We start from the raw sequence: 144,179 nt of genomic DNA, 5'->3' as shown, positions 1-144,179 counted from the left end.
TTTTTTAGATGTGCTAGAAAACTAATGGATTTCCTCAAGTCCCTTAATTTATTTATTTTTATTTATTTATTTTTTTGCGGTACATGAGCCTCTCACTGTTGTAGCCTCTCCTGTTGCGGAGCACAGGCTCCGGACGCTCAGATCCAGCGGCCACGGCCCACGGGCCCAGCTGCTTCGCGGCACGTGGGATCCTCCCGGACCGGGGCATGAACCCACGTCCCCTGCATCGGCAGGCGGACTCCCAACCACTGCGCCCAGGGAAGCCCCCTCAAGTCATTTTAAATGTCCACAATGTGATGAAGCAGACACACCTTAAGAAATATGAAAAACATGGTTCTGCTTATCTGATTTCCTAGAAATTTCAAATATTTACAATAAAAATATTCAGAGCAGCTAGGAAGTTCAAAGTGATAGCACTCTGCTAGTAGTAGCTGCTGTGTGCACAAAAGGAAGTTTTATCTGCACATGAGAAAATCATCAGCAAAGAATCAGACTCATACTCCATGTTTCTCTGTTGACTTCAGAAAAATGTGAACAATAAGTGTGAAGAAAGGAGTTATTTGCTTTTCTATGCAAAGAGATAAATAGAGGGAAGGACTCATTTCAGAGAGATATAAAATAAAACCGTGTCTTAAAAACACAGCAACTAGGAAAACATCCTGCTGGTGATTAGTGGAATCAGCTAAGGAAGAAAGCTGAAGAGGAAGATATTCATGTCCTGCACAGCAACTTGAGAGAGACTATTCCAGAAGAGAGCCGTATGGAAAAAGTCAGTCATCCCAAATTTGGACCAAAAGGGGTCGAAATGGATGAAACTTTGTTAAGGCTGAGAGGGGTTTGGATAATGACATAAAATAAGTTTCTATTTCTCTTGGGGTGAAGAATCTAAATACTTAATTCTATACCTGATGTATAGTATTCCTCAATAAATATTTGTGGAACAAAGGAAAGAGGGAAGACATAGAGTGGTACCAAGAAAGTATCTCCTCAAGGATACACAAATCTTCGGTGAAATTCCTGGCATTTTAAGTAAGTCTGGGCCCCACTCCCCTGCATTTCTCAGGCAGAGAAGTATGGAATAGAAAATAAATATAAATGTAAGCTGTTTTGCTAGTTGTTTCATAACCCCACAAATGGAACATAGAATGCCTGGTACAAAATGACACAATAAAGGCTCAACAATGGAGGTGTTCAGTTAGCTGAAGCTTTCAGTCTCTGGTGTTTGGACCGGAGGCTGCAGTTCTTGTTTTTGGATGGACCCCTGGGTGTGTGGCACATCCCTGCTTTTAACCAGACCTAAACAGAAGAATGATCTCTTGGTCCAGGTGGAAGTAGACGAAGCATTTAGTTTTATGTGTCACATAACTACTGAAGCTCCTCCCCAGGATGCAGGGCCAAAGGGGGTTGTACTTCTTGTCCAACTCTTCTTAATAAGGGAGAGAGGGAGGGGGAAGAAAGGGGGGAAGGAGAAGGGTTTAATAAATAAAGTAGGATGAGATTAGGGAATGAAGACCAAGAGACCAGCCAGGTTGGGGCTGAGTTTCTCTCATGAATTTGTGCTATGCTTTAAAGATTCAATTTGACCCAGACCCTCTGAGGATACCTTAGAAGGCTTGGAGGAAACTCAGTTGTGCAGGGACATCCCAGGTTATGTGGGGAACCCCTAGGAGAATTCTGGAGTGCGTCAGGCCAAAAGCTGGTCCAGCGACCGTCCTGCCTCCCCAGCTCATGATGGCCCTGTTACCTGTCCCCTTTTCCCTAATCTAAGCCTACAGAAAATAGTTAGCTTTATTTAGAAGATTAATTTTTTACTTTTGGACATGTTTCCAGCTGGAAAATAAGGTAAATTGTAGTAATTATCCATTTCAATAGTGAAACAATGTCCTAGTGACTAATTGAAAATTATTTTATAATGTTAGTGAACAATCCAAAAATCAGATGCTAAATTCCTTATACCTTGTTCTCTAAGATATATTTTTGTTAACATTTAGTAACGAATTTGAGTTGCTGATGTCCAGTCCTGTTACTGCCCTTTTCTGTGGCTATTTTATTTTATTTTTATTTTATTTTTTAACATCTTTATTGGAGTATAATTGCTTTACAATGATGTGTTAGTTTCTGCTTTATAACAAAGTGAATCAGTTATACGTATACATATGTTCCCATATCTCTTCCCTCTTGAGTCTCCCTCCCTCACACCCTCCCTATCCCACCCCTCTAGGTGGTCACAAAGCACCGAGCTGATCTCCCTATGCTATGCGGCTGCTTCCCACTAGCTATCTATTTTACGTTTGGTAGTGTATATATGTCCACGCCTCTCTCTCACTTTGTCACAGCTTACCCTTCCCCCTCCCCATATCCTCAAGTCCATTCTCTAGTAGGTCTGTGTCTTTATTCCCATCTTACCCCTAGGTTCTTCATGACCTTTTTTCTTTCTTTCTTAGAGTCCATATATATGTGTTAGCATACGGTATTTGTTTTTCTCTTTCTGACGTACTTCACTCTGTGTGACAGACTCCAAGTCCATCAACCTTACTACAAATAACTCAATTTCTTGTCTTTTCATGGCTGCATAATATTCCATTGTATATATGTGCTGTGGCTATTTTATATTTATCTCTATCCTCATATTTCTTTGGGGGGATTAAATGAAATATATGAAAATAATTTATAAATCATAATATAATCTAAAAATAAAATTTATTGTTATGATTGTTATTATTATTATTAGAATGTTTTATGAACTATAAGCCACACAAGAAATGTGTCTTCATTTTATAGCACTCTCTATATTAGGTAGCCTGATACTTTGAATATAATTTCAATCATGAATTTCTGTTCTTGTTGAACAGATGATTCTCAGTTATTATCATTGGTATTTAAATTTCTATTATAGTAACTACTCTGTCCATAATAAGTGCTTAAAACCAGAGGTAGAACTGTACACTTTTATCAGTTCTCTCCTTCCCTGTGCCTCACGGGAGGATCACATCTGTCTGGGGATCAGTGAAGAGCAGAGAGGAAATCACACAGTGACCAGCCCAGCACAAGAACAAAGAAGCCAAGTGTGGATGTAGCAGTTGAAATCAAGATTTTTAAATTGCACTTACTTTAAAAATTTTCAAAGATATAAAGATGAATGCAGGGACTTCCCTGGTGGTCCAGTGGGTAAGACTCTGCACTCTCAATGCAGGGAGCCTGAGTTTGATCCCTGGTCAGGGAACTAGATCCCACATGCATGCCACAACTAAGAGTTCGCTTGCCATAACTAAAGATCCTGTGTGCTGCAACGAAGACCCTGCATGCCACAACTAAGACCCGATGCAGCCAAATAAATAAATAAATAAATATTTTAAAAAAAGAAAAGTGCTAAACTTGATAATGTGCTTAAAAAAAAAAAAGGGACTTCCCTGACGGTCCAGTGGTTAAGACTTCACCTTCCAATGAAGGGGGTGTGGGTTCGATCCCTAGTCAGGGAGCTAAGATTCCACATGCCTAAGGGCCAAAAAATCAAAACATAAAACAGAAGCAATATTGTAACAAACTCAATGGTCCCCATCAAAAACATCTTAAAAAAAAACAGATTGCAATCTAATTTGACTTCATGTTTAGCCTCATTACATTAGTGATTACGACTTAAAAAATAAGACTCATGAATCTGAATGTGAGAATAGCAAGATCTTTGCACACAATATAAGATTTATTGAGGTCCTATTGTGTAAAAAGACTTGTTCTAAGTGCTCTACATATGTTAACTGGCTCAATCTATAAGATTGTCATAAGAAGGAATACCATTCCCATCACCAGTTTAAAGGTGAAAAATAAAAGACAATAAAAGACAGTTTAGCTAATGTCACATAGCTAGTAGATGACCATCTTGGGCTTCAAACTCCCACTCATACAGTTTGGCTCCACAGTTCACACTCTTAGCCATTCACCTATATTACTTTTTTTTTTTTTTTTAAGGGAACTGACTTTTAAAGGAAAACAGTCATCCAGTTGACCAAGGGTCCTGCATATACTCCCCAAACTTCCATTGGAAACTTCAGAGGAGAAAGAAGAGACATTGCACTGTGTATACATTGTCCATTGTATCCTGAAATACATGCTGCCATTTGATCATTCTCTCAAATGACATTTCCACAAGTGTTTCTGAAATAAAACAAATGCATCTACATGCATAGCTGAGTCACTCATGTTAGAAATGATTAGTAAAACTTGGTGATTTTCATCACCTGAAAGAAAGAAGCATTACAAGTAGAACCATGGACAACTGAAAAGAATATTTTATATATATATATATATATATATATATATACACTCATCCTTTGTTCATACTCTCTAATTTATGTATACTATGCTATACTATAATATATATAATTATACATATACATATATATATGTATATATATATATATATACTCATCCTTTGTTCATACTCTCTAATTTATATATACTATGCTATACTATAATATATATAATTATACATATACATATATATATGTATGTATATATATATATATATATATATATATATATATTAGAGAGTATGAACAAAGACAAAGGATGTGAAAGCTGACAGTCACCTCTAAGAGGAAAATAATGTCACAGAATACCACACACTGTGGTGTAATTTACTATTTTAAGTAAAAATGTAAAAGGATGAATCATTTTATCTAGTGCCAGATTTCCTAGAGAGAAAATAGAATATAACTGAAAAGTGACTCCCTATAGTTCAGAAAGCCACAAAGCCACTGTGTGAGAAAACTTATTAATGCATTTGAACTCAGACACCAAGAATAGACTTGACACTGAGTCACTTCAGGCTGGAATGGAAAAAGACAGAAGAAAGAAGGAATTCTGAAGACCTGTGACATTTGCTGCCACCTTTCTTGTTTTGGTTTGCAAGACATTACATGACATTTCAAAGAGCTACTTTCTGCATAGTTTTGGCAATAATATTGTTTCCAAAGTGGCAGGGGCGGGGTGGGGGGAGTTTGGCTTGTTTAGAGTTGTGTGGGTAGAGGAAGATTTGATTACCCTTTCAGTACTTACAGTGATCTAGAGGGCCAGCGCCATTGAGTTGACACGGTCCCTGGAGACCCAAATCTTCCTTTAGCCCATGATTCTCAACCCTTGTCATACACTAGAAAAAAGTCAGGAGATTTGAAAAATTTCAATGCCCAGGCTGCACCCAAGAACAATTAAATCAAAATTTCTGAGGGTGGGACCTATGAATCAGTGTTTGTTTAAGGTTGTCAAGGTTGAAACCTCTTTCTGTGTAGTTGTTTCTCAAAGTTTAACTTCCGTCAGAACAACCTGGAGGGTTTGTTAAAACACCGACTGCTGGGCCCTGAAGCCCAGATTTTCTGACTCAGATCTGGGTTGGGTCCCAAGGGTTTGTGTTTCTAAGAAGTGCCATGGAGCTACTGCTGCTGATTGGGTGACCTCCAAGATAAGAATTTGACTTCTGATATCAGGGAAACAGAGGTACTACAAGAAGTTGTTACATTGAAATTGATATGGATTTGCTCCGGCCTAATTTGTTACCAAAGTGCTTAGGGAGCCCTGCAGAGCTTGGGACTCTGTACAGAGTATGCTCGAACTATGGCTAAACTGTTAACACCTTTCATTATCCACCTTGAGGTGTGACTGGCTATCCTGTTATGAGGCTGATCTTCCAAACTCATTGTCAACCCAGTGACATCTGCACCATGTTGGTAGTCCTACTGGAAATCACAGCCAACACAGCTCTGTAGTAATGACCTTGGAGAGTAATGACAAAGTATGAAGTTGTAACCTTAGAGCTTTAGAGAAGGTTGGTATAAAAAGCCTTTCCTCTGCTTCGGGCTTTTACTACCCCTAACCCCCCAACAAACAACCCTCAGCAAAGAGCTATAGGTGCCTTCCAAAAATGGATCAAGAGAAAAGCTATTTAATCTGTTCCTTCAAATTCTCTGTTTTCTGGCTCTTTTGTAAAAATATCATTTTGTTTTTTATTTTGTAGCCAAGATTAAAATGAAGGAGAGGAAGAATGCACTATAGCTTGATCACATCTGTCTTTATGAAAATTTGAATAATTATTTCTGCAATCAGTATCAAGTTTTTTTTTCCCTTTTCTTGACTTCTCCCCCAAATTATTTCTGGTATTTGAGATATGCACCAGGCTTTCAAAAGTAAACACCTATTTCTCTGCCATTTTTAAATCTCTTGCATCTTCAACTGCTCTATATTATGGCTCAAGTTTCATAGAAAATGAATTAAGAATAAATTTAAAAGTAATTTCAGGGCTTCCCTGGTGGCGCAGTGGTTGAGAGTCTGCCTGCCGATGCAGGGGACACGGGTTTGTGCCCCGGTCTGGGAAGATCCCACATGCCGCAGAGCGGCTGGGCCCGTGAGCCATGGCCGCTGAGCCTGCGCGTCCGGAGCCTGTGCTCCGCAACGGGAGAGGCCACAGCAGTGAGAGGCCCGCGTACCGCAAAAATAAAAAAAGTAATTTCAATAAAATATCCATTTTAAAAAAATATTTATTTATTTATTTTTGGCTGCGTTGTGTTTTCTTTGCTTCGTGCCGCTTTCTCTAGTTGCAGCGAGTGGGGCCTACTCTTTGTTGCAGTGCGCTGGCTTCTCATTGTGGCGACTTCTTTTGTTGTGGGCACACGGGCTGTAGGCGTGCGGGCTTCAGTAGTTGTGGCTCACAGGCTCTAGAGCACAGGTTCAGTAGTTGTGGCACATGGGCTTAGTTGATCCGTGGCATGTGGGATCTTCCCAGACCAGGGCTCAACCCTGTGTCCCCTGCATTGTCAGGTGGATTCTTAACCACTGTGCCACCAGGGAAATTCATCCATTTTTAAAAAGAAAAACATCAACTACATTCTCCATGGTTTTAGACATATGAGACGAATCATACAAAGTCTGGATAAATAGCGTTCATGGTGATCTCAGATTTCTATGGAGATAATCTCCCTTGGAAATGGGTAAAAGTTAAATTTGAATACACAACTAAAAAGAGCAGCAACAGTTATTTTTGTTCTGCCTATTCCACATCTTTCTTAGATGAAGATGTTTCCTTTTTATTTTCTTTCAAAGATGGAGAGAAACGAGTGAATTAATAATTCATTGTTGTCAGAATTTGATAGAAGTAAAATGCCTGAACAAAGAAGCTGAAATGCAGTTTTCTTGACTAAGTAAACCTTTTTCTCTATAGTGTTTGACTTAGGTACTTTGTTAACTCAAGTGAAATCTAAAGTAAGTCGATAAGGAATATTATTTCTCATCATAATACAACAGCATGGACCTAAGCTTTTAATAATGTTTAAACTAATTAGGAACGCACTTGAAATCCAAGAAGAAATTTTTAGTAATGACTCTTTATAGAGACAATATGACTTTGTCTGGGGCACTGTGCTGGATGAATGATGTAAATAAACTCTAAAGTTGTTAGCATGTTTCTTTTTTACCAGTGAAAAAAAACTAAGTAGCATTCTAAAGCTTTGCTTATTTTTTTTAATAGAGAGAGTTTCTGTTCAGCATTCATTTCCTTTTTGACTAATTGGATGTATCCTTATTTCTCAGTTGTATATTGAATTCTATTCTTTATGTTTGAAGAGGTTTTGAATGTAAGCAAATAACAATTGAGAACCAAGGCACTGGAAATAGTAAATAGTGCTTTCATTTATTTGGAAAGATTCCAAAAGAACAAGGAACTGGAGAGACAAGCAAATTATGGGAATCTTCAGAGGAAGATTTTGCAACTCCTAATGTAATTTTATTTCCCATATCTAATTAGTCACTAAGTCCTTTGAATTCTATCTCCAAAAATGGTTCGATCCATTACTTACCTCTACCTTCATTTCCTCCATGTAATCATTTTTTTCTTTAGAATATTTCTGGAACCTTCTAACCAGTCTCCTTTCCTGCACTCATTCTATTCATTCACCACACAGAAAGCAGAGTACCCTTTCTGAAATACTATTTTCCTTTGCATAAAGTCCTTAGTTGGCTTTTCATTGCACTTAGCAAGAAATCCTACAAGGACTATTAAGATCTTTCTCCCTGTCTCTATAATTTTATTTCAAACCACCTGTGCTCTTACTAAGCTCGAGCCACCTCGTCCTGTCCTTTTCTCAGTCCCTAATCCTGTTTTCTAACTCGGGGCGTTTGCTAGGAACCCTCTTTCTCCCACTCTTTTCTTGGAGGGCTTCCTCTTTTCATTGAAGTTTCAATGTAATTATCACCTCAGATTTTTCTTGACCATGCTGTCTTTAAAGTATTCTCCTTTGTATTTTTATAAACCACTATGGTATTTTCTTTATAGTCATTCTCTCATGAAATTGTTTCATAGTAGCAATTGTATTTTTATTATTTGAACTTAGAAATCACATTAGTAATATCATGTCAATGATAGAGCTTACCACAAGTTCTGATTGTATGTTTATTTGTTCACTTGTTACTGTCTCTTCCATTAGATTATAAGCTCCATGAGGCAGGTAGCCATACCTGTTTGGTTTGCCTGTTTATCTCTGGGGTAGGGCTTAAAACAGTCATGTATAAAAACATGTCAAGTGAAAGGATAAACTTGAAGATAGATTAATAACATCTGATAATAATAATAAATTAATAACATAACCTTGTCCCTCCCTTAAATATCAATAAATTCTCAGTTTATATCCATCTCCTGAGTTAACTATAATCTCTAAGAAAAAGAGTTAAAAGTAAACCAAAGAACTGCTCCTTTTTATCAGCCACAACTTGTATTAACCAAAACTTCACTCTTTAGATTGGTAGTCAGATGCCCTAAATAATTAACTGTTATAACATAATGTACAGTTAAGTCAACTGGGTTATAGAAAATTTCCATATTCCAGTAGATAATGTTGGCATCCTTTTGAAAAGCTATACCTCTAAAATAATGCCTGTATGTCTTGCTATGAAACAGTATACGAATCGGTTTCACTAGTAATTTAATTTATGCAAACAATTCTGCAGTTGAAAATTATTTCATGTACTGTCTTATGTTCTGAGTAAATCCATTATGGTATCAAATGAAAATGCAAATAACTCGGAAAAGGTTGTTAGTGCTTTACAGTATGTAAAATTTTAGAGGCAGGTCCTTAGATTATATCACTGATGGAGTTGCTGTTCTACACATATATCTATAAAAGCATATCAGACCAAAAAAAAAAAAAAAGCATATCATGGAGATAAAGCATTTGGAGAGATTTCTGAGCCAGACAGCAAGGAACTTCTCAAGGTACCTTAAGAGATCACTCCATTATAATTTGTGCTTTAGATTTGCAGACTTGGAAACTGGATTCAATCCTTTATTTATTCAAAATAGATATAGTAAGCAGATCCGATGTTCCTTCTTCTGTGCACATATACATTCAAAAAAGATGAATTTGTTTCAATTCCTCACTCCCATTCTCACTTACACCTATTACAACCAAACTTTCACCTCCTCCTCAATTGTATCTTAATGACACGACCAGTGATCACCACGTTGCTAAACAAAATGGTCAGTTCTCAACCCTCAATAGACTGGACTCATCAGGAGTATTTAAAATAACTGATTATTCTTTTTTATAGGAAATAATTACTTGCTTGGGTTTCCAGGCTATCATACTCTCTTAATGTCCTGATTGGTCACGCTTTCAGTCTCTTTTGCTGAGACTCTTTTTTTCCTCTTATCCTATCCTCCACTTTTAAAGGTGGGATTTTCTAGGGCTTGTTTTTTGGATCTCTTCTACTTTTTATCTGCAGTCATGTTTTTGGTGATCTCACACAGTTTAATATCTTTAAAAACCATCTGCATGACAATGGCTGCCAAGATTATATCTCTCCTGCCCATTTCTTGCAAGAATTAAATCTCTACTTGGATGTTTAATAGACATCTCAAAACTTAACATCTGTATTAATTTGCTAGGGCTGTGATAACAAACAACAGAAATTTATTTTCTCACAATTCTAGAAGCTAGAGGTCTGAAATCAAGATGTTAGAAGAATTGGTTTCTCCTGAGGTTCTTCTCCTTGGTTTGTAGACAGCCATGTTCTCCTTGTGTCTTCACATGGTCGTCCCTCTGTGTGTGTGTCTGTGTCTTAATTTCCTCTTCTTATAAGGACACCAGTCATATTGGATTAGGGCCCACCTTAATATTCTTATTTCAATCGGTTACTTTTTTAAAGGCCCTATCTCCAATTATAGTCACCCCCTGAGGTACTGAGAGTTACGGCTGTAATATAAGAATTTTGAGGGGACACAATTTAGCCCATCACAACGTCCAAAACTCAATTACTCAGATTTCTCCACCAGCCTGTACTATGTATGGCAGCCTTTACCAATTAGGAAGTGCTAATTTCACCCTTCTAGTTGCTGTGGAATCAACCCTGACTCTTCTTTCTCTTTTATTTCCATATCCAGTCCATTAGTCAATCCCCTTGTCTTCACCTACAAAGTATATCCAGAATCCAATCTTTTCTTACTATCTCTACTGCTATCATGTGCCCGAGCTAACATCTTTTGCCTTGATGATTTTGACAGCTTCTTAACTGGCCAGCTTGCTCCCTAGACTGTCCTCCTCCTCTTGTCTCTTGCCAACACAGCACCTAGGAAATCAGGTAACATCACTTCTCTTCTCAAATTCTCCCAGTGTCTCACTTGTCACTGAGAGTAACATCAAATCCTTAAAATGGACAATAAGGCGCTCCACAATGTGGCCTCTTGCCTCTGCCACATTATGTCCCACTACACTCTTTTCACTCACTTAGCTTCAGCCTCACTGAGCTACTTGTCATTTAAAAATTCCAGGTGCTTTCCTGCCTGGGCTACAAGAAGTCTCCATACAAAAACCAACAACAAAACCTACTGATCATACGAAGCTGGATTCATTAAACTTGGTGAAGGTGAGAGTGTGCTGCTTTGGCAGAATCTCGGGAGTGTCTCAACAAGGGAGACTCAAGGGATTTGAAGCCTGGATTAGTCATAAATTTGTTTTAGGGCAAAAGCCGGAGATTGGTGAGAATTTGTAAACTAGGCAAGTTTCTCAGCCAGTCAGTGGTCTTTGGAACCCATGAATCCTGTTAAATCAGTTTGTCTGTGATTTTATCTTGGAGTATACAAGTCTGAACTAGTTGATGTTCAAACGATCAGAACTTAGGTTTGTGCTGTATGCCAGTTTCATAATGTTCTTCCGTTTCCCAAGTCAGTATGAGTTTGCAAATTGTGGTTTCTTGTTCATTCCTGGGTCTTTGTGTAAACTTTTTCTTCCTCTGTAACCATCTTCTTCCAGATATTTTCATGGCTCAGTCCCTCATCTACAGGATTTCCTCAAATGTCAGCATCTCAGTGCAGATTAACCCAATCACCCTATTTAAAAATCCAACTCTCCCCGCCACCTCTGCTCCCAATTCCTTTTATTCTGCTTCATTGTTCCAATAGCACTTACCACCTTCTAAACTTTAACAATTTTATTTGATTATTCTGTTCATTGTCTGTCTACCTGCATTATGATGTAAGCTCAGTGAAGGACTAGGAACGGTTTTTACCTCTGTTCATTTATATCTCAATTAAATGCTGCCTGATACATAGAAGTGCTTAATAAATATGTGTTGAATGAATTATTGAATGAATAAATGAATGAATGAGACCTACTCAGTATTTTTTAAATGACTTGTAACAGAATTCCTTTAAGATGATTCAGGCCAGAGGAACGGATTCAAACTTTCCAAACTCATGAGAGTTGTTGTTAAACTAGGAGGCTGATGTATTAAATACAATAAGAAATGAACACACATTGGGATACCTAGTGTGTACTTAGTACTAAACTATTAACTTCATATATGTTACCTGATATGAAACTCCAGAAAAGACAAATCTAATATTAAGTGACAGAAAGAAGGTCAATTGTTGCCTGAGGCTGGGTCTGGCAGTGGGGACTGACTGGAAAGGTCACAGTGGAACCTTTTAGGATGATGGGAATGTTCTACATCCTGATTGTGGTCCTAATTACAGGGGTGCATATATTACTCAAGACTCATCAAATTCTATACTTAAAATCAGGGCACTATATTGAGTGAAAACTATACCTCTATAAAATTGATTTAAAAACAAAACAAACTAACAAAAAAAATCAAATCTCTAACACTTATGTCTACTAAGTGCTACTACTTTGCCCTGCTCATGTAAGACCTACACACTGTATATCTTAGGTGAATTTCTCAGGGTACCTGCTCTCTCACAGTCTTAGAAATAAAGCCAACAGTTGAAAAATTGAATTCTTGTTACCTTGCCTCTCTACAGAAAACCCCAAAACTCTTTTTTTCAGCAAGGCAGGGTATATAAAAGTCAATTCATGTACAGCTATCTCAAGTTCTCCTTTTGTACTGACCTTATAATGAGTCTAACTTGATCAGGCACAGTGATCATTTCTTAAGTCTCTGTGGCAATGCACTAAATAACCATCTCCATCCAACAGATAGCTGGTTTTTACTTTAGAGAATGTTCCATTCTCTGAAAGTGATATTTTTCTGATCTGGAGCCAAGATCCCAAACAACTTGGTGTTTCCACCTATGTACTAATTCTAGAAAGCAAAAAATAAAGGTAAGGCTTCCCTGGTGGCGCAGTGGTTGATAGTCCTCCTGCCAATGCAGGGGACATGGGTTTGTGCCCCGGTCCGGGAAGATCCCACATGCCACGGAGCAGCTGAGCCCGTGAGCCATGGCCACTGAGCCTGCGTGTCCGGAGCCTGTGCTCCACAACGGGAGAGGCCAAAACAGTGAGAGACCCGCGTACCGCAAAAAATAAAGTAAAAAAATAATAAATAAATAAATAAATAAAGGTAATGCTGAAAATGCATGAAGTCTATGTTGTGGTTGTAGATCCAAGCAGTCATCCTTGGTTCCCATGCTGTCAAATGATCTAGATTAACCAGCATCTGATTGTGCCATTCCTTAATCTAAACTGTGGCCCTATTTTCTTCCCAATATCTAACAACTCTACCCCTGTTGAAGCTGCCTTTATAGAATCCACTTTGGTAGGAACCATTTGTGGTCACTTTACTGTATCTGGTTCAGTAATGGCTGCTGGGGTTGCCAATTTCTTACTCTCATCCATCCTTCACCCTCCAGGCTGCGGAACTCTGTGGCATCATTCACTGTGTCAATGGTTATAGGATGACTGCCTCAAAGGACTTCACTGTTACTAATTCTAATTACCTAGTTCTGTCATTCTCTTGTGTCTCTAGTATGACTCCTAAGTGATGAGAAAGGGCTGGATGTGATGGAACCAAGAATAACAGTATTACAAACATTTGAAATCATCTGCTTCTACAGAGCTTAGCCTGGAACCAGCTATTGGTTAACTCTGTCTTACGCTACATGGATATACGTTAAAATGAAGACTGAGAATTAACTCTTGGATTTGGCAAAATGGAGATCATTAATACACTTTGAAAGAGGCATTTTAATGGAAAGTTAAGGAGAAAAGCCTGATTCCAGTGGGATAAAGGGAGAGTGAGAGACTCCATTCAAACGTGGGACTACCCTCATGTGTGTTTTTCTCTCACTCCTCAAAGCTCACAGCCGTGGCAAATGACAAAAAAGAAACAATACTGTTAACTCTTAAGGACAAAGAAATGTAAGGAGGGACACAGAGGAGAAGAGAATTCAACAAATATTTGAAAGAGAGAAAGTGGAAAGGCTGGGTGTAGCTGATTTACTAGAACTGGTGGCACCCACTCACCTCCTCCATTATCCTTAGGAAAGTGCTTGCTGTAAGTACTTTTTTTTTAAATTGCTAATGTTCATTAAACCATATACCACCAAACCATTCCACATTGGGGAACCAGCCCACATAAAATCAATGGTATATTGCATCATTATATATTATATATGATGATAAAAAGTTGAAACCAACCTGAATGTCTATCAATAGAAAATAGTCCAAAACTATGTTGCATACATCCTCAAGAAAATTAGGATGATTTCTGAAAAGCAAAATGGATCTATATTTACTGTCATGATGAGATATCCAAGGTAGTTTTTTTAATAAAAAAATAAAGCTAATGCAGATAAGAAGACATTTTAAGAAAAAAAAATCAAAGCATAAGTAAGCCCTATATATGGGTATTTATGTGTCTATAAATTTGCATGAACATAGCAATATTTTCAGATGGACACACAAAGAAATGGAAAAATAAATTAATTTGGGTGGGGTGGAATAGAAACAATTGCTAATTTACACCTTATAAATGTCCACGTTAGTTTACTACAGAAAGTTTGCATTGATTTTTTTTTTTTAATTAAAAAGAGCTAAGCTAGAGAGATTAATGGAAAAGGGGAGAGAGAGGGAGAAAGAGAGAGATTCAACTATGACTTAATGGCAAAGCCAGGATTAGAATGTGGGCCCCTGTGCATTGTTCTTTGCATGTACCTCCCCAGGTCTTCTTCCAATAGGGAAACAAAGCAAATCAAGCACAGGAGGCCAGGTCAAGATAGAGCTCAGTCATTCAGCCTTCTGTATTAAATGGAAGAGAAATGAACAGTTCATGTAACGATGTGTGAAGTGATCATACCTAAAATGAGGGATGCCAGTGGAGTATCAGAAATAACAGAAAAAAATAGGTATCAAATGAAAATTAAGATTGGAGAAAATGCAGGCACTAGTTACATGCTTAAAAGTTTTCATTTCAAAGCATACGCAGAACAAAAAGGCAAACATAAAAAGCCAGTTAAAAAAAAAAAAGCCAGTTATGAGGGCAAGAAGAGTAGAGGAAGGCCAAGATGGTCATATGAGGAAGGCCTGATAAGGAAGCAGAGGCTGGAGGAACTTCAGAGAGAGAAAATGATGGCAACAGCTAGAAAGAAATTTTGGATTAAAGCAGGACTCAGTAAATGAAGAAAATGAGAAAGAAGCATGAAAGGGGATTACTTTTTTTTTTTTTTTTTTTTTTTTTTTTGCAGTACACAGGCCTCTCACTGTTGTGGCCCCTCCCGTTGCGGAGCACAGGCTCTGGATGCGCAGGCTCAGCGGCCATGGCTCACGGGCCCAGCCACTCTGCAGCATGTGGGATCTTCCAGGACCGGGGCACGAACCCGCGTCCCCTGTATCAGCAGGCGGACTCTCAACCACTGCGCCACCAGGGAAGCCCAAAAGGTGATTACTTTAACTGTTACTTTGGTACAGACTGATAGAAGTTGAGTTTTAAGATAGTAAACATTCTCCACTCCCTCTCCCCACCAAGGAATAATCTGTTCCAGCTAAAGTGACCAGAAGGTCATATTTACAAAGTGTTTTGACTTCCTCACACACATTTGTTTTGCAAACTAAGCTGTAAAAAATTTTTAAAGCTGACACCATATCTTCATCATATTTAAGTCACCAACTTCTAGAAATACCCATGCATATAATAGGTGCTCATTAATTCTCACTGTTAAAGGGATTTGTGTTTTATTCTAGACTCCCATTATATTAATTTGCATATTTCTCTTTTTAAAAGAAAAAAAAACTCTAAAAGCTTAAGATGCATCTTTGTAGAGAAGGAATTCAGGAAACAAGTCTATAGTAAGGCAGATATTACTGTATTTGGAATTTTTAAAAAGTCTTGCAGAACTTTATAGAATTTAAATATTTCTTAGCTCTCTCATTTATTTTTCATCATTCATGCCTCCACTTCATTTTTCTCAACAGTTTTTAGATAAATGGAATATGTCTTCTCAAGGATTTTGTTTTCTCACACTCACAAATCTGAGATCTCATTTCTGCATTTGGCATAGGTAATTTCATTTGTTAATAGGGTTAGAGTGTGACCTCACCTTGTATTAGCAGGTGCCAGTATGTACTCTTCCTTTTAAAAATACACATGTATTTAATATACAATATATTTATTTATGCATAAATGTATCCATTGGAAATACATACCTGTATGTACATTTGTGTTCAAATGCTATCATATACCAATATATAAAATGGAACTACATTTTATCAATAAAAAAGTTGAAAATTCTCTATATAAGTAAGAGTACAGTTGACCCCTGAACAAGTTTGAACTGTGTGGATTCACTTATACGTTAATTTTTTTCAACAAATATGGACTACAGTACTACACAATCCACAGCTGGTTGAATCTCCAGATGTTATTTGTGGATTTTTGACCATGCAGAGCATCAATGCTGTGTAAAAGGAAAGAAATCTTAATTTATTAAAAGATATAGGAAAAGTATTTTTTATTTTTTTGGTTTTGTATCTGTCTCTTGACCCATTTACCCAAATGCATTTATTATCTAAGAAAGAGGGAAGTGATCTCACCACTGCTCCTGTGTTTCTTTGCTTCTCCTTTGCCCTTCCTGTTCACCCTCATACAACCACATTTCTATCACCATTAAGATTTTACAAGACCAGAGAACAGAAATTAAAGAACCTAGTGTATGGTTGTCAATACACTCAAAGAGACAGAATCTCTTAATGTATAGCACTGAGCCACGGAATTAGGTGGTATAATTAGAAAAATATCCCACTTGCCACAGAAAAGATGTACTAAATCAGCATTTTCAAACTGTGCTCTTCAGAACCCTTACGACCAAATTAGAATAATGCACAGAATCATTTTAATGAGAAAAAAACTTATGAAATATCAGATTAAATGATTTTATTATATCATAACTAAAACAAGTAAGCATGGGAATGTGTGTGTGTGTATATATAAATTCCACATGCTTATAGCACACAAATAACTATGAAAACACAAAACATCATCTATCCCCTCCTTTGGGACATGGCTACACCCACCTGAGTTCAAACTCTGCCTCTGTCAATGAGACTAGACCTTTAAGCAACACCTCTGTTGGAAGTTTCTGTTCGCTGCAGGTTCCACTTTACCTGTGAAACTCAAATATCAATAAGTAGCCTCAGAGGCAAGAGTACCCAGCCCAACTTACAAGAATTCACTATGTTCCAGAATGTGAAAAAGAAGATGTTTCTGCTTCCTTACAGTCACACAGTGAGACAAAGACAAAATTAATATCTCAAATAAAATATATCTCAAAGACAAAATTAATATCTCAAATATATCCAAAGACAAAATTAATATCTCATATAAAATATATCCAAAATATCACAAACCCAATCTGTTAGCAAAATTAGTCTAAATATTTCTTGCCTGGTTAGAGACTGGATAAGGGAATAAACTACATTGGAGTTCAGATAATATGTTCTACAAAATGAGGGTAATTTACCAATAGTGTGAAGATTCATAGAAAGGGCACAAAAATAAACATGATCTGCCAAGGGACATGATTAATGGAGGAAATAAAAATATGGCAAAAGCCCCAAAACCAAGCAAAGTTAAGTGCACATTTTTGAAAAGGTGAAAAATTGAAAATAAAGATAGACACTTCCTAACTATGACATGAACTTAAAGTAAATGAAAACTATAGTTCTCATGACAAAATATAGAAAATAATGGAAAAGTTTGAATATAGCAATTACTACGTAAATATAAAATGAAAAAGATACCTTTTAATTGCTGTCAATTATGCTATAGCTTACACTTTAAAGGCAAAAAAAAGATCTTAATATCCAATGTGAGATACCTATAATAAATTATAAATTTTAATTCATAAATATTAATAAATGGCTTAATAAATTGAAAAATACACCCCACTAGACTGTAAGCTTCATGCTGCAAAAACTATGTCTATGATGTTAACTGATGTGTTCTCTATTCATCCTAACACAGCAGGGACTCAGTAAAAATGTGTTTTGTGAATGAACAAACCAATATACAAAAAGTCAATTCTTACCAAAGTTTAAAATATGCATTTCTAGTTAGAATATCAATAAGAAACTTCTTAGAAGATGATTGTAAGTTTCTTCTGTATTCATCTACATGAACAAATAGATAAGAATGCTAAAATATATCAAAGGAAGAATAGTAATGGGAATCTTTACCTATATGTATTAAATATATATATCATCTTATGAAATTATAATATATCATGGTAGTAATATAAGAATTAACAGGCAAATTAATGAAATAGAGCAAATGGGAATACACATTTGGGTACACATGCATACAAATGCACACATGTGTTTAACTTGAGTGAGTTATTCCATAGATATTGCTCAGATACTAGACTACGTATTACTTAAAAATATTTTAACAATGAGGTCCTACTGTATAGCACAGGGAACTATATACAATATCCTGTGATAAACCATAATGGAAAAGAATATGAAAAAGTATATATATATGTATAACTGATTCACTTTGCTGTACAGCAGAAATTAATATAATATTGTAAATTAACTATACTTCAATAAAATTTTTAAAAAAGATTTTAATCTTCACTTTAAAATAAATTTTGATTTAAAATATAAAAATCAGGCTACTTTTTTAAAGAGATGAAAATACAAGTGATGTTTAACTGGTGAAATCATCTTAAGCTTAAAATTAGTGAAAGGTGTAGAAGACTTTACAGGGGAAATGACTGACATAATTAAATGTATTGTTAAACGGCCATAAATTTAAAAGGCAAGTAACAAAATGAGAAACACATTCATACCAACTATGAAATAAGTTCTTAAAATCCTTAATAAAAACCTCATGAAAATTTAGAAAGTCATGGTATTGGTTATTAGTTTCTATATATGACACTGAATGCATGGTACAAGAAAGAAAAATTGATAAACTGGACTTAATTAAAATTAAAACATTTGAACTGCAAAAGACACTTTCAGGACAACAAAAAGACAAGTCAGACTGGGAGAAAATATTTGCAAATCACATATATGATAAAGAACTTGTATCCAAAATATACAAAGAGCACTTACCTGAGAAAACAAATCAATTTAGAAGGTGGGCAAAAAATCGGAACAGGTACCTCACAGAAGGAGATAAACAGATGGCAAATAAGCACATGAAAAGATGAACAAAGTCATATGTGATTAGGGAAATGCAAATTAAAACAAGATACCACCACACACCTATTATATAGAATGGCTAAGATCTAAAAACCTGACTGGCATGGGAGTAGAGCAAGAGGAATTCTCATTCATTGCCGATGGGAATGCAAAATGCCACAGCCAATTTGGAAGACCATTTGGTGGTTTCTTTCCAAATTAAAAATAGTGTCACAATATGATCAAGTAATCATACTGCTAGATATTTATCCAACTTATATGAAAACATATCCACACAAAATATGCATAGCAATGCTCATAGCAGCTTTCTTCATAATCACCCAAAACTCGAGGTAACATTTTTTTTTAGACGTGAGTAGGCAAAGGGTGGTACACCCATACAATGGAATACTATTCAGAGATAAAAATTAATGGGCTATTACACTATGAGAAGATATGGATAAATATCAAATGCATATTTCTCAATAAAAAAAGTGTGGATTTGGCTAAATATACATGATTCCATTTATGTGACATTCTGGAAAGGGGAAAACTATGGTAATAGTAATGGTAACTTGATCAGTGGTTGCCAGACATTTGGGGAGGATGTAACGTGAGACACATGATGGTATTTGTCCAAACCAGTGGAAATTTACAGCACAAAGAGTAGACTGTGAAGTATACAAATTAAAATAATAATAGTAACACTGTATCAACACACATTGATTGTAACAAATGTACCATAGCAATGCAATATGTTAACAATAGGGGAAACAATGTGTATGAGGGGGAGGGGTAAATGGGATCTCTTTGTGCTAAATTCCCACTGTAGGAGAGGCAATACCTATGTATTGTAATAGGTAATTTGCAGGTAATAGGTAATTTGTAATAGGTAATTTGTAATACCTATGCTGATTTTCAAGAAACTTGGCATTTACTCCAAGTGATATGGAAGCTATTGGAGGGTTTTGAGTTGAAGTACGGCATAATCAAATAGATATTTTTAAAGAATTACTCTGCCTGCTGTGTTGAGAAAAGACTGCTGGGGTGGGTAGCAATGATGGAAAAAATAAGAACAGTTAGGAAGCTATCACAATAATCTCACTGAGAGACAATGATGCCAAGAGAATGCCTGATGGACTAGGTGGGCCGTATGAGAGAAAGTGAGAGGTCATGGATGATGCCAAAGTTCTTGGCTTGAGCCAGCTGGAAGGATGGAGTTGCCATCAACCAGCATGGGGAAGCCTAAGGGTGAAGAAGATTTGGGAGAGGATATGAAGACATTAATTATGGCTATTACACACTGGAGTGTCAAGTAGATAGCTAGATACTGAGTCTAGACTTTAGGGAAGATATCCAGACTGCAGACATTAATTTGAGAGTGCTTAACACAAAGGCATGGTGCAAAAAGGTGAGAGAGACACTGTGTCTACCAATAGACTTTAACTTCTTAAATGCAAAATCTATGTCTCACTTATTTTGTAATTATTGGTCTATATTGTGTATAGAAAATGCACATCAGACTGAATTAATGGTGTGGTTCACAACAATTCCTCAAACAAAGTTGTTTCAATGACAATACTTCTGTTTTGAATTTTATTTTCCCGTCTTAGTCACCAGAGAGTGTTCCTATCTTCAATGTACACTGACCTTTGTACATGTGAATATTTACTAGTTCTGAGTGTGGTATGTACCAGGGAGCTAGAAAGATGTTCTCCAAATTTGTTTAGCTCTGGACCAAGGAAGAAGAATTTATCACCCGGACTCTAGTTTTATATGCAGGGAACATAAATGACATTGCCATAATTTCTGAGAATTCTGGTTTTATCCTTCAGATTTTTATCACTGCAGAGGAAAGTTTTTAAAGATATAATGTATCTTATAGAAATAATATCAACACTTGATTTCTCCCATTATTAAACAAAAGGGCAAACTCCTAGCAATTACCCAATGACTTTTTGTAAATATATATATATATGTGTATATAAAATTTATAGGTGAGCCAAGATTCAATTTATAGTCAAATATTTTATTGTGTATATAGCAAATATTCTTCCTTGCAATTTTGAGATTTAGTTATATGAGATTTAGTCATGATCTGGCTTCAAGAAAAAAGGTGGAGGTTTTAATATAAATGTCATTGAAAAAGGGAGAGTACAAACCACATAAAAAGTGAATTTTAAAAATGTATAGAACAAATGTAAGAAAACGTAACACTTTGGGATTGTTTTTTCAGGCAATAAACTGTGTCCACAAATCTGTTGCTGGTTAAAATGCAACACATTTTCAATGTATTAACATCTGCAATTTTTAGAGTATAAAGGCAGTGGGTGCCCATCTGTCAACACACGATCATCTCACACCCTCAGACAAATATCACCACGGGATACTTAATTTGCTGTATAATTGAATGTTACTCTATTTATTTAAATTTAATATAAAATATTTATTTAAATAAATATATTTGTCTATTATTTAATCTATTTAAATAAATTAAATATAATAATAGCTATCTATTTAAATAAACACCTTACATTTAATTTATTAGATATCTATTAAATTAGACATTTGTTAAATATATGTCTATTTAAATAAAGTCCTATTTAATTTACACAAATTAAATGTTTAATTTTAAATATTTAAGTATAAATATTTATTTATTTAAGTAGTGATCCTAATGTTAAGACTGAGGTTTTGATAGATGTTATAGTGAATATTCAGGGGAGCACATCTTGAAAATAAAACAAAAGCCAACTTTTCCTCGGCAGTAACTATCTTTAATACAGCGAGTTCTTTCAACGAGTCTACACACACTCATGCTTTAAACAAAGAACCTCTCAGCTTTAACATGTATAAAGCACTTAAGGCCCTTTTCTCTATGTATTTTCAGTACTAACCAAAAAAAGTCTACAAAACACTTTTTTTTTTTTTTTTTTTTTGGCGGTGCACAGGCCCCTCACTGCTGTGGCCTCTCCCATTGCAGATCACAGGCTCTGGACGTACAGGCTCAGCGGCCATGGTTCATGGGCCCAGTCGCTCCGCGGCATGTGGGATCTTCCCGGACCGGGGCACGAACCCGTGTCCCCTGCATCGGCAGGCGGACTCTCAACCACTGCAACACCAGGGCAGCCCGGCCTATACATTTTTAATGTTAAATCCCTACAATCTCTCCTGAACAAATCAATACCAGTAATGCTCCACCTTGACCCATCAGGACCAATATTCTCCACCAGTGGAATAAGTTTTACTGCTGTAAACTTGGCAGGCAGGGTACATTGTTGAGCACTGGAAACTCAAATATGTATCGTCATAGCCAACATCAGTCTCTGTCCTCTTTGTCTAATACTTCATTTTTGAGCTTAAGCATGTAGATTCCCACTGGATTTGCATCCTTGCTGTAAATCTCTGCTCACTAGACTAATTCTGAATGTATTCATAATGAGGAAACTTTGTATTGATGACTTACTGACTTGGACACTTCTTGATGTGTGTGACCCCTGCTACCTTGTTCAACCCACTAAACTGGATTTCCTCAGCATTGTTGCTGACCTGTCTGAAACCTGGAATTAGCCAAGCACTATAGCACCAAGGGGCTGGCTACCAAGCTAAGCCACGTGATTTCGTATGATGCATTTGTGCTCTCCTTCCTGCTGGCTACTGCTGCCAGGTTCTCAGCAAGTAGGAGGGTCTAATGCAGCCTCTTAAGCCACTTCTCAAAGAGGTACACAAAACCATTCTGAGTAACAACAGGGTTGAAAGATATACATTAACTCTCAGGATGACTAGTTTCTACAAACCATACTTACTCGAATAAAAATTGTAAAGGCCAAAATAGTACAAAGAACTTTACCTTCATTATCTCTCTTATTCTTCATCAGAACTCCATAAGGGAGCTAGTAAAATTATTCCCATTTTATAGATCAGGATTTGGCAAAATATGGCCCATGGGTCTGGCCTGCCATCTGTTTTCGTGTGGCCCATGAACCAAGGATGGCTTTCAAATTTTTAAGTGCTTGAAACATAATAAAATTAATAATAATATTTTGTGACATGTGAAAGTTACATGAAATTCAAATTGCATACCCATAAGTGAAATTTCATTGGAACAGAGCAACATCCATTTGTTTGCATTCTGTCTATGAGTAATTTTGCTCTACAAGGCAAAGTTGAGTAGTTTCAACAGAGACCCTGTGGCCAGCAAAGCCTGAAATATTTACTAGCTGACCCCTTATAAAGAAACTTTACTGACCCTATTTACAGGTAATGAAGCTAAAGACCAGAGCATTCAGTAACTTATCCAAGCTTACTCTAAAAGAAAGTAGTGATTAGATAAAATCTGGGTCTGATTGATCCAAGAGATCATATCTTAACAACTCTACAATATTGTTATAATTTTCATTGTTATGGAATTTAGTGAATCTCACACACAGAAAGGAAATTACATTTTAATGACTCTATAGTCATACTTTCTATCTTGACCACTGCAGATAGGTTTGGCAGAAGATGACTGCTACCACTTCTGTAAAATGGTATGCTGCCGAATTTATAAGGAGAGCATTTCGCTTTGCTGACATCTGCATGGCACAGTGAAGTTCTGGTCCTATTACAAGTGGAATAATTGCCAATCCCCATATTATAAACACTTCTACTTCTAACCTAACTGAAAAGCACAGCACATATGCTAGGCTTTTGGAATTGGATGAAAGTTATGGGACCATGCCCAAGAAATAATTACAAATGATTATTCAAAACTGTACATTCAGTTAATTGCCAGTAAAGAGAGAATATACTCCCTTCCTGATTTCAGAAGCCAGAAATAGTGGCAAAAGGTTCAATCCATTAAATAAACGAAAAAAATTACATCATCATAATCGTTATCTCAGAGCAACATTTTAATATCCAATATTCATTTTAAGGTCAACTTTGAAATATATTTATAATTTTATTTTATTTGTACCTTGACAACTACTAAATTTTAGATATATAATGCTAAGTTTCAAGGCTGCTATTTTGTACATGCTAGAGAGCAAAAGGAAGGGCATCAAGGATTAAGGGATACTGTTTTTAGGTCTTTGCAGAGATGCGTAGACTGCATCTCTCCATATACTGGGGCACAGTGGCACACTGATAATTAGTATTGTGATGATACATTGACTTATGAATTAACGCATTCATAATCAGTATTACATGCTATTATCATTGTCAATGGTATTAGGATCTTTGGACTGAAACACTTAATCTGCATTTGTGCCACAGCTGCCTATTCTGGAACACTTCATCTTCCAATTATTATGTTGCATCTTAAGATATCTATTTTTGTGACTTGGCTGTAAAGGTAAATGGCACATCTTGGAAGATCACTGCTTTTAATAGGCTAGTGTTTACCTTAAGTAGGGAAGTAAAAAAGACAAGGCCTCTTTTTTTCTAGGTAAGAAGAAAAGACATATGTATTAGAAAATTATAATGGCTAAAGTAATATTATAAAAATTAAAGCTGTGCATCCTACTTCCAATTTCATTTGCAAGGAGCTTAGAAGTTGCCACTCCATCCTAAAAACAGATAAAAATCTTCATTGATTGATGGGGGTGAGATGGGGAGGGATTAAATTAGGCGATTAAGACTGACATATACACACTACTATATATAAAATAGATAGCCAACATGGACCTACTGTATAGCACAGGGAACTCTACTCAATACTCTGTAATGACCTATATGGGAAAAGTATCTAAAACAGAGTGGATATATGTATAACTGATTCACTTTGTTGTATAGCAGAAACTAACACAACATTGTAAATCATCTCTACTCCAATAAAAAATTTAAAAAATAAATAACTTTTTAAAAAAGGATAAAGTCACAAACTCTCTTGAACAATAAGGGGAAGATGCTGGAAAAACCACTGCCCCTAAGGTTAGAGACACACACAGGTGCACACCATGTGAAGAAGCCATGCCTCAGGGGAGCAGAGATCACCATGGCAACTAGGGCCTGAGTAGGAAAACTTGAACTGGAATTGAAGACTTCCTGAAGCCTCAGTGTGGACACCTGTGAGAGTTAAAAATTCCAGGGGCACCCAGTCACAGGGGAGACCTGACAATGTTGGAAGATTTTTCTAGAGGAACTCAGCCAGATTCCCACAGGGAGAGTGGAAAATGAACCATTTAGAAATACTCCAGAGCACTCTGTTCTTCTTAACAAGGTTGCCCTCAGGGCAAATGAGGTCAGAAGCCCAACCTCCTGGGGTATTATCAGAGCCTAAAAAACTTGTGTAAGGGATTTACCCAAATCCAGCCCACTCTAGCCATCCTGTCTCACCTTCGGGGGAGAAAAAAACTGAGAATCACTTATGAAGTTTACAGTCCCGAGGTACAGTTTAACTAACACACTCAGACCTGATCACAGGACTATAGAATATTTCCCTTCCCTACAACTTAACACCATGTTACTGAAGGTCTATTTAGAGCACTTCCTTTTACCCAGTACATTATGTCCCTTATCAAGAAAAAAAAAAAATTGGCAAGGCATACAAAGGGCAAAAAACACAGCTTGAAGAAACTGAGTAAGCATCATAACCAGACATGACAGGGATGCTGGAACAATTAGACTGAGCATTTAAAATAACCATGATTAATTTGCTCAGGGCTCTAATGGATAAAGTGCATAACATGCAAGAACAGATGGGCAATGTAAACAGGGAGATGGAAATCCTAAAAAAGAATCCAAAAGAAATGCTAGAAATAAAAAAAAAACACTAACAGAAGAGAAGAATGCCTCTGATGGGCTTATTAGCAGAGAGGACACAGCTGAGGAAGGTATCTCTGAGCTAGAAGATCTATCAATAGAACCCTAGAAAGCTGAAAAGCAAAGAAAATAAAGATTATAAAAAAGAAAGCAAAATATCCAAGGACTGTGGAACAACTACAAAAAGTATAACATATGCATAATGAGATTACCAGAAGGAGAATAATGAGAGGAAGACACAGAAGAAATATTTGAAACAATAATTACTGGGGATTTGCCAAAATTAATGTCAGAAACCCAACCATAGATCCAGGAAGCTCAGAAAAAACACCAAGCAGGAGAAATACCAATAAAACTACACCTCAGCATATCATTTTCAAACTAGAGAAAATCAAAGTTAAAGAAAAAATTCTGATGAAATGCCAGAAAAAAAAAAAAACCTTATCTACAGAGGAATAAAGATAAGGATTACATCCAATTTTACCTCAGAAACTATGCAAACAAGAAGAGAGTGGACTGAAATGATTAAAGTGTTGAGAGGAAAAACCTCAGGAGACTAGAATTCTGTTCCCTGTGAAATTATCCTTTAAAAGTGAAGAGAATAAAGATTTCCTCAAACAAACAAACAAAAAAACCTTGAGGGAATCTGTTGCCAGTAGGCCTGCCTTGCCTTGCAAACCTTAAAAGAAATTCTTCAGAGAGAAGAAAAAATAATAAGTCAGAAACTTTGGTCTACATAAAAAAGGAAGAGTATCAAAGAAGGAATAAGTAAAAGTACAATAAAAATATTTTTCTTATTCTTAATTGATCTAACAGATAGCAGTTTGTTCAAAATAATAGCAACAATGTATTCAATTACAGATGCACATATATGTCTATATATATGTGAAATGAATGACAACAATGGTACAAAGGGCAAGAGGAAGGAATTAGAATTATTTTTTTATTCTAAGGTATTCACACTGCATGTGAAGTGATATAGCATTGTTTGAAAGTGGGTTTGAACTAGTTAGTTGTAAAGGCATTTTATAAACTCTAGGGCAACCACTGAAAAAAAAGGAAGAAAAGAAGTATAATTGATATGCTAAGAAATGAGAGAAAATGTAATAATATAAAATGCTACATTAAAACCACAAAATAGAGGGGAATTCCCTGGAAGTACAGTGGTTAGGACTTGGTGCTTTTACTGCCAGGCCCAGGTTCAATCCCTGGTTGGGGAACTAAGATCCTGCAAGCCATGCAACACAGCCGAATAAAAAGAAAAAAGAGTGAAAGACAAAAATAGGAACAAAGAATAAGGGCAACAAAGAGAAAATCGTGGTAAATATGGTAGATATTAGTCCAACTGTATCAATAACCACTTTGAATATAAATGCTCTAAGTGATTCAATTAAAAGACAGAGATTGTCAGAGTGAATCAACAAAAAAATGACCCAACTGTATGTTATCTACTAGAAACTCCCTTTAAATACCAAGAAACATATAGATTAGAAATAAATGCATGGAGAGAAATACACCATGTTAACACTAATCAAAAGAAAGTAGAAGTAGCTATATTAATTTTAGGAGAGAACAGACTTCAAAGTAAGGAACGTTATCAGGGATAAAGAAAGGCATTACATGATTTAAAGAAGTCAGTTATCCAAGAAAACAAATTCTTAGTGTGTATGCACCTAACAACAGAGAATCAAACTACACCAGGCAATAACTGATAGGGGACTTCCCTGGTGGTCCCGGGGTTGAGAATCTGCCTTCCAATGCAGGGGACATGGGTTTGATCCCTGGTAGGAGAACTAAGATCCCACATGCCGCAGGGCTACTAAGTCCACATGCTGCAACTACTGAGAACGTGGGCCACAGCTAGAGAGCCCGCATGCCGCAACTAGAGAGAAGCCTGCACACTTCAGTGGAGAATCCCACATACGGCAACAAAGATCCCAATGAAGATCCCACGTGCCAGAGCTGGGACCCTACACAACCAAAAATAAAATAAATAAATAAGTAAATATTTTTAAAAACTGGTAGAATTGCAAGGATAAATAGATGAATCCCCTATCATAACTTGAGACTTCAACACCGATCAGAAACAGGCAGATCCAGCAGGCAGAAAATCAGTAAGGACATAGGTAAACAACGACATCATAGATTAACTGAATATAATTGACATTTATAGATTACTTTATCCAACAACAGCAGAATACACATTTTTATCAAGCTCACATGAAACATTCACCAAGATAGACCACATTCTGGGCTGTAAACCACACCTTAACAAATTTAAAAGAGAAATTGTACAATGTCTGCTCTCAGACCACAATGAACTAAACTAGAAATCAATAACAGAAAGATAATTGGAAAATCCCCAAACATTTCAAGATTAAACAGACCAGTTCTAAATAACACATGCATCAGAGAAGAAATCCTAAGAGAAATTTTAAAATATTTAAACTAAAATAAAATGAAAAACAGAACTTATCAAAATTTGTGGGATACAGCAAAAACAGTGCTTAGAGGGAAATTTATAACATTAAATGCATATATTATTAGAGAAGAAAAAAGATCAAAAATCAATCATCTAGTTTCCATCATTAGAAACCAAAGAAAGAAGAACAAATTAAATGCAAAGTAAGCTGAAGACAAGAAATCATAAGAATGAGAGCAGAAATCAATGAAATTGAAAACAGGAAATCAATAGAGAAAAATCAACAAGACCAAAGCTGGTTCTTTGAAAAGATCAATAAAACTGATAAGCAAATTAAAACAAAATGCTGTACCACTACGCTCCTGTTAGAAAGGGCAAAATCCAGAACACTGGAAAAAACAAATGCTGATGAGTATACAAAATGGTACAGTCACTTTGGAAGACAGTTTGGAATTTTCTTACAAAATTAAACTTACTTTCTCCATATAATCCAGGCTTTGCACCCCTTGGTGTTTACCCAGAGGAGTTGCAAACTTATGTCTGTACAAAAACTTGCACATGAATGTTTATAGAAGCTTTATTCATCGTTGCCGAAACTTGGAGGTTACCAAGATATCCTTCAGTTTGTGAATGGTTAAGTTAAATAAACTACAGTACATCCAGGAAATTGAATTTTATTTAGCGCTAAAATGAAATGAACTGTCAAAATCATGAAAAACCACAGAGGAAACTTAAATGTTTATTATCAAGTGAAAGAAGCCAAACTGAAGAATCTACATACTGTATAATTCCAACTAAATGGCATTCTGGGAAAGTCAAAACTATAGAGACAGTAAAAAAGATTAGTGTTTGCAGTGATGGTGGTGAGACAGTAGAGATGAATAGGTAAAGGACAAAGGATATTTAGGACAGTAACATACTCTGATGATATTATAATATTTGATATATATCATTATTCTTTTATCCAATCCCATAGAGTGTGCAACACCAAGAGTGAACCCTAATGGGATGGAATTTTGGTGGATGTCAATGTAGGTTCATCCTTGGTAAAAAAAAAAGAAACTGGTGAGTGATGTTGATAATGGGGGAGGATATGCACGTGTGAGGGCAGGGAGTATGTGAGAAATCTCTGTAACTTTTGTATGCACTACTATATTTAAAATAGATAACCAACTAGATATACCCACTGTATAGCGCAGGAACTCTGCTCAATACTCTGTAATAACCTAAATGGGAAAAGAATTTGAAAAAGAATAGATACATACATATGTATAACTGAATCATTTTGCTGTACACCTGAAAATAACACCACATTGTTAATCAACTATCCTGCAATATAAAATAAAAATCAAAAAAGAAATCTCTGTAAGTTTTAATGTTATAAACCAAAAACTACTCTAAAAAACTAAAGTTTTTTTTAAATAAGAAAAAATAAAATAAATACATATTCCTAAACTGTGCTTACTTTTAGTATCTTTAACTCATTTTCTGGACAAAACTTGTTTCAATATTAAGCTATCTTTATATAGTAAGTAAAGCATGTGAGTCTTTGCCTCATTATACTTCCCCTGTCTTCTGAGTCTTAATACTTTTCTGCATGCCTCTTTTGTGCTTTTGGGCTTTTATTATCACTCTGTTTACCTGAGTCATTCTGCTGGTTCCATATATTGTAAACTCTTTGAAGTCAGGTACTGAATCTTAAAAAGGTATTTGCATTTACTGCTATAGGGGATTAATGAAAAATCATTGACTTAAATTGAATAAAATATGTACTTGTGGAAAAGTACATTATGAGGAAATATGTGTGTTTTTGTTTGACAGACAGAGAGATTTTTATGTGCTACACAGTTTCTTGAGTTAAACTAATGAAAACGGGTCCACTTTTAATGTCTGATTTGCTTTCATCATTTGCAAAGACAAATATTAGATAAATATGAAGTGGAGAGGAGAATTTATTTTTATGAGAGGGTAAATAAGAAGAAGGGTGAACTCCAGAGAGAAGGAAGATTAGACCTGAAAAGGACTTGCAATTCCCACACAAGGAAGGTACAAGGTACCATATTAGGAGCATTGGAGAGAGTGCCCAATCTGAGTAAAGTTTTTAGTATTATCTTCCTTCTAGGTCCAATCACAGCATCCAAGCCTGTTCATCTCTTTCTTCTTTGTCTCTATTACTTACTAAACATTTAGTATAGGTAGAGCACTATTCTAGAAACCATAATATTTTGTATTCTAAGTGCCCTGAATTAATTTTGCTGAAGCATGATTCTTTAATCTAATTTATGATACTAAATCTGGCCTGAACAGACTTTGTGGTTCAGACACTAATGAACATGCAATGAGTTTTGAACCATAATCAATTCATCTAGTGACAGATGAGTCAGCTCTAAAACATAGTATTTTTTTCTTTCATAGGCTTTGAAAGCTAATTGTTTCCGTTCAAATTCTGATTCTATCATTTACTAGCTTCTTGTCCTTTGAGGTCATTAAGAAAGTCCTGTAAGCTTCAGTTTCCACATTGGGTAAAGAGGGATGACAGTAGAATTTAGCACAAAAATTTCTGTGAGGATCAGTTGAAATAATGCATTCAAAATCCCCACACATTATAAGCACTCAATAAATACTAGCTATTACTACTATTAGAATTAGTGTTGATCTATTGCGTAGCTGTCCCTATTATGGATCTCTTGACCTCTGGGGCAGACATTTTTGAATGGATAATTACTGTTGATAAGATTTGAATTAACTGGACTTCAGTAAGCTAGTATTTCTCCATTCAGGATGCATTAAATAAAGAGAACTCTGTCAAGCTCATGAGTCTCCAGTACTCTCTCTTCATACTTAACAAAGCATAGAATCACCAATTTTATGTTTTTTCTACTTTTATTTTAATTTTTTATCTAGCTCTAAATAGCAAGGTGTATTCAAGTGTATTTGATATCAATAATTCATTCCTTATTTAAATTTAACCTGAATAGAATATATAAACCAACGATACATTTTAAAAACCTAGTTCTTATCTAGTGCTAAGTCTTATAATGTCTTATAATGGTGTCAACACACCATTATATATAATATTTATTTATTTATTTATATAGACAACTAGGCTATTTAATGATGTCTTTCTTTCTGTAAGGTAGTCAGATCAAAATGATCACAGTTACAGGACTCCAGAGCAATAGCAAATGAGCTCCCTTGTTATTGAATATAGTGAAACAGAAAAAGTTTTCTTTCTCAAATGGCAAAATAAATTATATTTTGATGATCTATAAATTATATGGATTACATAATTCCAAATTTTTTATTAAAAATAATATACAAATAACATTTGTCCCAATAAAGCAAAGTAGTGTAGATCCGATTCCTCTCCTCTGCTAATATATACAGATAAAAATATCTCTTAACAGCTGAGCAAGCAAACCTACAAATTTGGCTTAGGTGGATATTAACTAACTTTCAACAGGTTGAAGAAAGAACCATTTTAGTGGAAAACTATTTAAGCTTAAAGATGGAGCAAGCACGATTTATCTCTAACATAATGTCATTCATCAAACATAGGTCCTAGGAAGCGTGTGAGCATGTGCGTGCACTGAGGTAAAGGAGTCAAATCAATCCTAAAGAAACAAGTTTTAATATTTTATTTTGGTAGAATATACTATAGTTAAATGTTGTGATTTCAACGTTAAACTCTGGCAGTGTAAATGTCCCTGAAATTATTGAGGCTTAAGAATCTTCTTAGAAACACAGAAATTTAGCTTCAGTGGCTCTCATATTTCTATCCCTAGGCTAGCAGAATGAACATCATCTGGGGACTCAGAAAACGCACATTTTAGGCCCCCCTCCAGACCTACTAATGTAGAAACTCTAGGGGTAAAATCCAGACATCTATGTTTTCACGAGCTCTCTAAGAGATTTAGATGCACACGAACACTTGAGCATCTCTTGTCTAAATCAATTCCTCACAAACAAGAGCAATTTGACGTATGTGCCAAGAAGTCTGGAGCAAACAAAAATCAAGTAGAATGTTTGCCATTGATGCCTTTTCTAGATCCTTTCAAGTCCTGTCTAGTTATGTTACTCCTTTGACTCAATTAGAGAACATTTTGTACACCACCATACCTCCTCCCCATTCTCTCTTTAACAAGCTCAAGCTCAGCTTCATTTTGGTCTTTAAGATGGATCTTGATTCTGGTCAGTGATATTCAGCTAACTCCAGACCCTCCCTTTGAGGGTCAGTGTCATGACGCTCATTGACAATCTGACTCACCCTATTGACTAGTTCTACTTTATCTGGTTATCAAATCATTTCCCTATTTCTGGAAATGCACCTCTTATATTTCCACCTCTTATCCCAGAGGACAGAATGTCCACCCTAGCATGTTCTTCTGACCCCCCTTCTTATTAGCTGCTGTTCAAGGCTGCATTGATTAGTAAGAAGACTAATCAGAGATGAAGCCAATAAACAGGCCACTTTTCACCAGCATGCAAAAAACTGTGTGCTTGTATGAGGATGAAACATAGTGGGGCAGGAAAGGGGGGGAAAGAGAGGCAGGAGGACAGTAGGAAGCAAACAACATCCCCCTGGGTGTAAGCCTTAGCCCTGCTTCTCAGCCAAGTCCTGAGTGTGGTACAGAACCAAGGCCAGCATGTCAGGTACTTCCTTATCAAAGAACCCTAGAAGGCACAAGGAATAAAATACAGAATACAAACACTAAAATTTCACTCCCCTAAATCCTAAATTTCTCAGACCCAGCCAGTGTTTTCCTATTTTGTTCTCTGAATCCAGAGTTTTGCTTGGATACCCACCAAAGATCTCCAGTTTTAGAGAAATTTAGTTGTTTTAATAAGTCACAAAGTTGCTGGAAATTTCTATGGAGGAGCCCCCTTAGCTAGCCATAACTCTCTATGTCAACTACTCCCAGTTAAATCAGCAGTTTATGTGCTTTATATGGTTCACATACCAACCTTTGGGGGCCTCATCATATTCCTTGTTAGTACCATAAAATATTGAGTTCTGTGTTGGACTATCTGTTGTGGTCCCTTGTTACACCTCCAATATTCTAAGTTCTACCTTCCTCTCCTCTTTCCAGCTGGAGTAGCTACAGTCTCCCCATGCCTCATTAGAAGTGATTCTAGTTTATAGCTCTAGGCAGATCTTTCTTTGACAATTCTGCTATAGTTACTCAGTCCATGTCTGATTATATTTTGAAATATAATAACTTTACTTGGCAAATAATATCGGGACAGAAGAGATCCTTTGTGAAAATGCTTCACTACTGAGTTTGTGTTTCTATCATGAAAAACCATCTGGATAAAGAGAAATTCAAGAGATGACATACTTAGGAAGTCATCAAAGCCTTCCTTTGTTGTTACATTTAGCCTAAGGCAGTTTTCTGGTTGCTACAGTCGAGAAATTTTGGTGTGTATTATACACATTTATATCCTCATCATAAATGTGGAGGAAGTATTTAAGATACACAGCCAGCATCTTGGATTTAAATACATGGTTTCCAGGAAAGTGCTCAGGAAAACTCTCATTGACTATTTAAAACATGCAATAAACAGCAAAATAAACATATTTTCAGCAGGGGAGATTCATTGGTTTTGTGGTCACTGGTGAAAAATAATAAGGCTAAAATCACTGCCATTTGCTCTTCTTTCCTCTCTCTCTTCTCTTGATTTCTTTTCTCTTCTCTTTTCTAGCTGTCCCTGGACAATCTTACTCAGTGTAATTATCCACTTTGATTATCCACTTCAATGCAGATTACTTCCACAACTATCTCACTCTTCTCCCCTGAGCCCCAGATATACACCATTAATGACTGCCTACAACCTAGTATCTGAAATATAACAACTACAAATGACTCAGCATCCTTCCCTCCACACACCACCACACACCACGCCTGCCCCTTCTTCTATATACCTTACCTCAGGTAAGGAAACTCTGCAGCCTTCCAAGCTAAAAAACTCATATGATCAAAACTCATCCCTTTCCTTTAAGAAAAATCATATTTTTGGTTATCAACTATTCTATTCTAATTCCAAAACCTCTTCAATTTTGTTCCCTCTTCTTCATCCCCCAAGGCCACTGCATTTGTTCATCACTCATTAAAAATTTCTTAGATTTCCGCAGTAGCTTCCCAGTTGGACTCTGGATCTCCACATTTCCTCCTCATCCATTTTTAGTAGCACTTCCTAAGATTAATTTTTACAAAAAAAATTTTAAAGGTCATTCCAAGCTCAAGAGCCTTCAAAGATTTCTCACTGCTTCCAAGATACAGTCTAGACTTTAGCTTGGCACATAGGATGCCTTATAATTTGGTTCTAAAGCTTCTTTTCTGACATTTACTGTTCCTTCTTTGCACCCCCATAAACGCTAAGATCAAACCACACAAACCTCTCCATTGTTTTAGAAAAACACCACACCTTTTATACATTTCTATCTTTGTATATGCTTTTCCTCTGCCTAGAGTAGATCCTCCACTTTATCTTACTAGCATACAGAGACTCCACTGTGGCTTTTCACATGGGGTATTAATTGTTTATTTGTGACTCGATCACTAAATTATGCTTCTGGAAAGAGGAGATTGTGCGTACACCATAGGTATCCAGCAAATAATAGACATTTAATTTCAGTGAATGAATACTTAAATAAATCCAAGGCAACATCCATAGTAAATACATCCATAAATAATGATCTTAGTGATGTTAGGATAAGGTCAACAAATCAGTGAGTAGTAAATTGTTCAGGAGATACACATTTTAGGGAGGATGAAAAATCTGGAAAGATACCATTTTCTCTTCTCTTTTTACTTTCAGAATGAAGGAAAATTTGACTCCACATTTAAAAGCAGCCTGGTGAATTCTACTTTACATCCCTATCAAAATCTAACTCAGAAATGATGTCATAAATTTCCCACACCTAATACTGAGTCAATTCCCCACGTGTAGTGTTAAGGGCATTACTTCTTCTAAGGGAAATGCAGATGGTGATCATGAATGACACAAAGAAACACATTTTGGATCTTTGATGATATTAAGGAATAATTGATAAAGGTATTATAGAAAATATCCTTAAATATTAAGGATATTTAGAAAATATCCTTAACTTTTAGTGATACATAATGAAAACACAGAAGTGACATCTGATATTGCTTCAAAATAATATGAAATGGTGAAACAGTTAAGAGTGTGGATGATACATTTACCCATGAGTTAATGGGTGATGGGTATTTATTAAAATATTTGTCCAGGTGTCTATATGTTTGAAATTTTCTCAATAAGTTAAAAAAATACATTTTGCATCGTGACCAATGCCTCCACAATTGTGAACAATTAAAGTGACATCAAATATTTTTTTCTTGCTATTTGTGAGGCACTCTGATATTTTCTATTCTAGTCTCTCCCATTCTATTTTTAAAATATAATTATGGACCACTAAATTTATTTGTTTTGATAGTGGGTAATGGCAAACACTCTGTTACACAGTGGAATAATTTTTCATATGTTAGTCTCCCCCTGTCCAATGCTCCCTCTAAGAGTTTTCTATATTACACATTAATTAGTAACCACCTCATAAATCGGCCAACCTCTTAAACATCATATCTTCTTGATGTTGCTCTAATTCTGACAAATGGCTCTTGCCACGAAGTCTGCTGTAGAAAATTTTTCTAGAATTGGACTAAACAGATGAAGATTAAGGCAGGCCATGGATAAAGCTAAGGCAACCTAGGAAAGACAATTCATGACATCATAAAATCATTTTCCTGACTCAGAACTTCTTAAAACACTCATGAAAACTTGCTGCACCTCCTGATGATCCAGACATTCTTTCTTCTTACATCAATAGTCTACTGCAGAGATGGCGGACGAGGAAGACGCGGAGATCACCTTCCTCCCCACAGATACACCAGAAATACATCTACACGTGGAACAACTCCTTCAGATCACCTACTGAATGCTGGCAGAAGACCTCAGACCTCCCAAAAGGCAAGAAACTCCCCACGTACCTGGGTAGGGCAAAAGAAAAAAGAATAAACAGAGACAAAAGAATAGGGATGGGACCTGCACCAGTGGGAGGGAGCTGTGGAGGAAAGGTTTCCACACACTAGGAAGCCCCTTCGGGGTGGAGACTGCGGGTGGCGGAGGTGGGGAGCGTCGGAGTCACAGAGGAGAGCACAGCCACAGGGGTGCGGAGGGCAAAGCGGAGAGGTTCCCACACAGAGGATCGGTGCCGACCAGCACACACCAGCCCGACAGGCTTGTTTGCTCATGCGCCGGGGCGGGCGGGCCTGGGAGCTGAGGCTCCGTCTTCGGTCGGACCGCAGGGAGAGGACTGGGGTTGGCGGCATGAACACAGCCTGCAGGGGGTTAGTGCACCACGGCTAGCCGGGAGGGAGTCCGGGGAAAAGTCTGGACCTGCCGAAGAGGCAAGAGACTTTTTCTTCCCTCTTTGTTTCCTGGTGAGCGAGGAGAAGGGATAAAGAGTGCTGCTTAAAGGAGCTCCAGAGACGGGCACGAGCCGCAGCTAACAGTGCGGACCCCAGAGATGGGCATGAGACGCTAAGGATGCTGCTGCCGCCACCAAGAAGCCTGTGTGTGAGCACAGGTCACTATCCACGCCTCCCTTCCAGGGAGCCTGTGCAGCCTGCCACAGCCAGGGTCCCGGGATCCAGGGACAACTTCCCCGGGAGAATGCACAGCGCGCCTCAGGCTGGTGCAACGTCCCGCTGGCCTCTGCCACTGCAGGCTTGCCCCACATCCGCACCCCTCCCTCCCCCCGGCCTGAGTGAGGCAGAGCCCCCGAGTCAGCTGCCGCTTTAACCCCGTCCTGTCTGAGCGAAGAACAGACGCCCTCCGGTGACCTACACGCAGAGGCGGGGCCAAATCCAAAGCTGAGCCATCGGAGCTGTGCAAACAAAGAAGATAAAGGGAAATCTCTCCCTGCAGACTCAGGGGCAGCGGATTAAATCTCCACAATCAACTTGATGTACCCTGCATCTGTAGAATACCGGAATAGACAACGAATCATCCCAAATTCAGGAGATGGATTTTGATAGCAAGATTTATGATTTTTTCCACTTTTCCTCTTTTTGAGACTGTGTATGTATATGCTTCTGTGTAAGATTTTGTCTGTATAGCTTTGCTTTCACCATTTGTCCTAGGGTTCTATCCATCTGATTTTCTTTTTTTTTTTTTACTTTTTAAAAATATTTTTTTCTTAATAATTAATTTTTATTGTAATAACTTTATTGTATTTTCTTTTATCCTCTTTCTTTCTTTCCAATTTTTCTCCATTTTATTCTGAGCCATGTGGATGAAAGGCTCTTGGTGCTGCAGCCAGGAGTCAGTGTTATGCCTTTGAGGTGGGAGAGCCAAATTCAGGACACTGGTCCACAAGAGGACTGCCAGCTCCACATAACACCAAATGGTGAAAATCTCCCAGAGATCTCCATCTCAACACCAGCACCCAGCTTCACTCAATGACCAGCAAGCTACAGTGCTGGACACCCTATGCCAAACAACTAGTAAGACAGGAACACAAACCCACCCATTAGCAGAGAGGCTGCCTAAAATCATAATAAGTCCACAGACACCCCAAAACACACCATTAGACTTAGACCTGCCGACAAGGACAAGATCCGGCCTCATCCACCAGAACACAGGCACTAGTCCCCTCCACCAGGAAGCCTACACAACCCACTGACCCAAATTTAGCCACTGGAGACAGACACCACAAACAACGGGAACTACGAACCTGCAGCCTGCAAAAAGGAGACCCCAAACACAGTAAGATAAGCAAAATGAGAAGACAGAAAAACACACAGCAGATGAAGGAGCAAGATAAAAACCCACCAGACCTAAGAAATGAAGAGGAAATAGGCAGTCTACCTGAAAAAGAATTCAGAATAATGATAGTAAAGATGATCCAAAATCTTGGAAATACAACAGAGAAAATGCAAGAAACATTTAACAAGGACCTAGAAGAACGAAAGATGAAACAAGCAACAATGAACAATACAACAAATGAAATTAAAAATACTCTAGAAGGGATCAATAGCAGAATTGATCAATAGCAGAACTGAAGCAGAAGAACGGATAAGTGACCTGGAAGATAAAATAGTGGAAATAACTACTGCAGAGCAAAATAAAGAAAAAAGAATGAAGAGAACTGAGGACAGTCTCAGAGACCTCTGGAACAACATTAAACACACCAACATTCGAATTATAGGGGTTCCAGAAGAAGAAGAGAAAACAAAAGGGACAGAGAAAATATTTGAAGAGATTATAGATGAAAACTTCCCTAACATGGGAAATAGTTAATCAAGTCCAGGAAGCACAGAGAGTTCCATACAGGATAAATCCAAAGAGAAACATGCCAAGACACATATTAATCAAACTGTCAAAAATTAAATACAAAGAAAACATATTAAAAGCAGCAAGGGAAAAACAACAAATAACACACACGGGAATCCCCATAAGGTTAAGAGCTGATCTTTCAGCAGAAACTCTGCAACCCAGAAGGGACTGGAAGGACATATTTAAAGTGATGAAGGAGAAAAACCTACAACCAAGTTTACTCTACCCAGCAAGGATTGCATTCAGATTTGATGGAGAAATTAAAACCTTTACAGACAAGCAAAAGCTGAGAGAGTTCAGCACCACCAAACCAGCTTTACAACAAATGCTAAAGGATCTTCTCCAGGCAAGAAACACAAGAGAAGGAAAAGGGCTACAATAACAAACCCAAAACAATTTAGAAAATGGGAATAGGAACATACATATCGATAATTACCTTAAATGTAAATGGATTAAAGGCTCCCACCAAAAGACACAGACTGGATGAATGGATACAGAAACAAGAACCATATATATGCTGTCTACAAGAGACCCACTTCAGACCTAGAGACACATACAGACTGAAAGTGAGGGGATGGAAAAAGATATTCCACGCAAATGGAAACCAAAAGAAAGCTGGAGTAGCAATTCTCATATCAGACAAAATAGATTTTAAAATAAAGACTACTAGAAGACACAAAGAAGGACACTACTAATGATCAAGGGATCAATCCAAGAAGAAGATATAACAATTGTAAATATTTATGCACCGGATGTAGGGGCACCTCAATACATCAGGCAACTACTAACAGCCATAAAAGGGGAAATCGACAGTAACACATTCATAGTAGGGGACTTTAACACCTCACTTTCACCCATGGATAGATCATCCAAAATGAAAATAAATAAGGAAACACAAGCTTTAAATGATACATTAAACAAGATGGACTTAATTGATATTTTTAGGACATTCCATCCAAAAACAACAGAATACGCATTTTTCTTAAGTGCTCATAGAACATTCTCCAGGATACATCATATCTTGGGTCACAAATCAAGCCTTGGTAAATTTAAGAAAATTGAAATTGTATCAAGTATCTTTTCCAACCACAATGCTATGAGACTAGATACCAATTACAGGAAAAGATCTATGAAAAATACAAACATATGGAGGCTAAACAATACACTACTTAATAACGAAGTGATCACTGAAGAAATCAAAGAGGATTTCAAAAAATACCTAGAAACAAGTGACAATGGAGACACAACAACCCAAAACCTATAGGATGCAGCAAAAGCAGTTCTAAGAGGGAAGTTTATAGCAATACAATCCTACCTTAAGAAACAGGACACATCTCGAATAAACAACCTAACCTTGCACCTAAAGCAATTAGAGAAAGAACAACCAAAAAACCCAAAGTTAGCAGAAGGAAAGAAATCATAAAAATCAGATCAGAAATAAATGAAAAAGATAAGAATGAAACAATAGCAAAGATCAATAAAATTAAAAGCTGATTCTTTGAGAAGATAAACAAAATTGACGAACCATTAGCCAGATTCATCAAGAAGAAAAGGGAGAAGACTCAGATCAATAGAATTAGAAATGAAGAAGGAGAAGTAACACCGGACACTGCAGAAATACAGAAGAGCATGAGAGATTACTACAAGCACCTCTATGCCAATAAAATGGAAAACCTGAAAGAGATGGACAAATTCTTTGAAATGCACAACCTGCCAAGACTGAATCAGGAAGAAATAGAAAATATAAACAGACCAATCACAAGCACTGAAATTGTAACTGTGATTAAAAATCTTCCAACAAACAAAAGCTCAGGACCAGATGGCTTCACAGGAGAATTCTATCAAACATTTAGAGAAGAGCTAACACCTATCCTTCTCAAACTCTTCCAAAATATAGCAGAGGGAGGAACACTCGCAAACCCATTCTACGAGGCCCCCATCACCCTGATAAAAAACCAGACAAGGATGTCACAAAGAAAGAAAACTACAGGCCAATATCACTGATGAACATAGATGCAAAAATCCTCAACAAAATACTAGCAAACAGAATCAAAGAGCACATTAAAAAGATGATACAACATGATCAAGTGGGGTTTATTCCAGGAATGCAAGGATTCTTCCATATAGGGAAATCAATCAACATGATACACCATATTAACAAATTGAAGGAAAAAAAACATATGGTCATCTCAATAGACGCAGAGAAAGCTTTCAACAAAATTCACACCCATTTATGATAAAAACCCTGCAGAAAGTAGGCATAGAGGGAACTTTCCTCAACATAATAAAGGTCATATATGACAAACCAACAGCCAACACCATCCTCAATGGTGAAAATCTGAAACCATTTCCACTAAGATCAGGAAGAATACAAGGTTGCCCACTCTCACTACTCTTATTCAATATAGTTTTGGAAGTTTTAGCCACAGCAATCAGAGAAGAAAAGGAAATAAAAGGAATCAAAATTGGAAAAGAAGAAGTAAAGCTTTCACTGTTCACAGATGATATGATACAAGACATAGAGAATCCTAAAGATGCTACCAGAAAACTACTAGAGCTAATCAATGAATTTGGTAGAGTAGCAGGATACAAAATTAATGCACAGAAGTCTGGCATTCCTAGACACTAATGATGAAAAATCTGAAAGTGAAATCAAGAAAACACTCCCATTTACCATTGCAACAAAAAGAATAAGATATCTAGGAATAAACCTATCTAAGGAGACAAAAGACCTGTATGCAGAAAATTTTAAGACAAAGATGAAAGAAATTAAAGGTGATACAAACAGATGGAGAGATATACCATGTTCTTGGATTGGAAGAATCAACACTGTGAAAATGACTCTACTATCCAAAGCAATCCACAGATTCAATGCAATCCCTATCAAACTACCACTAACATTTTTCACAGAAATACAACAAAAAAATTCACAATTTGTATCAAAACACAAAAGACCCCAAATAGCCAAAGCAATCTTGAGAATGACAAATGGAGCTGGAGGAATCAGGACCCTGACTTCAGACTATACTACAAAGCTACAGGAATCAAGACAGTATGGTACTTGTACAAGAACAGAAATATAGATCAATGGTACAAGATAGAATGCACAGAGATAAACCCACACACATATGGGCACCTTATCTTTGATAAAGGAGGCAGGAATATACAGTGGAGAAAGGACAGCCTCTTCAATAACTGGTGTTGGGAAAATTGGACAGGTACATGTAAAAGTATGAGATTAGAACAGTCCCTAACACCATACAGAAAAATAAGTTCAAAATAAATTAAAGACCTAAATGTAAGGCCAGAAACTATCAAACTCTTAGAGGAAAACATAGGCAGAACACTCTGTGACATAAATCACAGCAAGATCCTTTTTGACCCACCTCCTAGAGAAATGAAATAAAAACAAAAATAAACAAATGGGACCTAATTAAGCTTCAAAGCTTTTGCACAGCAAAGGAAACCCTAAACAAGACCAAAAGACAACCCTCAGAATGGGAGAAAATATTTGCAAATGAGGCAACTGACAAAGATTAATCTCCAAAATTTACAAGCGCCACATGCAGCTGAATAACAAAAAAACAAACAACCCAATCCAAAAATGGGCAGAAGACCTAAGTAGACATTTCTCCAAAGAAGACATACAGATTGTCAACAAACACATGAAAGAATGCTCAACATCATTAATCATTAGAGGAATGCAAATCAAAACTACAATGAGATATCATCTCACACCAGTCAGAATGGCCATCATCAAAAAATCTAGAAACAATAAATGCTGGAGAGGGTGTGGAGAAAAGGGAACACTCTTGCACTGCTGGTGAGAATGTGAATTGGTACAGCCACTATGGAGAACAGTATGGAGTTTCCTTAAAAAACTACAAATAGAACTATTATATGACCCAGCAATCCCACTACTGAGCATATACCCTGAGAAAACCATAATTCAAAAAGAGTCATGTACCAAAATATTCATTGAAGCTCTATTTACAATAGCCCAGAGATGGAAACTCTGCCATAAAAAGAAACAAAATTGAGCTATTTGTAATGAGGTGGATAGACCTAGAGTCTGTCATACAGAATGAAGTAAGTCAGAAAGAGAAAGACAAATACCATATGCTAACACATATATTTGGAATTTAAGGGAAAAAATGTCATGAAGAACCTAGGGGTAATACAGGAATAAAGACACAGACCTACTAGAGAATGGACTTGAGGATTGGGGAGGGGAAGGGTAAGCTCTGACAAAGTGAGAGATAGGCATGGACATATATACACTACCAAATGTAAGGTAGATAGCTAGTGGGAAGCAGCCGCATAGCATAGGGAGATCAGCTCGGTGCTTTGTCACTCCCTAGAAGGGTGGGATAGGGAGGGTGGGAGGGAGTGAGATGCAAGAGGGGAGAGATATGGGAACATACGTATATGTATAACTAATTCACTTTGTTATAAAGCAGAAACTAACACACGATTGTAAAGCCATTATAATCCAATAAAGATGTAAAAAAAAAAAAAAAAAACTACAAATAGAACTACCATATGACCCAGCAATCCCCCTACTGGGCATATACCCTGAGAAAACCATAATTCAAAAAGAGTCATGTACCAAAATGTTCATTGCAGCTCTATGTACAATAGCCAGGAGATGGAAACAACCTAAGTGTCCATCATCGGATGAATGGATAAAGATGTAGCACATATATACAATGGAATATTACTCATCCATAAAAAGAAACGAAGTTGTGCTATTTGTAGTGAGGTGGATGGACCTAGAGTCTGTCATACAGAGTGAAGTAAGTCAGAAAGAGAAAGACACATACCGTATGCTAACATATATATATGGAGTCTAAGGAAAAAAAAAATGTCATGAAGAACCTAGAGGTAATACAGGAATAAAGACACAGACCTACTAAAGAATGTACTTGAGTATATGGGGAGGGGGAAGGGTAAGCTGTGACAAAGTGAGAGAGTGGCATGGACTTATATACACTACCAAAAAAAAAAAAAATTCTACTGCAGGGCTTCCCTGGTGGCGCAGTGATTGTGAGTACGCCTGTCGATTCAGGGGACGCGGGTTCGTGTCCCAGTTCAGGAGGATCCCACATGCCGCGTAGCGGCTGGGCCCGTGAGCCATGGCCGCTGAGCCTGCACGTCTGGAGCCTGTGCTCTGCAACGGGAGAGGCCACAACAGTGAGAGGCCCGCGTATCTCAAAATAAAAATAAAAAAGTCTACTGTAACCTGCACACCTTGAACAAAGTAGGTTCCCAGTATGAGTGGTGAATAAATAAATGAGCTAGATTATTGAAACAGTTATGGGAGAAATGTCCAATCAGACGTGTTATACTTTTCTTTGTTAACTCAAGAGTATTCCTCTGTATATTTCTTTTTTCTGTTTTTAATGCTTTCAGCTCAGGTAATCCTACCTCAGGTAATTCTTTTCCTCAATCAGGATACAAACTTACGTCTTTTAAGGCCGTTCTATTTTTTTCTAGTTCAATTACCTCAGGATGGTCTATGACTCCTTACGTTAATTGAGCGTATTCATAAGTTTCCTTTAGGATGGCCATAAAAGTAAAACCTCATCTATGTCCCATACTATCCCATTGAACCAGAATTTTCTTAAACATCGACATTTATGGTGAATGTAAAAAAAGTCAAAGTTTGTTTTTACTTAACTATTTAAAATTTTTGTTACCTACTTAAAAATCACATTTGCCTTTAAAAGGTCACTATTTAATTCAATGGCATCTTAATCTGTGATATAAGGGACATTTTTTTCCCCTAAGGAAAATGCATTTTGAGTTATAAGTAACTTTCAGATTCCAGGTTGTATAATGTCACTAACTGATGTAATACAAATGCACATTCAGAATATCTTACTCAAACTAAATGCTACAAAATTCTACAAAAATCAGCTATCAATATTTTAACAAAATAGTCTCTATTTTTCAAAGTCACAAGTTATTTAAAATAACTACTATATTCCAGTAGAAATAGAAAGAGGATGAGTGTATGTGATACTGTTAAGGGAAGAATACTGTCACTGGATATCAAATGTGGATAAATTATTAAATGAAATGGTTAATTCAAAAAAAATTAAGCATTTAAGAGATTATTTCAAAATTTATGGAGAAATATTTTAAAATGTGTAAAAATCTAAATTCATTACATAATAACTAAGTGAAAAACATCAGTGTCAGTGGCAAAATCCAGGGTATGAAGATAAAAAATAAACAACTTGATGCATAGATTTTGTACAAAATTATTTAATATTCACTTATTAAATCTAATAACAAAAGTTAATTTGGAAGAATATTTGCTAACATTGCACATATATAAAAGGTTGACTCTCTGGTTTATAATTTCATCTTTTTCTTTTTAAATATTCTAGAACCAAATGAATCTTATGATAAACTTTTTTAAAAAAAAAAAACAGCATCACACATAGGTCACACATTATGTAAAACAATGATTCTAATTTATACTTCTTAGCCATAGGCACATTAAGAATCAACAGATATCCACAAAAGACAAATATCTGTGGGATAGTAGTTGAATAATTGGAAAATCTTGAGTAAAGTTATAGTTGAGTGCAGCCATAGTTCAACCTTATCTGGGTCACACTAGATGTCATCTAGATTAAATAAGATATTTGTTTCCACAAATGTAGATGGCCACCATATACCCAGACCTCAACACATTGCATCAGAATTGTGGCCAATCCCAATCCCTGAAGCAGAGGGATAGCAGTGTGTTCAGGATACAGGCACTTAAACTATTCTGAAACTGTCAATAGCTACTTTGAAATCGTACCTAATTTTCTGAGTTTCTGCTTACAAACTAATGTCCTATGTAGAGAGTAAAAATTGCCTCACCAAACTTAATATAAAATTGCATCTAAGTGACATTATCTTTCCACCAAAATTAATATGGGGAGAAAAAGAAAATATATTGCTTGAAATGATTACCTCCATGAAGCTTGGGTGTGTCTGTTGAAAATTCAAAACCCTGAGTAAATTATCTGAAGCATTGTATGCTTGCTCAGTCTTAACCCTGTGGAGTTTCTCAGCCTCAGAAACTTTGGAAAGTTACTGTGTATAGATGCGACATATAGATATTTCTGGAGGGAGAAAATAGAATGATAATAAGAAAAGAGGCAGAGGGGAATATATCTGCCATGAAAAAGCCCAAGCTACCCGTCACAGGTGGATGGAATGAAACCCTGGGCTTCCAACCCTACCAGGGAGAGGAGGAACTTAGGAACTACTTAAAAGCTATCTGTGTTTCCAGAAATGATGGCAGCTGCTGTACAAAAAGGCAACAGGCTTTTGCATATAATTAAACTGATTAAAACTCTATAGTCTTTATGTAATTTCAGCTTTGTGCAGTTTCAGTTGCATTGCTGTAAATTTCAGGACTTCCAATTTCAGAGCTGCCTAACGACAGCCCATTAGCCCCTTCACTCTGAAAGATGCCCTATCTCACTATAACAAAGAATGGGTAATATTAAAATCAATCTGGTTTGGTTAACTCCAGATTCTCCTTTGATAAATCAGTAAATGACTATGGTCCAGAATCACAGAAGTGAATTTTTCTAAGAGCAAAATGAAAAACCTCTCTCACTCATTAAACCTCAATTCTAATGCTTTTTAATAATCTGATACTAATCTGTGAAGATCATACAATTGCCAGATGACTCTAAAATTTAAAACGCTAACAGTTAGAAACACTTTTCTTATTGTGACTGAATTCCTTATTTGATTATAAGGAACTACACATTCCAAAGGCCATTTTCTTAAAAAATACATTTTTTTTTTGTAAATATACTTGGCTACTTTTCCTGTGAAAAATGACTGTTCACTCTTAATGTTTACATTTATGCTGTTAAATTATTAGGAAGTGTGCAAATTTTCCAATCTTTTACACTCAGCTTTCCAAAACAAGCAACTCCCACATCGTAGTACTTGGAAATTCCCTATGTTATAGCAGGAGTTTTAAAATCTACTTTTATGAATGATGTGACATTGAGTACCATATTCTGGATTTGTGTATATAAAATGCTATTGTTGTACAGTTAGATATATATTTCTGCAACTCTTAAAGAGAGCAAAAGAGAAAGACAACGAAACCTTTGCTAGCTGATCGTTGTTGAGTCAGGAAATATAAACGTTCTCTCATTTAAATCTCAACAGTTTGGGTGAGGCAGGTGTTGAACACATTGGGGAGGTAATAGGATGTGATAATGTTATAGACACTTTAGTACCATGACTCACTGGTGATGTGGTTTGGGGCATTACTTCTCTGAGTCTCAGTGTCGCAATTATCACCTGTAAATAATGAGGACAATGGTAGCTGCAAAATAGTGCCGCGGGGACTTTAGATTCTAGCTGAGGACCTGGTCTATGAATGTTAGGTTTTCTTCTGCTGCTGTCATGTATTTTCCTGACATGTTTCTTATCATGGCTTTAAAATACTGTGGAAATTTTTTTTAATGACATAGATATTTCAATATCGTTATTTTAATTACTTAGTATTGACGTAGATATTAATATTTGACTGAATCTTGAATTTTGAAAACAACATGCTGCCTCATATAGCAACTTAGAAGGTGTTAAACCATATATTTAAAGTGTCATAGGGGATTTCCTTGGTGGTCCAGTGGTTAAGACTCCGCTGCAGGGGGCATGGGCTCAATCCCGGGTCGGGTAACAAAAAAAAAAAAAGTTTCATAGAAACACTTTCCACTTCTCAAATGATGCATTGTTTCTTGAATTCTGTTCTTTGTGGATGAAATAAAACCAAGTTAAAGTCTCTGTAATGGATATAGAGCTTTTATTTCATTACTCTAAGAAAGGCAAAGTGTATCTTATGAACTGCATATCATCATCAAATTAAGATATAGAAAGATTTAAAACTTTCAATGAGGCCCCAAGGCCATGGAAAAAACAAGCCAGATAGCACTTCTCCTCATTTTCATCAGGGTTCTCTCAAGAAAATACTATGCAGTCAGAGTGTATTTGGCACAGTATAGAAAAGAACAAAGACTTTTGCAAGCAAAACACCTAAGCACTGTCGTACTAATCCAAGATAAAAATTTATGTAGAAGTTTACATTTCTAAAACCTTCTTTGTATTAGAAAAAAGAGAGGAATAATTCAGGTTTTCCAAATTCCTGTTGGCTTGCTATAAGTTTGAAGGAAAGAATGACAATAAAAGTTCAGCAGCTGATGGGTGGAGTGCAGTACAGGCTCCCTTTGTCCAGAGTGGAAATAAGCACATCCTGAAAATAAATTTCTATGGTGTACTTGAACTACCTGAGGTTGATACTTTGCAAACACCTCAGATAAAATAAAAAATGTGCTGTGCTATATGGTTTAAATTGTACTGTTGTTGCCCAACCAGTTCCACAGAAAAGTTAATAAAACATTAATAAAATACAAGTTATCTCATAGAATTTAAAGGTAATTAAAAACCACAAAGGCTTTGTCCTATTTTCTCATAATTTGAAGTTATGAAAACCCCACAAAGATGTACTATAAAGGACCATTGACAGCATTATGATCCATGATCCATTTTAATAAGGAAAGCATTTGCAATGAATGGTTAAAATCCATATACCATCTCTCCACCAAAGTTTCCATTTAAGACTTAAGAAGATCTTCAGTCTGAAGAAAACAATTTCATTACATTTGTCTTACTATTACCATTTAAAAATCATGTATTTATGGACATTCCATCTATAGTGTAATTAAGCACAACTAAATTTATCACACAGAACAATAACTTTACTATACATTAGTAAGTTGGTAAACATATACTTCACACCCAAAATTCCACCCCCATAGAAATCTATTAGGATATTACAAAAAAAAATCTACAATGTTCTTTGGACAAATATTTATAGCCATATTTATTTTGTATTTTAAAGTCTATTTGTAGTTACAGTATTTCATTTATTTTTGTTTATGAAGTTTCCAAACTTCTGTATAAGTCCTCGAAACTTGTTTTCATTTGGCTGATATGAGTGGTAAACACCAGTGTTGTAATTAAGCATTGGGCTGGACCTGCCATAACTATTGCCCATAGTTGAGGATTTCATTTCTGGGTGGTGTGTACTGGTATTTGGCATGTTGCTTGTTGGCTGAATAGAGCTTTCAATACTACAAAATGGCTCAAAACGACTGTAGACACGCCGGTCAATTGAATGAGTTCTTATAAGCTCATCATTGGGCTTTGGTCTTGGAGAAGAAGCTGGTTTTCTTTCAGGAACAACAATTGCTTTAATCTCCTTCGAATCTCGGTACTGGATCTGCTCAGTGTTGAATCTCGGGGCAGAGGCATCTCCTGCTTTTTCCAAGAACTTGCTTTCAACTGGACCTGAAGAAGGTATAGTTTTGTTACTTTCATCAGATGAAGAATGTATCCCCTGAGATGAACTAACTGCTACATCTTCTTTACCCTTGTGGATGCTGCCTGGAGAGCTGGATGAAGAAGAATGTTTTCTTCTAGGAGATGAATCAATTTTGGGTTCTGATTTTTTTTGTTTTTCATTCTCTTCAGCCTCAGAAACTAAAGTGTCAGAACTACTACAAATTCTATAAAAGGCAGGTGCTTTATTTTTGGATAGATTTTCTTTCTTTTCTGGGGTAAGGTTAAGTAATGACCTTAACTTCAGAGAGCCCTTTTTCAAAAAACTTGGGGAACCCTTCACTTCTTTCTTGGAAGTGAGTTCTTTGTTGGGTTCTTCTTTATTCTCATCAAGCAAAGCAGCAATGGAAATTGATCTGATAGCAGTGCCACTTGGAGGGTCTCTCTTGGTAACCTCTTCCTCATCCTCTTCCATGGCATGGGTCACATTATGAACACTTCTAGAACTTTTTAACAAATCCTCTTTAGTTTTTTCTGGTTGTCTAATTCGATTCCTGGTAAGTGTACTATACACATAATGCTTACTATTTCCATGATTTAAATTGGCTTTTGAGTGGTCAGTGAATGGGAAACTTCGCCTTTTAAGCAGATTCTCATTTTGTTGATTCTTTAGGTTTTCTGTCTGCTTATTTACAGACAAGGTCGTACATAAATGTTTGTTTGAGTCCGTAGGGCCATTTGTAGTTGGGATTAAAACTGCCAGGTTCCTTTCGGGAACCTGTAGGGTGTGCGTTTTTGGTGCCTCTGACTGCAACGGGAGCTTGGGGGTTGATTCCTGTGAGGGTTTGTCTGTCGGATGCTGTGCGCCTGTTGGGGTGTCTGGGATCTTTTTAGGAGTGTCATTTCCCTGGGAACCAATGACTGTTGAATTTGAGGAATCAGTTGTACAACTGTTAACTTCCTGTTGCTCAGGTAAAGTGGGTTTAAACACAAAAGAAGAACGAAGCCGAGAGTGAGTATAAACGGTATTGGCTTTCAAATTCTCAGGACCGTCGTAGCCCTCAAACCGGTCACCTAGAACCGATCCATTGGAATCACAAGAAGCTTCTGAATGATCATTTAAGTAGGATTCAATTCTCCAGTTACGCAAGAATGACTTGGTGGTATGTTCAAGGTTTGGCATGTGTTGTTGCAAAAAGCGAATATGCTTATCTGTCCCGTTAAAAGACTTCCACACGTTGGAATTCCTTTCTGGAAGGTTTGTCGTCTTCCTCTGGGCAAGTCGGTCAGCAAAACTCTGGGCAGGTGTGTTCTGGTGGCCTGCATAGCCTCCCTGTGATGAGGATGCCACACTGAGACTATCTGAAGGCCTTTTCCAATTATAGGGAGCATTAACGGTTCGATTCAGAGCCCTGTGAAGCAGCAGGTATGGTGCTGTTTCTGGCTGTTCCCCAGCATAACTATGCCTCTTCCAATTTTCATTTATCTGACTGTGTTGATGCTGACGGATTGGATCATTAAAGTTGGAAACAAAATGAGGTCTGTATGCATGATTTCTTATGTTATATCTGTCACGTTCATTGAGAGTATATATCCCTCTGTTTTTGAAGTAGCTAGAATCTAGTTTATGAATTTTGTCTTGTGTACCAAAAAGGTTTCTTTGGCTGGAAATGGAAGCTAAGGAAGACACTGAATGCTGGTAAATGCCATTCTCCCAGAGTGCTTTGCTGTGCTTCACCCTTGCTGATTCTTCCCATGCAAATGAGCTGGGGACAGAGGACCTGGCATAGAGAGTCCTAAATTCTTCATCAAAGGACTCAACAAGTTGTCCTGTGATTATCTGAACCATGCTGAGGTGTGCTTTTTCAAATGACCACATGTAGCTGGGAAAAAAAAAATCAAAATAGGCAAATTTTAATTGTGCTGACAATATTTAGCTCTATTAAGAAAAGTGTCATTTAATGTTGACAAAAGAGTATTTTTGTTTATTTTCCTTAACTACCATAATTTAGAACATTTTCAGTCATTATATGCTTGCAGTACATGTCTCCCCACTCCCATATTCATATGTTAAATAACAAAGCAACACAAGTTCTGGCTTTCAATCCATCCATAATTTCAAGAAGTACAAAGAAAAGCCTGGTGTGCATTTTTCATCTCTGCCTACTAAGATTTTATGGAGTAAAATATGACATTATATTCCATATACAACATCCTGGCAGGGTGCAGGCAAGCTGGTATTGGAGGAAAAGTTGAGAGCCTCTGCCAAGCTGTCTATCCCACATGAACTTGGACCTCAGTTTCCTCCCAGCCAGAATGAGGATAAGGACAGCATAATTCGCTACAATTCCTTATGGTCCTAGCATGTCATGATGCAAGATCATCTGTGCTAATGCGTGTATTTCATCTCTGTGGCTTAAGTGTAAGTGTAATTTAGGTGCCAGGGTTTGGAAACAGACAGGATTTGTGGCAGCAGCTTCAGCCACTAAGGGCATCCTTCACTTCACTAAGTATATACAGTAAATTCAGTACTTACAAACCATGCCAATCAGAATGCCAATTAAGACCTTTCCATGTAGAATACAACTGCTAGGGGATTGAAGTTTGTAATTACTTTATAGTACTTTGTGGAACTTCAAATCTCTCTCCTGAAGTTTAGAGGCAACAGTTATCTTGAAGTTTCATATATAATTTAACATCTTATTTTAGAAAATCTTGATAATGTAACATAGAGAGTAACTGAGTTGAAAAGGCCATTGCTAATATGCTATGTCTCAAAAAATGTACATGATATAATGGGGTTTATACGAAAGAAAGAGGAGACAGAGCCATTCTCCACAATAAAGGAGCTTACTGTTTATACAGGGAAGATAATAACAGAGGGCAGATGGAAATATTAAAAGAATGTGCAGAACAATAATCTAAAATACATAAAATATCATAAACAGCAGTGTATAACTTCCAGGTTTTCCTATGACAATTTCAAATGAGGGTATCCAATTCAAAATCTGATTTACAAACATTGATAAAAAATTATGTGTTTTATCTCTTCATTGTTAGTATCAAGATGTAGCAAAACACCTGTTGTGTTTTCCTGATAAAACTGTCCTTGTCACATGTGAGCTGTCACACAGTGTGTGACATGGTGAGTACAGATGCCAGACCTCTCTAGAAATGTTGAGCATTTAGCATTTCAAGAAGTTTTATGGCTAAGAAATTTGAATTAAAGAAGAAGGCATTCTGAATTTGCCTACAAGGAAAACAATGGCAATACTAGAACAGCAGAGATAAAGGCTGCTTTTACCTAAAAGGGAGAGTACATTTTTAACCAGTTTCTACAAAGACTGGTTCATAACAGTTCCACCAGATCCTCTTATATTTGGTAACAATAAGAAAAATCCGTAATTATTAGTCAGAAAAAAACAAAAATGACAAGGGCTGAAAACCATCAATTTTTTTAAAAGAAGTATATTTAAAATTAACATGAAATAATAAAGAGAGTAGAGTTGTTAGATAATTGTTTTGATGAATTTTAATAATCTGTGGTCCTATGTATTCCATATTCACTTACACAAACAGCAACTTAAATTTTGCCTCTGGCTTATGATATAGATAAGAAGATAAAGAGTTTCTGTTGCTGTTTGTTTGTTTGTTTTTTCCAACACCAATTTTAAAGTAGCTCATTTACAGTCATCTCAACAGATATCACCTGTTAATACCTAGTAAGACAAAATTGATGTGAATTTATTGTTGAAGATAATCTTCAAAGTCAAGTTAAATAATAAAAATAGAAAGTACTCATTATGATGAGAATAATAAACACCATTTTATAAGTCAAGTGAACTCCTATTTTAATTAAAATTTCAATTAAAACCCCTCTAAAAACAAGTGGGTCTGACTAAATAGAAACACAAATAATGAGTCTTTAAAAGAATTCATTAATTTCAAGCACTAGTTGTAACTTCTGCTCTTAACACATTTTCTTTTAAAATTCCAAAAAGGATTTTCAATATAGGGTCCCTGAGCTCAAAGAGAAATTTAGCAAATATTAACAGTTAAAACAGGCCTAAAATAGCAGTTGACATTAGGGGCTTTGGATGAATTAACTCATTTAATTCTTACGACACAAAGTAGGTTCTATTATTATCTTCCTTTTAGAGAGGAGGAAACTAAAGGGCAACCAAGTTAAGTAACTTGTCCACGGCCACCCTATTCAATGAGTTGCCTCCTTCTTCTGGACTTTTTAAGTTCTTAAGAGAAGAGGCAAAATTTGCCCTCACATTGTCCTGTTGACATCCACAGCTCTCCTGGCTGTTTCCTGCAGGCTTTAGTATTAAGTGACCTAGGACTTCACGTGTTCTTTTTTTTTTTTTTTCCTGGTCTGTTATCATGATGAATTATATGATTGATTTTTTTTTACATCATTATTGCAGTATAATTGCTTTACAATGGTTTGTTAGTTTCTGCTTTATAAAAAAGTGAATCAGTTATACATATACATATGTTCCCATATCTCTTCCCTCTTGCTTCTCCCTGCCTACTACCCTCCCTATCCCAACCCTCTAGGTGGTCACAAGCACCGAGTTGATCTCCCTGTGCTATGCAGCTGCTTCCCACTAGCTATCTATTCTATGTTTGGTAGTGTATATATGTCCATGCCACTCTCTCACTTTGTCACAGCTTACCCTACCCCCTCCCTGTATCCTCAAGGGCATTCTCTAGTAGGTCTGTGTCTTTATTCCCGTCTTACCATAGGTTCTTCATGACATTTTTTCTTTTTTCTTAGATTCCATATATATGTGTTAGCATACGGTATTTGTCTTTCTCTTTCTGACTTACTTCACTCTGTATGACAGATTCTAGGTCCATCCAAATCACTACAAATAACTCAATTTCGTTTCTTTTTATGGCTGAATAATATTCCATTGTATATATGTGCCACATCTTCTTTACCCATTCATCTGATGATGGACACTTAGGTTGTTTCCATCTCCTGGCTATTGTAAATAGAGCTTCAATGAACATTTTGGTACATGACACTTTTTGAATTATGGTTTTCTCAGGGTATATGCTCAGTAGTGGGATTGCTGGGTCATATGGTAGTTCTATTTGTAGTTTTTTTAAGGAACCTCCATATTGTTCTCCATAGTGGCTGTACCAATTCACATTCCCACCAGCAGTGCAAGAGTGTTCCGTTTTCTCCACACCCTCTCCAGCATTTATTGTTTCTAGATTTTTTGATGATGGCCATTCTGACTGGTGTGAGATGATATCTCATTGTAGTTTTGATTTGCATTTCTCTAATGATTAATGATATTGAGCATTCTTTCATGTGTTTGTTGGCAACCTGTATATCTTTGGAGAAATGTCTATTTAGGTTTTCTGCCCATTTTTTGGATTAGGTTGTTTGTATTTTTTGTTATTGAGCTGCATGAGCGGCTTGTAAATTTTGGAGATTAATCCTTTGTCAGTTGCCTCATTTGCAAATATTTTCTCCCATTCTGAGGGTTGTCTTTTGGTCTTGTTTATGGTTTCCTTTGCTGTGCAAAAGCTTTGAGGTTTCATTAGATCCCATTTGTTTATTTTTATTTCCATTTCTCCAGGAAGTGGGTTAAAAAGGATCTTGTTGTGATTTATGTCACAGAGTGTTCTGCCTATGTTTTCCTCTAAGAGTTTGATAGTTTCTGGCCTTATATTTAAGTTTTTAATCCATTTTGAGCTTATTTTTGGGTATGGGGTTAGGGAGTGTTCTAATCTCATACTTTTACATCTACCTGTCCAGTTTTCCCAGCACCACTTATTGAAGAGGCTGTCCTTTCTCCACTGTACATTCCTGCCTCATTGATCAAAGATAAGGTGACCATATGTGTGTGGGTTTATCTCTGGGCTTTCTATCCTGTTCCATAGATCTATCTTTCTGTTTTTTTGCCAGTACCATGCTGTCTTGATTACTGTAGCTTTGTAGTATAGTCTGAAGTCAGGGAGCCTGATTCCTCCAGCTCTGTTTTTCGTTCTAAAGATTGCTTTGGCTATTCGGGTTCTTATGTGTTTTGATACAAATTGTGAAATTTTTTGTTGTATTTTGGTGAAAAATGCCAGTGTTAGTTTGATAGGGATTGCATTGAATCTGTGGATTGCTTTGGATAGTATAGTCATTTTCACAACGTTGATTCTTCCAATCCAAGAACATGGTCTACCTCCCCATCTATTTGTATCATCTTTAATTTCTTTCAGCAGTGTCTTATAATTTTCTGCATACAGGTCTTTTGTCTCCTTCAGTAGGTTTATTCCTAAATATTTTATTCTTTTTGTTGCAGTGGTAAATGGGAGTGTTTTCTTGATTTCACTTTCAGATTTTTCATCATTAGCGTATAGGAATGCCAGAGACTTCTGTGCATTAATTTTGTATCCTGCTACTCTACCAAATTCATTGATTAGCTCTAGTAGTTTTCTGGTAGCATCTTTAGGATTCTCTATGTATAGTAGTATCATGTCATCTGCAAACAGTGACAGCTTTACTTCTTCTTTTCCGATTTGGATTCCTTTTATTTCTTTTTCTTCTCTGATTGTTGTGGCTAAAACTTCCACAACTATGTTAAATAAGAGTGGTGAGCGTGGGCAAACTTTTCTTGTTCCTGATCTTAGTGGAAATGCTTTCAGTTTTTCACCACTGAGGACGATGTTGGCTGTGGGTTTGTCATATATGGCCTTTATTATGTTGAGGAAAGTTCCCTCTATGCCTACTTTCTGCAGGGTTTTTATCATAAATAGGTGTTGAATTTTGTCGAAAGCTTCCTCTGCATCTATTGAGATGATCATATGGTTTTTCTCCTTCAATTTGTTAATATGGTGTATCACGTTGATTGATTTGCATATATTGAAGAATCCTTGCATTCCTGGAAGAAATCCCACTTGATCATGGTGTATGATCCTTTTAATGTGCTGTTGGATTCTGTTTGCTAGTATTTTGTTGAGGATTTTTGCATCTATGTTCATCAGTGATATTGGCCTGTAGTTTTCTTTCTTTGTGGCATCCTTGTGTGATTTTGATATCAGGGTTATGGTGGCCTCGAAGAATGAGTTTGGGAGTGATCCACCCTCTGCTATATCTTGGAAGAGTTTGAGAAGGGTAGGTGTTAGCTCTTCTCTTAATGTTTGATAGAATTCGCCTGTGAAGCCATCTGGTCCTGGGCTTTTGTTTGTTGGAAGATTTTTAATCACAGTTTCAATTTCAGTGCTTGTGATTGTTCCGTTCATATTTTCTATTTCTTCCTGATTCAGTCTTGGCAGGTTGTGCATTTCTAAGAATTTGTCCATTTCTTCTAGGTTGTCCATTTTATTGGCATAGAGGTGCTTGTAGTAATCTCTCATGATCTTCTGTATTTCTGCAGTGTCAGGTGTTACTTCTTCTTCATTTCTAACACAATTGATTTGAGTCTTTACCCTTTTTTTCTTGATGAGTCTGGCTAATGGTTTATCAATTTTGTTTATCTTCTCAAAGAATCATCTTTTAGTTTTATTGATCTTTGCTATCATTTCCTTCATGTCTTTTTCATTTATTTCTGACCTGATTTTTATGATTTCTTTCCTTCTGCTAACTTTGGGGTTTTTTTTTGTTGTTGTTGTTCTTCTTTCTCTAATTGCTTTAGGTGCAAGGTTAGGTTGTTTATTCAAGATGTGTCCTGTTTCTTAAGGTAGGATTGTATTGCTATAAACTTCCCTCTTAGAACTGCTTTTGCTGCATCCCATAGGTTTTGGGTCGTCGTGTCTACATTGTCATTTGTTTCTAGGTACTTTTTGATTTCCTCTTTGATTTCTTCAGTGATCACTTCGTTATTAAGTAGTGTATTGTTTAGCCTCCATATGTTTGTATTTTTCACAGATCTTTTCCTGTAATTGGTATCTAGTCTCATAGCGTTGTGGTTGGAAAAGATACTTGATACAATTTCGGTCTTCTTAAATTTACCAAGGCTTGATTTGTGACCCAAGATATGATGTATCCTGGAGAATGTTCCATGAGCACTTGAGAAAAATGAGTATTCTGTTGTTTTTGGATGGAATGTCCTAAAAATATCAATTAAGTCCATCTTGTTTAATGTATCATTTAAAGCTTGTGTTTCCTTATTTATTTTCATTTTGGATGATTTGTCCATTGGTGAAAGTGGGGTGTTAAAGTCCCCTACTATGAATGTGTTACTGTCGATTTCCCCTTTTATGGCTGTTAGTAGTTGCCTGATGTATTGAGGTGCCCCTACATCCGGTGCATAAATATTTACAATTGTTATATCTTCTTCTTGGATCGATCCCTTGATCATTAGTAGTGTCCTTCTTTGTGTCTTCTAGTAGTCTTTATTTTAAAGTCTATTTTGTCTGATATGAGAATTGCTACTCCAGCTTTCTTTTGGTTTCCATTTGCATGGAATATCTTTTTCCATCCCCTCACTTTCAGTCTGTATGTGTCTCTAGGTCTGAAGTGGGTCTCTTGTAGACAGCATATATATGGTTCTTGTTTTTGTATCCATTCATCCAGTCTGTGTCTTTTGGTGGGAGCCTTTAATCCATTTACATTTAAGGTAATTATCGATATGTATGTTCCTATTCCCATTTTCTAAATTGTTTTGGGTTTGTTATTGTAGCCCTTTTCCTTCTCTTGTGTTTCTTGCCTGGAGAAGATCCTTTAGCATTTGTTGTAAAGCTGGTTTGGTGGTGCTGAACTCTCTCAGCTTTTGCTTGTCTGTAAAGGTTTAATTTCTCTATCAAATCTGAATGCAATCCTTGCTGGGTAGAGTAAACTTGGTTGTAGGTTTTTCTCCTTCATCACTTTAAATATGTCCTGCCAGTCCCTCTGGGTTGCAGAGTTTCTGCTGAAAGATCAGCTCTTAACCTTATGGGGATTCCCGTGTGTGTTATTTGTTGTTTTTCCCTTGCTGCTTTTAATATGTTTTCTTTGTATTTAATTTTTGACAGTTTGATTAATATGTGTCTTGGCGTGTTTCTCCTTGGATTTATCCTGTATGGGACTCTGTGTGTTTCCTGGACTTGATTAAATATTTCCTTTCCCATATTAGGGAAGTTTCCATCTATAATCTCTTCAAATATTTTCTCATTCCCTTTCTTTTTCTCTTCTTCTTCTGGAACCCCTATAATTCAAATGTTGGTGTGTTTAATGTTGTCCCAGAGGTCTCTGAGACTGTCCTCAGTTCTCTTCATTCTTTTTTCTTTATTTTGCTCTGCAGTAGTCATTTCCACTATTTTATCTTCCAGGTCACTTATCCATTCTTCTGCTTCAGTTATTCTGCCATTGATCCCTTCCAGAGTATTTTTTAATTTCATTTTTTGTGTTGTTCATCATTGCTTGTTTCATCTTTTGTTCTTCTAGGTCCTTGTTAAATGTTTCTTGCATTTCCTCTGTTGTATTTCCAAGATTTTGCATCATCTTTAGTATCATTATTATGAATTCTTTTTCAGGTAGACTGCCTATTTCCTCTTCATTTCTTAGGTCTGGTGGGTTTTTATCTTGCTCCTTCATCTGCTGTGTGTTTTTCTGTCTTCTCATTTTGCTTATCTTACTGTGTTTGGGGTCTCCTTTTTGCAGGCTGCAGGTTCGTAGTTTCCGTTGTTTTTGGGTGTCTGTCCCCACTGGCTAAATTTGGGTCAGTGGGTTGTGTAGGCTTCCTGGTGGAGGGGACTAGTGCCTGTGTTCTGGTGGATGAGGCTGGATCTTGTCTTTCTGGTGGCCAGGTCCATGTCTAGTGGTGTGTTTTGGGGTGTCTGTGGACTTATCATGATTTTAGGCAGCCCTCTGCTAATGGGTGCGTTTGTGTTCCTGTCTTGCTAGTTTTTTGGCATAGGGTGTCCAGCACTGTAGCTTGCTGGTCATTGAGTGAAGCTGAGTGCTGGTATTGAGATGGAGATCTCTGGGAGATTTTTGCTGTTTGATATTACGTGGAACTGGGAGGTCTCTTGTGGACCAGTGTCCTGAAGTTGCTCTCCCACCTCAGAGGCACAGCACTGACTCCTGGCTGCAGCACCAAGAGCCTTTCATCCACACGGCTCAGAATAAAAGGGAGAAAAAGTAGAAAGAAAGAAGAAAGAAAGAAAGAAAGAAAGAAATTAGAGGATAAAATAAAATAAAGTAAGATAAAATAAAGTTATTAAAATAAAAAATAATTATTAAGAAAAACTTTTTTTAAAAATTAGAAAACAAACAAACAAACAAAAAACCCGATGGATAGAACTCTAGGATAAATAGTGAAAGGAAAGCTATATAGACACAATGTCACACAGAAGCGTATGCATACACACTCACAAAAAGGGGAAAAGGCGAAAAAATAATAAATCTTGCTCTCAAAGTCCACCTCCTCAATTCGGGATGATTCATTGTCTATTCATGTATTCCACAGATGCAGGGTACATCAAGTTGATTGTGGACCATTAATCCGCTGCTTCTGAGGCTGCTGGGAGAGATTTCCCTTTCTCTTCTTTGTTCGCACAGCTCCCGGGTTTCAGCTTTGGATTTGGCCTCGCCTCTGCATGTAGGTCGCCGGCGGGTGTCTGTTTTTCACTCAGACAGGATGGGGTTAAAGGAGCCGTTGATTCGGTGCCTCTGGCTCACTCAGGCCGGGTGGAGGGAGGGGTACGATGCGGGGCGAGCCTGCGGCGTCAGAGGCCAGTGGGACGTTGCACCAGCCTGAGGCACGCCGTGCGTTCTCCCGTGTAAGTTGTACCTGGATCCCGGGACCCTGGTTGTGGCGGGCTGCACAGCCTCCCCGGAAGGGGTGTGTGGATAGTGACCTGTGCTCGCACACAGGTTTCCTGGTGGTGGCAGCAGCAGCCTTAGCGTCTCATGCCCATCTCTGGGGTCCGCACTGTTAGCCATGGCTCGCGCCCGTCTCTGGAGTTCCTTTAAGCATTGTTCTTAATCGCCTCTCCTCGCGCACCAGGAAACAAAGAGGGAAGTAAAAGTCTTTTGCCTCTTTGGCATGTCCAGACATTTTCCCGGACTCCCTCCCGGCTAGCCGTGGTGCACTAACCCCTTCAGGCTGTGTTCATGCCGCCAGTCCTCTCCCTGCGCTCCAACGGAAGCCCAAGCCTCAGCTCCCAGCCCCGCCCGCCCCAGTGCGTGAGCAGACAAGTCTCGGGCCGTTGGGTGCCGGTTGGCACCGATCCTCTGTGCGGGAACCTCTCTGCTTTACCCTCCGCACCCCTGTTACTGTGCCCTCCTCCGTGGCTCCGCAGCTTCCCCCCTCCACCATCCGCAGTCTCTGCGAAGGGGCTTCTAGTGCGTGGAAACATTTCCTGCTTCACAGCTCCCTCCCACTGGTGTAGGTCCTGTCCCTGTTCTTTTGTCTCTGTTTATTCTTTTTTCTTTTGCCCTACCCTGGTACGTGGGGACTTTCTTGCCTTTTGGGAGGTCTGAGGTCTTCTGCCAGCGTTCAGGATGTGTTCTGTAGGAGTTGTTCCATGTGTAGATGTATTTCTGATGTATCTGTGGGGAGGAAGGTGATCTCCGAGTCTTACTCTTCCGCCATCTTCCCCCTCTCCAGTTCACGTGTTTTTGGTGTTTTTATCTGCCTATTGATGTAGCCTTACTGTGTTATCCCATTCAGGACCAATGCCTGGAATTTATAAGGGAGTTTGAAGGCAGCACTTAAACTCTGGAATCAGCTGGACCTAGACTGGGTTGCCAGACCCGAACTGTCTTTTGGCCCTTAACTGTGATGTTTTGGGCAAGTCACTGAACCTTCTAGAACTTCCATTTCATCATTTATCAAATGTAGATAAAAACAACTGCCTTGCAGAGAAGTTTTAAGGACTGTGAGTGAAACATAAGAGCCAAGCTAGAATAGAAGTAGATATACTCCAGCAGTGGTACCCTAGAAAGATGCCAGAGAGTAGATCTGGGGCTGAAAAATCTTGCCTAGTGTCTACCATGGCATTTTTACAGCCAGACTCTTCAATGATTTTTCAGTAGTCTTATGATGACAACATGATAATCATTAGAGTCTCAATAATACTAAAATAAGAGCAATCCATTAGGCAGGTTCTTCAATGTGATAGCTTCTATTTTTATGAACAATTATTATGATTCATACTGTTTTCATAAGGAACAAAAACACTTTTAGCATATAGAGCTTTAGGAAACCTGAGATATAAGTCAATGCTCTCATTTTGGGGAGGAAGAACTTGAAGCCCAAGGAAGTTATGTGACTTGCACAATGACTTCACAGCCAGAACTGAAATTCAAGTTCCCAAGCTTTTCATGCAAGGGTTCTTCTTTTATTTTTAAGAAATAACTAAACAGATTACATTAAAACTTTAAACTCATAAATTCTGTAAATGATTGATAATACTGGAGGTAAACACAATGATCTTACCTGTAGGAACCATACATAACTTTCTGGCAGTCAATTAACAAAAATTTTTGTTCCATTTTTCCATGAAATTTTGCTCCTGTTTTGGAAAGATAATCTTGGCCTTTTACTGTCCGCACTCGAATATTCTAGAATTGCATGTAAATATAAAGTAAAAATTATGGCTAGAAAGGGGATATCTTGAAAAGTAAAATATGTCATCGTAAAAACTTAGTAACCAAAAAAGTACACATGAAATAATTTTTTAAAACATATAACAACAAAAACAAATATAGTGAAAAGCACATTTTAAAACACCACCCAAAAAAGAAGGAACATGGTCACTTAAAATAATATATTTTAACATAACTTACATCATTTACACAGGATGGTTCTATAAGTCACTTAGGGTCCTACTGCAAGAGCCCCTTTCAGGTTATAGTAGCATGATAACAAAATAACTAAGAGTAAAATCCACCTGTCTTTTAATAAGTCAAACATCACTGAAAACACTATGCTAAATGATTGTGACAAGCAATATCTGCTGAATGAAAGATTATCACTCATGCCAGTCATTTCAAGGTTGTAAATTAATTATGACTGGCAGCAAAGTTAACTCAAAAGCTTAAGTGCCCCACCATCAAGAAAAGCATCCTATAAAACCATCACGAAGGTGGTGAAGTCACAGTCTGAAGAGTACAAGGGACCCCTTCTGTGGTCAGCATCTTAAATATATGGTGTACATTTAGAGTAATATAACTTAACATGCCTTACATTCAATGACTGAGATAAAGATAAAATAGTTGAAGAAAACAAAACAAAGCATGAAATATTTACTCTGAGACGTTGAACTTGACAGCCCTGTTTCTCAGTCATACTTAGGAAATGATTAAAGTTTGACTCATCAAGCAGAATGTACACAGATATCCCTCGAGTTGATGCCTCCACTATTTCTTTGAAAATGTCCACGTCTGTAAATATATCCATCACTAAAGCAATGACCTGTTAAAGATAAGAATATGAAACAATTTTAGATACCCAATAGAGAAAGATCTAGAAATTGCTTGCTTTCAGGAAAAACTGGACAAAATAGAAAATAGTTCAATGCATAATAAATATATATATATATACACATATATATAAATGTATACACAAATATTTTTGCAGTTTTCTAAAATAGAAGATAGAAAAGTATATTGAAAATAAACAAACTATATACATATTTGTAACACTAAGTAATTTCATACTAGCTTTAAGTCAAAGGGAATCTTCATTTCAGTAGAATGTTGAGTGAAGGGCAGATCCAAATCATGGCAATCTAGGTTGCCTGTAGGGTGAATGGAGGGGACATTAGAGGGACAGATAGAGGGTAGAAATTGGTGCTACAGTTTTCATGGGAAATATTTCAAGGGAAAAGCAAGATTTCTGTAACTAGTTAAGAATAAAAGTATTGGAGAACTAGGACAGAGAAAAAAAATCTTCTAGAAATAGAAATATAGCTAAGAAAGGACCAAAGATAAGAAAGGGGATAAGAAGACTTGAAGACCAGAAAATTAAATACATATGCTTAAAATTAGCTTAGCAGACAGAACAAGTAAAAGAAAACAAAATGGACAAAAAGATATGATTAAAAAGGTAAATGCAGAGAGAAATATCCTAAGGAACAGGCCCCTAAAATGGAGAGAGTCCAAGTTAACTGTTGGAAACAGAACCATTATTCCCTTTGAGAAGCAGCAGGAGTGAAATGATGCTGAAAGAAAGGGAAATCATTTGACTGACTATATGCCAGATGAGAAGGACAGAATCCCTGCCCTTTGTGAAGCTTACAAAGTGGGGGAAGAAACCACAAGCAATACAGAGAAGAGGTAAATTATGTGATAAGCTATAAGATGATGTTTTTTGGGAAAAAATTAGAGCAGGATAAGGGGAAATCACAGTTCCCTGGAAATTGAGAAGTAGGGGTTTGGGGTTTTCAGGGTAAGCCTCTCTGAGAAAATGTCCTTTGAGGAAGTCCTCAAGATGGATATCCTGAGGAAGCATGTCCCAGGCAGGGGGACCCAGCAATGCAAAGGTCCTATATCAGGTTCAAGAAACTGAAAGGGCAGAAATGAAACAAGAAAGGGAGAAACTAATCACAACACCTTGAAGGCATTAAAAAGCCTTCAGTGGTTTTTCCTGAATAAGAGTGTAAGCTGTTGAGGGTTATTATTGAAGTAATAATATGGTCTCACTTATGTTAGAAAAGGATTTTTCAGGCTTTTCTTTGTTTAAGAACAGACTTTAAGGCTGGAAGGCAGGGTGGAAGCAGGGAGGCCAGTTAGAACTATTGGAGCAATTCCAGTGGGAGGTGATGGTGGCCAGGACCAGACAGTCCTGGTACCAGCCACTATCAGTGATGACGAGAAATCGTCAGCGCTGGATATTTTGAGCCAAAAGGACTTCTAGATGGACTGAATATGGGATGTGGGAGAAAGAGGGGGAAAAAGAGGATGATTCTAAGATTTTTCAGCTCACCAACCTGAAGGACAGAGCTGAGATAGGGGAGGGTACAGCTACACTAAATTTTAGGTAAAAAACTGAAAAGGCAAGTTAAGTTTGAGGGACTTGGATATTCAAGTGGAATACTGAGTAGGGAGGTCTAGGCCAGAGCTGTCAACTGGGTGTTGTAGTGTAGAGATGACAATTAAATCCAAGTCATCCAGGGAGACTGGATGAATAGTTAGGAGATCTAGTACAAGAGGGGCTAGCAAAGGAAGTCTAAAAGAAGGGACATCCTGAGAGGCAAGTTAAGACAGGGTATCAAGAAGAAGGGTGTCCTCAAGAGTGTCATACCCTACTGCAAGGCCAAGTAACATGAGGATTAAGCATTCATCGGATTTAGTAATATACAGGTAATTGATGACTTCACAGTGTAGTTTTAGTGGAGTGGTGAGAGCAAAAGCTTTCTTGGGAGGGGTTTAATAGGGTTTGAGAGGACAAAGTATATTAAAAGAGCCTAGGAGTGCTATATAGAATGCTAACTTTAAACGACAGTTATAAACACACTTATTTATCCTCCTTGTGTAAACTTTCCCTGCAACCTTTATGTGTATTGTCTTTATCAATCTTTGTGGTTTTCCAAACTGGTATACAGTCAGTATAATTATTAGAAAGCAGACTTCTTTTTAATTAAACATATTTCATTACAATAATTAGTCTGTGTACTCATTAAGTAGAATTATCTATCATTTTCTTCTAAACACTGGATTTGTTTCACAGCCTCAAACTGTCTCAGGGATCCTCCCACACCAAGTATTTATTAACCTCAGATACTGAAAGTTATCTGCAGGTATAGGTAACTCTTTTTGAGTAATCTGACTACAATGAGAAGCAGAAAAATAGAGCAGTAGCTGTGGGTAAAGCTGGGTCAAGAGAAGTTGTATTTTTTGTTTTGTTTTAAGGTGAGAGAAATAACAGCAGGTCTGTGTGCTAATGAAATGCTCCAGTAAAGAGTAAAAATCAGTGATGCAAGAGATGGTGGGAGGTGGGATGGGGAAACAAGGGATTTCTGGAGGAAGGCCTTTGAGCAGGAAATAAAAGACAGGATCTAGTGCAAAAAATAATTAGAGCACAGGGAATAAGGATCTTCAAAAGATCATTGTACTACCAAGCCAGAAGGCTAGGTACAAGGTGCAGGTGCTGGTGGAAGTACAGATGTGGTGGAGGGGCTATGGATGTTCTCCTCGGAATAAAGCCACTTTCTCAGTGAAATGGGAGGCAAGGTCTTCAACTGAGAAGACCTTGGATTATGGAAGACACGTTAGCGGTATGAGGAAAGGCGGTTAAGTAGTCAGCTAGGAGGGTAGAAGAGGGAACGGACTACAGAATATAGTGTGACTACAGAGTGGCATTAAGGACCCACCAAGTCATAAATTTAAAATCAAACCAGTCAATGTGGTTGAGAGCTATTCTCTCTCACCAAGGAACAAAAATTGTCAAGAAATGAGAAGGAAAGAAATGCCCTGGGAATAGACACATGGCAACAACAGCTAGGATAATATACTGGATACATTGCAAGTATGTTAGAACATGAAGAAGGTCATGGATAATATATTATTTAATCCAATAAGATGTTAGAACAAAATACTGGGCCATGTTCAATTTATACAAGATGATGACGTTCTTTAAGCTACCAGTGAAATATATTTCAATCAGATTTTCTTTAGGAAGAACAATTTCAATCACTCTAATGGCCTCATGTGATCCTTTCCTTATAAATGGTATGATGTGGCAGGAGAAGCGAGAAGCTAGTTAGAATAGCCTCACCTGTATCTTGTGCATATTCTCTATAAAATAGAACATGTGAAAAACTTTCAGTCACATCCACAATTATTAATGAATGCATTTATATACAATAATGAGTGATGTGATAGTGTATGGACATTGAGATAAAGAAATGAAAATGTCCATTTTATAAACTTATTTTACAAAATAACTTTTAAAAACGTATGTCTGGAGCAGTCTAGCACTATTTTTTTTTTAACTAGAAAGGAATTTTTTAAAATAAAGAAACATTATTATACTACATGGTATTCTTTGTAAAAAAATAATCAGTATATCTAAAGAATTTATTTTTAATTTGTCTGATAGTCTCCTGTAACAAATTACTTGAGACTTTGGAAATGAACAAAAACTCTTGACCAGATAAATAAAGGGTTTTGTTTCTAAAAAGTAATTGAAGTCACTCAGTCAATGGAAGATTCTAGCACATAAAAGGTAGAACAAATGACAGTCCCTCTTGTATGACAGATAATGCAATGCATCAGGATCTGGGAGACCAGATTACACATCTTTGACAAATTTATGTGATGTCAATGGAGTCAGGTACCTTATCAGGATTTCTGGTTCCCAGCACCCAGTAGATATCTTGAAAACTTATATAAAGTCTACAGAAAATTTCAGCTGTGCCAAGAAAGGCAAAATAAAATGTAGCCTTTTTTTTTTTTAATTTAATGGTGGGTTACATTCATGGAAAGGAATGATAACTAGAAATGAGGTATGCCAAACCTGATCTGAAGGTGTTATACTCCCAGCTAGTTAACTAAATCACACTGTGCTGTAGAAATAACCACAATGACTATATATAATGAAATAAAAATGATATACCTGATTAGTACAAGGCTTTTCAAAAGGTATATTAATTGATTTCATAAGTCAATACAGAAACCAGTTACATTAAATGGCATTCATTAAACTACCATGTTATATAATTTTAAACTTCTTCTCTTGCTTCTTCATTAATTACTGTTTTATTCTTGTTTGATAAATTGAAAAAGTAAACAAGGAAATGCATTCATCAGCAACATGAGACTTAGAAAACTTTCAGGAAGATATTCTGAGTGACTTTTAAGATTTGAGTGAAACTTTGCATCTTTTAGTAGTTTCAGAGAAACTGATTCAAGGATATGAGTTTCCACTTATTTTTCTCAGAGTAGTAAATTTTCCTGAAGTGACCTAGACACACTGAATTAAAATAATATTAAAATTAAATATTAAAATAATATAAACAGTGACAATAAATTTATGATAACTTCATATTCATGATACAATTTAAGCTCATTTAGGAAAGTAAATAATGAGTTGTTATGTAATTCAGAGAAAAGGGAGAAAAACCTCTAAATGTACATGGTTGTTAGGGTGGGTTCCCAGTAGAATGAAATACACTACCCGGGCTTCATGAATAAGCCTTAAATAATGAATAAAGATTATTTTTAGCCATCCAAGCTGGAAGACTAGCATTACAGAGATAGAGGCAAAAATTAGAATGATGGCAACAGTAATATTTTAATAAATGTTTATTGAATTAACCTAAAGTTAAACACAAAGATTATCACACTTATGAATATGGAACAAATTTACTTAGGATTTATCTGCATAACTGCTATGAAGGATCTTGAAAATCTGACATATGTTTAGATTTGATCTTGAGAGCAATATAAATCCTGAAGAGGAAAATATGTGCACAAAATAGTGTCTTGGGAAAATGTATCTGATAGCAACATTCATATTGAAAGTATCTAAATTCTAATGAATCATATTGACTAACGAGGATCATGAAGCCCTCTTTTTATGGTAATGTTATAAGTGCAGTGAAATATTTTTTAAAATGTGAGGTAGAAACCAATGACAAGAAAAATGAAAAGTATGATAGATTTGATAGAAAATGTTCATCACAATGTTGACACTGAATTACTTGCATTTCCTTAGAAATATGCCTCACCATCTTCAGAATTTTAATTTTGAAACCCATACTGTATTTTCCACTATAATCCATTAAGATAGAACACTATTAGCAGTATGCTTTTATATGACCTAAATACTTAAAGAAATGTAAGTACACCTTGGGTTAATGATCTGTAGTCACAGAACTGTCAGTATTACCCTCAAAATTGAAAAAGTGAATATTATACCTTTTATGCTTCAAAATACTAAGCACCATTTGAAAGGATTCGGACTTCCTTGGTAATTGCCTGCATATATACAGGAGGATTTCCTTTATCCAACAGAAGGAACACTAATAAGGAGTTCAAATTAAAAAAAAAATCAACAAAACTTTTTAATAACCGTATCTATAATAAAATTCAACACAACTAGAAGACCTTAAGAATTGAGTAATAGAAATCTAGGGAAATGATCACTTAGGAATTATATATCTCTGAGTCTGTAATGCCTATTAAAAGCAATGTGCTAAATGGATTTCAGAAAAAAGAGAGCCCGATATTAAGAATAAGTGCTTTTGGTCCTTATCCTTCTGCAGCCTAAATAAAAGTATCAATTTTCATATATAATATATTGTATGCACTATAATATTGTTTAGTAAGTTTAAGCTTTACATTATGAATGCCATAACTTTTGTACATATATAAGCATCTATACTAGTAGCTAAATTGATATCAATTGGTTTGGTCTGCCATAACTTGTGTAACCTTTGGAAAGTCAGTGAAGTGATTCTGAGTCTCACTGACCTCTATTATATATTAAATAAATCACAGACGATCGTGTGTGTACCAAGTTCTAAAATTCTATGTTTCAGTAACTATTCATTCACTCCCAATTACCCAAAAATGGGATTAAAACATGCATTGTACTTAGATTGTAAAAATCTCACCAACCACTACCTGGTGAAAGTGAAAAACAAACAAGCAAAAATCCTGGGTATTGTACTAAAATTCAACAGAAGATGTAAGGGGGAATGTTTGGGCTGTGTTATGGCTACAACATAAATCTGTAGAAGTAGTACATATGTTTGACAACTCAGAAGCGTTGCATAATTTTGATATTTCCCTCCCTTTCTGCATTGTGCTACATGATTGAAAGTACTTATACACCAGTATTATGGACTGAATGTTTGCGTCTTCCAAAAATGCATATTTTGAAATCCTGAGCAGGCTTAAAAAAAAACAGCAAGAAGAGCCATAGTCCTTTTACTGATTTCACAGTTCAGCCCTCGTACAAGCTCTCATTTCCCCAGCACTTCCAAAAAGTAACTTCTCCTGAAACTTGACCTGACAAGGGTCCTGAGCATGGGCCCCCAAGCCAAGGTATCAGAATCTAGATCTTGGCAAACTGACCAAAGTAACTTGTTTTCCTGACACTCTTAGGAGATCTCCTTTAACCTGTAGCATAACTATCCATTGGCTTGGAATACCTATTATCTTATTTAAATTTTTCCAATATTAAGGGATGTCTGTCAGGAAGAAAGGAGTGAAGGGCACTGCAGGTGGAAAGACAAAGAGGGAAGAAAGGAATAAGAATCTATTACTAGTTGTGTTGGGAAAATTGTAGAGTAGCACTTAAAGGGGAGGAAACGTTTGGGTAACAGGAGCTGAAGCATTAGGAATACTCACCAGGAATAGCATTAGAACCCATTTTTCTGTGTCATGGAAATCTGCTGAGGAGGAGTTAGCCATAAGGCTAGAAAGATTAGAAAGGTCAATTTGGCCAAGATTGTAGAGGGCAGCCCTTGCACGCCAGGCTAACTACAGATTCCATAAGGCACAATGGGGAAGCATGTAAAGCTTTTCGCCAAAGCGTTATGTGATTGGAAAAATACTTAAGAAGATTAACATTTTAGTATACATGGGATGAATGAGAAACTGGAACATCTACCAGCAAGTAGAGGAGTTAGGAGGTTTCAATCCTAATGCAGCATAAATGTGTAAGATCCCAATGTGAATGAAGGCAGCAGGAATAGAAGGAAGGGATGGAGGTAAAGCTGCAAAGGATGACTTGACAAGACTCAGTGGCTGAGTGCTTGAGAAAGACAACAGAGAGAGGCTAGTCAGGGCTCATCAGGTATTAGAGACCTAAATTACATGGAAAATTATTGTACCATTATAAGAAAATTTAAAATTTGAAAGGAGTATTTGTATATAAGGAAATTCAAAACAACGTGATAAACACCATGCTAAAAAGTTGTACTCTCTGTTTTTCCCATCTACCTATTTATCTATTCATCCATCCTTTCATCTATGCTTTTTTTAAATTAGCCATTGAAACTTAAGTGTTTTTAGGCATACAGGAAAATTTGAGTGGACATCAGAGGAATAAAATAGGAAAGAGGTATACAGTTGATGGCATACAATCTCGGTGGAGTCAGAATGGGATGGCATGAGCAGAGGAGGGTTTGCCTTAGAATTAGGTTCTACAGATGTGCTAAGACTACAGGGAAGAAGAGAATGAGTACTAACTGCAAGAAACGTTTTGATGGTGTATAGGGTTATTGTGAGAGGAGGAAAGGGAAACAGATTAGGTGACTGTCACTGGATGCCCTCAGCATACACTTCATGGTTGGGGGTAAAGCCTACCTCTGGGGCTGTGGTCAGTGAAGGCTCAGACTGTGGGCTTGCATGGGAATGAAGAAGGTCCAGAACAGTTGCTCTGAGGAATACAGTACAGAGTTAACAGGAAATTAAAAGTTATTCAGTATAACAGTGAGAGGCCAACTGAACTTTTTCTTTTAATGTAAACTTGAAATTGACTTTTTAGCAAGTTTTTGAGAAATTTTCCATCAACATTCAACAAATGTCAAAAGACATTTAGGTAACAGAGAAATTTCAATACTGACTAGGTATTTAATAGTAATGCTTTTTTTAGGTTTGATAATTTATGCTTTTTAAAAAGCCCTTATTTTTTAGAGAATTATATGGAAGCAATTACAGATGAAATGAAATAATCTGTTACATGTGATCTTCTTCAACTTAATTCAGCAGCAGTGGAGGATACGGAGGAAACAAAGTTGAACACAAGTTGATAATTAATGAAACAGGGTGGTGGTACATGAGGAATCATTATCATATTCTCTCTTCTTTTATATACGTTTGAAAGTTTCCAAAGCAAGATGATAAGTAATCAAGAAACTATCTAAACTTTCACTCTATCCATTGTATTCCTTCTTCTCACTCTTTTCTATTTTTATCTTTTTAGTTCAGATATCATCCTTGCTAAATTTCCCCTTTAATTTTGTACTCCTTCTTCCTAAGTCACTCTTCAGTGTTTCCTTTACTTCCACAAATATCTGTCCCTACATATCTCTCTGATTCTGTCATTTTTCTAGCGAGGTGAACTAAGAGAAGAACATAACTTTTTTGAGCCTCAAATTTTTCATCTATAAAATCAAGTGAATAACTCCCATTCTGTAGGATTATTGGGAAAATTGAGATGCTGTATATCAAGTCTGTAATAAGTGGCCCATGGTATAAGATGTTACATAGTATAAGCACGTGGCAAAGGATCACTGAATAGTTGCTACTATTAATAAAAGTGTGGGTGATAACAGAGCTTGAAGAATAGATATTTTGTTATATTTGAGCAAAATTTTATAGTCCCTAGTTTAAAGAGATGAGTAAAGTGTTTCACATGTTTCAAGCCATTATTTTCTTAATTTATAGCATTGGCCTTAACCAAATATTCCCCAATAATTAAAACAACAATTACAACAAAACAGAACAAAATTTTCTATTCATGTTTTAAGAGGGTGCATTCTTTACTTGAGCAATAACTGTGTTACTTTAATGTCAACTATTAATTAACCTGACATAAAAAAATCAAACATACCACATGGCAAAAATACCACAGGTCCTATTTATTCAATAGTAATTTCTATCTGGATAAGAAACTTGAATATCAAGGTATACATCAAAGGAATAAAATAGGAAAGAGGTAATACAGTTGATGGCATACAATCTCGGTGGAGCCAGAATGGGATGGCATGAGCAGAGGAGGAAGAGGTATCAAGGTATCAAGGAGTTACACAAAAGTTATGAAATATTGCAGAAGCATTTTTGCATTTAGTATAAGTCTTTCCTATGTCTTTATAGTCAAGTTACATGCACCTAATCCTCTGTTTATTTAACTCTACTACTCTCTTTTCTCTCTTGGATAATTTTTTTCACCGCTAGCCTCTGAGAATTGTGTATTATTTTTCACTTTGATGCCTGAAAGTTGAAAGGCCACATACCTTTGGTGGTAGGGAAGAGTCATTCTAAAAGCTAAGAGACAGGGGAAATAATTATCAGGGGCTCATCAAGCTAAATTGAAAAATGTTAACCGCATTACCTAGAATATTTCCTGAATAATTCCTCTCCCACACACTCCAGGTTTCTTAAGTATTTTGAACACCTAATGATACTCATTCTCTTCAGATAAACAATATACAGACACAAAACAGCAAATGTTTTTCAGTTGGGCTACAGAAACAAGACACAGATTTCCTATTTTACTAGCAACTATGTTATTTTCAAGTCTTAATTAATATGATTAAAATCTCATTGTGAGAATCTTCCCTTTCTCTGCTGAGAAAATTCTAAGGTATAATTTATTTATTTTCCTTATATAGGTTCAGAAGAAGGAACTTGTCAGAATTCTAGGTTGAAAGTCTGTTTCACTTTATTACATATTTTACATCTGAAATTTGAGGTTTTATCAAAAGGAAACGGTCTTTATCAAAAGCTGAAATAACCACATTTATTCCAAACATTTTTATTAACTTAAACCAAATTGTTTTATCTGTAAAATTAAGGAAGGTCCATGTCCTTACATATCACCCTTGATTAATATTCTACATAAATATGTTATTGAAAAATAAAATATGTTTCATATAACTATATCCTCAAGCAGCTGGTAAAGTTATAGATTTTGGCAAAATGGAAATTAATGATTAAAGAAGAGGAATAGAATGAGATGAGGACAAAAGAGGAGAAAAACTATACAAAAATTCTCTTGGAGTAATACATTAAATTTCGTTCTTATACCAAATTTGTAAAATGACATTTGAAAAGTCATTTAAACTCTAAGTATTTCCAAAGGCCAAATAATTTCATCTTTTACATATAAGGACACAAATAATATTAAAAAGGTACTTCCATTCTAACAAAATTCAAGTTGGAGTTTCAATCTGGGCCAGTGAAATATTTTTGAAACAACTTAAATATGCCTGTAATTTAGATATCTTGAGACTTAATTTTTGAAAATAGATCAAATGGCAAAAGAAAAGTACACTGGATAAGCATTAAAACATTCAGATAAAGAAAAAACATATCCAAATCATTAAAATGTGAAGCAGTTCAGTAAGAAATCTAAACTTAAGCTTTTATTATTGAGCTGATCAAAGGCAACAGAAAGCCTGCCGATTGATAAGGAGACCAAAGGAATCTGTCCTCTGAGAGGAGTGTAGAAAAGGGGTATGCAGAACGCTCTCGTGAATTTAATGATCTGACAGGAGGGAACATGTCAATGACATATTTAGTTTCAAATTAAATTAAAGAAATTAAAGTTTCATGAGCATCTAGAAAAGATTTCCAACCACACTTTCTCAGATAGGCTAATTATTCAGTTAAAAGATCATCTCACAGTTTTTTTAGACATAATGTTAGATTATTCTTTTTTACTTTCAAATCAAACTTCCTAAGTAAAATTTAGGAGCATTTCTTTCAATTCTAGTATCTGGATCAGAAAGTAAACAAACAAGTGGTTAGCAACATTCTTATGACATGAAAAAAATGTATAAAATATTTTTCATAATTAGACACACACACATGGGGAGGGGAGAGGGAGACGAGAGAGAGAGAGAGAGAGAGAGATTGATTATCTGTCTCGTTCTCTCTACCTTCAGGGGAAAAATTACAAAAAACAGACTAAGAAAGGAAAAATTGCAACAATTTCACAATTATGCCAGGGACAATGGCATTTTCTTTTCTTCTTGGTATATACGTAGTTTTACAAAACTGACATTATTTATGTAATGTGTATGCCATATATTTGTCATTCTAGAATATTCTCCTATTAACAAACTGTCATAACATCACATGTTCAGAAAAGACAGTTCTCCAAAGCAGTGTGAAGAATGTAGTCTGAACACAGAAGGACCGACTAGGAATCTGCTGCAAAGGTCCAGAACCTGATCGGCAAAGTTGGTTATATCATCCAGAGGTCTGCCAAGAAAACATGTTTCCCTAAGAGTTTTCATTGTTGAGAAATTAATGAAAATATTTACAAAAGTGTGGGTACAGTTAACGGAACTGACTATAGAGACAAGCAGGGAGAGAGCAAGAGAAAAACAAACAGAACATAAACTTCTCTCCAGCTGGTGTTCACTCTCCTGCTGGCACCTCCCACTGAGCACCCTTTCCTGATCAGGGAGGAGGTGGCAAGGACACCCAGGTGATGCAGTCTATGGCATCAGCGTTTGAAAAGCAAAGAGGGGCAGAGAAAGGTGGAAAACAGATCTGGGATGGGTGGGGATAGAGGATAATGTGCTCAGGGATGCAGAATGGAGGCTAGGTTTCAGAGATATTTAGGAAGTAGGTGGCAAAAATGCAATGTGACCGGCAGCTGGATGGTGGGGTCATGAGTAGAATATACTTCCGGATAACTTCCAGATTTCTGGATTGAATGACTGACTGGTTGGTGTCGTCAATGACAGACACAGGCAGTTGGGAGGTTGGAAAGGAGGAGGATGGCCTTGGGTCTATTGAGTGTCAGTCATCTATGACACATGGAAACCCTTACAGGCTGTGGGTTGTCAAGGTCTGGGATTCAGGAGAAAGCTTCTGGCCTCCAATGTTACAAATTTCCAGCCATGATTTAGACTATTTAAAAATATGTAATTTATAGAATCAAATGTAAATTCTTTACAATGGCATGCAAGGTCTATCACAATCTGAATGCCTTTTCTTCTTCGTTTCATGCTTCGCTGCATCTTCCATGCATCCCACTCTGATGGCCACGTGCTTTCACATCATGCTTGTGAAGTTCCTTTTGTCTAAAATCCCATGTTCTCCTTCTTTATGAAAATCCAATTCATCTCTCAAGGCCTAGCTTACCTGAAGACCTCTTTCACAAAGCCTCTGCTAATTCCCTGAGCCTAAATAAATGGCATCCTAACTTATGCTCCATCCATGGTGTTTAATACATTTAGCATAGCATTTATTTCATCAGCCTTGTGGCTCACTCATTACTTTCAAGGGAGTAATAAACTAGTGGAGGGTGGGGAAAATATACCTCAGTCATTTTGTATCCCCATCAACTTAACAATACAACCCAATAAAATTTATTAAATTATTCATGCTTTCTCTAAAGCATCAAAGACAGCTATTTTCAAATAGTAAACAAGCAAATTTTTTAAATGAATATTTACAGTTCTAATCTGAATTCCTAAAGATTCCTATCATTTTCTAAATAAAGCACTGTCTCAGATATCTCTCATGGTACTTTTCATTTACAATTTACCAAGTCTGGGAAGGAGGTGGGTTGGAACACATGGACTGATGTTATTACTGTGTTTACTGGTCTTCTGTTTCTGGGCAATGTTTTATGTATGTACACCTGTATGAAATAGCAAGAAGACTCCTGAAGGTCATCTGCCTGCTATTCAAATGAACTATGTCCTGAAATCTATCCTAAATGGCACAGGTAATAAAGGTAGAAAACATGGGTCCTAGTAAGTGGGGAATAATAACACTTGCACTGTGGAAGGTGTTAGTAAGAATCATCTTTCTCAAAATGGCTCACTTTAGTTGGGCTGGATAAGTTGTATTTCACACGAGTGACATCAGCAACAAAAAGCTAAAGATCATGGAAATTAAAGTATTTAAGATCACACAGTAAATGATGAAACTATGGCTAGAACTGATTTTCTTCTAGTTCAGTACTCTGCCATCAGGCCATATGCCCCCAGACCTTGCCTGAAGCAGGGGAAAATGTGTATACCTGAGGAGGTTCCAGAACTTGGTTCCAGACCATCTCTTTTGGTAGAATCCAGTTTGGTCACAGAGGTGTGGTTAATGCTTCATCAATAGTGAGAGGCAAAGAATAGTTTGATGCAGAGTTCCATTCTTGAAATACAACTGTACCCCATGTTCTGAATCTTGTCTAAAAGTTCTGAAAATCTCCACAATATTACCATTGGGTTAAGCTAGTATTAAATTCTACTTTTTCTCTACAGTCTATCTAGAGCTATATCTGAGCCACTATGGGATAGAATCTTATTTTGAGAGGTTCTATTCCAAATGTATATAAAACCCACATCACACCTGTCAGAATGGCTATCATCAAAAAAACAAGTTAGGGGGCTTCCCTGGTGGCGCAGTGGTTGAGAGTCTGCCTGCTGATGCAGGGGACACGGGTTCGTGCCCCGGTCTGGGAAGATCCCACATGCCACGGAGCAGCTAGGCCCGTGAGCCATGGCCGCTGAGCCTGCGCGTCCGGAGCCTGTGCTCCACAACAGGAGAGGCCACAACAGTGAGAGGCCCGCATACCGCAAAAAAAAAAAAAAAAAAAAAAAAAAAAGTTAATAAGTGTTAGTGAAGATGTGGAGAAAAGGAAACCCTCGTGCACCATTGGTGGGAATGTAAATTAGTGCAACCACTATGGAAAACAGTATGGAGACTCCTCAAAAAATTAAAAATAAAACTACCATATAATCTAACAATTCCACGCCTGGTTATTTACCTGAAGAATACAGAAAGAATAACTCAGAAGGATATATGCATCCCTATGTTCCTTGCAGCACTATTTACAATAGACAAGACATGGAGACAGCCTAAATGTCCATCAACAGAAGGTGTGATATACATGTACAATGGAATATTACTCAGCCATAAAAATAGAATTAAATCTTGCCATTTATGATAACATAGGTGAACCTAGAGGGTATTAGGCTAAGTGAAATAAGTCAGACAAAGACAAATACCATATGATATCATTTAACATGTGGACTCCAAGAAACAAAATAAATGAACAAACATAACCAAACAGAAAGAGAGTCATAGATACAAAGAACAAACACGTGGTTGCCAGAGAGGAGCGGGTTGAGGGGAGGGACATAGATGAGGGGGATTAAGAGGTAAAAACTTTAAGTTAAAAAATAAATGAGTCACAGATATGAAATGTACAGTGTGGGGAATATAGCCAATAACTATGTAACATCTTTGTATGGTGACAGATGGTAACTAGACTTATCATGGTGATCATTTTGAAATGTATAGAAATATCAAATCACTATGCTGTGTACCAGGAACTAACATAGTAGTGTAGGTCAGTTGTACTTCAAAAACAAACTCATAGAAAAAGAGATGAGATTTGTTGTTACCAGAGGCGGGAGATGGGGTGTGAAGAGGGAAGGAGGAATTGGATGAAGGTAGTCAAAAGAAACAAACTTCTAGTTGTAAGATAAAAAATATAAGGGATTCAATGTACAACATGATAAATATAATTAAGACTGCTGTACGTTGTATATGAAAGTTGTTGAGAGTAAATCCTCAGAGTTCTCATTACAAGGAAAACCTTTTTTTTCCTATTTAATTTTGTATCTATATGAGATGATGGGTGTTCACTAAACCTATAGTGGTCATCATTGCATGATGTATGTTAACTCAAATCGTTGTGCTTACACCTTAAACTTATACAGTGCTGTATATCAATTCTACCTCAGTAAAACTGAAAGGAAAATGTATATAAGCCACTATGGATGACTTCAATACATGCATAAATTATATGAGATATGAAAATTATGCCTAGATTTTTTTTCTTAAAAAGTATAGCCGAAAAGTGGTTATTTGAAAAATCTATCTCATTAATTTAAAAATTAAAAATCAAGTAATCAAAATAAATCATATGTTCATTCATAATAAAATATATAGAATATTTTAAATAAGACAGGTTTCACAGCATTTAAAGGAGTTCTTGGTGGCAGAACTGTGCTCTAGGGATATTTCTCAAAATGGAAGAATCTCGCCAGGTAAGGAAAAGTAAAAGTAGAATGGCTGCAAAAGTAAAAGTAGAATGGCTCATGAAAGAAATTGCTTAGTTTCTACTAAAGAAATGGAAGAAAAAATAAAGTGGGATGAGGGTGTAAGGGGTTTGAAGGTCAATGAAATCACTGACTACAATTCTCTTAGTAGACTATCTTTTACCAGAATCTTTGCCAGCATTTGCCAGGCTTTTTTTTTTTTTCTTTTCTCATGAAATGCCAAGAAGGCAGAGATTTCCATTTGGTCAATAAATGAAGTAGCAACAGCTGCCTCATATTTCACAAGTGTCAAAGTCCATTAATTTTTTCTTCCTCCAAATTTTGGTAAAGGAGAGCCTTAAATAAGTAATGGTAATTTTTTTTTTTTTATCCCTCGAGTGAATTTTCTTTCATGACAGGTTCTATGTCACATCTGTTCAATGCCATTCCTTTGATAAAAATCATATGGTGACTCAAGCTAAATATGTCATCATAACATTTATGTCATTAGGTCTCTTTTCTGAGATTCCTTCAAATCTTAATACATTCTCTGAAGTTTGGTCCTGTGTTTACTCAAAAAAAAAAAAAAATTCATTTGTTGAGCAAAAGCATGAATTAAATCAACTCTGACCTCCGAAGTGCTTTCAAACTCTGAGATACTATGCTTCTTAAAAAAAAAACACAACAAAAAAACTTCATAAAAGATTCCCTATGAAAATATCACTGAGAATTCTCCTCTACTTCTTCTGTCTCAGGCCATCGGCTCCTCATGCTGCAAGCTTATGAGATGTTAGACACAGAAGTTGAAAATGACTATCAAATGGGAGTAAAGAGAATAAGGAACTGAAGAGGACTTCACTGGGCTATGACATCACCCAGAAATGTCAGCCACCCTGGTGTCTTCTACTTGTATATTTCAGTAACATTGAACAGTACTTTGGAGTCATTTGGTTGTCTTCCATGGTAATGTTTCCAAATGATTGAGATCAGTAAATAAAATTACACTATCTAAGAAAAATAACACATTCTTAAATAGCATTTGACTGAATAAAACAATGATGGGGATAATCTTCTTCAGTTTAATTAAAATTATAATAAGACTAATCTAGATAATGACTTTACTACTCAGAAGAAACAACAAAAAAAGGCTGGAATATGTTTCTAACATTTGTGTTTTTTTACCATTAACCAGCATTCAAGAAAAGGCACTGCCTGAAAAGAGATGCATAGCACATATTAAAAAGTAAGCTTTCTCCCATAACTGTAATGAGCTTTATATTTGATGCTCCTGTTTACCCTAAACTCATTACAATAATAGAATATAATGGAAATGGGCACTTCATAAAACAGGATGAATTTTAATATAACCAAAAAAGAATGTCTAATAAAAAAGGTTCCTACATATACATTGAATGAAAGAGATTGCATGATACTTGCCATACCTGTGAATGGATATTACAGTATGTGGTTATTTAATTATAACATTTTACCAGGTCTTAGAGATAATTCTTAGCAACATTATATCAAATCACCATATATATAAAATCACCTATTAACTGTGGGAATAATCAATAACTTGTTTTGCTTTGACTCTATACTAGATTGAATTCTAAGTCTAGAAAAAAGTTGATTTTTTTCTTAATTTAAATTTAGATGATAAAATCATATAAAATAGATAAGGAAGTATAAGCAGCTTCTGGCAGGAAAGAGCTCTCTACAGGGGCCCCTTTTGTCTTGTCACTAACCTTACACCAGGTACTCCCATGCTCTACTCATCTCTGGCCCTAGTACACCTTTCAAACCTTAATCACACAATACCTTGCCCAATCTGTTGGTTCTTTCCATAGATCAAAGGAGTAGAAATGAAGAATAAGTAATTAACAGACGACCAGATCTCTTCCCTAACTTATCCTTTAGTAATCTCGAGAGCGAACAGTGTGAACAAGATAGCATCTAAAGAAAAGTCACAAGAAGGCAATAAGCCTGCATACATGCCTGTGCACAGTGGGGTATGGTGACCAATCTGATGCCCTATCCCAGTGATTAACTGAGATTACTTCCTGTTTCTCTTTAAAACTTTCAAGGTTGAGCAGAATCTTTGGAGTTGGTTTTTGGGGAACACAAGTCCACCTTCCCCCCAGACTGATGGCATTCTGATTAAAAGAAACTTTCCTTTCTACTAACATTTCTCTGTCTCTCTCTCTCTCCCCCACACGCCCACTGATTTTTGAGCAGTGGGAAGCTGAACCTGATTCGGTAACAAAATCACCAGCTTAATTCAGCCCATGTACGTTACTTATATGGGATCACTGTCACAGGTTCTGGGACTTTTTTCTGCTCTTAATAGAATAAATGACCTAGCTTATTTCTAAATTGAACCAGACATTCTGTACTTTGTGAACTTTTGAAAATTCCATTTAAATGGAATTTCAGTTCTCCATAGAGATAAAACAGGAACGTCAGTTGAAACAAGTCTCAGATTTTCAGTTTAGTCCTTTCAGCACAAAGACACACCCACGGAGAGCTTCATCTTAGAACAAGGGAGGGAAGCTGTTTTCTGAGGCGAGAATTCCAGGCACCTGGTCATCGTGGCACAAGCTGGGAGAGGCACAAGCTGGGAGGCACAGCTGGAGCCCACAGTGATTTCAATCTGCTTCACAGCCTTCCATTTTGTCTGTGGCCAATAACCTGTCCTTTTCTCCACCTCTCTCACTTTGGGTGGAAGCACAGAACTTTATTCCGAAACAGGTGACCTTTGGAGCATGGCTGGCAGCCACTCCCCAGCTCTGCCACTCCTGCTTCCCATGTGGTTGCTGCCTCTGGGGGTCTTTTCCAGGCTTCCCCAGGATGTCCTTCATTCTCCTTACAGGTCACTAATGTCCCCTCCTCCACCCTCCCCTTCCTCTTTTCTTTTCCTCCCTCTCATTTTCTTGTTTTCAATTGAAGTATAGTTGATTTACAGTGTTGTGTTAGTTTCAGGTGTCAGCAAAGTGATTCAGATATATATATTTTTTTTTCAGATTCTTTTCCATTTTAGGTTATTATAAGATATTGAATATAGTTCCCTGTGCTATACAGTAGGTTCTTATTGTTTATCTATTTTATATATAGTAGTGTGCATATGTTTATCCCAAACTCCTAATTTATTACTTCTTCCCTTTCCCTTTTGGTAACCATAAGTTTGTTTTCTATGTCTGTGGGTCTATTTCTGTTTTGTATATAAATTCATTTGTATCCCGCAATCCCTCTCCTGGGCATGTATCCGGAGAAAACCATAATTCGAAAAGAGACATGCACCCCAATGTTCATTGCAGCACTGTTTACAAAAGCCAAGCAACCTAAGTGTCCATCCACAGATGAATGGATAAAGAAGATGTGGCACATGTATACAATGGAATATTGCTCAGCCATAAAAAGGAATAAAATAATGCCATTTGCAGCAACATGGATGGACCTAGAGATTACCATACTAGGTGAATAAAGTCAGAAAGAGAAAGACAAATATCATATGACATTGCTTGTATGTGGAACCTCTCATTTTCTCTTGGTCTCTTTTTCCCTCTTTCTCTATTTCCCTGGATATACATTTTCTTTGCTTCTTTTTACTGCTTGGCTTCCCCAAAAGTCAGTTTTTGCCTCCCATGGCCACTCTGCCAACGTTGGATTGCATGAGGCTCCTGGAGCCAGAGCTACACTCTGGTTCTCACTCTTTCCTGGCACCACGGCTCTAGTGCTAAAGGTGTCTACTGACTCCGTCTCTGAACCTCAGTCTAATGTCTTAACAGCCAGAATCTCTTTGGCCCACCCATGGAACAAACACTGAAGTCTGAAATCAGCAGAGATGGGGTCTCATCCGTCTGCTTATTTTTAATTTTAAAAAAGTGCATTGAGCTCTCATTCTTTGCCAGACCCCAAGAGGCATTAAATCCAGGGTGGAGGAAGAGGGCAGTGTCCAGTGGAGAAGTGTTTATCTTATCTTAGAAAGGAGTGGGGAGGCAATAATCCAGATTAGAACAAGATGTAACTTTTGGACAACAGTACTTCTAGGTAGAGATGGTAATAGCTGTGAATTCACTCAACAGGGTCCCTTAGGACTTTTGGAAGATAATGCTACTCACTGCTTTGGGACAAGTTTTGTTTGCTCAGCTGGACTTGTTGATAACTGTCTGCGTATCAGCATATGTACTGACCATCACTCCCTAACACCATTAAATATCTGAGAAGACCAGCTAATTATAGACATTTTAGAAGAGAGAGAAATAGTCTTTTACTTATGATTTTTTAAGAGCACTGACTTATTACTTAACAATTGGACATTGAACAATATGTAAACAAAGACTTTAAACTTTGTGATTAGTCATAGGAGCCTTAAAATAGAAGCAAATATCTTTGCCAAATGGAGTGAGACAATAACCATCCAGGGTGCCCAGGACAGTTTCAGTCTAACAAAGAACTCTTCCCCTGTCATACAGGATAAGGGTTGACACTAATTCCTCAGTGAGGAGCTGGGAAGTGACATTAGAACCTACTCTATACATGCATGATCCATAAGCATATAGGGCAACGATTCTAATATTCACCTGGAAAATAAAATGTGAGTACATAGAAAAATTCAAAGAAAAGGGTAATTGAAAGTGTACTCTTACGCTAGAATAAATAGTATGCTACTGGCATATAAAAACTAGACCAGTAGAAAGAAATGGAGGAAAAATAAAGAAGAATGAGTTAAAAAATATACTGTAATCAAGATTCTGTTAAAGATGATTTTCAAACAGTTAAGAAAGAACAATGTTATTACATTAATAGGGTTAGAAAATAAGAAAATAAAGACTAATACCCCAATAGAAAAATGACTGAAGCCAAGACACGTGGCCAATAAACATATGAAATGTAGCACAAAATCTCAGTAACAGGGAGTATTACAAATTAAACTGTCGTGTTTTACCTGTCAGCCTGTCAAAAAGACTGAGGTGACTGACAGCACTCCATTTCGGCAGGTGGTGAGAGAAAATCTCAGCAGCTGTGTAAATTGAGACAATTTTCCTAGGTGACAATCTGGTAACGTTCTTAACAGTGAATAGGTACCAAACCACATCGTTTTTCCCACCAGGGCAATTCCCTGGACTCATCCTAAGAGAGACGGTACTCAGAGGTAGAGATGTACACCTTCATGTTCAACCCTGCACTCACTATGACTACACATATCTGTAAGCAGCCTACATGCCCAATAGATAATATGGCATTATAGTACATCCATATAATGGAAAACAGTGGTGACAATAAGCCAGTTCAAAGCAGTTTGTAGGATATAAAACCATTGACTGAAATATAGAGGAATATATACGTAGAAAAAAAATCTACAATTATAATCACCAAATTTATTTCAGGTTATTTTTATTGTCTTCTATCTTCCTCTTATTCTTGTACTGTATTATTATAAGTGAGACTAGTTCTATTTTTTTGATTATCAAAATGCATTTGTTTTAAATATTTATGAAATCAAACTATATAATTTTCACCTTACGTAGGTGAGAGTTCAGTCATTCTGAACAAATCGTCTTGTTTCATCCTAAAGGCTGAAGTTAAAGAGCCCCTCAAGACACTTGTGTACAGAGACAACAGATATAGTAACCAGCACTCCTTGAAAAATTCTGTCCTAATGAGACTTATTTCTGCCTGAGTGTGTGAGCTACAGGTTATACATAGATAAGATTTTGGACATCACTAGTAGACAACTAGAAATAAAATGAAAGGACAATTTGACTCTTGTACAAAGTAAAGGAGGTTTGCCCAGAATTCTATGGTTCTTTTATCTTAGAACCCATACAAAAGTTTTGGAAATTGTCAAAAACAAGATAACTGTAAGATTAAGAAGGGCATGTAGCCTCCCCAATAATAATGACAAACTGACAGAATTCTCAGAGAGACTAAGATCATAGTAGAGCTGAAGACTAAATCATGGCAGTCAATTCCTACTAATGAATCCCCAGGTAAGAAGAAATTCCATATGATAGATATTGGACTTAGGAAATGTCTACCTCTGGAAGTTGGCAGAGTCAAAACAATGGAAATATGATCCAGGATTCCGAAAAGTGAATTCATGAGTTGTAGATTCAGAGCTCTGAAATAGAAGGTGGGGGGCACTTGGGGACATTGTCTTCCATTTTGGGGAACAGGATTATTTTATCTCACATCATGCACTTGGATGTCAATGTCAGGGACAAGACACAGACACAGGACACAATGTTTGACCCAATAAGGCAACCCCTTTGCTAGGAGGTGGATGAAAGAAGAAACACAAAAACAAACGTATGGTTACCAAAGGGGAAACATAGGGAGAGGGATAAATTGGGAGACTGGGATTAACAGATACACTCTACTATATATAAAATAGATGATCAACAAGGACCTACTGTATAGCACAGGGAACTCTATTCAGTACTCTGTAATAACCTACATGGGAAAAGAATCTGAAAAAGAAGGGATATAGGTATATGTATAACTAAATCACTTTGCTGTACATCTGAAACTAACACAACATTGTAAATCAACCATACTCCAATATTTAAAAAAAAAAGATATAAGAAAAAATAATGGTAATAAACTACGAAGAGAATTTTTTGCACCAAAAAAAAAGAGAAACATTTTACACCAAAAAAACCAAAACCAAAACAAAAAAACAAAAAAAAAACTGTGCTGAAAGTGATTCAAGCAAATGGTGGCAAATTCACAAATCATGAATGAAAATGAAGTCAGTCTTAACCTCCTTAAATAAGAAAGACCCAGGGCTGGGAAGACAGCTGGCTTCTAAGACTTGAAAAGGAGGCCGAGGAGGGATGACTCCTGGACTGAAATATAGTCTGTCAAATCAGGTGGCTTGCCTCACCAATGACACACCTGTCACTAAACAGCATCAGCCTGTCAGAGCTAAAGTGCTTAATTACTTTAAATAATTTCTTTATAAATCTGGCTAATAAAAATGAGCTGAATGTAAAATGCTGACTTCTCTTCAAAGTCATTCCAAGGTAGAACTTAGTGCCTCAACAGCCTAACTTCAGCAGCAACTGTTATTTCTTTCCTTTATGTTCAATATTAAAGGACTGAATAAAGAAAGCAATGCTATTTTTATGAGAACTTACATAAGTCATTTTATTAACTTTCTATATCATGGCAATGCTGTGTCACCACATTTTTAAAAACTTCTTCAGTTGAGTATATGATGTGTTATATATTCTTTCCTATGACAGGAAATTCTTTAACATAACAGTTACAGGGGATAAGACGATTGATCATCTACTTGCTTTATTGTAACAGGCTTTCACCATATTTGTTTCAAGAGCATAACAATACACATTTTTTTTATAACAGTGAGCAACCTTGTAAACCTGATACAGTATTACTGACTGAGATTCTATATTGAGCTACATGGTTACCAAATTCCCCAGTCCCGGTGGTATTTCCAGTCTAGGAAAATGTGGTAAATATATCAAGAGGAGAGCAACAGAACTCGAGGAGGATAGCGTAAAAAGCAGGATCAATATAAATTGAGCTCTGAGACGTGTCATCTTTAAGCTTCTTCTTCTTTGTAGACTATTCAAAGATACTGATTTGGTGAGATATATAGGCAGATTCTCAATTCTTTTCACACGTGTCAACGATAGCTTTTGTTGCTAGCAACTCAGTAAATCAGTGAAGTTGACAAGTGCCAAAGAAGTGTCATGAGCTATTGAAAAATTTAAATTTTGACCTATGATTGCCCTTTAATATCCTAATACACAATTAGAGATGCTTTGAGTGTTGAGTATGCCAGTGCAGTTACACGTGTGGTCTTGCACACACATTTCCCAGCCATTCTTACAAGGTCAGTGGATTGGCCCATCATGCTCATCAGTTTCGGCATCTCTCAGTTTCTTGCTTTTTAAAAGGACTTATTTGAGGCATGCTGCCATTTAGCTGCAAGCAGAGTCAATTCAGCCTCCACAATCAAGCATTTTATTCGCTATGTATATTTGTTATACACATGTATAAATATACACATATATATACATATGTTGTCAGTGACATGTGCTTTTTCTCCCCTGAGTCATCAACATTTACTTGATTAACAGCAAAGACAGAATCTGTGGCACCGAAACTATTATTTTTATGAATGCTTCACTTGAGTATGTAAAAATACAACTGTTTTATTTTTGGTGCTTTTGAAGTATGAAGCAGAAATCATACCAACTGCTGACTTCGTTCTTCAATAGCACTCTCACTTTTTCTGCCTCAATATTCTTCAAGAATACCACACTCCCAACAAGTGAAAATTTTCTTTACACATGGAGATTCCTCCCTCCTCAGGCTGTGAATGATCACTTTGAAAAGGTCCCCCACAGATTCTACTCTGTTGCCGCAGGGGTGGGATGCGGCTGGGGATGCCTCACTCTCTTCCCATCTCTCCATCCACCGAAAGGCAACGATCTAAAGAGAGGTAAGTTCTTTGCTCCTGCTTTCAAGTTGTGCCTTGTATTTACATGAAGATGCTAAAAGCTGTAAGCCCCACCATTAAGGTGAAGTATGTTACAATATTCATTACATGAATAACTTTGTGTACATAATTGCATTGTACACATCAAATGTGCATTTTCACAAAATCTTGGTTGATTTTAAATGTGATACTGCATTTTGTAAACATTTATAAACTATCATGGGATAAACTCTTTTAACCTGCTTTATATACCAGGTTTGATTTTTGTTTGTTTTAACCCAAATCGTTTCATTTCATTATGATTAAAAAGTGTGCTCTGGGTCATTTGGGCCCTGGAGCTCAATTTGTCTTCAGTCACCAAAATCTGAGCATGAACATTTGAACAGCATTCAGTTTGGCAATTTCCCTGAGCTTTTGAACAGAACACTGACAGACCCAAGTAAAGAGGGCACTGGAATTATTGGGTATGACGAAGGATAAAATGTGTATTTTGAATCAGGCTTCCAGTTGCTGCACTTACTACTACATCCTAAAATCTCAGTGCAAGTTGTCCTTGCATGCAACTTCTAAAATGCTGAAAAAAGGAAATGTTTGGAAAAACCTTGAACCTATTCTCTCATTCACACAAATGCTGTATGTAATATCTATTTAAAATATAATAATAAGGCTTTCCTAATTTCTACTTTATCAATTTATACCGCTGATTTTGGATTTCATGGCAAATCAGAACTCACTTTTCTATTTCTCATTTTTGTTTAACAAGTATGCTCCACATTCACTATGTGCTAGGTATTTTAAAGTATACAAGGTAAAGTTCCTTTCTCAAGGACTTTAACGTTTAGTTGGAGAAACAGAGGCATAAACAAAGATTTGAATCACAGCAGGATTAAGGGCTAAAAAGATGTGCATGGGAGCATGGAAAGTAATACTAAGAGAACCTGGGAAGTTCAGGAAATGCTTAGCAAAGATGTGTTAACTAAAACATGAAGGTAAAGAAGAAATCGACAGGAGAGACGACTGTAAAAGAACAGAAGAGGGGTTCCCAAATCAGTCCAGATAAGAAACCATGCAAACCTGAAGTTGAGCAGATGACACTGGGCACTTGCACATCTTGGTGAAAGAACCAACAGGTCTTGATAAAAATTTGGATGAGGGTAGGGAAAGATACATGAGAGAAGGAGTTAAAATGATTTCAAGGTTACTATTTTGAGTATTTTGGGGTTTTTAAAATTTTTATTTTATATTGGAGTATAGTTGAGTTACTGTTTTGAATGCATGTTAAGATGGTGATACAGGCAGAAAATATAAATGCAACATCTGATTTGGAAGTGGGGTAGAGATAGGAGTTCAGCTGAGGAAGTACTAAGTTTGGGGTGCACGGGACACTCAGGTGGCAATGTCTGGAGACGCTGGTGTGAACTGGTGATGGGCAGCATGTCATTCTTTCTGGCCTTTTTCCCAGTTCTCCACAAGTAACAAATGACCTACAAAGACCAGCCATCTCTGTGTCTGAGTCTGCCAAGTGTAGAGCATCTCCGAGCCTGCTTCACACCTGAACAGAGCTAGCGATGAGCCTCCCAAGGACTCCTGTTCTTCCTGCACGGCTGTGGGGCTGGCAGAGAATTCTCTGAGCTAGAGACAGCCGGGGAGGAAAGAGCACCAGACAGAAGCAATAGGCAGGTTTAACTATGTCAGAAGCTTCTGGTTCATTTCAGGTTTAATTACCAGGGGATATACAGAGAATGTCATATTGGATCCTTGGAAACCCTTTGTAAGACAAAAACATTTCGCTAAATATCCAAAGGGGGAGGAAGAAAATAACATTAGCCTCTCTAAGAAAGGCCACCCTGAGTAGAGGAAGGAAGGATGTTTTCCTTATTCTGGTCTTCTCTCGGGCCCAAATAATTGATTATTTTCCTTGAGTATACTGTAATTACAACACCAAAATTCCTTAACTTTAAAGGTTGCTAATTAGGAAAATAGTACAGGTACTATTTCTATTTTATGCAGGTCTAATCCCTACCTGCTAGCCAAAATCATTGCTGGCTGTGAACTGGTAGGCATGTGACCTGCTTAATTCTTCTTCTGGCAGATGCCTTAGTGTTACTTGCATGTCTTTTTTTTTTTTTTTTTTTTTTTTTTTTTTCCTGTTACATTATCCTACTAGTTCAGACAAAAAGAGAGTGACTAGAAGTTCCAGAATATTCACCAATCGAAAGCTTAAACACTTTGACCTGAATTTGACAGCTAACTTAACAGTTAGGTTTTCATGTTCTTTTGTCTTTTTCCAGACATCTGCAGACTTCTTTAACATGAAAATTCTTATTAGAATTTCTGTCAAAAGCTGTAAGAAAATTTCTGAGTCCTCTGTCCCTATATTCTATTTGTAGGGAACACAATAATACATAAGTACATGTCATAAATTTTAATCTCATCTAAGGGCTTTCCTATTTATAACATTTAAGCTACTCAGAATACACAACTATGCAATCAAGGCTTTCATTATCAGCAAGAAGACTACAAATATTATTTCAGATTAATCATGGTACCCAAAGCTGTTTCCCATCTGTGGTTTCCCTACTTTCCAGGTGCTGTTGTTGTTTTCTATTATCAGGTCATGTGATGGGTTACTCCACACCAGTGCAGCAGCAGTATTGGCTGGTGTCCCAGGTCTGCTGAAGGTACTAAGTAGCCTAAAGGGTCTCAAAGAGAGGACCTGGGAAGGAATGTAGCAGTGGTGACTAGGAAAATAATAACAATAAAAACAAGAACAGCAAAGACTCAAGTGAAGGAAACAGAGAGACAACATCTAACTAAATACTAACAGGATGATGTCAAATGTAATTGTATACTATTTTGCTTTTGTACTGTTTCCACACGACCTCTTAGAATCTAGACTTGACTATAATATTATTATGTTTAATTCTTAACAAATGCAGTTGATTTTTATTAAAGAAGATCCTTCCAAGGATTTTGGGTAACATGTATAAATTCAAACCAGGTAAATTTTCCTGATAGTTGTTGAAATGTGACTAAATACCAAAACATTTTGTTGTTTTTATCCTATCAATTTTAAATTGACAGCATTCTTAAATACAGAATAATCTTCCCTGATATACACACTACTATATATAAAATAGATAAACAATAAGGACCTACTGTATAGCACAGAGAACTATATTCAATATCTTATAATAATCTATAATGGAGAAGAATATATATATATAACATTATATATATATGGAAAGAATTTGAAAAAGAATATATATATATATATATATATATATAAAACTGAATCACTTTGCCATACATCTGAAACTAACACAACATTGTAAATTAACTCTACTTCAATTTTAAAAATGGTTAAGAGAATAAATCCTCCCTGACTTCTCAAGCATAGTATACTGAATATAATTTAAATCCGATATTATTTAAATGTACTCTAAGACAATGACAATTTTAAAGGCTGTTGGCAGAGACACTTGCTACATGCTAAGGCCTTATGAGGCTATGCTTATGGTATTCGTTTGTATGCTTCTTACTGTTTCTTTCTTGCTATCAGGATGTCAAGCTAACACTTTCTTTTCTTGTCAGTGTGGCTCCTTGTATTCTAACTTGATATTTGTAATTTGATCTGGGTTTGGAAAGAGCTAATTTGAATTTTGTATACTATAAGGGACTAGGAGGCCTGTCCAACCAAAAAGCTATCGTTTTTGCCATGTCTATTTTGGCTGTTCTAGGGCTGATTTGTTTATTTCTTGGTTCTCTGCGTCATTCTAGATGGTGGTATAAACAGGCAGTCACATCTGTAAAGGTAACATGTTGGTGTATACTTTAGGTTTAAGCAATTGATAAAGTATAAAGTATTTTAACCAGTGATTTTTTTTTTTTAGTCTTTGCAACTGGTTATTGGTTTCAGAACCCATTTTTCCCTAATTTTGATGAAGCCTCTCTCAACAGAAACAACCATTATACACTACATTTACAACACACACAAGTAAAAACTATGAACGTGAACTTCACATGATTATTTTCAGAATATATGATGACTTGATATGTGAGTGTATGTTAAAATTCTCTGATGCAACAATCGTGTGTGAACACAAACTGCCTGAGAAGGTAAAAGCCAGAACCACAAACTGGTACATCTACCTGAGGATAGGAAAAAAACACGCGTGTATTATAAAAAGATATGTACAAATCTCAAGGAAGTACAACAAAGTATAGTAGTATTTTACGCAAGGCTAAAATGATAAAAACTGAAGGGATCTTGATGTGGTATCGCATCTCTCCGTTCCCAGGTCTGTTCCCAAGAAAACACACCTGCTCCAGGCAAACCAAAGCTTGTCCTGTCCAGGCTCCATCATGATCATCTCTTCAATATCCCTTTGTAATGCGCATTCTCACTCACCCACATTTTGGATGTTACTGTTGTTGTTTTCCCACACCCCTTCTGAGTTACAGAGTCCGTGGCAATAAAGTATTTGTAAATGCCCTGGCAATAATTAGGTTCCAGGCTTGGAACTACCATGCTAGCCGTGGTCAAATTACTTCACTTCTTGAAATCTCAGTTTCTTTATCTGAAAAATGTGAAAATAAAGCATACCCAACAGTCTTTTCAAGGATGAAATAAAATAGTCTTTTAGGCATGTAGCATCATACCTAACACATGGGAGAGGCTGCGTGATCGAGCTGAGGTTCAAAGCCAGGCAGTCGGGATCCAGGGTTCACGTCCATGTTCATCATCCCTGCCCTAAGCTGCCGGATACATTTGCATATTCTGAAGTTTCTTTCTGAAAAGTATCACATCAGATTTGTCCCTGCTTATTTCTAATAGTTTTCTGGCCAAACAAAGCCATTCTCCATGAGCAGCCTAAATTCCAAGGGTCTACTACCATTTCTAATATGTCTACTGAAAACTGAAGAAACAGGTTTTGTATTCTATTCCAGTAAAAAACAAAAACGTTAATTGAAACACCAGATGGCTGAGGCACACCCCTGTAGAGTTCTGTTTCTTAGCTTCCCTACGATGACACATATTCTTAATTAAAATCTCTTCAGGTATGTTCTCTCAAATATAAGACATGACACTTGCATAAACTATATTGTATTTGTACCATTTTTGGCATATGTGTGTTTTTTTATTGGCAGACATCACACACATATGTTAAGAGAACTACATTCAATATCTTATAATAATCTATAATGGAGATTATGTTACAGAAAGTACATTATATTTCCCTAATTTACCTATAACTATCATCCTAAACAAAATCAAGAGACTCATCAGTATCCAAATAGACTATATACACCATCTATCAGGAAAAAAAAAAGTGCTTCTAGGACTTGGAGTTTGTAAATTCTGGGCAGATCCATTGCTTCCTGAATTTAGATATGGAACACTGGGAGAGCCGTTTAAATCACTGGACACCACAGTCACCAAAGGCCATTGGCTACATACGCCACAACACTTACGGGATTCAAGTGCAAAAGACACGCAGTTAAATATGAGCCTGGAAAGAACTCTTCTCTCTCACCCTTAAATTAACCCCCTAAATTAACAGACAAATATAAACGTCCAAATGGAAAAGAACAGTTTTCTTCATGGAATAATTAAAGACTGCTGTTCTCCGACGACCATAAAACACACTGATTCAGATTTGAGTAAGGTGACAAGAAACCAATTATCTTTTAGCACTTGACACACTTAAAGTAATTAGAATGTCAAATCACTTCCAGAATGGAGAGGAGTAGAATGGCTACAGGAATAAACATTGAGGCCTCACGTATATGCACATGTGCACAAGAAAGGACTCCTTGGAGGTTCCTTTTATAGTTCTCTTCATATAAATATTATCAAAGGAGAATCTTAGGTGCTAAACTTTTAGAAGGTTTTTATCAAGCCACATTCCATCTACATCACTTTGTTCAGATATTTGACCTTCGATTTAATTTAGAAATTGGTTCTGTATGTAACTTGATTTAGTAGAAGCAGAATATTTTAATTGGTCCATACATATTGGGCATATATCAAAGCTGGAACTGTGAAACTTGTGATGCTGAGAATGTCTTTTAAGAACCACCAGTTGATGGCAAACACCATCTCTAGAACCAAGATATGAGGTGTTAAGTGGCTGAACTGATATCAGAAATTTTGTTCATATTATAAGTGCTGATGTATTTTACATAGTTTATTAAACAGTTTAGACTTGTAAAAATTTGCCCTAATACACCAACTATAAAATATTATTAACAAATAACCATGATACGAAGAGTGTGTGTCAAGGAACAAGTCAGTGGTATAAATTGAAAGGGTTCTCAGGATTAATCTCATCTTGTTAGTTCAGATCAGGCTTCCTATAATAGTTATCTATCGCTGCTTAGCAAATTATCCCTAAAATGTAGTGGCTTCACACAACAAACGTTTATTATCTCACAGTCTACATGGGTGAAGAATTTGAGAGCAGCTTAGCTGGGTGGTTCTGACTCAGAGCTAAGGTTGTCGTCATCTGAGCCTGGCTGAAAAGGAGTATCTGCTCCCAAGGGGGTTCTTGGTTCCTGACCCCACAGACCTCTGTATAAATCGCTGGGGGACCTCATGACAGAGCTTACCCCAGAGCAAGAAATCAAAAGAGAGTGAGAGGCAAGCAAGATATCTTTTAAAACCTGATCTTACTTCTGCCATGTTCTATTCATTAGAGGGAGTCACTAAATCTAGTCCACACTCAAGGAGAAGGGAATTCAGCTCCACTTTTGGAGGGAGGACTGTTGAAGAGTTGTGGACATATTTTAAAATTAGCACACGTAACAGTAAGATATGTTGCCGAAAATTACACAATATTAGTAGGTAGAGATGGAGAAGAGTATTTCTGGAAGAGGGAAGGACAAAAGCAAACATTTAAAGGCAGAAAATGGCAGATGTCAAATCTAGAAGGCAGATTCTGGATGTGGTCAGTGCTTCTGTGGCACTTGAAGAAAGCAAAGACACAAAGGTTTGTAATCAGAAAAGGATGATATTGATCCTTCTGGCAAGAAACTGTAGGGATACTGGAGAAAGCAGAATTGTTAGGGAGCAAGAGGAGTTAAAGGGACTGTTGCAATTAACCGTGAAAAGTTGGGAGCAGAACTTGGGCGGTAGCAATGGAGAGAATTAGGAGGAGGGAGACGTGGCCGAGGTCCAAACCTCAGGGCCCGATGACAAAACTGGAAGCATAACATGAGAGAGGGATGAATCATATGTGATTCCAAGGTACTGTGGCCTTGGTATCTAAGAAAGTGATGATGCCTTTCACAGAGAGAGAAGACAGGAGAAAACACTTAGGGAGCTTCATAAACTTCTAGCTACTCTTTTGGACATAATTGCATTTGAAAGTCCAGTGAGCCATGTAGGTAAAGATGTCGGACAGTCAGCTAGAATTAAAGGGCACCGTTCAGAAGACAGTTCACACCAGAGTTGTAAAGAGCAGGAGGTGTGGAAGTGGAAAGGGACACCAAGGAATAAAATGCAGAGAACAGACCCAAGGGCTAAAACCTTTAAAACGTTCACTTTCAGAAGATGGAAACAGAGCTACCAAAGGACATAAAGAAACACTAGAAGTACAGGAAAAGAATGAAGAGAGAGAAATATCATAGAAACCAATGGTAAGAGATGAAAGGTGACCAGTGCCTACAGAGAAGTGGAGGAGGCTGAGGATTGTTAAAAAGTGGCTGGCGTGTCTTGATCATGTGGACAACAGTGGCCTCTGAGGCACTGGGTTAGAGAGGAATGGAAGACAGACCCAGACTGCAGAGATTAAAGGAAAGAGCAATAAAGAAACAGAGACGCTTGATGGAAAATACTCCCTAAGAAAGTATAATGATTAAAAAGTAAGAGAGAGAATGGTAACAGGGTGGAGGCAAGCAACTCACTGAGTATGTTGTACTGGAAAGCAGAGGGAAATAACTATAAACACAAAATAGAGATATAGAAATCAAAGTAATAGAACTGCAGGGGACAGTTAAGATCACAGATTTTTTTTTTTTTTTTTTTGTCTGAAGAAAACAGGAGGTTAGGAGAGAGGACAGCCGATACTAAGCTTTTGAGGGGGAAAAGCTGGAGGTTGAAAGGGATTCACTTAGAAAGTCTTCACATCAGGGATTTATCCAGGGAAGCAGCTCTTGGCCTCTGAGTAGTAAAGATGTTCAATACAGTTTTAAATGCTAAGCCCCATAATAAACATGTGTAATTTTAAAAATTCTCTTGTCACTGTTTCTTCTTAATATGAGATTACATGAGTTGAATATACTGTGACATAGGTTACAGCAATCTGAAGCAGTTTCTTCAGCAGTAACCAGGAAACAAAACAAACAAACAAACAAAAAGAAACGAAAGAAAGAAAAAGAGGAAAGAAAAAAAGGACTTTTTCTACTTCCAGGCTGAAGGGAGAATTTCACATGTGTAATCAATGAGTGCACTCTTTGGGTCACATTTCCTGAAGTGGTATTTTTAAATAATTGGGCTCTCAACTGCTTTGATCTTACCCTGAAAAATAAAACTGTGTGGACACACATGTTAAACGTGAAAATAAGCTCTGGGAAATCTGTGACTCTGAGCTCCAGGGACTTTGCTACTGTGAAACTATGCAAATAAATCTTAAAAGCCCTGATGACTGAATCAGAATGGGTCTACTTCTACAAACACATAAAAAGGCAGCTGACATGACAACCTTTTATTTTAGAAGTTAGCTTCATGGTTTTCCAAATTGGATTGTTAACGGAAATAAATTATTTGGAATGTAACTTAGAAAGAGAAAAAGACTGGTGTACTTGGCTCAATGAATACATTTATTTTTTGAATGTGGCAGATGTTTTTTGAAAAAAGGTGAAATGAACATACATCTGAAAAAATTAACACTACATTTTCCCAAACCTTATGCTTTCTAAAATACAACTTTGACAAATATAATGCTATAAAATTCTTGTATTTGGTTTCACTCAGGGCCATTCATTTCCCTCTTGATGTTTTGAATAGAATCTGACATTATATACTTCTGTTTAAAAAATTAGGTTTAGGGAGTTCCCTGGCGGTGGTTAGGACTCGGTGCTTTCACTGCTGTGGCACCAGGTTCAATCCCTGGTCTGGGAACTGAGATCCTGCAAGCCACGCGGCACAGCCGTAAAAAAGAGGGAAAGAGAGAATATTACTAAAAAATTAAGTTTAACAGAAATTGTTAAAATATAAAAGTTATATGTACAAAATTTATATGTAAACTTCACTACTTAATATATCTAAATAATATATTGCTATACATGATATTTATATTTATAAAGCCATTTTAAAAAGATACACAGTTTTTTTTTTAAGGCTTTAAACCTAGGAGCACTTCAACCCTATTAAATTTCCCATGGAGTTAAACATTTATAAGTGTGCTTTAAGAAGTCTCTAAGATTTTAAACATGATGAAAAGCATGTACATATAAAACATATGTAAATATAAACATCTATCCTTACACAGATAGAACATCTATACATAAATGTATTCTCACATGTATACTATTTTTAAGTAGTATTTTAAACACAAGACTATCACTTGCAGCTCAGATAGACAAAACTCCATGAAGATAATGGTTGTAATAATGAGTTTGATGATGTGTACTGCATGGAAAAATGTTGAAAAAGTAAGGCATGAGGAGGAAAAATAAAATATAGGATGGTCTCCATTCATAAACATGTTAGAAATTCTTAAAATAAGAGTAAAATAAAAATAGTCTTTAACTGATTCATTGAATGAGTAATATCTATATTTCAGTACTAGACATAAATTTTAAACAATTTTTCTCAACTTTAAAATAGTGATAGCTTACCCTTTATTTTTATTTTTAATTCCATTAATATATATCTAAGAGATGTGTAATTTTTTTCTCACATGAAGATTTTGTGATATTTAATCATACTAATTCATCCTAAATTAAATGAAAGGGAGTCCTCTAATACAAGACTATGATAGCTTATATTAGACCAACATTCTTTCTGAAAACAATAAAGGCTATAAAACAAAAATAAAGGCAGCCAGAATTTGTGGAGCCAAGATCATAGATAAAGGAGAAGCAATGAGGAAAGCCAAGTGTTTCCTGCCACTTTTTCACCTAATATTTTTTCACATTTGCCAGTTCACACAGCAAGGCACTGAGGCCAAAGCAGTAAGCTGTGGTGAAGAGTTTTTAGCAATTTCAGAGGGATGAAGAAAACAGAAACTGGATTCCAGTACCATCAATGCAAAAAGGACTTACAGACACCTGATCACAGAGAAAGGGGAATCATGATAAACTGAACTCAGGATTCCATGCAATTATTGCCCTAAAGACATTTGGCAAATCTTAAATTGCACACTGAGTAAAAGGATGAAAAACAAAAGAGAAGAAAGTTGATAAGAGGGTAAAGAGCTTAAGAAAGCTTTTGAAAATCACATTAGGAAGATAAAAATTGGAGTTGAGATTCTTCCAAGAAAGAGAGGCTCCTCTAAATACCTCCAGTGAAATCCCAGAAGAGTTACCCTAGAAGTAGATGAAAACTGGAGATAGCCCACTATTCTGTAAGACTAAATGTCATCCTTATACCTCAATCCCTGTATGGAATAGGTTGATTTACCCTTACCTTAACTGTCAACTTAAAGAAAACTAAATCCTCTTTAGTGGAGATTACTTCTGCACCTTTTCATACTAAATATTCAGCATTCAATCAAAAGTTCCAAGCATGTAAGAGGACAGGGCCAAATGACCAAACACCAGGTGGAAAAACAAAACACAGATAATAGTAACAGATTTATAGGTGATCCAGATACTGGTGCCACCAGAAACAGACTTTAAAATAACTATTATTAAGGCATTCAAGAATTATCTGGCTGTTATACCCTGAGAAAACCATAATTCAAAAAGAGTCATGTACCACAATGTTCATTGCAGCTCTATTTACAGTAGCCGGGACATGGAAGCAACCTAAGTATCCATCAACAGATGAATGGATAAAAAAGATGTGGCACATATATACAATGCAATATTACTCAGCCATTAAAAGAAATGAAATTGAGTTACTTTTACTGAGGTGGATGGACATAGAGACTGTCATACAGAGTGAAGTAAGTCAGAAAGAGAAAAACAAATACCGTATGCTAATACATATATATATGGAATCTAAAAAGAAAAAAAAAATAGTTCTGAAGAACCTAGGGGCAGGACAGGAATAAAGACGCAGACATAGAGAATGGAATTGAGGACACGGGGAGGGGGAAGGGTAAGCTGGGACAAAGTGAGAGAATGTCATGGACATATATACACTACCAACTGTAAAATAGATAGCTAGTGGAAAGCAGCTTCATAGCACAGGGAGATTAGCTCAGTGCTTTGTGTCCACCTAGAGGGGTGGGATAGGGAGGGTGGGAGGGAGACGCAAGAGGGAGGAGGTATGGGGATATATGTTTATGTACAGCTGATTCACTTTGCTATAAAGCAGAAACTAACACACCATTGTAAAGCAATTATACTCCAATAAAGGTGTTAAAAATAAATAAATAAATAAAAATCCCAAACCTAAAAAAAAAAAAAAATTAAATGGCTGAAAAATACCATCCGAATTAAGAATTCAACAGTTGAGTTTAATAATAAATAATACTCAAAGAAAGGATTGGTTAAGACTTAAAGATACCTATGTAGAAAATATCCAGAATGAAATATACAGGGAAAAAATTATGGAAGATACAAAAATGAATATGAATTATATGGGATGTGTTTAAGTAAAAATAAACAAAGATGTATACACCAGCAATTAGAATTCTTAGGACAGGAGCAGAAATAGAACAGGAGGATCAACACTTGAAGAGATGCCAGCTGAGATATTTCTAAAGCAACAGAAAGACAAGACAGATTCAAGAAGCTCTACTACGTCAAGGAAAAAAAAAATTAAAAAATAAGTCCTCATCCAGTTACATCATATTAAAGCTCCTGAAAATGAGACATGAAAAGGAAAGCCTTAAAAGCAGATGTAGAAAAAAATACATTATCTCTAAACAAGCAACAATAAAAGTCTTTACAACTGCAATGGTAGCTTGTTTAAAAAAAAATTCACAGCAAGTACTGTTTGTATTTCATGCTATATTCAACATTGTAATGGAAGACCTAGCAATGTAGTAAGGTAAATCAAAAATATAAAGAGTTACATGGATTGCAAAAGGGAAAATAAAACTAGCATTAGTTACAGATATGATGATATATCTAGAAAATTCCAAATAGTCTATACATAAACTATTGGAATTAATAAATGAATTTATCAAGTCATTGAATCCAAGGTCAAAATATGAAAAATATATTGTATTTCTACACACTAGCAAAGAAGAAAAATTAGAACAAAAATATTCAAATATTATTTCTAATATCAGAAAAAAAACAAATAACCACTAATAAATCAAACAAGTGATATGTAAGACCTATACACAGAAAACTACAAAATCTCACTGAAAGAAAGTATTTATAACTATAAATGTAGGAACATATGTCATTCATGGATTGGAAGATTCAATATTGTAACATTTAATTCTGTTCAAATAGTCTACAGATGCAATATAATACCAATCAAAAGCTCAGATTTTTTTTTTTAATTGACAAGATGATTCTAAAATTCCTACAGAAAAGCAAAGGATTTAGAATAGCCAAGGCAATACTGAAGAAGAGCAAAACTAGAATACTTATGCTACCAAATAGAGAGGCTTACTATAAAGCTATAAAAACTAAAACACTGTGGTCTTGGAACAGGGTTAAGAAATAGATCAAAGGAACAGAATACAGTGAGAAATATATTAATATCAAAGTGGTCACTTAAGTTATGACAATAGTGTCACTGCAGTACAGCATAGAAGGGATGATCTTTTCAATAAATGGTGCTAGGTCAACTAGATAGTAACTCTACAAAAATTAAAATGGACCCTGACCTCATATGACACACACAAATCAATACCAGAAGGATTTGTAAACCTAAATATGAAAGACAAAATAAAACTTCTAAAAGCTAACAAAGGAGAACATCTTCTTGATCGTAGGTAGAAAAATATTTCTTCCATGAAACTCCAAAATAGCTAATCCTAAAATAAAAAATAAAAAATTGAGCTACATTAAAATTAAGAACCTCTGTTTATCAAACAAATATACCATATCAGGGTGAAAAAGTAAGCCACAGAGGAGATTTGCAAGACATGTATCTGACAAATAATTAATATATGGCATAAAAAATTCTTAGAAATCAATCTTAAACAAATAACCTAGTTTAAAAAATAAGAAAAGAATGGGTAGAGAACCCTGAGCCCTATGACAGAATGCAAAACATATCTCATCTAAAATCCAAAGCACAAGTATAAGGTGACAATATCATAAGAGCAACTAATCAACATCTGGCAAGAAAACTGATCAGGGCTCAATGTAGCAAGTAAAATTGAACATGGATTTTAAAAGATGAATGGGAGGCAAAGAATATGGAAAAGGATGTTCCAAGGAGGGGAATAATCATGTAGAAAATTAGGAAGCAATAAGCTGTCATGAAAGGCCCACAGAATGGCAGTAAGTAACACTGCAGGGTCAAGTGACAGGAAGGAGGTGGAAGGAGATAAAGCACAAAGGTGAGGATGCAGCGGGAGCCACCTTTAACAGGAGGAGCCTCATATACGCCATGCTTGTTGACCTGGACTCTATCTGGTACATCATCAGGAACCCGAATGTAATAGGACCTGTACAAAAGTGTCCTGAGAATTCAGTGGTTTGCCTGGTACCAGCATGGAAGGTCTATCAGGTGCTCTGTTTGGACTCAAGTACCAGCATTGCCTACTTCACTTCCTAGTATAAATTATTTAACCTCTTTGTTCTTCACCCATGAAAGGAGGCAACAGAGGTACCTACCTGAGAGAGCTGTTGTGAATATAAATATTAATACATATAAAGAGCTTAGCACACAGCCTGGCACATACCAGCCAATAAATGCTAGATAGTATTAATGTCATGAACAAATTTAGTTCTCCTTCCCAGTAGAGAAGCGACGTGATATGAGTCTGGGAATGGAAGACCCCTGAATATGATCTGTACTGAGAGTTATTAATCAGTTGGGTGACTTTGCACTTTTGGACTTTCTCAATTTCCAACTGCTCTTTAGTAAAAAGACCACATGGTCACTAACCCGAGATTCTTTTCTGTTTTTAAGTAACTGCTCCCAAATTTCAGCAGGCTTGAGTATGACTATGTACTGTGACTCAGATACTGATTTTTTCTCATGATTATGGATTTTCCAGTAGCACATATTGGATTGATATTTAGCCAAATGGCAATGTTTTTGCATTTTCACATTTATTTACTTATTTAAAATATTTGTTTGACTTCTTAGGGGGAAAATTGATAGGTGATGATTAATAAGACATTAATACAGCCCAAAGGAAAGAAAATGTACACTTACTGATTTTTCTGCTTTTAAAGCTTCGAGATTAATTATTGAGTAGCTAATAATTATGCAAAAATAGTTATGAGGCTTTCTTCATTTCTAAATTCTAAAGGCTTTCTAAAGGAATATTACTGGGAGATGCTCATCATATCAGTACTGGTGTGCCGAGGGGTGGGAGGAGGGTAGGTACGGGTCCAGGTAGCAGGGATCCGCCCTGTCTGCAGCAGAGGCTGCCCTGGTGAAAGAGCACATTATCCCTGATATTATTTACACGGTCTCTGCCAGCACACGGTGTCATAAAAAAAGCACACTGCCTTTTAGTCAGACTTATTGTTGTTTTCAAATTCCCAAGAGACAATGAACTTCCTTATTACCTGCACCCAAGCAGCCTCCACTGCCCCTGTTCTATATGCCTTTGCTTATCAGCACAGGAAATCAAGTATTTTATTATGGGAAAAATCCTAAGTGGAAAAAGCAGGAGGCAAATTGTTATACATAATTTCAAATATGATCTCAACTATTTTACATGCGAACATTCTATTTCAGCGATCTAATATTGGGTGTTCAGAGATCTCTCTCTCTCTCTCTCACACACACACACACACACACACAGTTGTGTGCACATGTACTTCTCTATCCATCTATTTATATCTTAGAGGGAAGAAAATTTCTAAAGTTTATTTTCTTAACCCCTTCCTGTATTTTCCCCCATATTTTCTATAAGGAATACGTATACTCTGATAATAAGAAAAAATAAACCTTTATTCTATGCAATCATTGAACTAGTAATCTGTCTCTGCCAGCAAATATTTTGAAGGCATTTCAACTACATCAAAACTTTTCTACTTTGAAACTTCAGGAAATATCTCTATAACACTCTGATACACAGAGTAAAAAGGTGGGAAAAAAATCCAGCCCCTTTGTAATACATAGGTCACTCACATAATGTCCATACACCCTCAACCTCTTATCTATACAACTCCCAGAAATCTTTTAGCACATCCCCCAAATATTAGACTCTAAACCACTTGAAGTGTTTATTTTTCTACTTGTATGACCTAACAGATTGTCTTGAACATAGCAGGGATTCAATAAATACATATAAACTATATATAATATAGTATGTAGTTGAGACTTTTTATACAGAAATAAATTTTATTGACTTAAAATATTAAGACATTTTTAAATAGCTTTAAGACCTACCCCCTAAATCATCTTCTTTAGGGCACAGAATTAAGTAGTTATAGTTTTCTATTCCTGCAGGAAATTGAAGGTATATTCTCATTTCAAGAAGACGTCGTCAGCTCCAGGCCATTATCAGTCTGCTGGTGAGCATTATCCCAACATATGTTACAAACTGTTTTATATTTCCCTCTACATTTTAGCTAACCAACAAAATGTTAATATATCCAGGATCGGATGTAATGGTATTACTCAGAAACATTTCATGACCTCTCACTGTCCATACCCACAAAGCTGGACTGAAGGACCTTCACAATTTGATCTCAACACACACCCCCCACCGCCTTCCTTTTTACAGCCCCACTCTACTCCCCCCACATTCCCTGTTGTCTAAAATGTCAAGCTCTCCACAGTACATCTCCTACTCCTCAACATGTATGACCCAAGGTGACCTCTGAAGAAAGTGAGGTCCCAAAGGCACCCTCCCAGTTCTTGTTTTTCCCCTCACCTGACCAGCACATGGGGTTGCTTAACACTTGCCTTTGGGAGACTCTGTTTCTCAGCAGGTTATATAACCTCCTGCCTTATCAGGTCCCGGGTCATCATCCAGACAGTCTTCTTATCTCACATGTTTTTTTTTACCTACTTCGTTGTATCTGAGGCTTATCCAGGTACTTCCTAGGCCGCCTCTCACCTAAGAGCTCAGGACCAGAACTATTTCCAAGTCCAGCCACGCTGGATGTAGATTCTAATCTGAACCCTAATCTCTATTTAGACACATGTTGCTCTTGGTGGCTGCCATCACCAGTCGACTATCTCAGGGCTCTGGTGAAAATGATAACTTAAAAGCCTCTGTGCCTTGGTCTCTGCCTGCTTTCTGATTCCAACTCTCTCATGACTCTGAGGCCAACCTCAAAGGACAATGCCATAATCCTAGTTGCTCAGGCCAAAAATTTTGGGGTCATCTTATATTATTCAACTTATTTCATACCCCACATTTTACTGCCTTCAAAATAGATCCAAAATCTGACCAGCACTGCTACCATCCTGGTGATCTAAGACAATATCATCTCACATTTGAATTATTGTAATAGCCTCTGCTATGCTTATTCTTAAGCCCCTATAGTCAATTTTCAATACTGCAGCCAGATGTGTCCTTTTAAAATAAAGCATATTTCAAATTGATCATGTCTCTCTTTTGCCCAAAATTCTCCAGTGGCTCCCCATTTTACATGGAGCATAAGCCAATGTCTTTGTGATGGTCCATGAGGACCTCCATGATACCTCTCTGAACTCACCTAACTCATCTCCCCTTTGCTTTCTTGGGTCCAGGAACTGGCATCCATACTGTTCCTCTAACAAACAAGAAGGCATGTCCCTGCCCTAAAGTTTACCCTATGTCTAGTCTGCTCTGCCCTCAAAGAGATGCAGGGCTCATTCCTTCTTACCTCAAATCTTGACTCCAATGTCACCTTCTTGATGAGGCCTCTTCTGAACAACCAATTTAAAATCGCAAACTAACCCCTGCCACCGCTCTTAATCAGCACTCCTTACCCAGCCATATTTGTGTTTTGTTTTTTTCCATAGCACTCCTAATTTATTACGCTTATTAAAATCTAAATCTCCCTATTTGTCAGTAAGCTCCATTCAAAGATAGGGTTTCTTTGGTACTTTATTCTCTTCCGTATCCTCAGAATTTAGAACTCTACTTGACACACAGCAGACATTAAATAAATATTTGCTGAATGAATGAGTAGCTTGCCATACTTGTCACCTGTTAAGACTGGCCAAAGGCTGGCTGACCCAGTCATAGTTGAACCAAGAAGAGGCCAGAGGACAACCTCATTGACTGCCCTTCTCTTACTTCTTTGAATGTCTCCTTTATTTGAAACTCAGAGAACCCGTTTCTGTTCAGGACATCCTGATTTAGTCTGCATTCTAGGTGCTACATCTCATCTACGTATCATAACCTTCTGTCATTTCCAGTAGGTCACTTCTGACTTCTAATAGTAACCCCACAATGGCTTTGTACCTGACCCATTTAGAAACCAGTGCTTCCACATCCCCACCAACTGGTCTCCATCCCAGACCCTCTCAACCAGGTCTTCTAAAACCTCCATTTGGGAATATGCAGCTATTAATAGTTTCCAGTTATGACCCTTTTAGATCATCACCACTGACTTAGTCACACCTATCACAAGATAGCAGATTATTCATCAGTAAAGTATGGATAATAAAAGTACCTATTTCACAGGAAGGTATGAAGGTCAGTTTAAAGTACTGCATGCAAAATACTGACCAGTACATGACACATAAGTGCTCAATAAATTACGTGTTCCTGTTACTAGATAACATAAGATAAATCTTTTACTCAAAATCAGATGCTAGTTCCAGTCCTGATAATAAAAGCAACGTTTTTCAAGATAATTTGAAGAGCGACTAGTTAAAAGACATGAATGATTGATATAAAAGTATATGCCACATGATGAATCTGTGGCAACTACAGGAGAATAGGCAGAATCCTTGGAATACAAACATCTGTCTGGTGTGAGAGCCACCCTCATCTCAAAAGGGTCCCCATAGCAACCCCCCATTACATTTCACATCTCATTAGGAGGACAGATAAGCAAAAGAAAGTTATATCCCTTTATTCTCATGGAAGTTAACATTTGATAAGATACTTCAATGTGTACCTGAGGTCCTAAGCTTATCATCCCATTCAGCTGCAAACTACATTTTATGTATAACATTTTAAACAAAGATGCCTACAGAGTTCTCTTCATCCATGTTCCTTCCGCTTCCTATTAGAATACTACTTGCCCCGTTCTCCTGTGCAGGGTTATTTTTCTGGCTTGGCTCTAAAGGCATCTGAGTTTGCAAAACTGCTAAATTCTATCCCTATGAACTTTAAGTATTATTTAGACATTAGGAAAACTGAATGTTTTATGATCATAATGTTTTATGATTAGCTTTGCCATTCCAACACACTACTAAAGGTGTATTATCAGAAAAATATTACACACTTCAATAAATAAATAAGTTTTTAAAAATTTAATCCTATGACAGGAAGGAAAATGAGTAAACAAATTATCATAAAAAATAAACTGTCTATTTCAGAGAACCCAGAATACAAAGAACTAAATTTTGTCCTATGGTCAATAACAGGCTCTCTCAAAGTTCAAGAGAAAGATTGTACACACCACATGCAGTCCCTATAGGAATTGCTTCTCACAGCTTATTTTGGAAAAAGAAAAGAAAAAGAATTAAAGAGTACCAAAGGGTAAAAACTGAGAACAGAAAATGGTCTTAAAAACATTTCCCTTAATCAGATAAATCATGCTCACTCTGAAATAATTCAAATTCAATAATAATAATTCAAATCGGTTAAAAATGAAAATCATGGGCGATTTAAGACTTTACCTGATAAGACATAGCCTGGTAAAGCATCTGAAACTCATAAATCACACATGACTTTAGTATACAAACCAAGCTGGAGGTCTTATATAACAATTTTTTTTATTTTTTCATACACCAGATTTTTTGCTTCCACAGAGCAGAAAAACAGCCACTCTATCAGGAAAGCAAAGTCTTTTAATCTAAGACTAATTATGGTAGACCTTAAATAATATACCTAATATTACTTTTTGAATTACATCAGAATATTTAGTAAGTAATAATAGTTCATAAACTCAGAGTTACTTAAACCAACTTTTGACCCGAAATGGCAGGTCTATAATAAATATGAACTTTAAAAACTTACAAAAACTTGCTCTTCTTTTTTATAAATATGGAACCCTTGTATAATGTCTTTATTTAAAAATCTAATAAAATTATCACTTTTAAAATTCAAGATGAAAATGGAATGACTACCTTTTTTCCTCTTGGTCTACAGAATGTTCCCCTACCTCCACCTTAGCTTTTCACCAGAACTCTGTATCTTTTCAGATCTTTGGATCTTTATGTAAGAAAGCAGGTTTATAATTTTTTCTTCAACTCTGAATACCTGTCCATAAAAGAGATGCCTTTTCTGCACATCCAGAGTATAAAATTCATACATCTAAGCTGTCTTCACAGTGGGTCTTATTTTCAAATATACAAACTTATGTTGAATCAAAATTTTCCCATTTTGAACTTTCTAAGCAGTAATACTGGGAAAATGCTATGTAGATTGCTAATGCAGTGTACATAATCACCACGATACTTCAGAAATGGGTTTGAGTCATTTCAACAACAGCTAATAACCCTGGCTGGCATTCCTGGTAAGATGCTGTCTTGTTACATACTGGACTTGGTCATTCATTGCTCTCACTTTTAAAGAAGAAATGCCAAATCACAGTGATGCAAAAATACAGGCTGATAAAACAAATACTGTATATTAATGCATGTATGTGGAATCTAGAAAAAATGGTATAGATGATCTTATTTGTAAAGCAGAAATAGAGACACATGTAGAGAACAAATGTATGGATACCAAGGGGGAAGCGGGGGTGTGAGAGGAGTTGGGAGATTGGGATTGACACATATATGCTATTGATACTACGTATAAAACAGACAACTAATGAGAACATACCACATAGCACAGGTAACTCTACTTAATACACTGTAGGGACCTAAATCGGATGGAAATCCAAAAAAGAGCGGATATATGTATATGTATAGCTGATTCATTTTGCTGTACAGTAGAAACTAACAACATTGTAAAGCAACTACACTCCAATAAAAATTAATTTTAAAAATACAGGCTGATGGATTCTTTGACAAAATAAAGGTCTTGAGTAATGTAGTAAGAGGAAAAGTAGAAGAAGGAGAAGAAGGGGTCGCCATCATCTCAACACCACACGCAGGGTATTAAACATATGGAGGTGTCATGGTAGATAGGTCAGCCAATTCATTCCACTCTCTCAAGGATCCTATGGAGTATTAGCATCTCCGTTTTACAGATGAGAAAACTAAAGCTCAGAGAGTTTGTAGTATAATGTCTAGTGCAAACAGCTGTTTGAGTTGGGATTCAAGCCAGCCCTAACTGACTCTGAGATTCAGAGCCTTCATGTCATTCCAAGAAGTCTCTTTGAAAAAGAGCATTATTTGAAATTGGCAATTAAAAGAGGCTGCAGCTTTCTGTGTAACTGTGTTAAAGTAACTGTGTTAAAGTAACTGTGTTAAAATCATCAGGGTTATTGTTAGTAGTGGAGGATAGGAGTAGAGAACCAGGAGTTTGGCATATAGAGAGTATTCCCATGCAGACACAGTGAGAGTTAACATTGTAAAGTCAGTACAATTTTAAAAAGATTTTTAACAAGATCTCTCGCTCTCTTTCTCTCTCTGTCTCTTTCTCTCTCTGTCTCTGTCTCTCTCTGTCTCTCTCTCTCTCTCTGTCTCTCTCTCTCTCTCTCACACACACACACACACACGTATATACACACACACATAAAATGCATTTTATTCAAAGAAAAGCTGTTCAAATTAATGTCACAGGATACTAATGTCATTAAATCTTACTAAGTAAAAGCTATTTTTTGGAAGAAACTAATTTTGACTCAAATTTAAACAAAGAAATATTCTTTGTGTTGGAATGGGAGGGTGCAGAGAGGAAATTCTTAATAAAAATTGGGAATATCAGGAGAGAGATAACCCTAGTCTAATAAAGGCACTGACAAACACATAAATATCACTTAGCTGGGCAGGATATGGCTGCAAAGTAATAGTGATGAAAGTGACACACTATGACACAATTATTATTATTCATATAATGAACTAATTCAGTATAACATATTGAAATAATCTTGAGGTGGTAAGTGCTATTAGAGATTTGGATAAGAACATTCGATTTAAAAAACCCTAAAATGCTTTGCTTCATGTCTTTCATTAAACAAGTGAAGATACCTGTGGTGTACAATGACTTGTTCAATCCATAACTAGTTAGCTATCAAGCCTCTAGTCCAGTGCTACTTTTATAACACCCATCAAATCCCAGAAGCCCCCATCATTAGTCCACCTTCCCTTTTGTGGCAATGGGCCACCTGGTAGTAAATGTTTCTCTGTATTACTAAGAATTCTGAGGCTGTAACAGACACACCTAGGAACAGTGACTCAGGGAGCAACCAAGATCTGAACTCAGGAGATGCAGGACAGAGCACCTCAGGAATCACTTCTGCCCTAATTCTCACTAGACTTTTGCTTATGTATCTTCTCGACCCCATATTTCACAAGAGTAAGAGTCACATCTTATGGAAGATGCTAGCCTAGAATTAGGAAACAGAGAGGCCAACAGCATTCTGGTTAAACATTTACATATTCAAGACTACCAGAAATGGTTACTTTAGGGATATTTATCACTGAGTGGACAGAAGAAAAATGACTTTAGTGAAAGATGACTTTTTAAAGTAATTAGAGGGGACATTTTCATAACACAGAGTAGAAGTAATTAGGAATAAATGCATATATCATCTTGGGAACACCTCTTGACAGACAGATAATTACCTGGGAAAAGTCTTGCTAGATGCTATCAGACTTTATAAAGTTGAACCAAATTTAATTATGTCAACCACACAGTGAAAAATAGAAGGAAGTTAGGAAAGAGCCAGTAAATAAAAATAAGACCATTTTAGGGCACAGGGTATTACCTGTAATTAGATTTTCCCAAAGGAAAATTGTCAAATAGCCAAATAAGCAAATATACAAAAGAAAAAAAAAAAAGAAATGGAAACAAAAGAAGAAAAAAAAAAATCTCTCTGAATAACCTGTGACAACTGACATAAATGAAATGAACAAATACAAACAAATCTATGGATTTTTGAAATACTATAAAGATTATATTCTGCTTATAAAAACAGAATGATTCAGAGATAATAAAACTAATGCATATAAATTAATGAAATTCAAAAACAAAGTATTTTCAGTGGTTATGATCAGACTTCAAATGATTGGACCTCTAAGAAAACTGCTTTTGGCTCCTTTCTATTATTTTAAGATTTTTTTTTTCCATTATATGACATTTATTTTCATAAGCACCTTATCTTAATTGCAAACAGAGCAGTGAAAACGAATTTAAGTTCTTCTCTGAGATCATTTCCTGGATTCTGCTTTGCTGGTTCCTAGCTCTACTTGTTATGGCCTCATAGCTCCACAGAGTTTCGTAATGTTGATTAACAAAATAATTTCACAGAGGCAAAAAACTTTATTCTATTCACTAAAATAAACATTATTCAAATACTTTATGAAAAAAAAGATCATCCTCTTCATACATTTCATCCTGTCATGACAATTCATTGAGAGTTACCAATAAAGAGAATTTGTCCTCTGAAAATAGTTCAGAAAAAAGAAGTTTATCATAATAACTAACAGGCTTGATTCTGAAGGTTTACAAGAGCCTAACTTACCTGCTGAATAAATGATAGTCATGAAAAGCAGGCAGAATATTTAAAAGGCAATGTGTTTCAACAAGCTGGTATTTCATAATAATATTTGCTCTTCTTATTTTAACATTTTTCACAGGACCTTGTTCAGTTATGGGCTAAATAGTCTAAAATTTTGTAAAAATGTGATCAATAACTTTTTCTTCTCTGGAGTATTGGATCCTTCAAAAATCTTTAAACTAACATAGTGACATATGAAGAAATTTCCAAAATATTCGCAAAATATACATCCCATGCATTTATAGCCCATTTAACCTCAATATTTATTGCATCTGATTAGAAACAAACACATTCTCCAATGCTTTCGGGGAAAAAAAAAAGGAAAGAAAACCACTAAGTAATCTATTATGATTTATATTCAATTTCAATATACTCAACTTATAAAGTTCAAATAATTCTCTTTCTTTGAATTCAGCTTGGATATGTATATACAAGGTAATATACATACCTTGGGTATGTATAAAGGTAGAATTCTTTCTTATTTTATGCCACTTAGATTTGGTGAAAGAGAAGCAAAGCATTACATTATTGTTTTACAGTTTGGACTTTGAGTTCCTCAGCTTGTTAATTCAAGTAGGAATTCTAAGCAGACGATGACCAGGCAGAGGATATTACTTTTAGAGGCTCACTAAATAAATAGCTGCCACATTAGAAAGAAAAATACATCAGATGGTCATGACTAATGTTCAGTTTCCAGTAAGTGCTAGCCCAAGAGCTCATGCTAGCTCCTGAATTTCATTTTGTGCCACAGAAATGCAATGCCCCGTAGGAGATTAGCTGTGGTGCAGGCTAATGAACTCATAACTACTAAGTTTACCATAATAACAAATATTAAGCTTCACTGATGTATTTTTCAATTTTCAGTTAACACTGTAGTTCAAAAACATATTGTCTCCCCAAGAAGAAATTCACAAATGTTCGTACTTGATATTTGTTGTTTTACCTTTACAAGGACTCATATATTTTCTTGACTTCTGTTGTTTCACAAAATACAATTGTATACTTTGTTCTCAGAGCACAGGATAGTCCAGTTTTAAAAATCCTCATGGTTCAATTCAGAAAATTGAACTGACAGTTCAATTCATTCAATGAAAGTTTGGACACCTACCGTGTACCTGATTCTATAGCTAATGTTTAACAACTGGAATAGATTAGTGCTCCCTTGATGTAACCCTGCTAAAGGAGTTAATATGGTTACAAGGTCAGGTTATTTGAGTTTAAAAGGTCCAGGGAAAAAAAAAATCACCTTACTTTTGCAAAGCCTGAGTTTGACAGTAGCCTTGGAACACTGTGTCTTCCTAATGTGAACGGGAGGCTCTTAGTTGCCTGTCTTCTAAACTACCATGTCCCTGTGGGTTTCAAGGGTCTAATATGTCTGTACTTCATAAAAGCATGCTTTCCCAAGCATCTCTGTGTCTTGTTGACATGAAAGAAAGCAATGCCGTGTATGTGTGCATCGCAAGGCCCCTTTTAGGTCTAAATTTCTATACTGTATAGTATCCATAACTAAGAAATAGACACTTCATAGTTAACAATCATAACTTTTTGATCATATACTTTAAAACTCAATAAACAGCCTGGGAAATTTTGTTGTAGTTTCCAAAGCATCCATCATGGTGGTGAGTACATAGAAAACTCCCAAGAAGCTTTATTAGATTGATTAAAAGAACATTTCTACAGTTTTATCTGAGCTTTAAAATAGAATTTCTGAGATTTATAAACCAATATAAATATTTAAGAGAGAGTACAGAGGCCCTAAAATGCTAAGCACCTCAGGACTTTACTTTAGAATTTTACATTATCAAGCCTGATTTTTCACCATTTTCACACAACTTAGGAAATAAGTAAGAAAATCTATGCTTTATTTAATAGGATAAACTATATCCAGAACAAGAATTAGGGCTCAGTCCTGTTAAGAACAAAGAAAAATTCACCAGATTTGCCAACCACATATTTCCTTTCAGAGATTAAGGAAAATGTAAGTGATTTAGGCTATGAATACATCAAATCATCTCTTTTCCGGTCCATACACCTCAGCCTTCATGGGTGAAGATCTCTCATGTACGTGATGAAGAGAAGGAAATCTCCACCTGTAGTAGGAACCCAACACCACTCTCTCAGATATTTACAAGGTATGGGAAGTTACAACCTTTCTACGTATCCATATATATATTTCCTGAAATAGGCATGGTCTATACATATAGAGACTCTTTCATTAACATATATGTCTGTTATACTACTCTGGTGATTTTCCACATTTCAAATTTTTCATTTATAAATAGAAATATTACCTTTCTTGCTTCTTTTATCATCTTCCGAATGGTTTCCTTAATTGTAAATAGTTGTGCTCTTGGTGGATGAAAGAGGAGGTCAATTTGGGTACCCCTTACGAGTCCAGGCATCACGTATGGCCAGCCCAATTCAAGATTTGGAGCTTCCACATCAGACTCAACGGGCCAGTAAGTCCCTGAAGATGAGGTATCATCGCAGGAATTATCAGTACCATATGCTGTGCTTTGTGCCACTTTTTGAACATTTTTCAAAATATAATTAATTTCTTCCTCGGCTAGAAAGTCTGACACTCGTTCCTTGGCAAGAAATTCTTGGTATGCATCTAACCCCTGTTCAATCAGTGTGTCCACAGCTACTCGATACCATTCCTTGTAGTGAGGTTCAATGTAATTGTCTAATTTACATTCGTCATTCAAGGAGGAAAGCATTGATGAGTTCTCCATGCTTGCAAACCTTTGACAATGGCACTTTCAAATGCCCATTCGTGCAGGGATGAGAGGTATCTGGGTATTTAAAAAGAAGGAAATCAAGATCAGTTAGAATTCTGTAATCAAATGTTTCATAATCCATGTCAACTGTTATTTTTACATTTACTCATAAAAATGAGTACCAGTAGCTCAATATGACATACATTTCATATCCAAAGTGGCAATAATAATACCATAATTCACATATCTATCACAAATAAGCTAAACAGAATCCCATTCACAGACTGCTAGCTGATATTCCTTTTCCAGGTTACCTCTAACTTTAGTTTCTCATCTAAGGAAATACATCTTCCTTTTCTGATATCCAGAAAGTCCACCCTCCTTACCTTTAATCTGGGATTACACATGGTGTGATCAGTTTCTTTTTGGTTTTAAAATATTTTAAAATAGAATTAGAAGAAAACCAATGCCTGGCCAGCCATTTATATAAATCTTACTGATTACTTGTTATACATATATCCTGATGAAATATAAAAAGCACAGAACACTTGTTTTCCAGGAACTTATTAATTAGATGAAGAGGCAAAAAGTACACACAAAACTGTTTGTTACCCACTTTGAACAAAGACATATATTGCTAAGGGCCAAAATGAGTACTGTCTGTAGTCAATGCTTTCAGAATAAAAGCAAGTAGAGATCAATATGGAATAAAAGAGTTACGGATAGCCTTGCACAGGAGGGGGGCTTCAGGTGAACCTGGGGCAATGAGTAAGAATATCATCAGGTGGAAAGAAGGAATATTTTCATCCCACATAAAAATGTAAAGCATAAGAAAAGCACAGAACAGGTATGCACTTGGTGCATTCAGGAGTTAATTTAAAAAAAACAAAAAAACAAAAATAAAAACCTTGGTCTGCTGGAAATTAGGATCGTTGTATTAGGGGTAGGAGATAAAGTTGAATAGACAAAATGGAGCCAGGTGTGGAGGGCCACTGGAGACTGTTGTGATTCAGCAAAACTTGTGTTTAAAACAATTAGTCTGGCAGTATCAGGGGAGTGGAGGAGAGACAAGTAGCTAGGAGAGTCTTTCAGAGTTCAAAGTCTCAGTGAGGACGTGACAAGAATATTCAAGTGATGGTTCAAAGCATGAACTCCTGAAATTTGATGGCTTGACAACATACAGGTGATAAAAAACTTCAGGACATCAAAGACAATTCAAATTTCTCATAGGAATTAAAATCTGCCTATCTGAGCTCATGCCCCATCCCTCATGCCCACAAAATGTTATCTGTTCCATAATTCCCTGCATGAGATACTGGACTGGACCTTATCTCAATCAAATAAGGGACTTTCTAGGCTTTTGAAATCAGGATCTTCATTGTGTGGATTCAAACAAAGTACAACCCTATGATGTGCTACAAGCACAAAAGGGCTTATTTGACCAAAAACATCTTTGTCAGTGGCCGTGCCCTAGTTTACAATTTTCCACTTCACTCAGACTTTTTGGTCTCAGGTTTACCAAAAATTGAATCTGATTTGGGAGGGTAACCCAGGAAGCCATTACCATTTATTAACTCCTTACCTGAAAATATGTAACAAGAGTCACTACTCATAGACAGAAGTCGTGAAGGAATGGACAATAAATAGGGTCATAAGTTCTGCTGGGGGAGAAAAGATCAGAAAAAGATCCAGCATATAGGAAGGCAGAGATGAGGAGTGAGGAAGATACAGGGTACCTTACGTTACTATTTTAGTGCAGATAAGCCTACGTCCATCCCTAGGCTCAGAGTTTTTACAGAGAAAATCTAGCAGTAATGAAAGCCTAAAGAGTAAATCTGATACAAAAATAAAAACAGAACATGTCCCTTTTGGTCTCCTAGAGGGTCCTCAGCTTGAGCCATAACTTGATCCAGGCCAAGGAGACTGAACCTGTCCCTGGGTCCCAAGACCGTCAGGCTGTGCAATGTGGCATCTGAGTTCTGGGCAATACCGTCTTCCTGCCCCACATGGTATTATGGTGGAGCTTTGGGTAACACACTCTCACTCCTCCATGTGCAGAAGGAGGAATAAATACCAAGCTGTCTGCTCATGTGAGAGATACAGTATGAAGAAGTAAAATTTGTTTCTTTTATTACCTAATTACATTTAACTTAATCTATTGACATGCACCAGGAAGCCAATGAGGAAACTTTCATAAATGTCTCAATCTTGTATAAGGTGCCATCTTCTTTCGAATGACATTTTATTTGAGTCCAGTGGTTCTCAACAGGGGAGATTTGACCCCACCCCCATCCCAAACAAGAACAATGTCTGGAGATGTTTTTAATTATAAGGATTTGTGGGGAGGGTGCTACTGGCATTCAGTGTGTAGGGGCCAGGGATGCACAGGACAGCCACCCACAGTAAGGAATTCTCTGGTCCAAAATGTCAACAGTGCCAAGGCTGAGAACTCTTCATCAAGTTGCGCACTTCCTACGCATGATATCATACTACTAATTGATGACTTTTTGGTGTTCATTACAGTTCTCTTTGGCACATAACACTCATTTTTAACAAAGAAATAAGGTTTTTATTTGCTTGAGAAGATCAATCCATTTGATGAAAGTATAGTTCCCTAAGGTTTAGTGAGGTGTGGTTCTCACTTGATAATTCCAGTCCATGAAGGGACAAATATCCAGGGATGACATGAAAATCACACAGATTATCTGTAATTGTTAAAAACAGTAGGTAACTTCTGATTGTTCATAACAATCCCAAGTTTTTTGAGCACTCATTTTTAAACTTTTAAAATTTAACTTTTGAATTCCTATAACTTATGATGTTAACTGCCTATGACTTATCTGGAAATTAAAATGCAAAAAGTGCTTTAAAAAACTATATTCATTTCTTAGCTTTACCTACGCATATATATACACTCTGCAACTATAAAAAATTTATTGTTGAACTATGTGTAAGCTGAGATATCATAAAGATCGGAGGGATTAGGAAAGTAAAATAAAACTAGGAGGATAAAGTGGAAAGTTAATTATGAAGGAAAAAAACAATTGAAAATGAGAAAAAAGCAAAACACTACAGGGCTAATCAAATAGCAAAGCCAGAAATGATGCAGAAAAACACAACAAAGGAAAAATACAACAGCCATAAGCACTGAAGCTGAGATATGATTTATAAGGGTTAAGAAATAAATACACTTGATTTGTCCTGCTGGAGAGAGGCTATCTTTCAATGTCTAGAGATATCCATTTATTGCAAGAGGTGTTTACAAGGGATACTTATAAAGGAGCCATCTACAAACAAATTTTAATGGAGGAGAGCAAGGTAATGGCACCTACATAAACAGCTACTGCAATAAAATAGCAACAGTATTTAGTTACAGACTTAATATAATACTTTCAAAAGTTCAATTATTAAATATTGGAAGGGCTATAATTGAGGATAAAATGAATTGGGTGTACCTTTAAACATACAAAAAGCATTATTTAATTCATAACCATTAAAAACTCCTAGAAAGTATATTCTTTCAACATACAGGATAGAGTTAATAAGTAGAGAAAAATAAAATCTTGCCATGATATGAAAGCTGAGCAGAGTGCTAGGCTCGGCTGCTATTTAAGTGACTCAGTCCAGAAAAAGAGCCTTGGAAAATACATGATTCAAATCCAGGCCCCAAACCACTACACACTGCATTTGATATCAAACCTTTAGTGTGACTTGAGGGAAGTATAAATTCCAAATGTTAAATCTGTAAACACAAAAGCTATAAACAAGGTATAAAAGAATAGATTTCAGTGCATGGGCCACTCTGAAAAACAGTTTGGCAGGTTCATTTATAAAACTGCATATAAATACACAACTAACACATGAGGCAAAAATTGCACGCCTGGGGTTGATCCCAGAGAAATGAAAACTTATCTTCACACAAAAACTTGTATATGGGGCTTCCCTGGTGGCGCAGTGGTTGAGAGTCCGCCTGCCCATGCAGGGGACACGGGTTCGTGCCCCGGTCCGGAAGGGTCCCGCGTGCCGCAGAGCAGCTGGGCCCGTGGCCCATGGCCGCTGGGCCTGCGCGTCCGGAGCCTGTGCTCCGCAACGGGAGAGGCCGCGGCGGTGAGAGGCCTGCGTACCGCAAAAAAACAAACTTGTACATGAATGTTCATAGCAGCTTTATTAATAATAGCTCTAAACTGGAAACAGCTCAAATGTCCTTTGCAGGTGAATATTATACAAACCGTGGTAACCTCAGACCACGGAACATTAGTCAGCTATACAATAAACTAACTTCTGATGCCTGCAGCAACCTGGATGAACCTCACGAGGATTACGCTGGGTGAAAAAAGCCAACTCCCAAAGATTCCACACTGCATGATTTCATTTATAAAATAGTCTTGAAATGACAAAGTTATAAAAATGATCAGATTAGCGAATGCCAGGGGATAAAGAAGGGGTCGATGTGGCTATAAAAGGGCAACAAGGGGCATTTTTGTGGTGATGGAAACTTTCTGGATCTTGACAATATCCACATCAATATACTGGGTGTGATACAGAATGACTGTTTTTGCAAGATGTAACCACTGAGGGAAACTGGGTAAAAGATAACAACGAATTCCTCTGTATTATTTCTCTCAATTTCATGTGAATCTACAATTGCCTCAAAACAAATTATACTGATGAGCAATTTCATCTGCCTTGAATAGAAAGCAAAAACAAAAACAACACATAGCTGGGAGGGTGAGAGCTTGTGTGTAGGCTCACACCACCAGGTTCAAAGCCTGCTTCCCAAATTACAGTAAGTCCCCTACATAACAAACCTTCAAGTTGTGTCGAAGATGCAAACGTGGGTTCCATCAACGTCAGGCGTGAGTGAAATTGCAGCTTGCCCTCTGATTGTGTTAGCTGGGTACATAGGCTAACTTTGTTGGACTTAACGAACAAATTGGACTGAGGAATACACTCTCGGAACAGAACTCGTTCATATGTAGAGGACTTACTGTATTGCGAAGCTCTTGGACAAGTGACCTATGTCCACAAGCCTCAGTCTGTGTTTGTTACCGAATGCAAGTTCATGTTCCTGACCCCCAGTGAGGCCAATCAAACTGAAACATCAGAGTTTGGAGCAGGGAAAGGCTTACTGCAGGGCCCAGCAAGGAGAACTGGTGGCTTGGGTGGCTCACACTCAAAAACCCCGAGCTCCCCACAGGGTTCTAGCAAAGCATTTGTAAAGGCCAGGTGAGGGAGGGACATCTCAGGGAATGTGGTCATCTGAGGCACAGTTCTCTGATTGGTTGATGGTGAGGTACCAAGGTGGTGTCACAAGGGTTAACAATGTCAATCCTTAGGCTCCAATAGGTCTAGGGACTATGTGGTCATGGTCATCAAGTAGTTAATTTCTTCTATTTGGTGGTGGTTTTTAACATCTGAAAATCTCAGGAAATATGAGATGCTATTATTGGGGGGTACTTCAGAGAGGAGCTAAAGCAGAAGATAATGGGGCAGGGGTCTGTCCCAAGAAGGCCCCATAGGGTCCTACTCAGTTACATGTTAGTGGCATTAGGTCATTCTAAGGAATAAATGAGGTAATACCCTTAAAATATTTAGCTTTTATCATAATTATTATTATACTACTATTCGTATTTTACGTTTTAACAATCTGTTAGAGTATAAACACTATAAAGATACAAAAATTGTTTGTTCACAAGAGTCTTTTAGGATTCAAAAAAAGGTAGTGTTTTCTGTCATCCCATTAACAATGTTATGCACTGTTTTGTCAACTGCAGTATTAAGCAAACAGCCAAACCTAGTCTCCATTTGTTTATGGTTTCTGATCTAAGAAAACTCATTGAAAGACTTCTGAAATAAGAAGAGGTCAGTGGAAAAATGCTCCAAGGAGAAATTACAAGCTTCTTAAATGACAGATAGTCTGAGGTTATGATTATTTCATGTGCAAGCAGCTGGCCCCAAATCAGGACTTTGACTGAAAAATACCAAACAGATCAGAGTTGCCAGTGTCTTTGAGGTCCTTTTCCCAACTTCCATCTTAGGCTGTTCCTATTCAACTATTGAATGCTGTTATGAATTCAATTGTGTCCTCCAACAAAATATGTTTAAGTCCTAACCCTCAGTACCAGTGAATGTGATCTTATTTGGAAATAGGGTCTTCTTTGTAAGATACAGGACATAGACAAATACACAGGGAGAACTCCAAATGAGGACAGAATAAGAGATTGGAATGCTAAGGATTTCTGGCAACACCAGAGTTAAGAGAAAGCCACGGACAGACTAACCCCTAGAGCCTTCTAAGAAAATGAGGTTCTGAGGAAACCTTGATTTCAGAGTATTAGCCTCTAGAACTGTGAGAGAATAAACTCTATTGTTTCAGGACAAAATTTGTGGTAGTTATAGCAATACAAGGAAGCTAATATAAACACACATAGGATTGTCTTTATTTGTAAACCTTAAAGAATGTAAAATAAAGGAACTTAATAAAAAATTAATTTACCCTCCACAAGTAATTTCAAGTGTTTTTCTAGTTTATGTGGTATTATAAAACCAGTTCTCTGACATAACTTCAATGTTAGGCAAATTTCACTAAGGGACATTTTACAGTCTTTTAAATATTGAGGAAAAAATGCCTCATATCACTCTTTTTTTGGGGGGTGAGAACTGACTCTTATGATGTGTATCAAAATGTCTACTTACAGGGCTTCCCTGGTGGCGCAGTGGTTGAGAGTCCGCCTGCCGATGCAGCGGACACGGGTTCGTGCCCCGGTCCGGGAAGATCCCACATGCAGCGGAGCAGCTGGGCCCGTGAGCCATGGCCACTGAGCCTGCGCGTCCGGAGCCTGTGCTCCGCAACGGGAGAGGCCACAACAGTGAGAGGCCCGCGTACCACACACACACACACAAAAAAAATATATATATATATATATGTCTACTTATAGAAGATGAGAACATGTTTTATAAAGGATTGTTTCAGAACATCCCTGTCTTATAAAATCATAATCTATGGTGGACCACTGTTCAAACTCATGTATCTCTTCTTCATTCAAATTTGTACCTGCCAAGATAAGTTTGACTTTGATTATCAGAAATTTAAGATGACAATTAAAACATTAAAGAAGTTACTGTTAAATTAAAAATTCACTATAATACTGAAGCTGCCAAGGACAATCTGATATCTAATTTTGGCATCCAAATGTATTAGGAGATTCTAAGCTGGCTTCATAATAACACTTAAAACAAAATTGTCCAGTATCCAAGAGCACAGGTCACAGGCTTCCACAGAGCAGGCCAAGGAATACATGCCTGCGTGGCACACGCAATCAGAGTGTGGGTGTAGATGTCTCCATACGTGAGTCACCTACAGAATCACCCATCTTATCAAACTCATGAAAAGCACAAAACTAAGCAGCTCCAACTCATTTTATAAATCCCAAATGAAAATTCCATTTGCTCAATATCTAATCATTTATTAGTTTCCTTAATCTCTTTTAATTGGGGATAGAATGATGATCACTTTCACATCAAAATAATTGCAGGGTTTGTTTATATTGGCTGCTCTTCAATATATTTGCACCCCCAGTCTAAACTATAGTTCAAATGTAAGAAAATAAAGGCCACCAATTTATGTTAATGACATTAAAACATAATCCTTCACTACCATTTGGAAGGATTTATTGAGTAATTCCTGTAAAGAAATTTGTGGGAAAAAGAATAAACACTTTACTGAGAGAACATATACTTAATAGTCAAACTGCAGAGGATTACTCTATGCATGGCTTAAAATGCAAGAGAAATTAGAGTAAAATTACTTTTTGACCAATATCTAACCTGTTCCTGAACTGTGTTTTATTATGATATTAGTACACCAGAAGCTCCAATGGATGAAACAAGGTCATCCTGATGGGTTGTAACTTGTGCCAAAATGATCCATCTCCACCTGATCCTGATAAATGTGTGTAACAACCATTTGGACCAATAAATAGAAAAACATTGATACAGTTTACGGAATTGAACAATAGCATATATATTAGATGCCAGAATCAATATTCAAAATGAATTCAAAATGATCTTAAGTAGTGAAATATAAATTTATTTAAATTTAATAAATCAACTGGATAGGATTAAACTCAATAAAATAAATTTTAAAGTTTGAATTTACATTTAAAACTAGCTATACAAGTATAGGATGGAGGAGGGTTTGGGAGCAGATTATGTCATAAAGAATAGTTGAATAATTGGAATGTTTAGTCCAAAGAGAACACAAAGATAGGGCATATTAGGGTAGTCTTTAGTTACAAGAAATGGTGAAGCAGAATTATTTTAAAGGCAAATGACAAATCACAAGTTGGCTCAGTGACCCAGAGTGGGAAAGATGGCCCAGGATTTGACTTCTGCTCTGCCACATACTGGTTGTTAAGACCTAGGTCTTCATTATTTCAGGGCTCCAAACCTCGTGTTCCTCACCAGGAAAATGGGTAAAATAACAGTACTGATAGCAAAGGGTTTCTATAAAGACTAAATGAGATTAAAGCTTTACTCTATATCAGCCATAAAAACTGCTAAAAATGGTGAGGTAGTCATATAGGAAGGAGTTTTATTTAGTAATAAGGCTCTATTTTTCTTTCTTACTGAGAATCCTCTCTCTGTATGTAATCACACAGAGGACATATTTTTGGATAGAGTCCTATAATGTGTCACATATTGGCTTCCTGGGGGACCCTTTGCTTTAAAATTTTAACATGATGTTTATTTGGCCTTCTGAAGAGACCTGGGATACCCACAAACTCACGAACTTTGTTTGGAAGCAAGGAAGTGGTGAGCAAAGCGTTTCTTAGGTGTAACAAAGACCTGCCTACTATGCCCTGTCCTGGATTCTCCAGAGTCAGCCTTCACAGTTTAGCTTCATTCTTTTGAAGTTAAATAAACAACATTATACACAAATGCAAAACAAATGAACAAAAAAACCCAAGAAAGTCAGAAGGTGTCTCTAGTAGTTTTAATAGCAGGCAAAAATGCTTCTGTTATGATGCTATATGGACAAGAAGCAGGCTACCAAACTACAAAAGAGCAAAATTATAACTAAAGAAAATTCATCCAAAACCAAAAGGAAACACACACATAAAAATGAGAGTGCTTGTCTTAGAGTGGTGGTTCTATGAGTGATGTTTTAAAACTTCTTTACACATTTCTGTATTTGCCAGATGTGTATCAATGAATATGTATTGTTGGCACTGGGGAAAAAGAAAGTTGATAAAAGAAGTATCCCAACAGTTATTTTTGACTTTAGAATGTCCTCCTCTTTTTTTCAGTCATGTGCTAAGTTGACTGTAATAGGTAATTTAAAACTCTGCATATAATAATTATTAGACTCTGCAGTCTAATAATTATTACAAAGAACACATGAAAAACTACAAAATGTCCAGAAAATAAAGCTATGGTCACAGGGACCACAAAGAAAAAAATAAAATTAAAATAACTCCATGTGGTTAACGAGGTCTTACTAAGTAGCTCAGAGATGCACAGTGTCATCCCCAACTCTCAGGGGTCAGGACCAGAACCAGGGCAAGGAGTGCCACAGCACTCGTGGCACCTGTTATCACATCTGATACATCAATTAAAGGCCTTATTCACTATACCTCCTTCTCTAGACTAGGAGCTCTGGGATAGAGGAGACTCTCTGTTTAGCACACTCATTAATGCTCAGGATGGACATAATTGTTAAATAATAAGCTAATCACATACTGCCTTAATAACTCAAAGTAAGAGAATGAGAGTTGATTAAAGTATGATAGGTCAAAAATTGCCAAAATATAAATTTTTTTATAAAGCAATAATACCCATGCAGAACTTTTAAAGATAGAAGCAACTACTTGTTTATATTAACTAGAGGTTAATTTTTTGACAATACAAAATATTACCCATTTGTAAAGCACTTCTAAGAAAATAATTAGAAACCCAGTGACTGCTGTAAGTCATTAGATAAATCCAGATATCTCTATCAAAAAACACAAACACTTATTTCAAATGAGCACTTTGTCAGGAGAATGGAGATGTTATCAAGTGTCACTTGGGGATTCTGACAAAAATTTGTATTTGGAAATGTTTAATTATGTTGAAGTCATTCTGAAAATGGTTTCTGTGCATTTAACATCTTTACTAGAGTATAATTGCTTTACAATGGTGTGTTAGTTTCTGCTGTATAACAAAGTGAATCATCTATATATATACATATATCCCCATATCCCCTCCCTCTTGTGTCTCATTCCCACCCTCCCTATGCCACCCCTCTAGGTGGTCACAAAGCACCAAGCTGATCTCCCTGTGCTATGCAGCTGCTTCCCACTAGCTATCTATTTTACACTTGGTAGTGTGTATATGTCAATGTGACTCTCTCACTTCGTCCCAGCTTACCCTTTCCCCTCCCCGTGTCCTCAAGTCCGTTCTCTATATCTCTGTCTTTATTCCATTCCTGCCCATAGGTTCACCAGAACCATTTCTTTTTTTTTTTTAGATTCTATATATATGTGTTAGCATACACTATTTGTTTTCCTCTTTCTGACTTACTTCACTCTATATGACAGACTCTAGGCCCATCGACCTCACTACAAATAACTCAATTTTGTTTCTTTTTATGGCTGAGTAATATTCCATTGTATATATGTGCCACATCTTCTTGATCCATTCATCAGTCAATGGACACTTAGGTTGCTTCCATGTCCTGGCTATTGTAAATAGTGCTGCAGTGAACATTGTGGTACATGTCTCTTTTTGAACTATGGTTTTCTCAGGGTATATGCCCAGTAGTCGGATTGCTGGGTCATATGGTAGTTCTAGTTTTAGTTTTTTAAGGAACCTCCATACTGTTCTCCATAGTGGCTGTATCAATTTACATTCCCACCAACAGTGCAAGAGGGTTCCCTTTTCTCCACACCCTCTCCAACATTTATTCTTTGTAGATATTTTTTATACACCTGTTCCATTAGGAAGGAAAAGAACAAATTTTCAAATGCATAAGATGCTAGAAATGTATTGGGTTTTTCTTTTGTTGTTTTGTTTTGTTTTTTGCAGAACACGGGTCTCTCACTGTTGTGGCCTTTCCCGTTGCGGAGCACAGGCTCTGGACGTGCAGGCTCAGCGGCCATGGCTCACAGGCTCAGCCGCTCCGCGGCATGTGGGATCTTCCCGGACAAGGGCACGAACCCGTGTCCCCTGCATCGGCAGGCAGACTCTCAACCACTGCGCCACCAGGGAAGCCCTCTTTGTAGATTTTTTGATATGGCCATTCTGACCAGTGTGAGGTGATAGATCATTGTAGTTTTGATTTGCATTTCTCTAATGATTAGTGATGTTGAGCATCCTTTCATGTGTTTATTGGCAATCTGTTATCTTCTTTGGAGAAATGTCTATTTAGGTCTTCTGCCCATTTTTGGATTGGGTTTCTGTTTTCTTGATATTGAGCTTCATGAGCTGCTTGTATATTTTGGAGATTAATCCTTTGTCAGTTGCTTTGTTTGCAAATATTTTCTCCCATTCTGAGGGTTGTCTTTTCGGCTTGTTTACAGTTTCCTTTGCTGTGCAAAAGCTTTGAAGTTTCATTAAGTCCCATTTGTTTATTTTTGTTTTCATTTCCATTTGTCTAGGAGGTGGGTCAAAAAGGATCTTGCTGTGATATGTCAAAGAGTGTTCTTCCTATGTTTTCCTCTAAGAGTTTTATAGTGTCTGGCCTTACAGTTAGGGCTTTAATCCATTTCGAGTATATTTTTGTGTATGGTGTTAGGGAGTGTTCTAATTTCATTCTTTTACATGTAGCAGTCCAGTTTTCCCAGCACCACTTATTGAAGAGGCTGTCTTTTCTCCATTGTATATTCTTGCTTCCTTTATCAAAGATAAGGTGACCATATGTGTGTGGGTTTATCTCTGGGCTTTCTATCCTGTTCCATTGATCTATATTTCTGTTTTTGTGCCAGTACCCTATTGTCTTGACTACTGTAGCTTTGTAGTATGGTCTGAAGTCAGGGAGCCCGATTCCTCCAGCTCCATTTTTCTTTCCCAAGATTGCTTTGGCTATTCAGGATCTTTTGTGTTTCCATACAAATTGTGAAATTTTTTGTTCTAGTTCTGTGAAAAAATGCCATTGGTAGTTTGATAGGGATTGCACTGAATCTGTAGATTGCTTTGTGTAGTGTAGTCATTTTCACAATGTTGATTCTTCCAATCCCAGAACATGGTATATCTCTCCATCTGTTTATATCATCTTTAATTTTAAAGTCCTGTGTTTTTCAATGGAAATAGTGATACAAATTAGCTGTAAAGCATGACTCATTTCACCTCTGTTATTAATGTCAGTTATATTATTAAATGGATTTATTTCAGCAGGAAGGAATGATTCATTCTCTGTTTAAATGAATTATGATTACAGACGTTTGGTATATCATTAAGGTGAAACTGGCATCGACGATATATTCCAGAGCAGCCTGGAGAAGTTTAAAAGTCCACATTTTCTTTTTAACAGCGTGATAAAACACAGCAGTGTGAGGCTTCTGTTTGTCCAATAAATTATCCTGTTACAAAGCCAGATTATGGTTTCGAGCAGTATGTAAATCTCTCCATTCTAAAGGTACGTAAAACTTGTGCGAGTCACTTGGTGGCCGTCTGGGTTATCAGACCAACTGGGGTGTCACAGGGCTTGTGCTCAAGTGACCCTTATTTTACTTAATAACGACCCCAAAGCAAGAGGAGTGAAGATGGCAATTCGGAAACGCCAGAGAGAGGATGTAAAATGCTTCCTTTGAGTGAAAAGGCGAAAGCTCTGTACTTTTCATCAGGAAAGAAAAAAAGGTGTGTGCTGAGGCTGCTGAGATCCACGGGCTTAGTAGTACAAGATGAGCACTTTCTTCTAGATACCTTGAAATATTTACGAGAATGCGTCCACTTTAGGAAGAAGCTAGAGCCATGTGGCTGACAGGGTCTTGGTGCTCCACCTGGGTGTCAGGCCTGAGCCTCTGAGGTGGGAGAGCCGAGTTCAGGACACTGGTCCAGCAGAGACCTCCCGGCCCCACGTAATATCAAACGGCCAAAGCTCTCTCAGAGATCTCCGTCTCAACACTAAGACCCAGCTCCGCTCAAAGACCAGCAAGCTACAGTGCTAGACACCCTATGCCAAACAACTGGCAAGACAGGAACACAGCCCCATCCAATAGCAGAGAGGCTGCCTAAAATCATAATAAGCTCACAGACACCCCAAAACACACCACCGGATGTGCTTAGCTAGCTATATCACAGTTGAAATAAAGTGATCCTCTTTTATTTTCTCCCAGAAATTCCCCCTAAAAACATGTGATTGGAAAACTAGCCCATAAGCTTCTTCATTGGCTCCTCTCACTTGTTTATAAAACAATTGCACACGTAGAAATTAGTTAATCAGGTCTAAATAAAGAAACACATTTTTTAAATGTGTAAAATGCTGCTGTATTTGTATAATGGATTCTAGGTCTTGTGGATTTCAGGGAAACAGTAACCTGAGTTCCCTGTGATCTCTCTTCGTAACTGTGCTTTAATCTCTCTGACCGTGGTTCTAACCCGGAAAACTGTAATGACAAGCAATCCCTACAACAATGTACATTTTCAAGTGGAAAGACCCTGGCACTGTTCTGAAGGTGTGTTATCACTGGTTACATTATCAAAAGCTATCTTCTCTGTGCTTCAATTGTAACCATCCTCTGTACAAATCAAGAAAGTCATTCACATGTATGTATACATGTGAATACATGTATACAAAATAAACAACTATTGAGGGTCTCCCCCAGATAATGGTATTACTATGCTGTGATATTAAAATCAAAAGTAACAATTTGTTTCTTTAACTCAAATCATTAATGATTTTATCAAGTCACTTACTGTGCACACACCTACTAAGGATGATCTAGGGCTCCTGTCCCAAATTTCTGGGGAATCATATTTGGGATCCAATGGCCTTGAATAGATTTTATGCTCTTTTCCCTTTAGGTTTCTTGTCCTAACTCTTCTACATACAAGATGCAACCTGCTAACTGGGAGTAAGTCTACTCTATAAACAAAACACGGGATTTAATATAGTTTGAAGACACTGTCTTAATAACAGCGCTCTGAATTAAGGCTTTGAGGATGTACCAGATGTGACTGATTTCTCAGGGAATACCTTTAGATGCGAGTGTACAAGAACTGGCCAATTGCACAAACAAATGCTTTTGTAATAAAGCACTTTTCATGTTACTCTCAGTGTTTAGAGGCTGATGTTTTTTGCCTCACATTAACAGACACGGAAATTGTAGACATAGGCTATCATTTCAATTTTCTTTAGTATCATTTTTCTATTGAGATTTTTTTAAAAGAAAGATTCAATTATATGTTTAAGTGGTCCCTTACTTAGTCCTTTTGACCTGTGACTTTTTCTGCATTAGACACTGACACTCAAAGTAACTCTTCTGTGATAAATCCAGTCTTTAATCCATCAACTAAGAAACATTTCAATTTACTGCCCAGTAAGGCTGTCGGCATGTCAATATGCAGTTTCAAAACATCGTTACCCTCTTTTTACTGTCTTATTTGCACTCTTATTTGAATATTTTATTCCAACTTGAACTTATAAGTTTTTGAAAAATAGATAAATGAAAGTCTCCATGGTAGCGATAAAATGCTTATCTGATAAATGGAATATAATCAAGGCAAAGATGGAAATGATTGGATATGACAAATGAGGCAAATCTTTAGTTTTAAACAGATGATCGTTATACACCTGTTCCATTAGGAAGGAAAATAAATTTTCAAATGCATAAGATGCTAGAAATGTATTTTGTTGTTGTTGTTGTTTTGTTTTGTTTTTTGCAGTACGCGCTCCTCTCACTGTTGTGGCCTCTCCCGTTGAGGAGCACAGGCTCCGGACGCGCAGGCTCAGCGGCCATAGATCACGGGCCCAGCCGCTCTGCGGCATGTGGGATCTTCCCGGACCGGGGCATGAACCCGTGTCCCCTGCATCGGCAGGCAGACTCCCAACCACTGCGCCACCAGGGAAGCCCTAGAAATGTATTGTTAAATATTGTATTTAACATTAAAGTGTAACTGGCAATATTATTTATAGTTTGGCTATCAGAGAATAAAACTTCTCTTGCAATGTGTTTTTTTAATACAATTTGATTTTACAGATTTTTAGAAACATATAATGTACCAAAGTAGAGACCTGTACTGATGGAGATGACAGATGGAAATGAAGAAAGATAAATAAATAAATAGGTGAACAAATGGAGAAACAGACAAACAGAAGTAGGGAATGGGAGGGCTGGACAGAGAAAAGATGACAGGTGAGGTAGCAAAAGAAGATGAGAGAAAGGATGAGATGGTGGAGCAAAGAAAGAAAGAGAAGACTGAGGAAAAGAAAGAAAAGGAAGAGAAGGAACGAGAAGGGACAAAGAGAGGCCAAAAAGGTTAAATGGACAGTAAGACTGGAAAGCAAAGGAACAGTTGAGACTGCAAAAAAAACCCTGAAATCATTGGGAAACACCGTCAACAGTTCCTTACTCTAAAAACACCTTACCTTTTTTTCACTTTTCTCAAACCAATAATTCAGGAGTTACGTTTATTTGAGAAAAATACATTTTTTAAAAAACATCAGGAAACAGCTATTGAATGAGTCAGATGATACTGAGTATTTGGAGCAACACACTGTTTAGAAATGAAGCCATCATTGCTTCTGCATGTATATAAAAGACAGCCCAGACAGACATCCCATGGTGAGCGACGCTATTACAGCCATTGAGGTGGAAGATGCCGCTTTTTAGTACTCTGAAAACTGCCTTTTCTTCCCCAAGTGAGTAATGCTTATACAATCTGAGAAGCAACGTGATAATAAACAGAGAACTAAAACCCTTTGAAATGAAAGTTGGACAATAGAAGTGGAAATAATGAGATTTCAGTGATACCTTGGGGAGACCTTAGTTAACACTATTTTATGGTACCGTCAATTAAAAGCAATCACAGAGAATTTCAGAGCACAATGGGATACACCAGTGATCATGTATCCAAGCCCTTTCACACCAGTGAAAAACTTGAGAGGTTGAGAGAATTTAAATACTCCGTCCAAAATCACCACTAACTCAGGTCTGCTAATGTTCAATTTCACAAATGATTAATGAACATATACAATATCTGCTGAGATCTTCAGAGTATGAAGGAAATACTGAGTAAAGGGACCTGATCATTAATATCTGTTTGTACTTATTAGGTTCCTAACTGTGAGCTTCCCGAGATCCAAGAACAGGATCTTGATACCCTTACATTCCTGGAGCAGAACACATTGCTTGGTGCATAACTGTCAATATATATATGTTGAATGAATACATAGGGCACAAGAGCACAAAGTTATAACCTTTACACATCATGACTGCACAGCTTTTGTATAAACTCTTTAAAATAGGTCACTGCCTACTGGCTGTCATTTATATACATTCACATGGAGGTTACACCAGACCCTATGCCAGTACGCAAGAGGCTGACCACTACCACCACCTTACCTTCCCCAAGGATGAGCAGAGTCTACAAATTATTTGACACATAGCTCAAAGGATAAATGGCACGTGCCTCTAGGGGGCATCTGGGCTCACTCCAAAGGACAGTGTGAAAATAAAACAATATACAAACTGGGTAGGTAATTAGATATCCCCCGAGGAAAAGTTCCGCATAGAAGCCATGATCATGTGACTCAAGCACTTTGCAATGTAGATGTGTCCAACGGGTGAATATTCCTTATATTGGTATCATCTCTCCAACCCAGGCTCATCTTCCTCACAGCATCACAGCTGCTCAAAACATCTTTTACCTCCCTGATCCCCCACCCCTACCTCCTACGCATGCTAGCATCCTGACTTCTTAAAAACCCTCCTTCCCAAATGGAAGCCAACTTACTCCCATTCAAGTTCACCTCCACACATACCCTTTCTACTGGAGCTCACCATCCCCACCCTCCCGTCCTGTGTCAGTTGCCCACAGTACTCATCTCCCATGATTGGCAATGCCAACCCCCGTGGGTTCCCGACTCTACCTTGTGGGCTGGGATAGGTACCACAAACAGTGCCAAAGCCCACTGACCCACCTCAGGAGGAGGAAGAGGCATCTGAAGGCTCCAGAAAATTTTCTCAGAGAAATTGGTAGTTGGTGGATTTAATTCTTGATGGAGCTTAGGTGCTATTTGTATAAAATTTAACCCATGGAACCCCTAAAATCCATCATTTAGAATTCTGTTTCCAGGGTTCTGGGGGTTGCGGAGTGTATTCTGATTTTCAAATGATAAATTCACCAACAAAGTTCTAAAATACACTTCACTTCCAGATTAGATATAATTAAGTGATCAAAAGGACATTTTTAACACTGTGTTTAACAGACGCTGTGAAATTGTGAAACATCCCTGGGACACACATACTCGGCAAGTTACAGAGGGAGACACATGAACTTACCTAACTAGCTAAACAAGGGCAACTTGTAACTTTACAAATAATTAGTTAAATTAAGCTAAGAGTGGGGCCTTTTCAAAAGGTCTCCTCCAACCAGATTTACATTACAGAAGAGGCCTGATTTACTGGAATCATAACTTCACTGCAAGATTCACAGGGCCCTGTTACATCTTGGAAACTCACAGGTGTATAATGTAATGGAACCGGAAGCAAGGAGGTGAGTTGTTTCTGGTCAGTAAGTCATGGCCAAGAAAAGCTCCACCATAAACTGTAAGGGGTCTGCTAGCAGGAGGGGATGTACTAGAAAGAATAACCATCCCCCAAAAGTTTAGTCAGTTACAGTTAAAGTAACAAACTCCAGAGAGTAACCACAAAAAACATCACTGAGCAAGAGGTGTGGTTTGTCTCCATGTACGCAACACCTTTCAGCAGTTGTTCAATGGGTGATGCTTCCCACATTACATTCTGAGCATCTGGGGTCTAAAACGTGCCAGCTTGAAAGGCAGGATCCACCCAGCCCCTCAGGCAGGCTCTGCAGGGTGCCGCCAGCATTCTACACAGGTATGTACACGACGTGTGCCGTAAACTCAAAAGCAAGGGGTGAAATTTGGACTGGATGGAGTGGGGGCCTCTATCATGCTAGGAACTGCAGGAAGACAGGGAGAAATCAAACAAAACCAAGACCCGCTTCACCCCCACCCCATCCGGATCCATGCCACTCTTGTTCTTTTGTTATTTTGCAAAACTGAAAAGACCAGCTTCCTCTTCTGAGTCCCTTTCATCCCTGCTCCCTTTCGTATTTCTTGTCAGGACTGATTCAGCCTCAGTCATGGGTTTCCCTGGGGCTTCTGCCTGTGTTTGGGGTGAGAAAGGGAAAGAGGGGAGGTGCCTGCTGGTAACCTAGCATTATGTCTATCAAGTGGGAATCTGGAAAGGAGCTGCTGGACATCAGCGTCTGGCCTTGACTGCTGGCTACTAGCACCACTCTTTCCTAGTGTCCTGGCCTCCTTAGCTCTTATCTCCACTGCTGGGGCTGAGACGCTATAATTTATAAGCACATTCCTAGGGGCACAGTCTCCATGCGGTCCTGTGTTCCCAAATCTCCAGTCTCTTCCCTATAAAGCACCACTGTCTCTTCACACACCCGTGATTCCAACTACTAACATACATACATTATCTTCCTCTTCACTGCCTGCCCGCCATATAGGTAATAATTCTCCCAACACGACACAAAGAACAGACCTCAAGTCTCCATGTGAGTTTCCAGGAGCAATCCCCTCTCCTTTTAAGGCCACCACCACCCTGGAGCAGTGGTTCTCAAAATCTGATAGGAACCAGAATGACCGGGCGAGCTAATCAAGGTCACAGATCCAGGCTCAGGGGAACTAAAATTTGAAAAGCACAAGTCTGGATTAATGTGAGAGCAGAAGCGGGATCGGACACAAATAGGAGAGTGTGTCAAGGTAAACTTTTATTTTCCCTTTTGAGTGCTGTTCCCCACGCAGGGTCTAAAGGACACCCATGCCCTGTGCAGCCGCGGTCCCCACCTTTTCCCAAGCTCCCCTCCTCCATCCAGCCGCCCTCCTCCCAAGGAGGCCTCCAGGACTCTCCCCACCGCCGACCCCAGAGCCAAGAGGAAAATGATCCAAAGTACACCGCGAGCGGGTCCTGTCCCTCGGGCACCCGAACCCAGCTCGCCTGAGACTGAACTTTTCAAACTTTCCAACTCACTCTTACACACACGCTAACGAAAGAAAAGCAGATAAAAGCAAGAGACAACTCTGCACGCCGGCAACTGTCCGATCCCGCGCGCGCTGCCCGGGGAGGTTCGCGCCCTCCTCCTGGCCGGCCCCGGGGTGGCCGTGGTCCCCGCCCCTGTCGCCCCCCGCCCGCCGGGGAGAGGAGGGGAGGGGAGGGGAGGGGAGCCAGGACCCCACTTACCGCCGGGAGCGTCCCGAGCCGCGCGCAGCCACGCCCGCGCCAAAGGTTTGCGTCCCAGGAATTGGAGGTGAGGAGTCACCTGCGCGTCAGGCGCTGAGGGCAGCTCGGTCCCGCCCGGGCCGCGCCTCCCGGGCCCAGGTGCCGAGCCAGCGAGGGCGGGGTGGGGACGGGCTGCAACAGGTTCCAAGCTGGGTCGTACCGAAGCCCGCGCAGCCAGCCAGCGCCCCGGAACCTGTCTAACTCAGACCTCCAACCCTCGGCCAGCAAAATAGAAAGCCTTTCTTTCCTGTCCGCCCTCAGGGCTACCAGAAACTACAAGTCGCGACATCCCGCCCGGGCGAGCAGAGCCCGAAGGGCGGCAGCGCTCACCTGGGCAGGGGCTGGGCTCACGGAGCGGCATTCAGCTCCCATCCCCCGTGCGTCCCGGGCTCAGGAATGCGCGGGGGCGGGGGGCGGCTGGGTGAAAGCCGGGGTGGTACCACCCCCCAGGGAGCGGATGGACTCAGCTCCAGGGAGATAATTCCCATCGGCAGCCCGCAATGCAGACCCTACCCCACCGCCCGAGTGTGTCCGGGCTTGGAGGAGAGCAGGAGGTGGAAAGGTGGAAGACAAACTGCGTGTGAATTTATCTTTTTGTAAGAAAGAGTTTTACGTATCATCAAAGATGTGGGACTGACTTTGCATTGTCTTGATTACTGATTTGGATGAAAGGAATACCTGCGCGAAAAGCAGGTCACTAGGTGGGGTGCTGTGGAGCAATGTTATGGACATAGAGACACTATCATTTGGTTTTAGTATAAAATAATTGCGGCAATTAATGAAATTAATTTTATATTTTTTCTTCTACATCTCAGTAAATCTGTTTCGAGTGTTGTTAATAATTGTATAATCACGTCGTCTTCAAGATCTAGCCATTTGCAGCAAATGTTAAGAATGCAGCCTAGTAGGGAAAGAATGAAACTTAGGAAAAATAGGCATATTTTAAACTTCTAGCATGATATGTCAATTATCATAAGCTGGAATTGACTTTTTAAATGACTTTTATGTCTATTTTGCCCTGAATAAAAACACTTGAGGAAAATGCTAAACTGTTGAGATTTGAATTAAGTCCTGACTGATGAGTAGACACAGGAGAATGAAATGTACATATTCTAGATGTTGAAACAGGGCAAAGGACAAAGATGGAGAGTAAAAGTAAGTTCCAGCACATCACAAAGACAAATTTCCAGATTGTGGTATCTGCGATCTGCAGTTTCTTCAACAGCATGTGCAGAATATTCTTGTTTTACTCAGTCAACTTCTTTCTTCTGTTTCTGCTAATTTACATGTCTCACCTTTTAATAGTTTTGCAATTCTGGTCTTCATTTTTGGCATGAAATCTTCTGACTCACTCAGTCCATGTTCTCTGTGTGGATCTTCATTTGCTGGTGTTCAAAAATAATGCTGCATTAAGAGAACAATATTTATGAGCATTTTGAAACTATGTTCATAAATATATGCTTATCCTATTTAAAAAACAGCAAGAACATTTAGACTAAAATTAAAAGGGACCCGTGGGAAGTTGAATTTTATTAACATATGCATTCGTGCATAAATCAAGTGAAATCTATATCTACTAAAATGTTAATTATTCAAAGCAAAAGAGAGGAAAGTATCAGTAGAGAGAAAGAATCCATTAAGGGTGCTATGCTAAGGGCTTTCCATCCTTAGTGGGATGAGAGAATGTATAAAATTGACCTGACACCTTAAGTATCCTGCAAGCTAGGTGAGGAGAGAGGACACATGTACAGGAAAGGGAGCTACTAGACAAGGCAGTAGAACTTTAAGTGGAAAGGCTCTGTGTGCTTTACAGGTAAGAGGAAGAAATGATTAACTGCTTAGATTACTGGGGAATGCTGACAGAATAGAAATGTCGGAGTTTGAATTGGGTCCTGACTGATGAGCAGACTTGGCAGAAGATGGAAGTTGACGTATAACTAGATGTTGAAATCGCAGACGAAAGGTTAGAGGTGAGAAAGTAAAAGTGAGTTCTGGGACCCTACACAGCAATAGCCACATGTGGCCATGGGTATGGCAGGGCTGCACTGGAAGGTAAGTTTCGGAGAAAAGTTTCGAGATATTTCCTCAGCTGCAGAATGATATCAGTGTTATTTACTGCCTAGGATTGGTGTGAGAATTATGAATTAGAAATAGTACGTGTAAAACCCTTACCATAGCACTGATATGTGATACTAAGTGGCCACTATTATTATACTTGGGCTCAGGTTGTGAAGAGCCCTGATTGCAAAGCTGCAAAACACAGACTTGGTATTGACTGATGGTGAAATAATGACTAATCTAACAGTTGATGCCCTTTAGGATAAATTCTAGGGTGTGAGGAAGAGCAGTTAGGCCAGCTGTAGTGTAAAAAGGGTGACAAGGGTAGCAGCAGTGACAACAGAGAGACCAATTAGACAGCCAATGAGACTGAAAATCAATATCATTGGGGGTCAGAGTGGATGTGGAAGTTCAAGGGTTTGAAATAAGAAATAACTGGAGCTGCTAAAAGTTATCAGTGGAGGGAAGGAAAGAAATAAACTAGCCATGTATGTGAAAAGTAGGAAGAGGCAGGAACAGGGTCACGTGGAATTTATTTCTGAGATGTTGGGGACCTCTCTTAAGTCTATAGGCACTCAGGGAAAGATTGTGGAAAGGAAATAGCAAAGGATAGAAAGAATAGTGGTAAGGAAAAAGAGCCAGGTAGTGTGGGAAAGCACACATAACCCTCAGTCTTTCCATATGAAAACCGTGCCTAATACATTCTCACCTCTATGATTTTTTTAAACAGGTTAGATTGAAAACAGGAACTAAAATTTTACAAATAATCCTTTAAAAGTAACTAAAAAGATGAGTGAGAAGATGGCATGCTTGACTAAGAGGCTCCCAAGACAATATTTATTGATCAGACAGCAAGTCCATCTTCATTGCTTCTTTACCCCATTCGACAAAATTTAGGCTGAAGTCCGAGAACAAAATAGTGGCAATGTTAAATTACACTCAACAGATCTTGAGCTATCTCCCACATTGAGTTCACATGCACAAGGAGATTCAAAAGCAGTATCAGTTTCTTTTTTTTTTTCTGATCCTCAACATATTTATAATTTAATTGAGAAGACAAACTATACATATATGAAATAGAATAACACAGAGTATTATACAGATGCACAAAAACATTCATAAAAATAAAAGATACAGAAATCATAGAAGAGAAAAAGCAAATAAAGTTTATTGGAAAAGAGAATTATATTCTTGGTGATATTTTTTTTTCTGACTGTTTATTTTGCTTTTAACAAACACGTGTAACTTCAAAACTTCTTAGAAAAATGATAAGAAGCTATTTCAGTGGGTTACCAGATTTCAGTCATTATTTGTAGACCAAAGGAGCACTAAGCTTCTGGTCCTTTCAAGAGCTTTAAAATAAACATTTTAGTGCACTTCAAGGCAATGGCTTCCAGGCAGATAAAGCCATTGATACAGAAAGAATGTCACATTTAACAATAAAAAAACAAGTTGTGCTTATCAATAACATTTTCCCTAAGTACATTAGGGAAAGTTAAGAAGCAAAATTCCGTATCAGTGTTGACAAAACCTATAGCTGGATGAATCATCACATCAGTTTAACTGTCTTATGACATTTCATGTATGACTACTGTGGAAATCATTGAAATGAACTTCATTTTATTTATGTGCCACATTTAAATTGCTATATAAAGTATTATGTAAGTGTCATTAATTCAACACATATTTATCAAGAGTTTTCTGTAGGAAAGGCATCATGTCAGGCACTAATTAGGGCAGAGGTTGGAAAGTTAATAAAGCAGAGCAGATATGCCTAGGAATTATCTATGTTTATCTGAATCTTTGACATTTGTGTATGTTTGTGTGTGTGTGTTCATGTGTGTGTAAAAACTTAAATACAATTTAAAGTCCAAAAAGATGGTATGATTCTTTGTGAAAAGAGGTACGGAAACAAATATAATTAAATATTATTAGGTACATATGTAGATTAATAATAGTTTTTTCTGGGTCTTTTTTCTACTACTAAATTCTTTCAAAAGGATGGGAAACACATTATTATACTTTGTGCTTCCTCCATTCTTCAAAATTAATGTTTATTACTGTGTAATTATTTTTTTTATCTAGAAGTATCTATAAAAGGTTAGATAATTTTTTTTTTTTTTTTGGCTGCGTTGGGTCTCCATTGCTGCATGTGGGCTTTCTCTAGTTGAGACGAGCAGGGGCTACTCTTCTTTGTGGTGAGGTGCGCGGGCTTCTCATTTTGGTGGCTTCTCTCGTTGCGGAGCACGGGTTCTAGGCACTCGGGCTTCAGTAGTTGCTGCACACGGGCCCTAGAGTGCCAGCTCAGTAGTTGTGGCTCATGGGCTTAGTTGCTCCACGGCATGTGGGAATCTTCCCGGACCAGGGATCGAACCCATATCCTCTGCATTGGCAGGCAGATTCTTAACCACTGTACCACCAGGGAAGTCCAAAGTTAGATAATTGCAACAAATTATTTTAGGAAATGAGGTAAAGAGAAATTAAATGGTAATTAAAACACAGAAAACCATCATCTTTTATTTTTAAATCACTAAACTCATTAGATCCTACCCTCTCATGAATGCATATTCTCTTCTTCTTGGGCAGATCAAATATGGGAAAATATTAGGTTGCTTACGTTTTTCATGACACACACAAATAACTTTAAAAATCTTGCCAGTATTTACTAGTAAAACACACAATCATCAATGAAGTAGAAGGACAGAACATGTAGTGATGCTGATAGAAGATATTTGATATAATCTACTGATTATTAGAGTTACTAATTTTTAATAAATTTCCATTAGTGTTTTGTTACCAGTGTTTGCTAAGGTATATGAAAGTTGTCCAGTTTAAATATCTTTTCAAAGGCTTCACCTAACTTCTGAAAAGTCATTAGCTATTCATCATTGTTATGGATGAATATGAATAGCTGTCTTCAAAGGCATTTTAGAGTGGCAGTATGCAACAGCCATGATCACCAAGGTTATTAACATAATCACGGACATCCATCGTTATCCTACATTGTATGAATTATTTAGACATACTGCAGTAGCAGTCATTTTAGTTGTCCTCAGGGTCACTCACTACCTGGACTGGATTTCACAGAGGTCAGCTGAGGTCTGGGATATAACTTGTGCTTTTGTGATTAAAACAATGAGGGGAGAGAAACAGAGACAGAGAGAGAGGAGAGAGGAGCAGCAGCTAATTGCCAACTCCAACTGCCTTTTCTGGAAGATCTAATTTGGGGATGTCTGCAATCCTATATCACTGTCTCCCAGATCATGTTTATTTGCACTTCATGCATTTGCCCACGTCTGCTCAGTGGATCCCCAGCCTGTGATGCCCTCCTGTTCCTTTCTGCCTCTCTATAGGATAACCACTGCTCAAGACCCATCTCTATTCCTACTTTGTCTAATTCTAGCTTTGACTAGTGTAGGCTCTTTAAAATGCAAAAGACTTAATCCCTTTACTACTTCTCTGCTAAAAATATGTGACCTTATAACATACCTATCATTGTTTTCCAGGGCTGTTACTGAAGTCTTCTGGTATAATTTAACCTTCCCAGCATCCTGTCTTCCAATCAGATCAGTGGTTCTCAGCAGAAGGAATACCAATCCAAAGAGGACGTTTGGAAATGTTACAATGATTGAGGGCTCTCCTGGCATTTGGTGGGCAAGAACCTGGAAAGGAATATGTCCTGCAATGGGTCCAGCACAATGGAAAATTCCCCCCTGTATTGTGCAAGTAACTGCAGTCCTGCCACATAATGAGGGTGAAAAATCCATTAATTATTACCTAAGACTAGAATTTCTTCCTTTTACATACAAGAATTGTTTGCAACTAAGTTAATTTTTGCAAGTCAGTAATTCTTTTTTACTTGTAATCTTTTACAAGTAAAAACAGTTTTAACATACATTGAATTCCAGGAATCTACTTACAATATATTTTGCTTAATTTAGAAATGTGCTAAGAATTATTCTTTATTCTGTAAATCACAACACTAGCAGAACTGCATCAGTTACCAGTAAAACATATCTGTCTTCCTAGGCAACTGTAGGTCAAGCATCTGATTCGTGTTTTCTGGTAGAATTCTGTGTGAATATTTATATATTTAAAAAACAGTATTGTTTTACAAATTGTTTGTATTTATATTACAAATGAGGGCATGACATTCCTTTTTAAAAATATGTGTGTAGGTTGTTATTTTATCAATAGTTTTCAGTTTGTTTCAGTATAATGAGGGGACATTAACCTTATTTGTTCAGAAACATAGAGGGACATTGAGTCTGAGAGTTGAGACCTACAGAACCAAATTATACTATTTGTGGGAAAAGCAGGATCGAAAGGAGGAGTAAGTAAAGTAGAAAACTAGGATTTACTGAGTAATTCCTTTGTATCGGGCACAGTGTCTTAGATTCTAATATACACACAACACTGCAGGACCAACCCAGTGATGGCTGCAACCACTAAGTGATGAAAGAGCAAATAGTCCAAAGGCATAAAACATATACTGAATGATAACAACAAAATCCTTACCATGGCCTGTTGCATGCACTGGCCTGCCTATTTTGCTACTTACCTGGCATCTCCACATCCCTTCACGCTGTACCCCCTGCTCTCACCTTCTGAGTTCCAGCCCCATCAGCTTCCTCCAGTTCATCTGTTTTCCTGGACGTTCTTCCTCAAGGCATTTGCAAATGCTGTTCCTTCTGCCTGGAAAGCTCACTGTCTTCCCCAGGCTTTCCCTCTTTTTCCCTTGAGGAAACCACTCTCTAGAATTATTCCCATGTTTTTTTAAAGCATGTTTGTTAGTTTGTTTTTCTGGCTCAATATTACTTCATGGAAATCTTTCTGTGTCAAAAGGCAAAGCTCTAATTGATTCTTTTAACTGGGACATGGTACCTTTTGAAAGGATGTTTTATATTATATATGTGGCATTTCTCTATTGATTACAACTTTATATCCGGATTACTATATTTTTCTACTATTCACAGCATTGCAATAAACATCCTGGTGCATTTAAGAAAAGAGTCTAATATGAACTCCTCCTTCAGAGTTAAACGTTACCCTTCCTTCCACTGGAAAGCCTTCCTGGCTTCTCAGACGGGGTCATTTCCAGGTTTGTACATTTTCATGTGGTTTTTCTTCCTTAAAACTATAGTAATTATAATTTTAAGTTTATGCAAATGCTCAACTCCTCTAGTTCACAGGGAACAAACATCCGTCTGTTTCTGTCCACCTCTGAACCCCTAGTGCATAGCAGGGGCTCAAAAATATATGAAGAATGAATGAGGGAGTGAATGAAGTATTATACCCAAGAGCACCTTCCCTTTAACTCTTCCAAGTGGTGCCTGCATACTCACGTTTTTGTCTCTTAGCAACTTCTGTAGCTGACATTTCCTCTTCTTCTGAAAATTGAGTTGATATGGTGTTGAAAAGAACAAATGTAAGGGATTGTGAGCTTCAAAGACCTGACTTCTATATTGCTCAATATCAGACTTCAAATATCAAAATGTATCTCTTAATCTCTGCTCTAATTATGAGACTGGAATTATTCATATTTAAACACAGACACACTTTTGAACAGTGCCATGTTCTGCCTTTACTACCAACAATATTCCAACCAAAAGTATATTATTTCCCCAGTGGGGATTATTTTAAATACACTAGACTTCATTTAAGCAGATGTTCCCTAAGGTTCCAATTCTGCTTACAAACATAAGCAAAATAAACTCCACCATCATTATGATTATTAGCTGGACAAAAGGAGTTAACAGAGAATGTTTAACAAAGAAAATAATTTATAAAAACCTATAGGATACTACTGCTGTAGAGAGTCAGATTACATTGCTATTTGTTATTATATAAAGAACATAACTTTTGGTTTTAATTTTAAAAATCTATTATGAAATTCAGTTGGGACATTAGGGTATCTGGAATGAGAAATGGTGAGAAGAAAATAGAAATCTGGATGGAACAGAAATTGAAATCCAATAACATTACCAAAGTTTATAAGCCCAAGTTGTAGAACCAGCTGATTTTCATTCAAATCCTGGATTTGTCATGACCCTTAGCATGGTGTCTTAAATGCCTGTGTCTCCAAATCCATACCCCTAAATCTGGTATAATTATAATAATACTGACCAACCTCAAAGAGATGTTAGGTAGCTTAGAAAACGTACAGTTACCATATAAAGGTCCAATATGACTATGGCTACCATTACTGCAGACATTCCACACCTATTTCAAACATCAAAGCCGAGACAAGCTCTAAGATGAATTAGGACAGAAACAGAGCCTCATTCTCTGCATGGCAAAATTCCATTCTGATGGTTCACCTTGTATAATCATGTTCTAAAAAGACAAACTGATATTTCAAAATAACCACCCCCGTCATTCGGTTTTCAGCTAGCACAACCTACAGACTAGGGGAAGCCAATCAGAGTTTCTCTTGGAATTTAGAGACAACTTCAGCATCTGTCTGGAGCTATAAAATCAGTCTGCGAGTAGCCATATTTAGTCATGGAGACAGAAAAGAAAAGAGAACTGGTCTGCAAAGAGAATGAGGACACAAAAGCCCACGGCAGAGTAGAGAGGAAAGATGAAACTGAGTCTTAATTGCCTTCCACTTTCTAGGCTCAGATTCTGTTGTGGGCTTGAGTGCAATCCTGTCCTTGGGCTTGGGAGAGATGCATTCATCCTCTTAATGTATCTTTCACTCCTACATTTGTAAATACAAGCTGGTTTCTGTTACTCACAGTCTAAAGAATTCTAACTAATCACCTATTTTAGTATCAGGTGGAGGGCTGAGAATAACAGACCCTCAGAGAATGTGGAACTGGCTTTCAGGAGAGGGTCAGGTTGATTTCTCAACCCAGAGAGAGAAATTGTTAATCTGTATCATGCAGCAGTGAAGTATTTGATTAAGTAATATGCGTTGGCTCTTGAGATTTAGGCTAAGTGCTTACCAGAAATGAAACATTAGTGGAAATAGTAGCAAATAACGATATATGTGAAAGTGTGCTGTTTGCACTCTGAGATGTTTAGTTTTAGCCCAGGATATGCTTCAGTCCTGCATTCGTCTGCAAGCAGATAAAGAAAATCTGGGTCAGTGATTAAAAACATTTGAGATCTAGGCAAAACAATTTACCATAAATCACATGAACTGCAGTTGGTGCATATACCAGGTACTATGGATAAGATTGAAGCAATGGTTTCAAAGTACAGAATCGAAATTTGAGGGATATGTATGTTAAACCTTACCACCTGCCTCCCCTTCCATGTCTTTCAAGCAGTCTTCTAACATTTGTTCCCAGAAGTAATAATCTTTTCATTTCACTGTAAGCCTCATTTCATCACTACATGGTCAGGAGGAAGGTACAGGACCCGGTCACGGTTAAGAAAGGCTCCTTCCTCATTCTACTGTTACCCATCCATGGTTTGTGGCCGAGGTCAATCAGCAGGGGATGGTGAGAACTGGTCACAACTCATAATCACAGGAAGGGAACTTTCATGGTAAAATAGGGTTTGGAGAGTGTCCTTATAGGCAGTGTCTTGTGGAAATGTTTTTCAGCAATTTCAGTTCCCCCAAATAAAGTCAAAAGACAGCCCAAGAAGTTTCAGGGCAGAGGCAATATAAAACTCTGAGGAACAGTTATCCATGATAACAAATAGTGCAGGAAGTATTATCCCCTTGGGTCACCCTCAGATCCAAGATCAAACAGCACTAGGAAGTAAGGGGTGCCCAAATACCTATGTGTATGTGCCTACCCACACCCACAAAGAGGAGCCTTCCTCATGCTCCTCCCAGGGGAGGCCTTGAAGAGCACTGCACAAGGAAAAGATCAAGATTGATTTCATCAAAGATTCATTCCGTTTTTTCCCCCACCATTTTTTTAAAAAAAATTTTATTGGAGTAGAGTTGATTTACAATGTTGTGTTAGTTTCAGGTGTACAGCAAAGTGAATCAGTTATACGTATACATATACCCATTCTTTTTCAGACTCTTTTCCCATATAGGTTATTACAGAATATTGAGTAGAGTTCCCTGTGCTACACAGCAGGTCCTTTTTAGTTATCTATTTTAAGTGTGTTGGCCACAATTAAGATTATAATTTCAGGTAGCAGTATATAAGAACAAACTGAAAATGAACTCGAGAAAGAATGAGTTTCACTTAGAGAAAACTAACCCATTAAAATGCCCCTCAGATGTTTTTGTCCAACAACATCCGCCTTTTGGGAAAACCATATTTTCCCTGTTCCTTTTGGATCTAATGGGTCTGAGAACCTCAGTACCTCTTCACTCTCCCCACAGCCACAGTGGTAAGCAAATGGCCTAGCCTTCCATGTTCAATATTAAAGCAAAAAAGAGAGAGAGAGAGGGCCAGGCTGCTCAAATCATCTACATAGGGCCAACCAGAGGTTGTCTCTAGAATCAAAATCCCAACATTTAAATTTTTTTAATCATAAAATATCTTGGCCGTACTAAAATGTATAAGGAATATTATAACAAGGATCCATGTAACCAATACAGCCCTTACATACCCCACCACAGGCCATCCTGTGATCTTGGAAAGTTAATCATTCTCCCCAGTTTTCATTCCCATGTCTGTCCTGATACTTGATTCTTTACTTATGTACATACCCCTAAATGATATATAGGATTATGTTGTAAAGTTTAAAATGATATCCATATATCATAATGCAATTAGAGAAGTTAGAAGCTGTCTTTCTGCTGAGATTGTTAAGCTGAGGTGGGGAAGGATGGCCTCTTCCTTTCCTAACTGAATGGATGAATGTGAAGAAAAAGGAAATTAAGCCAACTTATGAAGGACAAAAACTTTAAGCAGTTGGGAAGTGGAGGGAGAGGACATTTTAGTAAGATGATAGAGTCCTGGATATAGCTAACTACAAAACCATCAATCCAGCTCCTGTTTTAAACAGAATTTGAGTTGGATTTTGTCCCTTGCAACCCAAGGAGTCTTCATATATAAATTGGTATCTTAAAAAGGAATACTTCAGGTAACAAAATGTATGATGCAAATAGATTGAACTGCATTTTTTTTTAATAGACAATTGGCCATGGGTGGGCCCATGACCAAAACAATATCAATCGTGAGTCTTCCACTGGATTATATATTTGGATACTGGAGAAAAAACTGGGATAGCACACCGTGAATCTAATAGTGACCCATCTTCCCTAGACACGTGGAGAAAATCCCTCGGTAGTTGAGAACGTTAAGTTTACATACAGAGGGAAGCAGTGGAGGTAGAGGTACACATATTGGAAAATATTTTGAACTCTGAAATCTAGTTGAATCTAATCTAGAGTCAAGAATTTCCAAATTAATGATCTAATAACTTTCCCTTTTAGTTTTAAGTTAGTTTGAGTTGCTCCTGTCTTAAAAGTCCTGATCTATTCCCTATGGTATAGCTCTGTGTAAAGTAAAGACTATTACTTCAGGATTACTCTAATTATGGAGTAGTTAAGTGTTTGTTGTTAGGCACTGGTTGGTTGAATTGTGGATAGGATATCTTTGGATATATGGAAAGAAAGACATAGATGAGCTGAGAAGTCAAGAGTAGGACATGACATGTCTTTTTTGCAGTGCAGACAATTGCACTGCTGACAATAATCGTCCTTCCTCTGGGAACTTCCCAAGCATCGGGAGGGTGAGAGGGCAGCCATCTATAAATTGCATCAACTCCTGGATCCTAACAAGATCAGGAAGAGCTTACTGAAAAAACCTGGACAGATGACACTTTCTCTCTATTTAGAAATGATCTTGAGAATGAACTAGTTACTCGTGGCATGTGACTGGAACCACAACATGTAAACTCGGTGGCCGTGGCAATGCCATTTCGTCTTAAAGATGAGAAGCAGAGAAAGCCATTATGCAGAAATGGAAAAACCGATGCAGATGTGCAGAGATAAACAAGAGAAATGGAAGGAGATTTTCATGGCTCTCCTGGGCCTAATCCCATTGTCTTCTGAGGCTCAACGCCATTCCAGCCCCCTTATGTTGCTTCTCCACCTCTGCAAATTCAATTAACCTTCATTGTGTACTTGCCCAACCATTAGCTGGGTTCTGTTCATTTGCAACTGTATGTTTCAAAACAAAACAGCTGTGCCATTATAACAATAACTTTGATGGCTATGGTAATAGTAATGTTAACTAAAATTAATCAAGCATTTTTCATAACTTTATATGACATATTATTTAATCTTCTCTATAACCTTATGAGATAGATGTTATTATTTTCCCCAATTTAAATATGATAAAATGAATGTTAGCATATATTGTTACATCTTTCATTGAAAAATATTCAGGCAAGTTATTAGTATAAATTAAAGAATTAATAAATATTGGGTTCCTTTAAATAAACTGTGATATTATATTACACCTCCAACAGAAAAGGTGAGAAATTATCCCAGGAGTTCTTTTTTTCTTTCAGTTATTTTTTTGATAGTGGTTTTTCACTAGCATGGTATGATAGTTATTAAGAAGTAAATACTGACCATCAGGTGGCATTATGAGTCATTTTGACAGATACTATAATTTAATCCAAAAGTCCCCCAAAACAAACAAACAAAAATGATACCCCACTGATACTGATCCTATTTAAAGTTCTCATAGAAAACCTTGTGATTATGTTCAGAGAGATAACACATAGTGCATTGTGGCTTCAGGATCTGGCTTTGTTTTCCCCTGATATTTTTCTTAGTTGAAGCTCTGGTTTTAAATTTTAAACAAATGCTTACATGACTCAGACAATTTGATGTAACATGAAAGAGCAACTTTGACCCTACCTAAACAGAACCTCCGTGGCTGCCTAAATAAAATGTCTGAAAAAAAATTAACCATGGGAAGTCTTGCCTATGGCATGACTTATCATAATATAATTTAATATAAAGACAGAGTTTCAATCTAATATAACATCGTATCTTCTACCATACTGCGTACACTCTTATGTAGCACTCACTACATATTTTTGAGAAAATCAATGTGAGGTGGATCCAATTTTGAACTG

At 37.2% G+C, this 144,179-nt stretch overlaps 1 protein-coding gene across 3 annotated transcripts; it reads right to left on the bottom strand.

Moving 5' to 3' along the window:
* Positions 1-44,690: 44,690 nt before the first annotated feature.
* On the bottom strand, positions 44,691-131,120 carry FAM83B (family with sequence similarity 83 member B). 3 transcript variants are annotated; one of them, XM_060022057.1, is made up of 6 exons: positions 131,070-131,102; positions 118,345-118,487; positions 111,220-111,723; positions 61,983-62,147; positions 61,170-61,294; positions 44,691-50,675 (listed from the first exon to the last, which is right to left on the bottom strand). In XM_060022057.1, exons 3-6 carry the CDS (start codon positions 111,661-111,663, stop codon positions 48,374-48,376), a joined length of 3,036 nt encoding a protein of 1,011 aa, XP_059878040.1. In that variant the 5' UTR covers positions 111,664-111,723; positions 118,345-118,487; positions 131,070-131,102; the 3' UTR covers positions 44,691-48,373. The 3 variants fall into 3 exon arrangements, with proteins under 3 accessions (XP_059878040.1, XP_059878041.1, XP_059878042.1); XM_060022058.1 differs by lacking the exon at positions 118,345-118,487 and having other exon boundaries at positions 131,070-131,120; XM_060022059.1 differs by lacking the exons at positions 118,345-118,487; positions 131,070-131,102 and adding an exon at positions 69,992-70,064 and having other exon boundaries at positions 111,220-111,248.
* Positions 131,121-144,179: the final 13,059 nt, after the last annotated feature.

This window comes from Delphinus delphis, chromosome 10 (genome assembly GCF_949987515.2).
Source record: "Delphinus delphis chromosome 10, mDelDel1.2, whole genome shotgun sequence".
NCBI lineage: Eukaryota > Metazoa > Chordata > Mammalia > Artiodactyla > Delphinidae > Delphinus > Delphinus delphis.
The sequence above is the reverse complement of the archived record's forward strand: the minus strand, read 5'-3'. Positions and strand labels throughout refer to the sequence as shown.

Excerpts from the sequence above, each read along its gene's own strand:
- FAM83B (XM_060022058.1), bottom strand. The coding sequence starts at position 111,663 with ATGGAGAACTCATCAATGCTTTCCTCCTTGAATGACGAATGTAAATTA. Across the intron at positions 61,295-61,982 it reads GTCAAGTTCAACGTCTCAGA|AATATTCGAGTGCGGACAGT; the intron begins GTAAATATTTCA and ends ATGCAATTCTAG. Across the intron at positions 50,676-61,169 it reads GTTATGTATGGTTCCTACAG|CTACATGTGGTCATTTGAAA; the intron begins GTAAGATCATTG and ends TTTTTTTCCCAG.